A 144179-nucleotide genomic window follows, 5' to 3' on the forward strand; every position below is an offset into this window, starting at 1 on the left:
ATTACCTCAATATTATCTTATAAAAACACCTATTTCGATTTTTGTTTAAACAAATAATAAACAAAGTAAAATATAAACTTTCACCCTCTACACAAAGTATATGGATAAAGTAGGCCAATTAATTGTTGACGACAAAATTTTTTTGTTTGAGTGTCAGTTAGATCAATTTTGGGACCTCATGAACCCCAAAGGTGGGCTTTGAAGTTATGTGTACTCTGTATTCTGTCTGTACCCTGCTACAGACCACACCGGTACCTGCGGTCCGATTTTGATGAAATTTGGTGTACAAATGGCTGCAATGGTTTTGATAAAGATTTTGTACTTTTTATATGTTTACTTCTAAACAAATTGTACAACGACCATTGCTTGTTGAAAAAGCGTCGAAACACTAAAATATATTAGAGACACAACTATAGGAACCTACGAACTACGAATCATAACTCTAGTGTATTGACAGTTCAATTTCACACTCTGGCTGGCTAACATAGCCAATAGCTTATAATTCCATCATGTTTTGTGATTTGGTGTTAATTAATTTTGTAATGCAAACAATGTTAATGTTAACTAAAAGGTTTGAAGTATTGCGAAAAATAAACATAACGAATTGGAAATAAAAATCAGCAAACAAAATATTGGCTTTCGCTACATATTAAATCATTACGTTATGAAACGCTATTAGACAGAAAGTGCATTTTTATAACAACTTCAAAAGATCTAGTATAGTTCATAGTCGACATACCATTTCATTAAAAATGATGGCCACACTTTTCTTTTTTATTTACATTAATGATGTTCTAAAAGCTCTTAATAAAAACTTTTTCTTTTCACCGATTACACAACTGCTTTGATAAGAAATGCAACTGAAATGTTTTCTTTCTCTGAAAGATGTCGTTAGAGAGATGGGGCATTGGTTGAAAATGGATCAATAGTTAATTTTCTGCTAGAAAATATACTTAAAAATAATTGTGAAAAATGTTAAAAGAGATAGAGAGCTGTTCTCATAATTTGGTTTAGGAATTTGGTTAGTAAGCTCTTATGAGTTTATGTAGTTCATGAAGTTGAACATTATTCAAATTTGAATTATCTACATGCCAAAATTAGTTTACATCATCTGAATTATTTCACTTAAGAGATTGTGTTTCTATTGACTCACTTAAAGTTGCTTATCATGCTATTGTAGAGTCTGGATTGGCATATGGTATAATTCTATGAGGTCTAGCAACTGATGTAAAATCTATATTCAGGTTACAAAAACGGATCATTCGTATGATAACCAACCCTTATCTATAAAATTCTTGTAAGAAACATATTTTTTTATTCTAATATTAACGGGGTTTGTATATTCTAGAATTAAGTTTTGTTACAAATGGGTTACTAGAAATTATATATTTCAACCCCAGGTTTTAGTATCATGTGTTTAGGGATTTAAAAAACGAAAATGCTAGAGTTATGGAAACTTATTTCGGTTTTAATAGATCTTAAAACAAGTAACGTCAAAATTATAATTTTACTTATAAAGGAAATCTTACCGTCTCAATAAATATGGCCATTTCGAAACGAATAAATACCAAAAACTCAACATAATATACTCTCTTTTTCCTCCAATTAAATGGAATGTGTTGTAATGTATACTTTACGAAAAGACAATTACTTCAACGATTTCAAGGATATAAACAGTCACACGAGAATTGTGAGGGTTCCAGGAATTTAATTTACAGACTCTGAGTCTCGTTGTAAAGTGTTTTACAGCTTTCATAAGGTCAACATATTTTTAGAATGTCAAGTACGTCGAACAAACGAAAAATAAAATGGTTTGAAAGAAGGTTGAGCAAATTGAATGTAACAATGTATGGCCAATAAAAAAATATACGGATCCAACAAAATCAATCTTGATATCCATTGATGAATAACTTTATAAATATATATAGATAAATCATAAAAGGCAAAATTAATTTAAAAATTTTCAATGGATACCAAAACTGTCCACTTGGTCAATATATTGAAGGTTCAATGTGGTGTATTTTGAGTCCATTTGGTTACTATAAGATAACACTATGATTAGTAATATAAATACAATTGTAACAAGGTATGTGAAGACGGTGTGTATAATTTAAATCGCTAGGTTTAAATATTACGTGTTAACAAATTAGTGAACCGTTTTCAGTATTTGATTAGATTAAAACTATTTTAAAATCCGAATTTTTTAAGTAGTAAAAACTACCCACACTAAAAATACAGAGAAATAGGTTTTAATGGTGTATTTTATATTTGTTGTTTAAAAATTGGTCGTAGGTAAAACTAATCACACATCTAACTTCAGATAAAAAAACCAGTTAAAAAAATTAACGTTTTATGAGTAAATTTTGTTTTTGTTAAAGATTTAATTATACACTAATTCACCATTGCAATGTTTTTTGATAAGCTCTAAGTTATTTACATTTTTTACTAATGAAGACTAAAATCACCATACAAAGATATGTTTATTGCGGAAATTTTTCAAATTAGACTTTAAGTTTGAACATAAAAATGGCCTTATAGTAAATCCTATGCAATTTTCAATATTTCACGTAACCCATCTTACTAATATTTATATTACATAAAACACATCGCTATGCAAATAATCATTATTTTATCACATACCAATTAATTTATCCATTAATTAACAGGTAAAAACAGAAAAATCTACCTAACAGGTCAATTCAATTATAATTGTGTGTTATACAAATAATGTAAAATAATCAAAGAAACTAAATAACAATGTAAAAGTATTTTGGAAAGGGTAATACTCGATATTTATCTTTAAGCTGCTTAGCCATGCAAAGCTCTTCTTGAGCTTTCTTGCTTGTTTAGTCTAATCACCGATTTGTTGAGTACGTTGCCAAAATAGTTTATCAGTTTGATTTCTCGACTGTATATAACACTTTTAATTTTCATTAAAATTAATTGTGATAAACCATGTTATTAGATTTTTTTATAAGTATAAAATTGGTATTTTACAAATTATGTTTTAATTGTATTTTTTGTACTTGTAATGCATAAAAAAATATTTACTCACTACCGAACAAACTACATATTGTTAACAAACTACATTTGCTAACGAAACAGGCACATATAAAACATATAACTAAAAAAAAATAGTATGAAAGTTTTGTGCAGTAGTCCAACTATGTAAATACTGGTCCAAAACCACGCAACATTACTTAACCTAACAAAACAGCATAAACAAAAAATGGCCACGGGCGAATCCTGCCTGTTTGAGAAGTCTGTTTGATATTTTATCCGCATGAATTTTAACTGAATTAATGGAGAGAGTCTTTGGAAATATGTATCAACTCTCCCCGCCTAAATTTCAAATTTTAGGAGTTAATCAACATGCCTCCTCCACACAGTCCCGTCTTCCATTTGGACTTGGTATAAGAGGGCAACTTCTCACCTAATATTATAGTTCCAGAGCATCATATCCGTTTAGTATTTGAGTCTCGAGCCTGTAAGTCGTCCCCAACAATGTTATCAATTTTGTATTATTCAAGTAACATGAGAGAATACACTTTCAGTGCTCCTGGATAACTTTCCCAAAAACACTTACATTTTAGGTACGGTATATTTGCTGACAATACAACACGTCATTCATATTTCATATGTAGTTATATAAAATCGCAGCAAATGGAAAGATCGATTTACTGCGTGTTAAATATGCAGGATTTCAATTAAAACCTGATGTTGCAGAATGCTAGGTTTAATTGAACTATTGCATCCCGGCGATTGCGTTTGATCAGGAAAATTTTCGTAGAAAAATGAAAATAAACAAGTATTAAATTGCAGTTAAAGATGATCGGACTCCTTGTTTTATTATTTTTTGTGTAATTGCGTTAAATAAATCCATAATAATCTTAATTCGTTGTGAATTCTTCAAACACAATATTGTACAGGAAAACAAATTTGAAGCATTGACTTTATACCATAAAGTGAAAGAAAATTTATGTAAAGCAAAGAAACGGGGTGAACAAATAACTAACCTAATTACGAACCACGGCCAAATATATCAGCAAGATATCATAAAATATGAGAAAATAGTAATTTATGGACATTATTGATTTTTTCCTGTAGGCCTAGATAAATTTATTTTATTTTATACATACATGTTTACAAATAAACTAACCTAATTCTTCTATAAGCATTCACAAAAAAACCCAAGTCTGTTAATGCAAAATATCACTGTCAAACTATGATCCTAAATGCACACACTAGACATATTTGTGTAACGATATTTGTGTAAAGGTGTAATATTTTGTGTAACGACAGAGATAATCACATCAGGCTCATTAACCGATAATGACAGGTCATTAAACACAGTGCAGTTATCATGCATTATGAAGCAAGCTCCCATTGTGCTGGGCCCATTGTTCAACATGTACTTTGTTGGGCTTATGCATCTCTGTCAATTTTGAAATCCCGTTATCATACATTAAACAACAATATTATGTAAACCAATTAACTAAATAATGATTGATATTATTATTTTTTTTTTTGGTATAGGACTATTTACCTAAGATTAAGATTGCTATTAATTGATTTAGAAGTTAATAAAAAGACAAAAAAGACAAAACTTAGGACTTGTTGACCAACTCTATGAATAATACATTGTCTGTTGAACTGAAGTGACTCTGAGTGTTTAAATGATTTCTGACAAACTGGTGAATTTAACTATTCTAATTAGAATCTATACTTATTTAATACGCAAGCAGGATTTTTGTGACAATTACTCCTCCGAAACTACTGAACCGATTGACATGTTTTTGGTGTCATTGGAAAGAGCGTAACGTGAAGTTGTGCAGGAAACTTTCTTTTTAGGGAAATAATGAGAGATTAAGGCCCTGGAGCCCTTTAAAGTTTCGTATTTCTCCATAAGGATAACATGGGAGATAATGTTTATTTACAGAAACATATGTTTGTTACTTGAAAATAGTCAAAGTCTGCTACATAATAATTGCTGTGTATTATGACTCTTAATGTATACCTACTACATTTCAATCAAGGATTGTGTACCTTAAAGTTTACCCATAATGGATCTTACTACCTACTTTATTTTAATGCTGGGAATAGTAAAATTTAGTGGAGAATAAGTTACCATGATTTAGAAAACTTTACTATAGTAATTTATGTATTTAAATCACAAATCTTTGACATTATTAATTCATTTGAAACTAAACAGCTGATCGACAAATCAAACAAATCATCTACTTTATGTGAATAATGTTATTACACAAACATATTTTTTTTAACCAATATCTTAATTTTTTTAATTGTGGGTGTATTTTGAGTTTGCAGTTATAAAAGCACCAAGCCAAGTAACTTTTATAAAATTTTCTTTATAAACTAACAGTATTAATGAATTACTACATGAACTTGACAAGTCAGGTAATTAATTGTCAGTTTACCCTGAGGGGAAGAAGAGTGGGTCCTTGAAAACAGACGAAGGCGGAGACACCCATCTAGAAAATCCAACTGAGTTTTTAAATATAGAGGTCGGTGGATTGCCAAGACACAGATTAGACTAATAAAAGGGGGCAGTGGTTTTAATGGTGAGGAATATTAATACATCAAAAAGGGCCTCATTAATGGCACAAGGCTTCATGTGATCAGAATGGTTAACAACTTAATAGAATGTTAAGTCTTAGCTGGAACAAGTGAGTGGGGACATATTTTGATTTCGAGGATAAAAATTTACCCGTCTGAAACAAACTTACCTTTTAAAATGGGAAGATGCTAATAACCTTTGACATTTGCAGTGCTGTTCTTACCCGGACCAATTTCAGTCATGAGCAACTATATTATATGTTGTTTTAAGTAAGGTTACATCTTTTAATAGGATAAGTATATTCGTTACGGAAAACTCTGACCAGGGTAATCTTCCTGAAGGTAACTTTAAGGCTAAAATCGTAGTATTCATGGAAGTGCTTTTGTGATAAAAATATTGTTTTTTTAGTGTTTATTTTTAAAAATGTGTTTTCTTCAAGCAGCATTTTTATGACCATCAAAAAATGCTACATAGGCCTATTGGTTTGATATGGTAAAATGTTTTGTTAAATGTGTTATAAAAATCTTTAAAACATAACTACCCTATAACCTTGCTCGCTGCCTATAACATACCGGTACTTGAACTTGAACACTTATTAATTTACTAAATATAATACACACACAGCTAGAAAATGGCTGGACTGCTTCCCTTCCAAGGTTTCATTATTACTGTATTTAATTTTCGTCGTCGAGTCAATATATAATACGAAGAATTTGTTTTCTAAAATCATATGTTATTTTGCGGGGCATTGAGCCGCACAGGTTCACTAGTAATAATATAGAATAGTAAATAGATTAGAATAGTCTATCCTGCATGGTAACAATATATTAATTGGTCATTTAAATGCAAGTGTAATCAAGATAATTGAGGGACAATTTTATGTTACAAATATTACTTTTAAACTTTTTCTAGCGTCCTAGCTTAACATCATAATGTTATACTACACTGTCAATCCAAGAATAGAAAATCCAACAAAATACAACCTATAGTACTTACAAGCTAAAAAATGACACCTTCATCAACAACTTTGTTAAAACTATTACAATTCAAATTATCTATACGATTTACTTTTGAACTTATGTCCAACTAATGTAGAACTTATTTGCTACTGAACTAACTACATAATTATGTCACCAAAGCATACACCAATAAGATATCAAAATTAGAAAAAAATCAGTGATTAAATATGTTGCATATTTAACATTATAATAACTATTTGAAAACTGATCCAAAATAATGATATTTCTCGACCTACAACAAAAGTTAGTGACATCGACACAAAGATGGCCACGATCGTACCTTTCTCAACTTTGCAATTGTAACTTTTGAGATTGAATCAGATTCTTCCACTTCTTACAACCATTGTGATGTAATTTGAAATAGAATATTATACACTACATAATCCTATTGGTTATTTTATCTAGTGAAATGTACGTACACGTTATAAATCAGCACATTCATTTTAGGGTTTTTACATTTTGTGTTACGACATAGATAGTCACTTAAGGCTAGTTACACGATACAGACTGGTAATTAATGGGGATGGTTTGTAACAGCTGATTTCAATTACACATACTTTATTAAACCTAGTTGACTCGTAATGTAAACGCAAATTCAATTACAACCAAATTTACAAACCTCTTAAACTGAAACCAAAACGAATAATTATCCAACGAGTATTTTAACTGTGGTTAGCTAGCTAGAACCACGATTACTACTTGAGTTCTGTTGCATGATTACATTAAATTATCACATTATGTTTCAAATATATTAAAGAGTATTTTTGTTAACCTACGAGTTAAATCAATATATTGCGAAATTATCAACTCTATTTTGTTCAGAGTATATCGGTTTGAAGAACGTTAATAAAATTTGTTACCTGGAAGACTTAATTATGTCTCCATCCCGTAGTGATACAGACAAACTATTTTAAATTATTTGAGGCACACGCTGCTGTCGTACAGGAAATCACCACAGTAGCGGTTCCACTACAGGTTTTAAACACTTTTAACATTTCTTTAAATATTAGACTCTTTATAAATTAAAATTTTACACAAAAAACTTCATTATTACGAAACTAAGCATTACTGTATTCTGTGTAACTATTATTTTTCAGGTTGTTTTTGTAAAATCACTGATGTATAATAATATGACTGTAAACACGAAATTGACCATGAAAAGAAAGAAATGCTCGAGAAAAACCAATCCATCGAAGCACTCTTAAGAGATTAAATACTTTAAGGTTGTCTAATTTGAACCGACAGGTGACCAGGAATTCTTGTGAGACACTCATTCTTTGAAGCAAGAAAACAGTTATTGTGTATCGCTTTTAAACGTCAGTTTAGGACGATTTCTGTGCATAAACGCTATGAAATTTGCCTAGTTTGGTTTGACACAATGCATAAATAAAGTGTAAAAATTCATTATATGAAGGTGATTGGATCGAATCCTACCAAAGTCGGTTCTAAACCTAGATTGCATTTGTCATGAGGGGTTATAAAAATAATGCTGACCATCTAAAGGGTGACGTTAGGGGTAACAATAGCATAGTTTGAATGGTTCCATAAAAATATCCTAAATAAAAAAAAAATTGTGAACCGCTACCGGTGTTACTGAAAAACTTCAAACTATTTTATACAACGATTTTTATTTCGACTAGGGTGATTTTATGAAACAACTCTGTATGTCTATGTTAGTTAATCATTCAAAAATAACAAATAATTTTAATTAGGGTTTAAAAAGGATATTAAATATTTTAATGGTTATTTATTACATTGATCAACTGATACAAGCTGATATTCCTTGCCATTATCCTTGGCTGCAAATATACGTTTTATCTTCGGATTAAAAATTGCGTGTCAACAAAATAACTGAAGGAAATAAAGTTATTTGTCCTTTGCTGTAAAGCAAGCAGATAGAGTGAAATTTCCGTAAAACGCGTTCACAAGGGTTCTCGCCTCGTTGAAGGAGACGAGGAAAATATCGGCGAATGTATAAAAACAACAAACCTCTTTATAAACTTTTCTCAAGCGATTCTTCAATCCAGTCGTAAAATTCTACATTATGAACAGGCGTGTATTGATAGTCAATGGTATTACTATTTTCGGAGCCTTATTAAGGAGTAATAATATTAAATAAAACACATTTAGTGAAAGCATTGATGACCAAACCACAACGAATTGATTGTTTTTGTTGAATTGTTTGTGCGATTTTTTTGGCGTTAATTCGAATAATCTCCCTTTATAATTGATTCCATTTTAAATGTATTAATTTAGAAAAAAACAAATACCCTAAATATCAAACTAGGCCTGTTACAGAGCTTAAATCTTAAAGTATATTGAAAGGTGACCCCTTGGTCAAATATCTATTAGTGATAACTCGTCACATAAAACCACCTTTAGGGGAAAAACAAACCACCAAGCCTCAAGAGTAAAAAAAAGTAATAAGTAGTTGTTATCGAACTTTGAATACATGAAGTGTTATGTTAAAATAAGATACGTTTTACAAAATTTTGTACATACATTTTTTTTCTTTGTCCATCTATAAATTTCTCTAGATTTAAATGAAATTTATCGATAGTAAAACAAAACCAAATTCAAGAAAGATATTTATTTGTTAATTATTTTTATTCTGGCAATAGGGAAGGGCTTATAAAACCCCATGGATAGAATCAGCATGTAAATCTAAATATACAATTCAAACGTTTGCAAAACACATTCAACGTCCTATTTGACCGTACAGTCAAATTTTTAAGTGTATTTTATGACGTTCAATGACTTTTTTGAAATGTTTAAGGTCAAATACACGTTTTGTAGTATGTCTTTTGAACATGTGGTCAACTCCTAAACTCCATAATACTTTAATGTTTGAATTAATTGTGTTTCATGACAAAATTCTTAATGTGTTAAAATGAAAAACAAACTCAAGAGTAAAACTTATTTAATGATCATCAACAATATTTGATATAAATTCAATTTAATATAACACATCTTTTTAAAAATCTTGCCTACGAATACATCTATTTTATACTACATAAGGTCACAGCCATATTTTATTCGATTTTAGCTGCCAAAGTCATAATTTAATTTATTATGTTGTTCATCCATAGCAAATAGTTCCATGATGATTATATTTGCACTATAACTAATTTTTCAAAAGTATTTTTTTATTAAACTTAAATTTGTTAAGTTCAACATAAAATTACTAGAATTTCGACTTTACCTACTTATCAACTTTGAACATTAATTGCGTATCTTTGATATAATCCATAGATTCACTTGTTTTAACTAAAAACTTATCTACTAACTATGTTATAGTTTTATTTTGTAAAGTTAAGTCAAATTCAAAGTTAAGGTTCTTGAGAGAAAATGATGGTTTCTTAAGATAATAACCTTTTAATTTTAGCTTGTCAACAATAAAGGTATGTAAATAACTGTTAATTATGATTCTCGCTAGCTGTATGGATAAAATAGTTATTTAAACACATCTTAACTATTAAACAGGCCAGGCCTTTTATACTAAACACAATGATCTTATAAATTTACATTCTTGTTTACAAATTTAAAAACTTAACAAAACCTTATCCAGGCAACAACCTCAAAACAATCGTTTTTGTATTGAACTTCTTTACATAAAATCGTTAAATTAAATTAATAAAACAGAAACAGGAAAACCTGCAAGTTAAATATCAAGCTAATAAATAGTATTTGTAAATATTGAAAAGTAAATTAATAATATCAATGGAAATAAATGAAAAATCCTGTATTGAAAATTAAAAACTTGGAGTGAACTTTACCCTGTTTGTTCGTTTGTTTATCAGATTTAAACATTCATCGTTGTAAGATATAAGATAAACAAAATTCAAGATGTTTAAGGAGACACTATGTTAAATTATCTGATAAATACTTGTTCAGGACTACTTAATACTTAAATTACAAAAAGACAAAACAATACTACATAAATACTAGACTATGAGTAAAACGTAAGGACAGAAGTTTGGTTCCCTCGGACCAGAAGGAAGGGAGGCATGTTGTTTGTTATCGCTTCCAGCCAAGCCATGTACAGAGGAGCAGACACCAGCCCTTTCCTGGGCATAGGCAGAGACCTGCAAAGTCAATAATGTTTTGTAAATATGTTATGTAGATCTCATTCAAGTTCTATGACAATTAACAGCTAGTATAACGAGTTAGCCGTGTATATTTAAATCTATTTAATAAATTGTAAAGGGATTGTAGGTATTTTTTAAAATAATGGTTGAATTTGTTCTAGAATCTTACATCCCCAGTCAAGATGTTTTAGAAGTGTATAGTTGATTTAAAATTAGTTTATACACTTTTTTCTGCTTTATCTCTACCACAAAGTAAGTTTTGGATTGCTTTTGGGTTCTTGTGTAGAGAAATGAGGTACGTGAAGACTCCCAATGTGGGAAAGAAGTAGGGTTTCATAACCTCATAGAGGTGTATGATTTTTTTGGGAACAGGTGGAACGAGGAATTGGCATTGGTTCCCAATAACATCGTTAAATAGTTTGACTTTAACCTCTAGGTCAGAAATCATGTGCACTAACCACTTCAACAGGGCATATTGAAAAATACTCAAATGTTTAAAACCCTAACAAGTACCAACAACATATTAAACATACAAGTACATATAATGCATACTCCTAGGGAAAGGTAAGGTATAATACTAACATGACAACTAGTGTTGAGTCTCGAGAGTGCTGTTGAAGAAGTTCTCGAAGTCTAAGTTGTCTATAAGTTTTCTCTCGAAGGCTTCTGTATTCGTCATCCGTCACCACACACTCTGGAAGAGAAGATATAAGTTTTTTAGCTTTGTAAAAAAACTAAAGAGTTGCAGATAAAAAAAAAAACTAACAACTATTTCTAGGATTGTTTAGTGTATGACAGACTGGTCTTCATCACACATTTTTGGTTTCATACGTTTTTAAATAATTTTCCCAGCCAGTGTCAGTTTCGATCAGTGTCAATTTAGCCGTCAGAACAACTTCAATTGCATAGTCATTGAAGTTGCATCCCCTAAGCTAGATTAAAACTCGACCTAAATAACATCAATATGATGAAAAACAAAGAAGAATCGAGTCTCAGCCAAGCAACTGAGGTGCCACTTCATACTGAGAGGATAAAGTGTGGCAGAGAGCTTATATTCTGACGCCGTGGTTGATGCAAAAATCGATGGATTTTGTTTGTGGTATAAACATGTGTGATGATGCAGCTCCTTACCTTTCAAACACCACAGAGCATTTACTGTTTAACCATTTATTTTAAACTTTTACAATGACAACTGCATACAACATTATTTAGGTAAGTCAAGTAAGTTTGGTTATTTATAATGTAAGTCTCTTGATAGTAGTTAATTTTTACAAAGTCAAACAGAGATTTTACGTCCAAAAAACAATAAGTTAAAAATGTCTGATGACAATATGGAAACATGCTCATTAGAAATAATGATATATTTTTTTAATAATTGTGATCTATACCTGTATTATTCTTATTGGACTCTCTGAAGCCAGAAATGAGATTTTCAAAGAAGGTGATTGTCCCTTGCCTTGGTGGCTCAGAAATATCGTGGATCATTGTCAAACTTGTGTAGTTGATCCTGAACTTTGCCAGGAGATTTGCCATCCTAATAGGAAACAAAATTACTATATTAGGTAAATTGTATGTATATCTGTTACATTATCAGATTGCTTTTATTGTTTCGATTCCCTATGGTGCTGCTCATAATTTTGCATAGTTTAAACAAAAAAACTTATGGTATGGCTGGAGAATCAATCTAATTATAATTTTGGTTACTATTTATTCCTGCCATTTTTTCTTTTACAATAAGTATTATCGAATACTGCTATTCAAGTTTAGTTTGTACTATGTTAAAAATTAGCCAGAAGTACAACTACTGTTAAATACTATGGTTTTGATTTAATTTTTAAGATTCTAGACTTTCTTTTAAAAAAATCAGAAAATGTAATTACCTCAAAGTAAAAAATACCAAGAGTAATCAAGCTTTTCCTCAGATTGAATCAATAAGAAAGCATTTAAAAATACCAAATAAATTTTAAAATAGTCAAATACATTTAACACTTTAGAAACCATATAAATAGTCAAATTCAAATTGACGCCACATAACAATATCTTTTGTACAGTAGTATTTAACTTACCCTTGTTCTTCAGATTTCAGTTCATGTGTTCTGTTGGCGAGAGCGAAAACTCTTAGTTTGCAGTTGGACCACATTGACCTCGTACTTAGGATGTATGGCAGTAGAATTGTAAGACCTGTGAATAGATAAATACCATGATATTAAAAGGTTGGATGGCTTGACAAGCATATAGAATATTTATAGGCTAGAGGTTTTGTAGTTTGATTTCTTCCAGTAGTTTCTATTGTAAAATTATCAGATCAATTCAGCTATTGGAACATAAGCTTATGTCACTTCTCATACAGGTTGTAATTACTCTTACTCCAAAGGTTTGATTAAGGACAGTAGGACACCAAGTAATTGGATAACACCAGTAAATAAATAAAAAAATGTAAAAACTACTATGCGTGATTTTACAAATGATTTTACTCAATGAATGTTCCCTTGTACCAGAATAACACGACAAAAACCTTTTAGGCCATAATTTACCCTACCACCTTTCATGGAATGAAACTAAAATGTGTTAAATTATTGCATTTTTTAAATTTTTCTTAATAACATGTAACTAAGAAATACAATTCACTTTCAAGTCCCATGAACAATATCAAGTGAACAGTCCACCTAATTCAGATAAAAATATGATTATTTTAACCCAAAATATATAGTGGATGAAATATGGGTTTAGAATAAACCTAAAATATTACTTAAAAATTGTTTATTGATTCACGTATATTACCAAAAATTTTTACACTTAAAAGTATGCCTCTTTTGAATTAAAATTGGTATCAAGAAAACTATGTGTATATTTTAGTACAACAAAAACAAACTAACCCCCATCATCGTATAGCCACCATACGTCGATCACTCCTCCCTTCTGTTTCTTGGTGAACGTCATCATGTTGTCTAGAACAGACTTGCTTATCTCCTGACCTCCCTCGTATCTGCAACGATATAGAGGCGAATAAACATTGAATATAAGAAAAATGCATATTGAGAATAATTATGGCCAAATCTATTTTAATGCAGCTTCAAAGAACATTCAAAGCCATTATCATAAAAATAAAACACGAAAAATCATAATCATAATACCAACGTTACCAATTCAAGAAAAGGGTAAACTATAACCTAAAACACTATTTTTTTAACTTCAGTGAGTGCCCAAGTAATTGACTGCCTGTAAAATATACGCAGTAGTAAGGCAGCTTGGATATGAAAATAGTGACACATTTCATGTGTTAAAAATATATACTTGAAACATATTTTGAACCAATGACAGAAATCATTCAATTCAGATCCTGAAGTTACTTTTAAGGTTATTTGTGATAGATTAGGGGGGAAAAAATGCTATGTTGTTTTTATATAAAACGGCCATTCCTGTAGTATGACCAATGGTCATTCGATGTTGAACCGCCCCTTATTAAATAGAATCCAAAATTTACCATGCATTACCTCGTTATGAATGCGAAACTTACTGATGTAGAATTTGTGAGGCAATTTTCTTTTTCTTCTGTTTCAGAGCTGACGATGGATTGTTTTCCCAGGGGTTCATTGCACTGGGCCGATCTGTTGTTGGTTTGGAACCTAAGTTCAACAAAACATTTCATAAATAGATAAACATTATTAACACTTATAAAAAAATATATTAGCGGTAGCTCTGAGTTCACTAAGCTAATAATGGGAGAATAAAGTGTAAGTCATTTCGGTGTCATTTCTATGGGTAATATGTATACTTAAACTGTGTAATATTTACCGATAGGTATTAAAAAGCATGGCCGATTTCTCCCAAGTTATAGGACACATCAATTTTACCGGATAGCTTCATCCTACATCATATAACACTTTACTCCAACCCGAATTGTGTACATTAATTTGGACCACCCTATAGGCTGAGACAATATCACATTTTGTGTAAAAATCATTGGGTATTTAAAATTTTTGAACCCAGGACTTCAGAGACCAAAACCTCTTCTTTACCACTGCACTAGTTTGTTCTCTTACTAGTCTGCCCAGAGAAGTAGCTTAGTAAGAGTATAATCTACGCAATTAAAATAGCTCACTATATTTTCCAAAAAAAATCTCTCTTAATCTTCGACTATTACAAGAAATGCTAGAGAATAAGCCGTTTGCAGAGAATGATAACACACGTTTACATTGCACACTATTAGCAAACATCTGTAAATGGTAGACTATAATGCAATGTTAAAGGAAAGAGCCATTTGGGTGAAGAGATAATCCACATGTCTACTTGAGTTGTCTAGATATGCAAAGCTCTAAATCCCTCTTGCTATTCCACACTCAATATTACCCTTCCCTAACCCCCAACCTTTATATACTTCTTCCCAATACCCACCCCTTTCTTATATCGATTTGTATTTTTGTGGTTTACAGTGAAAATACAAAGTGTATTGATTGCGTTGATCCAAATTCTAAATGTGTGTGTTACATTTGTTGTTCTAATTTTATTTCAAGTAACTCTGTACAGCAAATTAATTGTTGTGTGTGAATAAAAGGGACTATTTACATATTATTTTAAGAAGATTAATAAAAAAAAAAAAATACTATCTGATAATTACATCGTTTTAGTAAGCTAAAATCATCTACTTTGTCCAGTTCAATACCGAACACAAAATTAACATTATCCTGTGTGATAGGTTTATTCACTACAAAGTTTAGGCTGAAATTTGTTTAACCAAATACTTACTGACACCTAGTGCAAAAACAATATCAACCTCTATTAAGAAAGCATGCAATGATATTTGCTACTAAAATTTCAAAGCATCACTTTAAAAAATAAAATACATTAATTCTTAGAGAAGATGGTTCAATATGGTCTTGAAACTAATCATGTCTTGAAGCTTGAAATGTATAAATATGAATGTATGTATTTCAAGCTTGTTTATCAACTTAAAACGTATTTTTTTAAATTATCGAATCATCAAGATGTCTCTACTTCTAACATTACACGTGGCAGCCTGCACATGACAGTAAAAACATTGAGGTTGGCTATGTTAACAAAGGAAACAAATGGCAAAAACTAAAAGTTTTCAAAGTGACAATAACAATTCTGATACAAATATAAAGTTCCAAAAAAAGAGAATTATTAACGAGGAAACATAAACATGCCTTACCTGGTATAGTGAGTGAAGTTTGAGATAGCACACTAGGCAGGATATAGGAGAGGTTGGAGTCGTTATGCACCATCCCTACACCGTTGCCGGAGGTCGTCCCTGTACTCAGGTCACCCATGGATGCTGAGAGTTCCTCAGGTACCTGGGACAGATCCATCGGCTTGGAGAAGTCAAGCCCTTCTGGCAGGCGGAGGATCGTCACCGCCAGCCGGTTCTCAAACGCGTCACTGAAAACGTTATGGTCAGTAACATAAGGGCTCATTGATTTTTTTATTATATAAATTAAAAAATATAAATTAAATTGTTGTGAATTTTGGTTTAGTTAGTTTTCTTTTAGGTTACAGTACTGACTTTTCTTCCACCAGTTTTAATATTGAGGATAGTTGCCAAGCTTTCACTTTACACCTTCATAACCATGGAGGCATTTAGTATATCAACAGAAATTTTTACATATATATATGATTTCCTTAGATATACGAAATCTACCAAATTTGCACGTTCGGTCCCACGACTAAGAGTATACCGGTTTAAAACGTTTTGAGCAGAAAAAACAGAAGTTGAAGGATTTCGGATTGCGTAAAAGTAGTTTATTATATTTTGGTTTTTTTGAGAGAGCTCTCAAATACGATAATAATAATATTTTATTGTACCAAACAATTTTGGAGCGTTCTTCAAAAGACCCTGTATTGTCATTATAGTTAGTTAACACAATTCACTAGCAATAAATTTTAAACACTGATAGGGTTCAAAAATGTAATCAGGAAAGCTCAGATGAACGTATGATACAAGTACTATCTTTGTTAAGAAAATAAAATAATCATTGTTACCTAGCAAGGAAGCCAAGGGGCATTTATATTATTACTGTAATTTATATTAGTTAGACATTTATGATTGTATTCTAATAGCAGAAGAATTTTACCAAGTCAGAACAACTTTTGTCTTTTTAGCTATTCATCCTCTACTACTAATTGAATGAAGGTATAAATTGACATTCTCAGGTAACTATTAGATCCAAGAAGTAATTCAAACTATATCAATGCCTGAAAACTTAGGTCTTATTTCAATTAAGTAACTTCTTTTTCGTCAACAGAACCGCTCACTGCATGATGTTGAAGTAGGTCTGCAGATCGTCCACATGACATGACAACCAATCACTCTTGTATCCCATCATGAGTACATTAGGCTTCAGTCTGCCTACGCCTGAGCATTGCATCAGTCCTCTAGCAGCCACCTCAAACTTGTACCCGTCTGTCACTGTGAAGAACCCCTTCACCTTCCTGATACCCAGCCATGCTTGGCCTTGCTTCTGCAGCGCCATGCGCTGGCGGTAGGTCAGCCTTTGCTGGAATCACAGAAAAGTGCATTTTGATGAAATTGTTGAACATTTTAAGCTATGGAACAGTGGATTGTATAGCATTCACATGATAATCCTTCAAAAGTCATACAAATTTGTTTAAGGTTAAAAACGTTTTAACTCCCGTTTAATCTTAATTTTGTAGTTAAATACTTGCGATACGATTGATAATTTAAAATATCTACATGATCTTCTTATGTTGTTGAGGAATGTAGTAAGAGTGCGACAGACAGGAGATAATAATAGCAATAACAGTCACGGATATGAAAACAGAAACTATACGGACCATAAACGTAAAAAAATGACATCACAGGCTCAAAACATAATCAAAGTGTGTTATTAAATTGAAAATATAATTAGACAGACAAAATATAAACATTATTATATGTTACAACTATTCGTTTGGATTCAAAACAGTTACGTTATGTTTTATCTTCATAATATCTCCCACTCCTGGTTCAACAACCGCAATGGTAGCGTTTCGCTTATATTGTCAAACTTGCACGTTTTAAATTACCTGCAATGAATGTTGTCAAGATATTAATTTCCCTGAGAATAAATACATCCAAACTACTTTAAAAATGCATTATTGCAAACCCTTAGCAACTTCCATTAATAATTCAATTTTATGAATTGAACAATTGTGACCGTCGTTTCATAGTCATAGCAATTTTAATAAAATTATATAGTAATCACAATAAATTCTTTAAATCGGTTATATGAATTACATTAGTAAATGTATAATAGTTTATAAAAATGAATACTGTGACTCTTAATTTAATAGCTATTTTTACCTAGATATTCTAGCAACAAAACTTAAAACCGTTTCAACATTGGAACCACAAATATTTGTTTCAATAACACTTTAATTGATTTGTTCATAATATTTAAAATTAAATCCACACACATTTTCAGTAGTTAATTTTTTGTGTCACAATTAAAATTTCTCTTTAATTCCACTCGGTCTAAAACATGGAAGAACAATATTTTCACACAAGACAAAGGTCAGAACACTCCCCTAGTGAATTCATCTCACGCAAGAGCTGGCGGAAAGGTTGTTGGCACGACGTTGACCCTAAAACATTTTGCGACAGTTTCATTTTACAACCAGCGTTCCCCACTGAGCCATCTTCTTCTTCATGGCGTCACTTAATGCATTTCGAGAGCATCAGCGCTTTATATTCCGCTAAAATGTCGAACACAATGCCAGGGTTTAACAGTCCATAAATGTTTGCCGGAAGATAGCTTGTGACAAAGATAAACAGGTAGTTAAAGTTAACTACCTTGACCGATGTGACTTTATATAAAGTGGGCAAATGAGGGTGATGGAGATTTGGTTAAGTACGTAGAAGGGTTTTTGTTACTGGATCTGAAATATGAATTATATATATTTCAAGAGGATTTTAGCTTAGTTGAAAAAATTTTATTCTTATTGCAAATAACAAACATAACATTATTTCCTGTCAAGAAGATTGGTACTCTTTTACACTGACTCCAAATTATCTTATACAAAAAATTTAGTTTCAGGCAAAAAATATTACAAACGGGGATTTAACTCTCTCCCCTACATTAGTACAGAATTGAACACGTAAAATAGGTATCCATAGAGTCTATCAAGTGTCGAAGAAGTAAAAACAAACTTAGGTATTGATATGTCCTCAAACTCCTAAAATTAAAATCGACTATTTTTCTCAACACATTTTAAATGGTGATGATTGGTTTTTTGATACAACCTTAAATAGTGTACTAAGAACTGACATATTCTACTGGGAATAAGTCCAGTACACTCATAATATATATTACCAAAAGATTATGTACTCATGAAAGAAGATCTTGAAATAGGCTAAAACGCTTATATTGATCAAGGTTTTCGTCAGTTAAATTACTATCCGAGGCTAACACTTGAAGTTTACCTTGTAGATGTCTGCGCATATCAGAAGAGAGTTGTTTCTGGTAATGAGGTTGGCCAAGTCTACCAGCGGAGGACGAGCTTGAGGTTGACCAACCAGTAGAAGTATCTGAGGTTGGTAGTTTTTCACATGTTCGGACTGGTTGAACAGTTTGTGCATCGTCATAAGCGCTCGCTTGTACGTCTGTGCTTGCGTGGACGATCCCCAGTTTACATCTGAAAAGGAATAACCATAAATAAAAGCTATGAATTTTATATACAGTAACTTACGTGAAAAGTTTAATTACACACACGATTTTCTGAGTCTAATGCTTCTCTAGGTTCTATATATTTTTTCCTAGGACGCTATGAACTAGTCTGGGATGGTTTTTCACATTACTTCGGGCTAGTGCTAAGGGCTGCGGCATTATCATTTCGATAAAATCCATTGGGGGTTCGACAGGATTTGAACCTGGAACCTAAGAAACCGAAGTACCGCGCTCTACCACTAGACCAGCTCGCTTCCACAGGTTCCCTTGTCATGAGGTAAAGTGAAAATTGATTGTTGCATGGATAGTTGCATATGTCTTAAACAGTGCTAGTAAACTCTTAATGGTGTGTAGCCTATTATTCGAATCTTAAATGTTTCGTACTTTATGACAGTTGTTTAAAAACTTTCTAAATCCAGCTATGAATAGAAAACTAATACACAACAATTTATACTTATTTGGTCTCCGACAAAATGTGTAATTTTGGTCCAATATAAAATAACTTTGTATATTGGATCTACCTGTGGTTTTGTCGCCTAAGACCTTGTACAGTATATGTCTGTATAGGCCTACAGGGTGAATAAAAAGTCAAACCCCCCCCTCTAATATTTTTCCAAGTAAATATACAGAGATATCCTTTTGGTGGTCGAGCAATCTTAGCAGGAAAATTCATTTTATCACTTTGAAATTTTTGAGTGTCCCCCCAAAAGGGGGGATTTGGGGGGCAACTCAAATATTTTAAAAGTAAACTCCCTTCAAGTGACACCTCATTTTGAAGTGTTTACAAAAGCTTAAAGAATGGTGAAAGCTAGAGGTCGCTATCTCTTCTCCATCCAAAATGGTAGCCCGTCAAGTGTTGTTGAAAATCAATGGTAAAATTGTTAATATTGGCTGTTATTTTGTATAGAGAAGAGATAGCGAGCTCTGGTTTTCACCATTCTTTAAGTTTGTTTAAACACTTCAAAATGAGGTGTTACTTGATAGGGGTTTCTATTGAAACATTTTTAGTTGTCCCCTGAATCCCCCCTTTTGGCGGACACTCAAAATTTTTAAATGTAAACCCCCTTCAAGTGACACCTCATTTTGAAGTGTTTACAAAAACTTAAAGAATGGTGAAAACCAGAGCTCGCTATCTCTTCTCTATCCAAAATAGCAGCCAATATTAACAATTTTTACAGTTGATTTTCCACAACATTTGACGGGTTACCATTTTGGATAGAGAAGAGATAGCGACCTCTAGTTTTCACCATTCTTTAAGCTTTTGTAAACACTTCAAAATGATGTGTCACTTGAAGGGGGTTAACATTTAAAATATTTGAGTTGCCCCCCAAATCCCCCCACACACTCAAAAATTTCAAAATGATAAAATGAAACTTCCTGCTAAGATTGCTCGACCACCAAAAGGATATCTCTATATATTTACTTGGAAAAATATTAGAGGGGGGGGGGTCTTGACTTTTTATTCACCCTGTATGTATGTATGTAGATATGTCTGTTGATACTAACTTACCTACAAAAACTCAGACAACAACGACAAAGGTAAATCTAATTCAAGTCAAGTTCTTTAAACTAGGATAACGTAATAATACTAATAGTACTATTATGTATATACTTTTTTTGTATCTTACTTGGATTCCGGTAAATGACGACGAGGTAGAGCACAAAAAATACAACGAAGGTGATGATTGAACTCATCCAATCCAGCAGAAACATGATGATAATGCAGAGGAAAAACGCAGCAAGACTGAGCCATTTGTTGTAGTACTGAAAATGTATATACTTTTTAATATACACGTCAAAAATAATTAATGAATAATAATGATGCTGTGTTGGAATAGTAGGTTAAACTTTTAATGTTTATCATAAGTACAGTAAAAAATCATATAACTGAAAAAAGAGAAACCTATAACAAAATGACTAGTCAGTTTTATGACGTGTGATAAATAATACAATAAATAATTAAAAATTTCTGCGATAAAATTGCTATAGAAAATGAAAGTAAACAATGAAGACTTCAATGACAGGTTTTAAAATTGGCAATCCTCATGACTTCAGGGTTCAACTGTAATGTTTTAGCGATTTAAAATACCAACGCTTTGAAAAAATTCCCGTTCTCTACCTTCAGACAATTTAGACACTGTTTAATCACAAAACCACTACATCTTTCAACGTGTATGTTGACCTGAAGACTGGGCGGTAATGTCCTGAACTTCAGTATCTAACACGACACAGTCATCAGGAATTAAACTGTACTCACAAGTATTTCTATTTTGACAGTGATAGTACCTCATAGATTTTAAGTACAGTTTAATAGACTAAAACAACGTCAAGTATTTATATACAAACTTTAATTAACACTATTTTCTTGTCCTTGACAAATTAAACGATAACTGTCAGATTAATTATTGGAGTTAATCCTTGTATCCATCATAGGCTTTTCACCATCATAGACTAACAAGAATTTTAACATATGAAATAAATTAGTACTTAAAATTTCTTTTTGTTTTTTGCTAATTTTCTGGATTTTTTTTCTGATATTGCTAATCTAGTTATATCATTAGGTACATATTATCCTATAAATACAAGAATACAAGATTTTGTACAAGACTCAACTGACCCAAAGGTCGGTATTTTAGAATGTAATTAAACAGCAAGAGGAAGTAAACATTTTTAACGTACCCTGAAGGTAGGCCTCCAGCCCAGCGGCCTGACCAGAGCAGCGTGGAAGGTGCAGAAGTTGATGAGAGCATAGGACGCCAAGTAGAAGTTGGATATCAACGGAGCAATCACGTTGATCTCAGCTGTAAAAGTGAATCCAATTAAATCCAAACTGAGTTGAGGTTTAATTTAAAACAGAGTTTAACAGTTTCGTGAAACACTCACCACAGGAGACGTTTGATATTTCGTTCCAAAATTTGTTTATTTCACTTTCGGGTGAATGTTTATACTTTGTAGCAATATAGGAGATAAAAGATTCCTACAGAAAGTTCTTTGTGGTTATTATTTGAATACGTAAGCGTACACTAGTAATAAATAGAAACAAATTTAATCGTCTCGAATTTCTAAGAATTTTTTTTTTTAACAATCCACCAAAAATTCACAACTATAAATTGAGTTAAAAAGGGCGTTGATCAAACCATATACTCTTGCGGACCTCCATTAAAAAGGTTTTCCCAAAAACCCTATGGTACCGAAAATAAGGCTTCTTTAAGGTTTAGTTGCATAACGGTTGTTCAATTCAGTTGAATATTATTACTCTATTAATAATCTAAGATTCTAAGGTAAAACTTAATTAAAAATTTACATTTATTTATTTATAAGTCTGTTAAGTTATTTTCTTTAAAACGTTCGTGGTGATAAACGAAGGTTTACAAATGTTCACTGTGTTAGATTGGTTTCTTCTTCATTTCAGAGAAAACAACCGCCAAAGTTGGGGTTAATTAATAAATACTCTAAATTTGCACTAAAGATAACACATTTTTATTTAACATTCCATTAACCTTTTGTATACGCTTGAATGCAAAACGTGTGCTCACTTTCATTATAAATGCATTACAGGCATCCGAAACACGGAAATCATTTTGTATGTAAAACAAAAGGTGGGTTTTGGAGAATTACACGTAGTTAACATTCAAAACATGCTACAGTACGTTCCCGATCACAATTTTGCTGGAAATTAACTCCACATTATGTAAATAATATATGTTTACTCAGATACCTACATAATATTAAGTATACACTTCGAATAGTGTAATAAAAAGTCAATTCGAAGTACACATGTATTTGTGGTTTCACTCATTAGAATGGTTTTACTAAGAGATAAGCTTAGATAAAATTAAATAGGCTAATCCAATCGGTTTAAAAGTCCAAGTTAAATCAGTGAGGAAGTGGAAAACTCGATAAAAATTCGTTGAATAGAACCACCCAAGTCAATCGGTTAATCTGAATGTAATCCCGGGGGTTAATAAAGAGGGATGAACAGGGTTTGGTGTTGACCAACTGTATGCATAATAAATCATCAGTTTATCCCCTCCGCTCAAGTGATTTCTGATCAACCGAGAAACTTCTATGTTACTGTCAAACTTTCTGATTTACTTTAGGACTTTATGGAAAATATTCTATTCCGCCTGAATTTTCTGGATAAGTAAATGTAAATTTATACTTGGTTAATGTTTTGAGTTTTACGTAAAAGATTGAAAAATTTATTTTTAATGTAATTAGGGCAAATATGTAGTGTCAAATAAAATAACTAAGTTACACACAAACTAACACATATTTTTACGAATCTTTAAAGAAATATTATATATACGAACTAATATTGTAGATACATAGGCTAACGTTATGTTCCTTTGTGTTTACTGTGTACTGTATAGTATGTACAATAAGCCCAAAGAAAATAGTACAACCCCATATTCCTATAAAAATTACGCTTCAAAAGTTAATGCAACTTATGTGTTAAGTGATAGTTGAACCATTATATTTTGTTGCCTACGTATTTGAACCATATTTTATATGTTGGTATTTGTAGCAAGTAAGACATATCTTTGGGTGTCAAGACATCTGAACACACTTTGTTTGTAGGAATAAATAAATTTTCCATACATCGACAACTTTTTAAACATACATTTTGGAGAAGTTATTTGTTGCAACAGAATATTTTTTTATCCATGTAAACAAGGAAAGTATTTATTCTTAATTAACTAAATTTAGGAACTTGTAATAGATTAATTGAAATGTTGGGATAATATACAGATCTAACCAATTAGAACGAATGTTTACAGATCTTACCAATTAGAACGAATGCAGCAGATATTATGAAGGTCAGAACATAGCCACGGTAGGGTTCGCCGTGCTTTCCATAGCCTTTGGAAAAGAAGATGAGGCCAGGGTAGATACGGTCTATACCTAAAGCTTGTATTAGCCTTGGTACAGAGAGTAGGTTAGTCAAGGCGGTTGATAAAGTGGCGGCAAAACATCCCGCGTAAATGAGCAGCCCCCAGACTGACATCAGCTGCATCATCTAAAAAAAAAATTGTCAACGATGCTTATAATTTGTAATGTCATGTAATAAATATAAACGGATATAGTTAAAAAGTCTGTTACGTTTATCAAAATATATTCATTAAAAGAACTTTTAGAACTTGTAATATAAAAATCATTTGCATTAGGATGAAATCAAATATCCTTGCTGCAGTAAAAATAAACATTATTTATTAGAATTAATGAAAAAAATATTGGGTTAGAGCATGAGTGACACTTAAGTGTTACAAAAAAACTACAAACAAATCTATAAATCAATCTGAAACAATTGACTCCCAAGGATTACATTGGAGCCAGTGTATGATTATGATTGGGTTCAATGTTGAAATTTTGTCGTAAGGAATTTATACAGAGGCGTAATTTGATAGTTCCCTGTTAAGCTGGGTTTGAATAAAAACAAATTAAATAAACACAATGTTATTTGGAACATGTCAAACATAAATGTAAATGTGTACAAAATATTTATGTAAATACCATTTTCAAGAATCGCCCTCTCTTAGTTTTTTAATTTATTGTCAGACACTTTGTATATTTTTTTCAATAAAAAAATTAAAGGATTCTTTGGTAATACTAAACGTAATTGTATTGTAACGCATCGATTAAGGCAGTTTACATCTGCAAGTCTAAGAGGAAATTCTCTAGCCTATTGGTTCACGCCCAAAAGTCAAATGAGGAAGGTAAACATTAGGCAAGTTGAGTTGTTTCGTACAAGTTAGTATAATAAATTCTTAGTAAAAACTCAGATGTCAACTTTGTATAATTGGATTACAGGACAACTCCACTTGAATCAGGTTCATCACGAGGTGAAATGCTATTCCTGTATGTATGGAAACTGTGGTTAAATGTCCCCTCAGTTGACTACTTTTTGAAACTTTCTGTGCTCAAGCTGTACCAGCTTAAAGTAAAAGAATATGATAACAAACAAAACAAAAGGTTTTATCTTGAGTAAAGAGCGGTTGCAAGAGATTTATCTTTTTTAAAGTGGAAGATGAAGTACGGATAATAGATAAAACGATTATCCTAAGAGGATGGATGGTCAACCACACTCCTTAATTTAACATCCAACAATGTAATTTAATTGAGTAGAAATTGATTCCATCTTGTGAAAAACGAACAATACAAATACAAATTCAGAAAACCTAAGGAAGGGGTGGTGTATATTAAGTCTATATTTATCATGCATTTTCTTTAAAAGTTTTACTATTTGTTTATCAACCAATGCTTTTTACATACGTTTGATCGGTCAAGAGGCAACCCTAAGACTGCGAGTTCAATATTTTTTTTGGAATTCATTCAAAGTTAGCGTTTTTCTTACAGTCTGGACAAATGAACAAAACTGATTATTCAGATATCACAACACTTACTGAGTAGTTGTTGTGCAGCCCCCACTGGCACTCTCCCGGCGCACAGCTGGTGTAGTTTCCCGCGTAATATTGAGCAAGATCACCAGTGGCATCCCTCAGGGAAGCACCTCCAGCAAACAGCACAAACAACGCATAGGAGATCATAGAGATGAGTAGGGCAAGCAGCGTGCCTTTAGGAATGGCGTCGGCGGGGTCCTGAAGAGTGCGGTACGTTACATAAGTTACAAGTAGGATTCGAAAAGGTATGATCAAATAGGTAAATACTGGCATATGTATTGACTAAATATATACTGAAAATATAGGATTCAATGAAAATGACAAATATTAAATGCATAGTGTTCAAGTAATTTTCAAAATAATATTGATCGAACTATTAAGTATTTTAATAATTGATGGTCTTTAACAAGAAAAATTTGTCCATGATTATTTGGTATATATTTTAAATGGTTTGGAGGAACAAAGTACTTAAAAAAATAATTTAAAGAAAAATATAAGGTAACTCTATAAGAAACTAACTCATAATAAGAAAATAATAACTCCTAATAATATAAACAACTAATTAGAAAATAACTTCTAATAACTATTCATAAACTAAGATAATGAATTATTATACCACTTTCTTGTCTTTTTCATGGACTAAAACATTTTTTTATAAATAGGTTAACTCTGACTTTCAAATTGAAATACAGTATTACTTTTAGAGTAGCCTACTTATATTTTTTTAATTACATATTTTTGTTGAAACTGGTTATTTGAAATACTGTCTTTGATTCTACTGATGTATTACTTGGTACGGGTATCTTTAGATGTATATTCTTTTTGTACTATGTTCGTCATAGTAATTATTTAAATGGATAAAATAAAATAGTTATTGTTCAGCTTAAAAGAGCAGCCCAAATTATGCATACCTTAAAGCCTTCCGTATTTTGCCAACACAAAATCCATTTCCAAGTCAACGTTTTTGTTGTATCAAATAAACATGTCGAATACAACTGCATACACCATACGACATATAGGAGCAGGTCAATAGAGATAGGCCAACCAAATGTAATTTTTTGATAAATTAAAAGTCTTAGAATCAGGTACACGATTTTAAACAAAGTAAAAGGTCAAGGTTATTGCTCACGCAACAAATATGTAAAGACTATCCCGTAAAGTGGTTTTTAGAACTTAAACTACACCATGCCTAATAATCTAAATTCGCTCACTAGTTTCATTTTTCCTAAAACCCGTTCTAATATATTCCACTATGGTAAAGATATTTGTTTGTGTGGTTAGGGCGTAAAATTGGATGAGAGCACGATAGCGTCCCTCAGGAAATACGGCAGGCAATTTACGTTTGTGCTAATCTATTGCTACATTATTTCTTAGGAATATAAGGTTTAGTTAAATAGCTTTATATCTGCATTTTATAACACACACAATTTATGTCAACCAAATTCCACCATCTTTGACCACATTTGCACATCTATCTCGGTAACATAAACATATAGAAGAGGAATTACATGGTTTGAAATACTCCAAACCAAAACTCTTGATAGGTTGAACTAAAACGTCAGGCCAAAGTGAAAAGGAATTACTTGAAGACATGTGCAATCAGCAGAATTGAAGCCTACAGAGACGACAAACTAATCAGCGATTTAGTATATTCTCTTTGCTACTATTTATTCATGTTGATTCAGCATAACGTGTAGAACTTTGTAACTAAAACGTATTACATTTAGAGATCTTAGTAAGGGTTTGACTGGTGAAATCTGGTTTACATTACTGTAAGGAAAACTTGTAAATAAAAAAACATCTACTTGTATAATGATCCATCAAAGAGCATTTGTTCATCAAGTACAGTAAATTCAAGGGTGAATATAAAGCGTGTAATGTCAAATATTGATAATCGCAAAAATATACATTGAAGTCAATACTATTTAGTGTTAGTTCTATTACGTAAATAACTGCACCTTGAGATCTCCTGATATGTTGGCTCCGGCCTGAATACCCGTCACAGATGGGAAGAAGATTGCAAAAACTGTGAACATATTCTGATTGACATTCTCTGAGTATCTGTAGCTCGAGCCCCAATTCTCCATAAACACGGTTGCTGAAACACAACAATAATGAAATTAATAACGGTTTTGATAGTAAAATAGTTATTATTTTTTAACAGTGTCTTATATTTCCTAGTTTTAAAAAATTCCAGCGCTTGTTTATGCAATTTCGATGGATACAGCATGTTGGGCTCTAAAAGGAATGTTAGCTGAGACTTTAATTAGATTTTTTGTTTCAGACTCTTTGATGGCCACGGGGAGTTGGTCGAGGATTGTGATGCCAATCTGCGAAGGCAAAAACTCGAATGTCACTCTTCTATGTTGTTGGGTTTGGTTAATTTATCTGTCCCTAGTCTCATGATCATGGATGTCTCTAGCCAGCACTGGTGAGCATTCATACTCCAACACCCTGAAAACATTTCTACACGAGTCTCTCTGCCGCAATTTGCAAATTATCTTCATTGCCCTTTTCTGCAGTTTGAATACTCGTTTCAGCCTGAGATTGGCACATCTACTATACAGTCTTGTTTCTTTTGAAAAGTGAGGGAAGGACAAAAATTCGACAATAAAAGTCATGTTTGCACTTCAGTTGTGTAAAGTCTGCAAGGTTACTAAAAACAAAATTCCAGCTGCAGCCTTGGAAATGTCATCAGTTTGGTCTCCCCAGGACCTGGGTCAAGGCATTCCCAAAATCTTAACAGAATTGGCAATCTGAAATGGTACATCGCCCTCATAAACACATGGTAAATATCTGCTTTCTGCTGCCCTTGTGACCCATAAGGCAATAAGATATCTGTTACAAATATATCAAACGTTTTTTTTATATAGTCAATTAAGATTGCAAATCGCAATATCAATGGAATATTTTTAGTGATATTCTTCAATGACATGCAATGGTTATTAGAGTGGAAAACATGCAAAACTGTTCACGTATCATTTACTATATTCGATGAGTTTAACTTACATGCAAGTACTGCATAAATCACACAAGTACGTATTATACATGTATATGTCGAATGTACATGCTATATTGAGAAGTAACATTTAAATAATACTGTGATTTTATCAATTGTAAAGAAAAAATTTAGCTAGTCTGTAAAATAAAATAATACACATCAATTTTTACACCTATAAAAACGGTTTATACTACTTACTGCTGCATCAAAATTTATTATGACAAAAACTATACACAATTTTAAGGATTGCCTCTTTGGACCCGTCAAAATTACAACTAATGTTGATCTTTGATAAATTAGTATTATAACCAATGAAAAAAATTGCCTAAAATAGTACTAGGGGAATTTTAACAGGATATGTTTATACATTTAACAAAATGTCTTACTGTTGAACCCAGTAAATCCTCGGGCTCTTGATATGTCGTCATTTGGACCTATGAGAGTTCCCACCAAAAAGTCGATGATTGCCGCCACAATAACGACGATCAAGAAGTTCTGGGCCTGGATAAAAAAACGATGTACATAAATACATTGAAAATAAATAATTAAGATGAAGTAGTGTTTTAAACAATTTTTTTTAGATTTTCTAAATGATAACTAAGCGTGATTGAGGAAGCAAACAAAACAATATAAAAACCATAAGAAAGTACGACCTTTCAATTTATTTTATTGTGACCCTAAAATGTATTAGTTGTGATTAATGGGTAAAAGTTAGTTTATAACTTGCCTTCAGATGCAGTTAGACCTAGCAGTAAGCAAACCGAATCGGGAAAAATCGCACTGTCATGCACTTCACACAATCAACAGAATACTTGGTTAGTGATTTAATAAAACTGCGTGCAACGGTGAACTCATTTATTTTTAATGGCACCGATTTTCATGCAGAACAAATCAAGTCGTTAGATAATTCTGTTAAATCTGTTTGATTTAGGTAGGCCTATTTACAGATTTAACAGAATTATCTAACGACTAATACTGTGAATTACAGTACGATATATTTATACCGTAGGCGATATAAATATATTGTATTGTAATTCACAGTATTTTATAAGTTTATTTTTTATATTTATATTATGTTTATGTTTATTTAAAGAGGTTTGTGGCCTCTTTTAACTTTGCATTTGCCCGTCCACAAAGATTTATGGGACCGTGCGTGGAACGTATCCAGCAAATCAAGGAGTGAGCTGGTACAGTATGAAAGTGAACTGAACTGAATAAAGTTTTGTGTCAGTGGCCTGGATTTGAACCCATAACCGACTGAGCCACCGACTCTCCAAATAAATTGTTTACATCAACATTAATTATATCAGACTGTAGCCTACCTTTGATTCCCACTCCATTCCAACAGCACATATGATGATCATGATAAGTAGAGCGATTGTACCCACAATCCTCACGTCAGTGAGACCTCCGTCGACAATCTTGAGGTCGTAGTTGCGCAACAGATCGTTCAGGGAATCGCAGAAACCTATGGTGTTCATGGAGGCTGCCACGGCGTTGGCGAAGGCGAAGATGACCCCGACTGACGCTCCGAACTCCGGTCCCAACGACCGCGAGATGATGTAGTATATACCTCCTGGAAGATAGAGCATTCATGATTGCAGTGAAAGAGTCGTGTTAATTCATGGCAGGAAGTTAATGACTGAAGTGAGATGAACGAAAAATAATAGGAACATGCAAAAATACTCGTATAAGAATCTTATGGGGCTTTTGACTACTCAACAATCAGTTCTCAGCGTATACAATATGGTAGGACATATTACGTGGTTAAAAACCATTAAACAAATACCAACCCAAAAAATGATAGGTTAACAAAAATTTAAAATCTATCACAACAAATCTCTTTTTTTAGCTCTCATCTTTAACCACGTGGAAGGTAGATGAATGCATTGATGGAAGCTTCCTATAACGTTTAATTAATTACTAGTCTATGATTTAATATGCTTACATTCAAAGAGATTTTATACAAATTAATTTTAATAGTAAAAAAATGTTGAGTTTCCATTAGTTATAATTAAAAATAAAATCAACCAAATATCCCTGGATGTTTTCAAGCTTTACGTTTTTTTACCATCTGAAGACATTGACAAGCAAATTTGGAACTCACTTATGTTTAGGGTATACGAAGGGTACATTGAGATCATTACACGACATTGGGAAATGCATTTCAAATCAATTTCCCAGATTTTTATCAACTTTCAATAAAGTTTTGAGTATCTTACCTCCTTTGACCTCGCCGTTAGTACAGATGGCCGACATGGACAGGGTGGTCAACACACAGACCGTGGCCGAGGCTAGGATGATCAGCAGGGACTCCAGGATCCCCGCCTGGCCGACCACCCAGGAGAGTCGGAGGAACAACATCACTCCCCAGATGTTCAGGAGGCAGGGGATCAACACACCAACAATCCACCCGAGCTTCATCCCAGAGTGCTCTGGGTCCTCTGGAGGAATCGTCTTGCCCTCGCCGTTCTCTAAGTTCTGTAAATAATGTTTTATTGGATTATACCAATATTTAGGGAATTAGGGATAAGGGTTTTGAGGATGGAAATAGATCGAGCTTCAAGGTAATAGTAGAGAACATTAGAATTGTGAGAAAGTCGTTTAATCCCTTAAGCCAAGGAATCGTATTTTTTTAGTGGTTTTGAAAATTTTTATTTAAGTTAAATTAGTTAACATTTATTCAGACTGATTTTGGATTATTAAAGTTTTTTAGACATTATAGTTGACATTTTTTTCTACATCTGATTATAAACTCTTGGGCTAATCAATGCAACAACTGGTTTAAAAAACTACAAATATAGGTAGTGCTTAAACTATGATCCGTAAAGATTTTGTTTCTATAGGCCTACATAGTACCAAAATAGTTCAGCTAACTTGAGCTAGAAAAACTTTCTATAATCAATTATTTGTCACCAATAATATCATGTGGAAATTTACTAACAAGACGGAACATAATAGGACGATTATATTGTACCTACACAGCCATAGAAAGATGTGTTCTACTGTACCAAACCAAGCCATCGATTAAGATATGTGGGAATGAAAATCAAACATTTTTCGGTTACAAAATGTTCAAATGACACAGAATAACTGAATGTATATAACTGTAAATTTGAAATAATGACTTTAAATTCCGAAGTTAATTGCAATATAGCCCTAAATACTGTCCATGTAACTACAAATATAACTTACAATATACATAGTCAATATTCTTTTGAACAAACTGAGGAAAATTTAAATAATTTTACCAACAGCCAAACAATCTGAACGTGTAAGGAACGTAAGGTAAATTCACTCAGAATAAGAAAGATAAAATCAAATTTATGATCAAAACAAAGTTTTAGCTTGAATGAAAAAGTAAATGTTTACAACATGTGCTCAAACTTTGTTTTAAACTCAAACAATACCAACTGTTGGAAAGTTGAAAACACCGTTCGTCTTGCAGAGCAGTTTGGCTCAATTCCTATCTTGGCCTTCAGGCCAGAGGGAAATTCCAGACATACGAGATAAAATATTTCTCCATGTTAACTTTCCTAATATTTTAAAATGTCTCTCCTGTCAATGTTTAAAAAGAAACTTTGTCTTTTGGTGTAAATGATACATGGCGAGGAAGGAAACATATCCTAACGTACTAGTATTTGTATTGTATTGATTTCTAGTAGGAAAAATACTCAACTGCAGACGTTTAAGAATCGTGATTTTAAAATACATTTTTGTGAATTTATATGGTATATAAGGCAGCCCTAACTCTTAAATAGGTGTATTTGTGATTATTAAGTAATGGAGCGTGTAAACAAAACCAATCACTTACTAATGCAAAAATTCATTTCTTGACCTTTGAGATTGTGTTTTACAACAGTATGAAAAACATTTTTACTGTAATAGTTATTTTTTTTATATCTAACTCAACACAATTTAGTAAGAGGTGCAATACTAGAAGAGCATTCTTTCTTTAATTCAACACGAAAAAAAGGTTCTGATACTTTTTAATGCCTCACTATAAATTCTACTTTTAGTGATGTCGTAGGTTTTATGTTTAGGGCGTGATAATTTCCTAGCTTGTAGGTCTAGGTTTAAGGTCCATCATTATTGACAATGGTATGTATATATAATAATTATATTCTACTACGGTGCCTTGGCAAAATAGCCTACCCCTGTGAATGTAGACATTACTTTTACATTATTTATTTATACTCCAGAAAAATGGTACACAGAAATTTTAATTAGTCAGAAGTCGGTTTGTGAACACAGTAGTTAGAATCCCAGCCGTAAGGCTTGTATTGAATTGGGTTACCTCCCGCTATCTCCGCGTCCCACCATCTCCGTGTACCGCTACCTCCGAATTTCAGAGTGACCCCTATAATCCTCGGTTACTTCCTGCGTTAAGACTTTCCGTCCAAACCTAACCTAACCTAACTTAACTTAACTTAACCTAACCTAACCTAACCTAACCTAATCTAACCTAACCTGACCTAACCTAACCTAACCCACGGGTTAAATTTTCATTAAATCTTCCATCCACGGGGCTTCGCAGCCGTGGATGCAATGACAGCTAACAACGCAGGCAGTGACGGGATTATAAGGGTCACTCAAGAATTCGGAGATGGCGGGACAGATTTGGGTTCGGAGATGGCGGAACGCGGAGATAGTGGGAGCACACGTTGTATTGTACCTACACTGATAACACACTCTTCCACACACACACACCAAGAGAGACTACGGACAGACGCCGAGTTGTTCTCGGTCAAGGTCAAGGTCAATAAGTACGATGACCTTGGTAAGTGTAACCGCAGTCCTTCCTCTCCGTGAATCCAAGACTCGCTCAAGAACTTACTGGCTTTGGTAGTAATATTATCGGGTAGCAGATTTTGTGTTAGTGCTCGTTATAGCATAGACTAATCCACACAAGTAGACTTCTCATCCCATTGTAAATTTCGAAGCTTGTTTTTCGTGTTCATGTTTGATGACACTGATTGCTAGTATCGACGAAATTTAGTTTCTACTATTTATGGGTTTATTTTATGATTTGAGCTTAACTGTTTGGTTAACTAGGGGACGAGGTATAGTTGACGTTTTGATCGTTTTATTTGGCTAAACGAGGTTTTAAATCGTAAACAAAACACGACCTATACAGGGTGCCGGACGGAACTAACTATAAAATTGTATTTACCTGATCTATAAGGATAGCAAATCTACAATGGGGATATGTTTTATCTATGGTTATACCTAACAGCTTAACATTTTCTTATACCCGTTAAGCCTAGAGTGGACGTAAAGCGCTTTAGTTTATCAATGTTTGTCTGATTTTGATCCTAACGTGTCTTTGAATGTCTAAATCAAATGCAAATAGCTATACCGATCTCGAAGGAATTCAGTCTAGAAACGGAAACACTTGGTGACGGTAAACTGAGTAGGTATCCTCAAGTGTGGCGACGGTCTGATAGTTTCGGTAAAGCCTTTGACTCTCGGGAACGTTGGCTGGTTTGACGGTGAAAGCCCTTAGTGTAGTCAACTCACGCTTCATGGGAACAAGGAAGGTCTGTGTGTGTTGCCAATATTAGCATAGCTCTTGTAGAGAACTGACTTGTGTCAAAAGATACGCTTATTTGTGTCTTAATCACAATTTCATGGCTGGCTGAGAATTGACTAAGGTATTTGGTTTTAAAATTCTGGCCTGGGCCTACACCCTACCGATCAAATATTAAGGGTTATTGATCTGAGAAATTTTAAATGTGACATAATCTTTTTAGAAAGTAGTCAAAATTATGTTTACGCCACGTTTGATACTGTTAAACATATTCAAATGTTTGTCACTTCACAGTGTTAAGCTTTTCATTCACAATTAAAAGTAGGGTTCGTAAAAATAGGATATTTGTATGCATTTCCCAATACTTACGAAACAGGTTATGTGTTTCTCAAAAATAATTCCTCTCCTAACAAGCTTATGATGCCGAATTCTTCCTTATATATAGCCACACCAATCAGCTCAACATCAACATAGTAAGGTACAACAATACAAATGTTAGGATGGCATTCGTCAGGCAAATATATTCCTAAATTTTACAGGTGTGTTATAAGCACCAGTAATAATTTTTGTCGGATTGAAATTTACTTAACAGTCACAATACCTCCATATTTTCATATATTTTCTCAATATTTTAATGTATGGTAATTTCAAACACGGTTCAGACTGAGAAAAATAATTGGTGGCAAATTTTTGCTTAATTTATTTCCGTATCATTAATCTCTGTGTGCCTTAAGTAAAAAGAAACATCCTTGTGTGCTCTATTATACAAATCACCTTACTCCACGACCCAACTAATCTGCCCGTACAAAATCCAAAATTACTTCACTTACACCTCCTGGGCAAGAAGCCTTACCCATTTGTCTATTTGTCTAGAAGCCTTGTCTATTTTACGAGACTTCCTTCAGTTCCTAACGAAGCAACAGGAAGAAGTAGAAAGTCCAATACTTTGTTTGACTTTACAATGCAATATGGGTTTTCTCTCTTGGCGTATGCGTAGAACCCTGGCAGTGTGCGTATGTTGAGTGTGAGGGAGGATTGTGTCATCGAGTGCTTGTCTTGAAGTAAATTTGCTAAGACTTAAGCCAGGTAAATAAACGATATCAACATTCTGACAAATACTTTCTCCAATTAGCTTTTCTATAACCAACATAAGCAAGCTGTGGAAGTTACTATGATACTTTATGGGTAAAATCACAAAAGTTGCACGGTAACAATTGGGGGGTTGTACCATTATGTCTAGAGATACAATGACTAAAACATGTTAATCTACATCGGTAGAACTATTTTTTATCGGATTTCGACTCACAATATCAATGGTTCTCGGTTCGCCGTGCAGCTCTCCTAGTGAAGGTCTCTTCATGGCGTCCTTGTTGTTCTTGTAGTAGTCGGCTCTGGGAAGCGCCTCCATGGTGAGATGACAGAAACTGTTGGTCAAGTCACTCTGGCTGCCGTACTGCACATCTCCTTCTTGGTGCAGTGTCAGTCCTGAACCCATGTCCAGAGCAGGGTTGTCTATCCCACCCTTCTGCATGGCTTTGGCCACGTTGAACCGGCCCGCCATCTGGAACAAATCATTACACAATAAAACTATAATTCGTCTTTAATAATTCATAACGTAATTAAAATACAATTTCTAGAAAAGTAGAGCAAAAACAGCACAAGTCAGTAACTTAAGTAGTACCTCACAAGATCCAAGCTCAATAAATATCTAATGTGCGTTGAAGCTATGCAATTTATGCTAGATTAGGTATTTACACAGAGAAAAAACTACAAAAATCCAATGCATCATTTGTCAAAATTATAATAACGATATTTTAAATCACACTACTCCCCATTAAGATTAGTTGTAAAAATAAATCAGAATATTCACCATTTTCATATACATTGGTCACCAAGTTACAATGCAACAGCCAGATATCGGATTCTTAAGTTAACAAGGTTTCATCTGGGTTTTAAACTCAAGCTCTAAAAAAGGTCTTCCACGTACACGTTATAAAGTTTTTTTGTTATTTTCGAATAATTGTTTGTTTTTAAATGTACGATTTAAATTCTATCAACCCGACCCTACCATATTTAGTTGATCTTTATTCGTCTGGTTTTTTAGTTGCATCAATTTTCACATTATTCATCCACTGTTAAAACTTATTAAAGGAAAATATACGACGGCGTAGAAGGGCCATGGAGTAACATTTTTTTGTAAAATTCTGACTTTAATCTCAAAATTTTGACTTTTATTCTCAAAGTTTTGACCCAAAATATTTATTTCTATCTCAAAACTCATTGAATTCTACAACGTCGTATTTATTGCAAGCGCTTTTACAACTGGAGCTCAATTACTGTTTAAATCATCTGGTTTTGAGTGTTAAATTACCACCAAACTCCGTAAGTAGGCCTACTATAACCATAGAGATGAATATATAGACTGGAGTCACTACTCTCTGGTTGAACATAAGAGAAAGCGTGCCATCCAAGTATGCCGCTTGTGCCGTTGTGTTGGTCATACTGTCTCGGTTGGTTGTACTTGTAAAAAATAAATACATCTTGTGAGATTAAAAGTCAAAATTTTGAGATTAAAAGTCAAAATTTGGAGAATAAAAGTCAACATTTTGAGATTTAAAGTCAAAATTTTACAAAAAAAAAAAATGTTTCTCCATAGCCCTTCTACGCCATCGTAAAAATACACCAACAACTAACAAGTAAAATGTTTACTAAAATGTTTTAGTTAAAACACAGAAAAACTAATATTATTTATTAAAAAAATCCATCACTAAGAACACAATTAGAATACTAAAACTTCTAATTATCCAGAAACACTAACGCTGCACTTGTTATGCATTAACTCTACATCACGTTTACCATTAAGCCCTGCTTGGATTAGCAATGTCACAACTCTTAATAGGAATGTTAATTTGCCAATTAATGTAAAATGCTCGTTCAGTTTCAAATCGACGAAGCGGTAAATTGTAATAAAGGTTGCAAATGACACGTACACAATCATATCTGCTTTACATAATCCCTGATCTCATACGACTGGTTTACGTGTAAAATCCCGTAATGTTATACACATGATATCAGGGATTGTAGACCAGCAGTCGTCCTTTATCATGGGATAAACGTGATAAGTACCTTGGTGATCGCATTGGGTTCTTTTGTGCTAAACAGATTATGTGTTGTAAAGTTTTATATTTGTAGTACACGAACTCTTAATATTGTACATGAACGAAAGGTCGTTTAATTTATTTTATAGGACTCATTACCATATATTAACCATTAATTATATTTTAATTTGTTTTGTTTTGGAAATATTTTAGACAATAAACATAATTGTAAGTCCGTTAACTTAGAAATGTATTCATACAGTTAGGTTAGTAGTTAGGTAGAGTAGGCTAGTTAATAATTTTTAGACAAAATATTTTAGGAACTCATTTAATGAATTTTGGGTTATCGATTATTAACGCTAGATGTATTAAAATAATGAAAAACAAAACAATAAAAACATAAATTGATCCTTTAATTGTGGCAGCGCATTTTATCCACCTTTAACACTTGGTAAATAAAAATGTTTCCCTTTATTGTAAAATGTTGTGTTACCAAACCATAGTTACTGTGATTCGCAAGTAAAATAAAATGATTCAATACAGAGGTTTGTATTTCTATTTGAAATTTTGTCTCAGAAGATTTACAAACTTTTCAGGAATTGCAAACTCAGTTTGGGCCGTACCCGAAACTTCTGTATACCATCAACTTCTCTTGATGGAAATAGGTTAGGTAGGTACGTTAAAATATTACCAACGACTCCACTGTCAAAACGTATATTTCGATAAAATAACAGTTAGGAAGAACACAAGAAAAAAGTTAAAACCAAACAGCTTGAATACAGAGTGGTTCGTAACTCTCTACCAATCTTTTAATGTATACTTTCTGGGGTATGACATTTTTTGTAATGCGCGCTTATTAGTGTAGGCCAATTTACGCCGGCTCTATCGTCCACAAAAGTGACAATCGCACGAACCAATGAGATAGTTTTATGAGGAAATTACAGGCGCGCACCACGAACAATTCTATTGGTTATTGTTCATTGTGTTCTCAATGTTGAAGTGTCATTAAGTTTTTATTATTTCCAAGATTATTCCAAAAGATTATTCCTGTGGCTTTATAATAAGATTCACGGTTTAATAATTCTTCTGAAATAATTGCTACAATTTTGAATTTTAACATTCGGTAATTTTGTTAGTAAAACTTGTGACGTTCCAAAATGCCATTCATAAAAAATTTTAAATAAAAAAACAATACGTATTAAAATGGCTATTCTGTAAGTAAGAGTTGACTTACAGGGGATTAAAATATGATAAATTTATTATTAACCCTAAAATAGTACCTTAAAATGTTGGTGGAAAGTTCCGAAACACCCTGTGTAGGTAATATAGCAAATCGGGACTCACATTCGATTTTCCATAACTTTACGTTAAACTTCCTGTCACTTGACCCAGTCATATCCGGAAAACACTGGTTCAACCTTGGTTTACAATCACAAAACCTATCAGTTGTAAACTACCTGGGCTTGTTACTTGCCAGTTATTCTAATCAAAACTGATAACCTGTTATTGCTGTATAATCACACGACATCACTCAATGACACGTGGCCATTTCGGGAAAGAACGAAATCATTTGTTTTTAAGTCCACTCAAACCTACACTTGAGCAACTATTGATTTGAGTGTTTCCTTCTAGTTTGCCGCGATTTTAGAATTTACTAGTTTATCTGTCGAATTTACGTGCTTCGAAAGGAGGATAGGAAACAGAAGATAAAAATGTCTAGGATATTTGGATTTTCGTTTTACTTTTCTACCACTGTATTTTATTCAATAAAAACTTTACATCCTCAATTTCTCACCTCTATAAGCAAACTCATATGTCCACATAGCTTTTTTGGTAGTTATGTGGCAATATAAGATCCATAACTTTACAGAAATGTAAATAATGTAAATATAACAATATCGTCTGCATATTTGTAGATTGCTTGTGTAGACCAAATATATCCATTAGCTAACTCCATTAGCTTTAACTCTTAGCTTTAGACTTACTTTTAGGGATTGATGCAATTACAAGATGTTCTTGGGTTTATGATCTACATATGGATTTTAATTTCAGCTCTGTACTCTTAGTAGTTTATATTTCACCCGGTTCCACGAATAGGAGTAAATGGTCATTATTCTTTTTATAATCCTAAAATTCTTATTAAAAAAAAAAAATTCTTATTCTTTTTTTACCTAAAAGAGTCGTGCGGTTAGTGTTTTAGAGTCTGATTTTCATTTATTTATGTTTACTACAAGACGTTTATATAATTAATCAGTACATAACATTTCAATGAATACTATGTACCCGTTTAGAATAGTTCTTAAAATCGACTATTTTGAAAATGAAATATTTGTATTGTATCGGAATGGAAATATTATCTATAGATTATTTCTTTTCCAATCATTAAATCTAGCATTTTAAATATTACTTTATTTTGAAAAACAAATGTTTTAATCATAAACGATGTTTCATACTTATGATGGTAACAACAACAACAGTTTAAGTTGACTTAAATGTTAGGACTTACTTAAAACTCCAGCAATCGGTGATGGAGTTGAAAGTAGAATTATTTCGCTGACGGCTACAAACAACGAAGTTAACATCGTTCTCGGTAACTTTGTTGTTTGGAGGCTAATTCTAATAAAGCTTTTCCAAAGATTGGTTTCTTCTAAGTGATACTAGTTCAGGTTGAGGATTCATGTACATTTACTGTATATTATTTTTATTGATAAAAATATGCCTACTCGTGCATACGATGCGTAAACATAAATTTAGTTTCTTAGTTCTAGAGCCATTGGCTCTAAGATTTTTTTGTTAGTGATACCTATAAAAGTACCCCAATTATTTTTCCATGTAAGTACAAGTTTGTAAATGAAACCATTGACTACGATGAAACCAACATTTTAAAGCTGTCTATCGACAAAATGTTCTTTTCATGATCCGAATTAAGGTATTTTCTCTAAAGATTATTACTGCCGTTATTTACAAACTTATTACTGGTGATAAGCAAGAGGTTGTAGGCCTATTAATTTCAAAACCGATCGTGCTTTCATTTTCTTACCAATCCCTAGAGTATGGCCTATTAGGTTTAGTTACAATAAGGATGTAAATATTGCATTTTATTTTACATTGTATCCGTCTAAGATTCTAACCTAATCATAAAGAACTATTTTCTGAAAAGGGAACTAAATAAAGAAGAACAATAATTGTAACACAACTTGAACGTCGTAATGTAAAGTTTTTATTGTTGTTTGTAATAACCACGAATTACTACAAACAACTATGTAATTTAAGGCTACTGTGAATTCTTTCTTGGTAAAGTAACTATCATTGTTAATAGTACAAGTTTATTACTTTGTTCAGTGTTGAAACTTCTGCAACTAGTTTATAATAGTTTCGCAATACCGTCGTCTCTTTGACCAAAACAGTTCCTGTATTAAACGTCAATAGAGTTCCAGACTAGTTTAGATCTACTGTTCAAGACGTTTTTGGAAAGCACGAACGTCAATTAGTCAAGAACGAATTAAAACGAATTTCCGTTGAGCTCTATTCCACTGAAGTTCAAAACCCCGATGTTAAATTTATATAATAATTATCCACGACTAAAATAAATAGCTAAAACAATAACGTGTCCAAAAATAGTAAAAACCGTATGTGAATTCAATATAATTTTTTTAACGTCTTTGATTACTCTTTGTTAATTTAATTGATCAGCTGACTTTTAAAATACGTTTGTTTAATATAAGTTGTGTTCTTTGTTTTGGTTTTGATTATTAAACAAATAAAATGTTTGTTTAATTATCTTGGATTTTAATATTTCATTAATAATTTTACAATTTTAATGTCCGTTTATTATTTGATTACTATGAATGCAATACCAAATCGTCCATCCGATTGCCACTAAACTGAGAAAACTAGTTCTATACATGCCTATGAAGGTATGTACTATGAATTCGATCTGCTATTCAGGTGTCAAGTTAAAGCTCATGAGAGTCATAATTGATAGGTTTAAATGGAAACCTAAGTTTATGGAAACTTAAGAGATTGAATCGTTTGCATTCTTTAAATTTGATTATATTATTCGATTTTTCTGTGCTACAAAAAGAAGTGAACTATTTTGACCAACGTGTTGCTTTATTCTATAGCCTTGTAATTTATTTCAGGAAAAGAACGTAACACACCTTCTCTTAACAATTAAAACATTAGGGAGTGAGCTGGTCTAGTGGAAGAGTGTGGGGCTTTGGTGCTCGAGGTCCCGGGTTCAAATCGCGTCGATCATCAATGGAGTTTATCCATGTGATAATTCCGCAACCCACTAGTACTAGCCTGAAGAAATGTGTTAAAACAGTTCCGGACTAGAGCTAGCGTCCTAGGATGTGAAGGAGGGACATTATTAAACTATAAACAATCAATACAGCATTTTAATTGAGTGGTAGAGCACAAGACTTAGGTCCTAAAGGAACCGGGTTCGAATCACGTTAACCACCAATTTTAACCACGTGTTATTACCTAACTCTCTATTCCGTCCGTTCTCTGGTCCAATAATGTTAATACACTTCTGTGCTAGAGCCTAACCTGTAAGGTGGGACAAAATTTGTACAAAAAACAGCCCTGTAACGAAGTACACAGACTAACACACTTCCTTGTATTATTTTACACAATTACATCAACACCTCAGTATGTAAGCAACATGAGATTCGGGTTACAAGAAATTGTGAAAAGTAAACACAAATATTTTCACTTTCCCGATATATCATCCCCTTATAAGAAGGATACGCCATCAACGTTTACTACCAACAAACCCCCCTCATCACCACCCCTAAATCTCCAACCCTTATCCAGCCCCGGTTAACGACATTGGCAGGCCTACACATTTCCTGTTGCAGATTAAGTGCCATAAACTTGCCTTATCATTCGTTGATAACGCTTCCCGAACTTGTGGCCAAACATTAACACCCCATGTACACTTCATGGCAAATATTTAAGTTACGAAATATCAACCATGTTTTGTTGGAAATCTTTTATAATTTAATTTTATGACCTTTGCCGTTAATTCACTACCACCAATTAGTATATAAGGTTAGGTTAGGGTTATTTGAACGGAAAAGGTACGTAAACATAGTCCTAAAGTTGCCTAACATAACTTAATATACTAATTAGTAATAGTGAATTAATTTAATTTGTTAGGGAATAAACGGAAAAGGTCTTAATTTTAGTTACGATAAATAATATGATTTTAGCGAATTTCCCCATTGGGAAGTACTTGGCTAATTTATTTATTTCATACTAAGCTATTGATTTTTAATAAAAACACACTTCACTCGTTTCCTTGTAGCAGCTAACCTAATCGTTAACATAATTGTTAATTTAATAGATTAATTGAAAATAAATCCAGGCAAATGGAAATTCGCTTAGTCGGCAGGTTTGCTGCAGCGGGGATATTTTTAATACAACATTTATTTAATTCATTTGACCCTTTGATGGAATATATTATTGATAAAATAAAAGAATTACCAGGAAATGTGTTTGGATAAGGAACTCCTTTTATTTTATCACATTTCATTGTTGTTTTATACTGCATAAATAAGCTGCTACGACATTAAACTGTTTATAACTGTTTTTGATTATAAAGAACCAATTAAAACCTTAAATAAAGAAACTCAGTCCCTGTAATTTAAGCTTGACCTGCTAATACTGATCAATTTATTTTTAAACCCCTAATGAGAATAATGTGAGTTATTCGAGACATATTTACGTTGTAAACTCGGTTATGCATGGAAATAACAAACAATAAATGTGTTTATTGTGTTAACATACACCCAAACAATTATTTTTTAACGTTCGTTATGTTGAACATCTGAGTTCAAAGACAATATTAGTTTTTGTAATTGTGTTATGTAATTAGTGTGCTTTTATACACATGTGTTGGATGCGGAGTGCTATTTGCTTGTTTTACGTGTAATATTTATCAAGTTTGTTCTCAACAATTTAGAATATTTATGTACAATTTCATTCGTTCGATTAATCATGTCAATTGAATGTGGATTTTTTTAATTGTTAAGTCAATTTATGTCATGTAAATATGTATTAAATGAGTTTCAACTATTTACTTTTGACGTAAAATGTGTAATAGATAAAAATTACTTTCAAATTGCTTACGATTATTTGGTCCTAAAAACCTTTACATTTACATAATGGCGTCTATGGTATCATATCGAAACATGTGTATATGGTTCTATTCGCTTTAGGAAATTTTATTTTTGTCAGTGAACTACACTTAGAATGGCTTTGCAGTAAACCGTATGCACGTGCTGGTAAAAAGTGGAATAGAATGATCTAGCCACAAATTATAGGGCTTTTATTGATTCTTAGTTACCGGTGTTATTCATAATATAAAACTAACCACTTTCAGTAAATTGTGATTAACATCAGTGGCACAATAATAAATTATAACCTTACTTAACACCTCAAGAAAGCCCGGAACAAATAAGTTTTACCTAGTGATACCAGTTATATAGTGTTCATACGTAGTGGTTCAACCAATCCAGTGTTATACAAGCGAACGAAAAAAAGAGAAAGAAAAGAATGCTTACTAATCCTCGTGAATTGCGTTATTCCCCTCGTACCCTCTCTTAAAATATTTCACAAGCCAATTCTCATGAAGATGTCACTCAACGACTTAATCCATCCTATACTGCTGCCAGGATCCTTGATCGTGACATAGTAGCCTATTAATTAAATAGAGTCAAACACTTGACTTGCACCAAATATGACCAGCTGTTAGACATTACGTCATAGGTCAATTCCGTCTATTGTTTCTAGATTTGACCAGTGCCAACTCGCACGTATTCTTTGATTTTGCATTTGGCTTGGTAATATATGTATAGGCCTAACATAAATGTTTCGACTGATTATTTGAGGAACTAGAGGGTGTATTATTGAGTTGTAATAGCATTTGTTTATATCTAAAGTTAAAATAAAATACAAATAGCAACTACAGATCTTTGAATCGCTTTAATTTTAGCATAGGTTGTGTTATTTTAATCTCTTTCCTGTTTACCTACACTAAGAATTAATTTTGATATGTTCAATACGTTTTAGGTGGTATCATAGAACGCTACCATTCTAATACCAATATTGTTGATTATACTGTTTCGCATTTTGTGAATATAACACACAATAACGCCAAATAGTTTCTGCAATTATCCAACTATTAAGTAGTTTGGGTAAAGATTTTTATAGAACTGTTTTAAGAATACTTTAGAGTTTCTAAGGTGTTTTACCGCTTACCCTAATGTTTGAGTAATTCCTTTTATACTCTAGGAAAAAACAAATTATTGAGAACCATTATAGAACTGTTGTTATATATTACAACAGTATCATATAGTCATACTGATTTATAAACCACACATATCAAGTTAAACTGGAAACAGTGCAGTTGTCACAACATTTTATTACTTACATTATTTCAATTTGACGTGTCCTTTATCTTGTCATTTAATGATTAAACTGAGTGGACAGCCATTGAAAGTCAAACATGCAGAACCCGTACCACTGTGACAGCATCAAAGTGGTGACAGCTCTTCAACCAGCTGTTGTTTGACAAAGGCTTTGCATTAGCTTGATGTTGGTTGCAGTTGCATTTTGTAGTTGAACTTGCACTTTGTACTGTCAAACGTTTAAGTTAGTTTTTTATTCAATTTATGCTTTGTTGTCAGGATAAGCTGGCAGCCTTGGGTTTCTAAATTGTAATGGCCCATATTCAGAATTGAAATTCACACCACATCGTTGGTATTGGCTATATAACTATTTTACAATGTCTTCTTGTGCATTAGAAGTTTTTATGCTGATGTTGGGCTGTAAAATACTTTCTAATGGATTACAAAAAATCTAATTTAGGAGGATTAGCGAGTTGGTGTGTAGTGTTAAGGCGTGAGGCTTCGGAACTCGATGTTCCGGGTTCTAATCCTGACTGTAAGTGATGGATTTTATTTAAGTCATAATACCATGACCCTCAAAGACTAGCCTGAAGTAATGTGTAAAACAGTTTTTGACTAGATCCTAGCGTACTAGGTACACATATACATCTATAATGTATAGTTTGATTGAAAATATGTCCATCCAAAAAGACATAAATAGAACATTCATTAAAAAATTATGTTTAATAGTAGTTTATGACTTGATTATTAATCACTAAATCAAACATCATTTAAATTTTTTTATGGAAATTAGTGTGAAGTTTCTTTCGCCTTTAATTAGTCCGTCCACATGGTCCCCGGGCCTCAACAAGGAGTAAGTACAGGATAAAATCGAACCATACAATAAATTGGTCTTATCGAGAGACGAACCCACGACATCGCTTCCATTAATTGGCACCTGCAATGGTTAACGACGTAGCCACCGACACAATCAACGGTTGAAATATATTAATAATTGATCACGCATTATATAGGGTAACCCATTAAACTGCCCATTTACCTGCGTGGCATAGTAATTATCTAATAAACAATGTTTTAATACAAATATAGACATAATAGACAAAGACTGGCAGACACACGGATAGACAGCTTGCAGCTAAAGACGGTGTCTTCTGTCTCTCTCGCTCTAGTCTCCAGGTTCGCGGCTATTCAACAGTCCAGTACAAACCAGTTCCTTAATATTAGTTAGTTAGCCTACAGGACGGTAACGACCTCGACAAACCGGATAAAACTAGAAATGTCCGGTCCTCCAGATACATATTCAATTTTGCAAACTCTCTCGCAAAGTCTCAAAATTGTCATTTCAAGGCAGGTCCAATGCAACTCAATGTTTCCTCGTGCGTTTTTGGTCTAAATCACAAATGTTTGCTCAACAGCTTATTTTGAGGTTTATAAGTAGCTTTTATAAGGTTTGTTTCTTTATATGAGGATTAAGTATTGGCTATAAAAAGTGTAGTGACAAGGCTGAAAGAGGTCACCTCGTATTCAAAAATGGTTATTGTTTTTTATATTATTTCAGTACACGTTTCTATAAACACGATAATAATTTTTCTTTCGAATTCATTAATTTAATTTATGTTTAAATACCCGTATGTACAATAATTAACCTGAAAGGTTTGACTTTTTTAGCTATATATCACTATTACTCCAACACTCCCCCCTCCCCCCCCCCCGCAAAATAATAACGGCATTAAATAGGCCATTAATTGTGCTGTTCAATAAAAACCACAAATATACGCCCATGACACATTATTCTTTCTCAATAAAGGAATTTTGACACGTTCACAATTAATTTAACTTTTTATAGCATTTTCCACCCATAAAACCGTATAACGGCCTAATTTAAAAGTCGTCAGAATCTCGTTATCCAGGCAGCCCATTTCACGCCTTGGATTGTGATGGAGAGAGGTTCCTTTTGATCTTGAGGATTACAAAAGAACTTTATTTACTCTTTACACATCAAATCATACGTACAGTGCGACGTGACGTTTGCAAAGTAACAACTGCTTGTCTTGTTAAGAGACTACATCTTCCTTGACATTTGTATACTTAAACCTTATATGCTAAATAAGATTCTAACTATTTAATATGCATATTTTTATCACTGACAAAAATTGGCTATTTCTGACACTATTATTTTAAGTGAGGTAATAGCATAAATAAAATCGATAAATCATCGAAAAAACCCAATCTATTGCCAATAGATCTGTTGCCAATTAATGTGTTATGTATTCTTATAATGACCATTCAACGTGAAAATGTGATATCTACTTCTATAGTCAAATATTTGAACGAAGATAAGACTATGACTGTAATAATACAACTTATAACGTAACCGTAAGCTATTTTATTCATACTAGTTCGTTCTTTATTTTCAACGTGTTACACTTTTACTAATCTAGTTAATAATGAGATTACCACAATAATGGCTTGAATTGCCACATATTATACTAATGAGCAATACAATTATCAATGGGAACGAACAATTCACCTTACAATAAAAAAAAAACATTCCTTATAAAATTTTCCTGTATCCAAACAGCTATTTAAATATCACGCGCAGTCCATTAGAATTACCGTACAACTTGATTCCCAGGTTACTCAGTTAATGTTAGCATGTTTACTCCCAGTTTACAGGCTTTAAACCCGTGCAAATAGCCAACTATGTGTAGGATAGGCTCCCAGGGCGCAGGACCTCGTAAAAGATAAACATGACGAGCGAAACATTAAATGGCCTCCCTAGGGCCGCGATTCTATATCAAACATAAAATAGCATCAAAAATATCAACATGAATGAAACATTGAAAAAAATACAACTTTGCATTTCTGCCCTCAATCTGTTAGCAACTAGCAGTTGAAAATGTGACGTAAATTTCCAAACGTATATCTTCACATCCTAGGACGCTAGTTTTAGCCCAGTACTGTTTTGCACATTACTGTATTCCAGGCTAGTTCTAGGGATGTATCATTATCACATAGATAAAATCTAATGGTGAATGGCAGGATTTGAACCCGGGACCTCAGACATCGAAGCCCAGTGCTCTACCACTACACCATCTCGCTCCTATAAACGATTCTATACTATTGTGAATGCTGTCGGGATGAAACATACTTAAAAAATCTGATTAATTGAATTAATTAAATTACTGTCTCTATGGAGAGATATATCCATCGGATTAGGATATACAGCTATAATGATGAAAACACAATTGATAGACACACGTTGGTAGACACGTAAACAAAGGTATAGGTATAGGTACAAATCAGTGTACAGTAATAAAAACTAAATAAATATCAACTCGTTTTCACATTTTCAATTATGATATTTAGTTTCAATCTCATTCAATACAACGTATTTTATAACAAGCGAGGGATGTGATTTACGTAACAATAAATCAGCTGTTTAAAATTGTATTTGTTTGCATGTTATCTAAAATTACTGTAAAGTAACAATACTACTTTGAATATTATCATAACGATGACCATGGAAGTATCTACGACACGCCATTGAACAATGCCATTTCAATACTGAAGGTGATGTGAATTTGAATTACTGAACCCTTAAGTGAAAGAGGTAATGTGTGTTTTGAGGTTAAAATATGAACAAGAGAACGTATTATATAATGCTTATGTTATAGATGTTTTTATAAAGCACATGTTCTGAGACGTTAGAATAAATATTTGAGTTTATGGTTTTGCTAGTATATTTTATTGTAAATGCTCTCATCTTCTAGTAAACTGTCGTAAGAATTTACAGGCTTTTAAAATATTGTTTAAATAACTCCATTTATAGAGGTTTAATTTACCGATTAAAACTTAAAACTTCAAAATTAACAAATATCTTCAGTATGGTTTTTTTCTAAAATAATCTCATAAGTAATGGCAAAAGCATACTTATCCAATAAAACACCAGTACAACAGCCTCTAAATCAGTAAAATAAGCTTACCTTTGTGAGATATGTCATCAAACAGAGAGGTTCAACAACACCTCATACATATGTAAAATTCACGGTTAATTAAGCTGTCTCCATCACTGTCTCTTTTGTTGCTGCTGATATTAGTAGAAACAATCCATTTAGGAAAAATATACATGCATTTTGAAAGTTTAAAGAAAATGTATTATTTAATGTCAAGACAAATTTACGTAGTCGTTTGTTTTGTATATCAACTCTAGTGGTATTTATTTTTACGTTTTTGTATTAGAGACCAGTTAAAACCCACGTCTTGTCATCTGTTTACTTAATAGAATCAATTTTGATATCCTTCAGATAAAAGACATCTAGGTTTGGTAACGATCTTGGTTGAAATCGAACCAGCGATCTTCAGATTTGAAGGCTAGCTCTGTAACCACTTGTCTACCCAGACAATGGATATACTAATATCTTATGTAATTCATGGCAGTTTTAACGGGGAAACTTTGACGTGTGTACTTGATTAACTCGTATGCGATTGTGTTAGGGAGTCTGAACAAAATATTTACTATAGAAACTTGATGTGACATTTCACTATCCACAAACTAAAAGTAGCTGATTGTTAGTGTTTGCTTTAGTCTGTCAAATTAATCCAAATGTTTACTTCTGTAATTTATACATAATTTGCATCCAGGATTGATTAATTGACATAAAATGAGGTTACTAACCTGTCATCTATCCTATGTTTGTCGTGATGACTATAGTTAATGTGCATAATCACCAAATATAAGTGAAACTATTTTCTAACAAAAGGTTGAGTTAAATATTAACACGAATAGGGTTTGGACCGCTTCCTCACAAAACAATAATAATAAATTCCATTTGCGTATAGAAACAATGCAAAAATATTATAAACAAATGAGATGTGCACATCCAATTTAAACCAAGAGAAAGCCATCAAGTTTATTTCAATTGTTCACAATGTTTTCATTACTAGTTAACGCTGAAACAGAGGTCTATGATCGTAAACAAAGCCTATTTGGGAAATAGCCTGTCATTTTAACCGAGTTTTCCCAGCAACATGAATATTCATCCGGAGCCCACACATCGGTTAGCCAACAACCATAGGCTTTTATTGTAAGCGAGAGCTAAAACTGGACACAAATTTGTGGTTCCAACTGTTGATGAAATGATTAACAAAGCAGTGTATTGAAAAACATGGAGGACGATTTATTACGTATTCAGTGAATTGAAATGTATTCATTGGGAATACCCTGTTGGCAAAATTAGTAAATACACATTGGTTTGTTTAGTTTTTGTCTAAAACTATAGGACAGTGCTTAGACCAATGAGATGTTGAGGTTTTGTAATGAGAATGTGGGCGTTCTATCGTCAAGCTCAAGGTCAAATCCAGCCAATCACCAATGGATTTTAGCTATTTGTTTTTGGAACCTGCCAGGTATAGCGATGTAAAAACCAAAAAGGTTAGGTAAGCAAAAGTTTTTCCAGCACTCAAAGGTGTCCCCACTAATAGATTTCAATTATCAACCATTGAGATAGGGACGCCACCTAGTTGCGTATTTTAACCCAAAGAGTGAAGGATGAGTGTAGAATGGTGTGAGATGATCTGTGTGGCTTTGTTACTGACTAAGATCAGCTGTTTCATTAGTCACGATCATTTAAAGCCAAATGATGATGAGGTACAGCTGGGTCCGGTACGAACCAACAAAAAGCTACTGACTTTTTTCAGGACCAAGCCGGCGACTTTTTATTGCACGGCGAACACTATAACTACTCGACTACCCAGCCATTAAATAGATAATTTAAATAGAACATTTTAGGTTCAACCCTAGAAACACAGTACAAAATGATTACCAAACCTTAAATGTATTTGTTTGGAATTTTTATTGTGTAAATTCAAACGCTATTAGGGGAAAGCAGTCCAAACTCTTTAAATTTTAGTTTTAAATATAGGAAAGGTTGTACTTTTTTTATAGATTGGTCTGAAAAAGACTTTATATAATATACTTAGATATAAAATGCATAAGTACTATACATTTGATTTATTTAGTGCATTTTGTTTTGCAACTATAACTTAAAAAATTAACTTTACCATCTTTTAACTTTTAATCTACATTAATCAATTGATAACTTAATAATGGATAAAGTATCTTTTAGTAGTAATAAAATATGCGATAAATAACAAATGAATTGAGAAATATCCATTTCAATTATTTATTTGAGTAATTCTTTATTCGAAACCACGAATCCCGAGTGTTGTGTTGTGTCTCACATGACATACGTCAATATACATTTAACCTTTGAGGAAGTTGACGTTTGCTTGGCAGTTTGCAGACCTTAAACCAGAGCAAACTGTGTCTCGTAGGGATTCAACTCCCAGGACAACACGCCTCGTAAAAGTGGAACCACCAATACTGTGGCAGCTCGGTAGTAAAGTATGGAAGTAAAATATTTCACAAAAAGAAATAGTCACACTGAAGGAAATCCTGGTAAGGTTATTTCACAATGTATTGAAATACATGTTTTCCGGTTTTGGTTGATGTTTTTTGTTATACTCAGATACATAATAATAAATTACCTACTTTGATGAATGAAGAAATGTAAAATGTTGTGCGGAAATTATCCATAATCCGATTTTTTAGGAGATGAGCCAAAAAATTTTTGGAATAAACCATTTTGTTAAGATATATTTGGTATTTTACACAATTAAACATATATTTTATCCCCAAAAAATTACAATTGAAATCATCTAGCGTATGACCGATCCTTTTTACTAAATTTGTTTGAGAACTGAAGGCTGTAAGTTTTCCAGGGAGATATTGATTCTCGATTGGTGTGCTAGGTCTATTGGTCATTGGGACTTCAATTAACGATTCTATATGAAAAAAAGGTTTAATTATATTTCAACGCACCAAGCTGTGAATTATGAGACGAACATAAATCATACATGGATTAAACATGAATCAGGCAAACATAAACAAGAATAAATCTCAAATGAATGAGATGACGGATTTGTTACCGACTAAGATTCTGGGTATCCGAGTGGATATAGTGCTCGCTTTTAAATCTGAAAGGCACTGGTTCAATTCCAAAGAGATCATAACCAGATCAAGATGCAATTTGTCATTGACCTACCTAATGATGCTGTCTAATAAAAATGTCAACGTTAGACAGTAACAAGACCAGGGTTTGAACCGATTTCTCTCAAAACGTTAATAATATGCCAAAGGCGTACATGGACACAATGCAAAAGAACATCAAAAAAAGATCAACAGTTTTATTGGCCAACCTTTGATGCAATATTCAGTGATCAGACTTGCAATGTGATCAAATCTATATATAAAGCCAAAAGTACCCATGAACTTTTGAGAACACTACATGTCACCCCCATAAACCATATATCTGAAATGTTCGTCTTGACGAGAAACCTTGCGAAAAACTATCCATTATTTCATAAATTTCCCTTTAAGGTCGTAATTTCTTTCTAAAAGGAACTTTTCAAATACCTAATGTTAAAAGTACCTCAGGTGTACTTATTTGTTTGTTATTCTTTCAAGTTATTACCTTATTAAAATCATGTGTGATTATTTGTTTCTTTTACTGTATTATGTTTATTTCAGGTTAACTTAACAAATCAATAGTTTTATTATACTTATGATGTCAAACGGGGTGAAGCCCGTTGGTAACAGCTAGTTCACTTTAGTTTTGAAACATTGAAAAAGTTTTACTTTACTCAGGATAGAACTAGTACACTTTAAATTGTACGATCACTAAACCCACTAATCTACTCAGCTATCAAGGTTAGATATTAGAATAACCAGGCTTTGGACTATTTCCTTACAAAAGAGAAAGATGCGAAATAAAAATTTGAAAAGAAGAGTGAAAATGTATTTGGTTGGTTACTATTTTAATATTCCCACCTAAAAGTGTAGAGAAGTGTCCAAGCATTAAACCACGTGACCCACGTGCTATGACGTCATAAACCCTGACTTTTCCCTGATAACAGATATCTCTCACATAAACATCATTTAGCGACTAATCGTGTTAATAACGAAGCGTTTTGTTAAATAGCTGCAACACTTTATAGCGCCATGCCTCGCAACTTGTGCACATAAAACATCATGAGTTAGGTTGAACATCTTCAGATTAAATGGGTAATTTCTATGCTTATACTTTGGCTCTTTTATTTTTATGTATGAGAAAGTATATAATTTTTTATATTATTTGATCACCTGGATTTCTGACTTAAGCTACTAAAATATTATTTCCTTAAACAAATTAGAAAACAAGGTAATTAAATATTTGTTAATTAATTTGTTAATTAGTTGCTGTATTGATTTCATTATGAATGGATACTCAAACCTATTTCTAAACTTGAACAAGATGTTTGTCTTAAATTACGATCCATCCACGTTAAACGTAACAAATAATTTATTTCTCTAAACTTATGGCGGGAAAAAATCTAGTTTATATAGTCATTACATTATTTTAACCCATACACTTAGAATGTCAGTTATTTTAAAAACTGTTTACACTTTATGTCTAGGTGAATTAGGTGAGATTTTATGTTATGCATCTGCTTGCATGTTAAAAACTCAACTTTGAAGAAATTGTTATTGGTCAGGTTAACCAACTCTTTTTTTGGAAATCAATATTATTACAACCATGTATACCGATATTATTTTGAATAACCAATAAGATACAAGATGAGCAAAACATCCATCATAATGTCATAAACTACTATCGAACAATATTTTTTTTTGTCGAATTAATTAATTTTTTTCACAATCGTTATAAATTTGCATGGTTTTATTGATAAAGATACGTGTTTTATGATTTTTTACACACATTTTGTTTACTTTCTGTTGACATAATAAGTGAAAAAGTTGATTTGGATGCTCAGTCTAGATGATATAACCTTATAATCCAGGACTGCATTAAACATTGATTGTGATATTTATATTTACTGTGCTTACAATAATACAAACTTGGTAAACATGTTAAATCACGGTCTGAAACCAAAGTCTCCAAACGGAGTTGGTAAACAATGACAACAATAGGGCGAACATCATTGAAACGTAACCAATACATGTCTCTTGGGACGACACTGATTTATTTTGATAACAAACAAACGTTTGTATTGAATTGTAGACCACGTCCCTGATGATACGTATAGCTCGAAAAAAAATCTTACTGTTTAGGCTGTTATTGTTTGGCAAATTTTGTGACTAAAGAAATAAGCCACGTCGATAAGATATTCATATTTTTCCATTATGTAAACACTTTGAATTTGTCCTTAAATGTAAGACGTTTTAGAAACAAAGTGTACAAATAGTTATTTAGTCAAACCTACGTTGTATTATTATTTGATTGCCTGAGATAAAGGAGGAAGGTTTGAAATACTTACCAAGAAAGTGTTACAACTCTAGTTCTGAATATTCATAGCGCTCAGGAGCGTGAAAACAACTTACTCAAGCACTTGCGTAGGAAGTCACACCTGAGTAGTTATATTTATAATTTTACGCTTAGTGATAGAATTTTAATTTATGTTCTTTTGCTCCTCTTTTCGCTTGTGTAGATATTTATTTGTTAGTAAGGAATTTTGTTAAAGTTTATATTAGTATTTCTGAAAAAAATATACTAGTCGTTGAATATCACCTACTTATTGTTAGATGTAGGTTTCGATCTTTTTAGTTGTAGCATATAAGATTATTTTTTTAGCCGTTTGGAATTTAACATCTACCTCTACTAGCTAAAATAATTACATGTATATTTCAAATATTTATCTTTTGCAAAATACGTATCTCAATCTTACAAGTATATGTGAGTTGGTTCATATTTGTTATATGTACCAATGTAGGCTACATTCACCGTTAGTGAATTATTTTTAACAGTTTTATCTTATTAAATTGGTCACTTATAATAAACATACATTCTGATTGGAAACAACAACAAAATTGTCCTAAAGCATTAGTCCAATCGAGGATAACTCCCTTTATTGCAATTATAGACTAACCTGTATTGATTAGAGTCAATTAAAAGAACATAAGTGCCAGAAAAAAAAACTGAATTATTCCAATCACTTAGAAAAACGCCCTTAAATTACGCCTCAACATGAAAAATGTGGTATATACTTATTATTTAAGTCTGTATCTCTTAACAATGAAACATTGCATATTTCAGATATCTCGTAAGCAAAATATATTTAGAGGTTGAAAACCATTGATGAAAACATGTTGCATTACATACCATCAACAAACCCACACGATAATTTTAACTCTATTCACAGGGGCTAAGCACTCTCAAGCCACATAATAAATCAAATTATTAATTAACAAAACAATTTCTATAATGTTATTGCACCAGCACTCAATTAAACGTGTAGTATTGCAATTATTTATTCTCTTACTGCATTGAAAATCGAGTGGAGGCTTTTTATTGCGTCAACGATGAGTGCGTTTCCATATTTCAGCATTGTTAATGTTATTAGGTGTGGTGATGTTTACACATAGTTATTGAACCACAATTGTCAACAGTTGTACGGGCTTTGAATAAAAATTTCTCATTTACTCCGAATTTACTCGTTTTCATCTTTGCCACTGGGAATGTCACATTGTTGGATGGGTGAAACGTCTGCTTTTGTATATAGTGTAAATACCGATTTGACATGGCTGACAACGAAAGACCCTGGAATTAATTAATGACGTTATAAGATTGTGAATTCATACATTGAACTTACGAGTTGAGATTACTAATTTATATCTTTTTTCGACTTAACATATAATTAAATTTAATATGTTCGATTGACTAGATAAAACCCTCTATGCTTGAATGCCCACATTTTCTATACATTTTAGTATGATGAATTACAGCTTAATTGGTTTCCGAAACATCGAGTAGCATCATTAAGATATAGCTAAAAGTCACTGGCGATTCGTTGGATTTGAACCCGTGTCCCCAGAGGCTCTTTCACTTCGTAATTGACTAAAATGGTAATGAACTTGTACATTTTATGATAGAATTACATATTTTATTTGTGGGATTCCCTTCTTTTGAACCCGAATGTTGAGCTTGGACTAACTTTCAGTTTGTATCTTAAAAATTCGTGCTTGTAAAGCACGTTTTATGTTCAGACTGTTTACACTTGTAGAATGTCAAAACGTCACTCTCCAACATAACGAACAACGCATGTCATCTACTAAACTTACTTGTCTACTATACTAAAAGGTTTTAAAATCAACTGATAAATAAGTACTGAGAAAAGATGAAAGTCGTGGTAAGAACAGTAAAAGAGTGTAAAAGTCAGCTGTTAAGGATTACTACAAATTATTATAAACATTAGATTACATAACTCCGAGAGAGAAAAAAATAGTTAGGGGGGGGGGGTTCATGCTGACTGGTGTTTTAGGCTTAAGATGATTGCTATGTCAATCAAGATTTCCCAGAAATTCCATACAAACTCCCAAACAAAATGGAACTTTTCTACAACGATTTCATGATGCCCTAAATATGCAATAAATTCTTATTTACCGTATTATCATGCTAAATAATCGTAAGAGTGACAAGCATTAATCAACAAGTGAAACAACAATGAAAGTTATTGAGCTTAATCATGTAATGCAGTTATTATTGTATCGAAATATAAAATCGATGTTCCGCATCGGAATAAAGGGAAAACTTTGAGCTTTTATTGTGAGAGCTCCATTGATAATTTATTACGTTTTCACAAATACTTTCATTCATGCAAATAAAACTAATATTGCCGTATTATAAATTATTATTTTCATATATATATATATATATATATATATATATATATATATATATATATATATATATATATATATATATTATTTGGCATTTTCTCATCTTGTCAACCTATTAATCAAAAGGTTGACATGACAAATTAGCCCTTTGTTTGAACAAAAAATATATAAACTATAAAATCAAATTCAAGTAAAAAGAGTAATCTATTTTAATTACTTTTTCTGAGACAAATATGATTTTACTTTCTTGACTACATAGATTTACTGTAAAACGCTTTCAAATTTTCGATCAGCAAGATCAATTACAAAAAAGTATTTCATGACTTATTGTTGTAACAGTCCAAAACAAATTAATTTTTAGTGACACGTAGTTATTGATTGTTTTGATCCTAATTTAGTAAGATTATAACTTACTTAGACTAAGACATGCTGTAGTGCAGTAATATAAATTAAACTGACCCGAATAAAGGCTGTTTCTTAAAAAACAATGTTTGATTAGTAACGAGATCAAATTTCAAATTTTTTTAAATAATATTTATACATTTACTATTCAAGTTATCAACATGCCTACGATATACTTAGAAGCTAAAAATAATATGAAATAGTGCAAAGAGAGTTATTTTACCTGGTATACAAATTCCAAAAGACATTGTTTCCAGTTGCTTATGATCGTAAATGAAATTCTCGCCCTTCGTATTCTACGCTCCTTCTGATCACTTTTAGATAATTTGGATTCCCGCATTTTCAAAAATAATAAGACGATAAAGATCAGTCAAAGCAACACTTTCACTAGTCAACAATCACAGAAAACTATTTAGACGAAGCTCTTGTTTTATATAGGTTGTGACATAGATCTTAAGTGTTGTTGAGCAACCGATAAACATTCTGTGATATCTTGATTGATTTACGCATAGTTTGGCATTTCTAGTACAATTGATTCATTGATGTACAGAACAGTGCGTGATTTCCACTTAATGTGTGTAAACAAATCTTATCATTGTGATAAATACTCAAAGATTTTAAATGAAAGAAAGTAGATTACACATAACTACTTATTAATATGCATATTTTTTTAAGCGTGGAAAATTAGGGTTTTCATAGGAAAATTATTCTTGGAGTCGTGGATTTTACCTTAATGTACTTGGAAAGTACTTTTGCTTTTATGTTTTAAAATATTTGTTTTAAAACACTAGCAACGAATTGACTGTTATTTATATGTCCTGAAGTTTAGAAAAAGCTAAAACTTGTGTAGCTAAAGAGGCACGATGTGTGAAGTAAATAAAATGTAGTATGGGAAGCAAGTAAAGTATGGGTTAAAGTTAGAGTATGGGGAGCGAGCTGGTGTTGTGGTTAGAGAGCGGGACTTCAGTCCCTGAGGTCCCGGGTTCGATCCCCGCCAAGTCACCAATGGATTTTATCTAAGTGATGATACCGCAACCCTTAGGTCTAGCTTGAAGTAATGTGAAAATAATCTCAGGCTCGTGCCTAGTGTCTAGGACAAAAAAAAGTATGGGAAGCAGCATTTCGAACTAAAAGTATGGTTCGGTCGTAATCATAAGTTGTAAATATAATCAGCATTATATTTTGTAATAAATAAAATATGATTATAAACAACTGTTATTTGGAATTATAAAAATATAGTCTAGATTGAATTGATGTTGACACAAAATATACATTTCAAGGCGAAACAATTAACGTTAAATTGATGAGTTGATGACTTTGTTATTGATTAAAAATATTTTGGTTTTTGATCCATGGCCATTATTTTTTGAAAGTCCAACGTCAGCTGGGTACATCAAACCATCATATTACCAGGCAATCATTTTCCCTTTCTTATGCTCACATACTGGAAGTTTTAGTCACTAGCTAAACTTCGGGAAATGTTTTACGAAGCAAAATATAGAGACAATCAAGATTATTTCCCAAATTAGTTTCGTTAACCAGATACCGTATCCACCATTTTGTATTTCTTACATAAACATTTTTATCTTTCCATTGTTCCAACCGATTATTTCAGCTTTGTATAATGACAACAACTTGACGAGCTTAGTCTTAATGAACTTATTTACCACTAACAATCGTAATGTTTTAGCAATTTTTATTAGAACTTCTTGATTTTTATGTCCTATATAGTAAAATTAAATTTTAAATGCTGAATACAACTGTTATTGAGTTTTTTATAAACTCAGACATGTTTTACCAATTAAAATTATGAAATTAAAATCGGTCACCATTTATAAATTTAGAATTGGACCAAGGTATTTTTTTATTTTATTTTTTTATATATCCCTTCTACTTTAACTTAACTACATCAAGTTTAATGTTAATAGTTTGAAACGATTCAAAATTGAAAATGTATTTGTAAATGTACTTCACAGATATCTGTTTAACAAATAAAAGCGAATTTCTCTTAATTTTTACCTATAGAAATATTTTCCGGAGTTAATCTGTTTACTTATGGGGCACCCTATATATTTAAATGATCCTTCCAACAAATATATGTGTACTAATGTCAAGTGTATTTATTCACAGCTTAACCACTCTTCAAGTAGGATTCCGGAGGTCAAACATGCTACAGGTAACGAACATGATAAGACGACGTCATTAAAATTCACCAGCTGATTGGCGTTATCTGGTTCAAGGTCGCCCGGGCCGCATTCAAGGTCAGGCGCTTCTTGATACCTATGGCACTTCCATTCATTGCAGCGTGTTGTGCTCTACTGGAGAGGAAAGGAATATGGAGTGTCTTTAGCGCTGTCATACACGATTCTCAACAATGATAATTAAAATTAACTAACCATAACGAATTCCACAAAATATTTTGTATGAAGCCGTCTTGTAAACATATACACGTAAACAATGTTTTACGTAAAAAATCTAAATAATTGCATAAATTTTAGCTGAGTTGAGTTTTTATATCATCATAAATTTTCGTAAGAATCTGTCGTTTGGGTGAAGCTCTAAAAGGCTTCTCGTGTTGAATTACAACCAGGTCTCTAATTAAATATTCCATATATTAATATATATATAAATGTCATTAAATACCTTTAATATCATGTTTATAATTATGAGGATTCTGTGGAATATTATAGGATAACTACATAATGCCAAATATTAAGCTTCATCAGTATATTGAGTACTTCTATAACTAAGTAGAAATAAGTAGTTAAACAATGACATAAATTTATCATGTTTTCTCGTGAATGTTTAATACAAGCAATATTTTCTAGGATTGTAACACATGTATTACTAAGTTTCAAAATTTGCATAAGTATTTATAAATTTAGAGGCATAGCGGACACAACTGATTTTCATTATATTTTTATGACCTTTAAAACACCAAACGTCATATTTTAGGAAATTAAGTTACTATATGTTATATTATGAGTGAGTTTATGTTATATTATGTAATTATAAAATAAATGGTGTTGCTCATTGATGTAATAAACAATAAATGGATAAAATATTAGTTTAATGGTTCTTTTTTTATAAAACAATACGCAAAACAGAAATTATTGGAAGTAGGTAGTTCATTTTTAGTTTCAGAGGCTGACACTTAAATTTTTACTTAAATGTTAGTCTTATACTTAAGAGTTCAACAAACGTCGTTATAGTGTTTTCAATTCTGAGAATTGCTTTGCTAAAATAATCCTTTGTACTTCTAAATGCACTTCCCGATTTCTCAGAAAGATCTTTTCTTGTACAGCAATAAAGATTAATCGCAAAAGAACCTTTATTTTCGTTACCACTTTTATTTATTTTTCGTTAAAACCACATGATATTATTTGTTGAATACATATTAAATTATTTTACTGTGTTTGTTTATATGCATTATGACGGAAGAAGATTTACTACGATTATAAAACGATAAGATTAACCAACCGTGCGGAAAGTGAGACTTGAGACTTGATAAGGTAATTCGACGGCAATGCTTGGAACTGTTATCGTATTAACGTGGCTTACTCTCGAGTTGTCAAACTAAAGGGGCTTAGATGCCGATGTGAATAGTGGGAAATGTTATTGACGTATTGACACTCGAATAGTTCTGGCGAACTATCGATGGTTAGGGGGTAAATTGATTTGGGAATTGGCCTCTACTTCAAAGTATTTTATTTTCAAGAGTATACTGCTATCTTAAAGTTTTGTGTGATATGCACACTGTTTTTTTAGTGGACAGTCTGGAAACAATAACAAGAGATTATTTACCGTAGTAAATAAATAAAGAAAAAAAACCGGTTAATCTGTGATTAACTTTAGTGGAGATTCATCTAATAAGATAATGAATTAAAAATACTGAGCAAGGCAAGGATGAATTATTAATTTGTTGTCTATCGTAAATGTTGACGTTCTTTAGTAACAGGACCGAGGTTTAGACCGTTCCCTAGAAAAACGTGAAAAACTAAAAAAGTTGTAGCTATATACAAAATAAAAAAGTTAAAAGGTTTAATTTCTCAGAAGGTAGATTCAGTTTTTGTTAAACTAATAATTATCTGTTATTTAGAATACTGTAATTAAAAGTTACAGCTAAATATTTTAGTATAGTTATTTTTTTATTGAAATGTACTTTTAAGTTGTAAAAACCACATAAAACTTCAAAAAAAATATTCATGCAAACGTTGTTAATACGAATTAACAACAGCATGCCTGCGTGTAATACGAATTACCTAAAATCGGCTAAAACAACAAAACCAGCTTAGCTAAAACCAGTTATAAATAAGAAAATCAGCACTTTTCAGCATTCAATGTTGATATTGGTCCGAAATATTTCCATTTCAGTAGTTCAAACATACCTCCAATGGCTATATGAATGTTAGTCACAAAGAGCACCTAATATGTTTTTAATGAGCTGAACCACTTATCGCGACAACGGAAATAGAATAAACATTAATATAGCAAGTAGCTTTTAGTGATTGTCTATCTTTACAAAACATTCATTAAGATAAGAAATACAAGGTTTTAAAAACGGAAAATACTACGAGGAAACACGCACGGTAAATAAAATAAAGGTAAATTCAAAATTGTGTAGGACGAAATGTTCGCAATAAATAAACCGTGAATGAATTGTGGTTTTCACAGCTGACCTTGTTCTGGTAAAACAGCTGTTCTCAAACAGCTGTGACAACATGCAGACAACACCTGATTGGTTGGGACTGAGCGCCAAACCCGTTTGCAAATTTATTGCTATTGCTCGATAAAACAGTGTTTGTACGTTGGTTTCAACTACTGTTGACCACTTGACGCTAATAAAATCCACGGTGGATTATTTTGTTCAAAAACATGTCATGATTGTTTCTAGATTTGATTTTTAAGTTTAATGTAAAAAATGTTACAACACTACAAGGAAATTATCATAAAATTATACTTATCCATAACATTTTACATAAAAAATACCTTATTGCATAATATTCGAACTCAAAATATGGAAATTTAATCGATGATTTTTAAGTTATGTAAGATTTAATACAATAAAAAAAAGAAAACTATTGAATGATAAAATGCAATACAACAAACAGTAATAGGAATCGTAGTAAGATATTAAAAGAAATAATAATTATATATTCCAGGTTACAAAGTTTAAAGTTAAAACACATAAAATGTACTTACAAGATAAACAGAAATTATTAAATAAAAAATTTATTAAAAAGGTATTAAAGAGAAAATATCTAAACGCATTGTAGACATTTTCATTAATTCGTTAAGTATCTAACTAAAAAAAAATAATAATAAGTTATTCTAACAAAAGTCTTTTTAGAGAACATTGTTATGGTAAATTTTTGTCTATGTTTTTATGTAACATAATATTTTAATAAACAACCCACCTCTTTACTATTAGCCTACATATAATAAACTTTCTATAATTAATGAGCAAAAAAGCTTTTTTGGCTATAAATTATATTTTAAACTACCATATTGTTATTTGTGCTTCGATTTGTGTTAAATAATAAATAAAACCTTGTTGTGAAATAATTATATACATCGAAATTTATATAACTATGCTATTATATATTGAAAATAAACAAAAAATACTTTTAACCAGCATTTTGGTTAAGCAAAGTAAATCGTTTATTTAACAGATATCAAGAAATTACATCCACCAAAACGAAAAAAAATAATAAAATGATAAAAAATTTAAAAATGCCAAAACTATTTGCAGTTTATTCAAAAAACAGGAAAATTATTAAATTTAAATAATAATTATTATTTTACCTTTTATGTAGATATGAGAAATAGTTCCGGCGAATAAACGCCGATCTTGATAAGTCTCTACAGCTAACTGATGATATATCCACTCACTACACTCTCGTACTGTCCGTCACACTGTGTACTGTAGGACTAGGACTACTAGGTCCACGTCCAGACAGTAGTGGAGGGGCGGCCTTATCACTGACTGATACTGACTCCAGGGACCAGCACACCATGTGTCTACACCTGACTGATGATATATCCTCTCACTACACTCTCGTACTGTCCGTCACACTGTGTACTGTAGGACTACGACTACTAGGTCCACGTCCAGACAGTAGTGGAGGGGCGGCCTTATCACTGACTGATACTGACTCCAGGGACCAGCACAACGTGTGTCTACACCTGACTGATGATATATCCTCTCACTACACTCTCGTACTGTCCGTCACACTGTGTACTGTAGGACTAGGACTACTAGGTCCACGTCCAGACAGTAGTGGAGGGGCGGCCTTATCACTGACTGATACTGACTCCAGGGACCAGCACACCATGTGTCTACACCTGGCTGATGATATATCCTCTCACTACACTGTCGTACTGTCCGTCACACTGTGTACTGTAGGACTAGGACTACTAGGTCCACGTCCAGACAGTAGTGGAGGGGCGGCCTTATCACTGACTGATACTGACTCCAGGGACCAACACACCATGTGCCTACACCTGACTGATGATATATCCACTCACTACACTCTCGTACTGAGGACTACTAGGTCCACGTCCTGACAGTAGTGGAGGGGCGGCCTTATCACTGACTGATACTGACTCCAGGGACCAGCACACTGTGTGTCTACACCTGACTGATGATATATCCTCTCACTACACTCTCGTACTGTCCGTCACACTGTGCACTGTAGGACTAGGACTACTAGGTCCACGTCCAGATAGTAGTGGATTGGCGGCCTTATCACTGACTGATACTGACTCCAGGGACCAGCACACTGTGTGTCTACACCTGACTGATGATATATCCTCTCACTACACTCTCGTACTGTCCGTCACACTGTGTACTGTAGGACTATGACTACTAGGTCCACGTCTAGACAGTAGTGGAGGGGCGGCCTTATCACTGACTGATACTGACTCCAGGGACCAGCACACCATGTGTCTACACCTGACTAATGATATATCCTCTCACTACACTCTCTTACTGTCCGTCACAATGTGTACTGTAGGACTAGGACTACTAGGTCCACGTCCAGACAGTAGTGGAGGGGCGGCCTTATCACTGACTGATACTGACTCCAGGGACCAGCACACCATGTGTCTACACCTGACTGATGATAAATCCACTCACTACACTCTCGTACTGTCCGTCACACTGTGTACTGTAGGACTAGTACTACTAGGTCCACGTCCAGACAGTAGTGGAGGGGCGGCCTTATCACTGACTGATACTGACTCCAGGGACCTGCACACCTTGTGTCTACAGCTGACTGATGATATATCTTCTCACTACACTCTCGTACTGTCCGTCACACTGTGTACTGTAGGACTATGACTACTAGGTCCACGCCCAGACAGTAGTGGAGGGGCGGCCTTATCACTGACTGATACTGACTCCAGGGACCAGCATACAAAATATAGACATACAATTTATTATCAAGTTTGATATGCATATGAAATATAACATTGACATCTATATAATTAATACGCTACATGAAACTTTGTCGGTTGAACTCCTCTGCCATTTCTTAACCGATTTTATCCATTGACGTCTCATTGGAAAGAGCGTGTCGCGTAGATTTGCAAACTGACCTGAAAAAGTCCCTTGGGCTCTGCCCCAGTGGCTGTTAAAGTGCCCGTGTTATCCTTATGAAGAACATAATTGTTTACATTTTGATCAGCTGTATCATTTAATTGCTGTTGTTTATTTTTCAATTCAAAGTCTTTTAAACTCATCGGAAATTATGATGACTTTTATTTGTATAATTGTAAATAACTACTTTACTTCTTTACAATAACTCGATTTCGAGCAACGTGTTTACTAGTATGTATTGTTTCGTGATTAAAATAAGTTACACGATCTTGAATATCACAATTTATCATGCTAAATATACACTTTATCACCAATAAAAAATTCCACATATTTACGTAATTACATTAGTATTCTGTTGTTAATTTTTTAGTAACTGTGAGTAACATTATTTGTATTTTTCTTGCTGTCCTTATGTTTCTTACAAACAAATTTATTGAATTGTAATATCAACTGGTTAGCCGATAAATATTTTCTAGAATTTCTTTTTCAGTCTTGTTGGTAACAATTTAACCTACTTCAACCCAAGTTTCAACTGCGCCCTAGTGACAGGTATTACCACCAATAAAATCTATTATTTATCTAGCTGACCGTTTGACCTCAGCATTGAATCTGAACTGTCTCATAAATTTGTTCCATATAATAGTTTCTACCTTATTTCTTGTATCCTAATACATTTATAGGATTTTGCACTTACAGGTTGATATTCAATGATGTATTAGTGTTGCTATTATTTTTTTTACGAAAATTCATATATTTTTAAAGGTAAATTTTTACTAAAACTTGTATTTAAACATGTATATTAAATACAATTTGTTAAATCTGATTGCAGATACAAGTAACTGCTATACTTCCAGCAGTGACAATGATCAACATTGAATTGGAAAACATAATTTACGTTGATGAAAACCATATGCATCCAATAACACGTGTGGAAATCATCTACAGCCTTGTGGAAATGCATTCCTAACAATATTTGCAGTGGAAGCGAAGGATATGAGTTGTTTTGCATGCAAATCATCGAGCTAGTAAATTCCCCGATCACCTGTTTTACATTTTTACACCCTCCAATACCATTATATAAACCGTTCCAAGCGTTAATGTTATAGAATGTAAAAAAAGTCGTAAAATGTTTAAGATTTTAGGTGAATGTTTGAACTAACTAAAATTACATTAACTAATTACTTTTATCTTTAAAAATATAAATATGTATCAGTAATGATTAACTTCAATAAAAGTCAATATTTAGATTTTTAGTTTTAATCAACACTTTTGTAACATACACTAGAATTAATTTAGTAGTTGTTTTTTTTTATGATGCATGTAATTTATTTGTTCATCTAGTCTATTATTTGCAATATACTGTACATATTTTTCATCCAAGCAACTTATTATTTTTTCGTTGTTTGGTCAAAGATATTGTATCATAATTTTGTTTGGTATCAACTTATTTTCATTTTTTGTATAAAACAAGATTACGTCTTTCAGGAGTTGCCAGTTGCAATATAACGTCAAGACAATAAGTTGTAATGGAGGTCATGATAAGTTCGTAATAATTAAATATTGATCTTTTCTTTAGTTAAAGTGCACAAAACCCGTCTCTTCATACTACACAACTTTTTAATTGTACCACAAAACGTGTCCTATATGTAGAAAGATTATCTAAAGGTAATTTACCATCGTTATAGTCAGAAATGGTACTGAGCTAGAGCACTGTGTGTACAGGATTGTTGGGATAGACGAGTGACAATATCAGATGTCCAATGTACATATAGGTCAAGTGATTATTAGTTGAGGATTACCCCGGTGAGTTACACTTCAAAGGTGATCAGACTATACCTGACAGAACACATTTACAGGTATCATAATATAATAGGGACATTGTAATCCGATTTCTGCCAATAAATACATTTCACACCTAAACAACTATTATTCAGAATTACAAGTTAAGTGACAGAATATGTATGGTGTAGTTATTTTCATATTAAAAACGTACAATACAGTGTTCCAGTACAATAATTTTTTTGAATTCCCTTAAAATATTGGCGCTGGTGTAGTTCTAATACAAGAAAATACATGAATAAACAAAAAAAAAAATATAAATAAAATAAAATAAAAAAATAAAAACTTAAAAAATAAATGAATAGAAAAAATATTAAAAAAACTAAAATAAATAAATAAATAAAAATAAAATAAATGAGTAAGTAATTAAATAAATAAATAAATTAATAAGTAATTTTAATACTATTGTAGGGGGTTCCTATAATTTGTATAAAAACAAAACAGTTCACTAGTTGTATTAATTATTTATTTTATTATTTATTATTTTTCTATTTGTATTTGTTACTTAACAAGTTAAATTACCAAATGAAGTTCAATACGTTATTTTCCGTTAATAAAACATTTGTTTATGATATATGTTCCATCATTAAAAATACTTGTTATTTTGGATCCAAAAGGACGTAAGGTAAAATATTGTATTATAATAGCTTAAATTTAAACAACACCTAAAAATAATAATAATTTAGTACTTTTGTAAAAAATTTTGTCCATATGTAACGGTTTCTAAATCCCTCAACTGTACTTGAAACACACAAAGCATATCGGATTTCCACACGTTTCATGTAAATTTTCCAGTGATATTTGACCTGGTTTATCGGGAAACGGTTGAATTATTATCCGCCAAACAAATCACGTATGCAGGTATGTAGCTTGGGTCAATGCAGCCATATGAATGCTTGCCACCCTGGACCATAAATCAGACAAGCCGTGTGCATATTGATCCCAAAACCCACCCCGTTGCCCACCCCGGCGGCCAAAACACACCGACACTTTTCTGTATGAAATATATGTCCCGAAACTTTATAAAATATCGGTGTCTTGTTTCTAAGGGTTTTAAATTGAAAACAAAAACTAGGGTAGCAGATCATTGATTTTATTGATGGGTGTATTTTGTTGGTCCAGGAGGCATGAGGCCTGGTCAAAATCACTGGGCTAGAAATAGGACTGGAGGTAGCACTGACAAGACGACTCTTCTAACAAAATCTAAAAAACTTGGTACCAACTAGGGTGTGAGCTTATTTGCTTCGTGTACAATTCAACAATCCCCTAGTTCAAATGTACTACTTAAAATGTTCTTTATCCAATAGTAAAAATAGTGACCTAAGTTTCACAATTTTCTTATTCAGTGCTGCTTCCATTTGTATCACTAGCTCAGTGGTAAAAACATGGAAATAACATATGGAAAATCCGAAATTCAAAGAAAGCAGGTTATATTTTATAACCAACAAAAATTATTTGTATTCAATTTGGATCAAAATCAGCAAAGATTTATTAAATATTGAAGGAAAGAACTTCAGCTGCTTATTTATATTTTGAGTTTGAGATAATGTGACGGCTAAATTTTCAGAGCCCAAGTTAAGCAACATTGACGAAAACTATGTAAAATAGATTAAATTGGAGTTCCACCTATCTCGGTAAACGGAAAGTTTATCATGCAACTTTAGACTTTAGGATTTTGAAGTCACGTCCTTTAAACGACGAAATGTCATCAATATTATCTATAGATTACTAACTTGACCAGTTTGATCACACCAGGATTAATGCATTAGGATCACCTAGATGTCTGCTGTGTTTGAAATGTTGCAAATGGGATTGACTCTGTAACTACGGCCAAGATCAAACAATCTTTGACTGGCTGTTAGAGAACGGAGCAATATGCTGATTCAATATTGGTTAATGGCTAAACCTCCCTACTCCCAGTGCTTTGCGGTTCGATACAGACCTGTAATTCTGCAATGATGACGAAACATTCTACATATCAAAGTCGCATTCGATATATAAGATGAAGAGAGGTAATTTATTTTCAATACCAGATTAGGTAGGTTACTTTGAACTTTCATAGAAACACGAAAAAAGAAAATACCCCCACCGCAGCAAACCTGCAGACTAAGCGAATTTCCATTAGCCTGATTGGATTTACACTAAAATGCCTCCTTAAAAATAATATCACATTTAAATAGAATTAGTTTAACAAGTACTTAGGTATGCTGTAACAGGGAGGGTAAAAAAAGTGTTTTTTTTATGTTAATAGCTTAGTAAGAAATCAATGTATTTTCCAAACTCGATCAAAATATGTTTATAAACAAGCAAACTACAACAGTTGACTTATTCTCCATAAGAATAACAAGAGAATTTTATATTTACAATTTTTCGGAATTTTCTCCGCAACCATGTATTTTTAGGGTCAAAATGGGAAAAACCTATTCTTACCCCATAAAACCCCCCATAAACCCCTTGTTCACATGGCCCAATTATGCTGGTTCGTGAACTTGTTCGAATAAACGTAGTTCTTCACGTTTGTACCAAATTTAATCAAAATCTGATCATTTTTACTCAAGTTATCGTGATAACGAACACATATACAGAAAACAAAAGGTTTTATCTCTTGAGATCTATTGCAGGGCAAAAATTTAAGAGTTATTTTCAGAGTTTGGTTTTCATATTTAGTTTAGGCTGTATGTAATCCATTTACCGACCGATTTTAATAAATTATACTTTAAAAGCTAAGCTACACAATTACATGAAATATAGAACTATAAATCATATATAAAAAAAAAATAATAAATAAAATGAGATCCTTGCTGTGACGTTTTCTCTCTAGAACCTAATGCATGAGTATATCAAATTGTCAATTAAGTTTATTATCAATAACCACCAATTTAACATTTGGGTGCGAATTTTAATATTTATATGAATGTAAGCTGAGTTAAGAATGGATCGGATCTATGGGCAGTGGATAGTGTCATAGACTAACCAACAGTAGACTTCTTCCATTGTAGATTTTGAAGCTCGTTTTTAGTGTTTAGTTCATGTACGGTAACACTGGACATTAGTGTTGATGAAACATTGTTTACATTATTTTAGGGTTAATTTTATGATTTGTGCTTTACTGCTTGGTTACATAACTAGAGGATGAATTATTGTTTATGATTAGATTTTTGTTTGGTCAAAAGGGGTTTTAAATAACTGAAATAACAAGAAACATATTGTAAACTAAAAACTACCTCTACAGTGCACCGGACAGAAAAATTGGGTTCAGTTGTTCCATAAGGATGAGAAATCTACTAAGGGGTTACGTTGTATCTATGATAGTAGCCTATATTTGAATACGAATTAGCATTCCCAAGTAACATGTGTTTGTTCTTAACTAATTACGTAGTTGAGATATGCTTTTTCTAATATCAAACCCCCTAACCCAATTTTAGCAACATAATCCACATAGCTACCATCAGCTGATTGGAATCGGTTACAACTGGTTATAACCGGACTCATAAGCAGATTCATCTGAATAACACTGCATGTTTTATGACTAACTATATCGACTAATCCTATATGAGTGACAACAATTGGTGCTCATGGCGGATAAGCCACATCGATATTAAATTATTGATTTAATCCATTTTGTTGAGAAATATGACTCATTCTTACGCAGCCAAAATTTTACTTCAACATTCAATGCACATAGAAATTGGCGTACAATTATGTTTCAATTTGTATTTGATTATATTCTCCATTTCACATGTAAAATACCTATGGATTAAACTTTGAAAAATGTTTCGATAAAAAGCGAATAAAAGTTGAAAGCTCTTGTTATCAAGTGGTGTTTTGTTGCAAAGGGCTCTATAATTGCGGTACGTGAAAAACTCTGACAGAAAATTGCTGTCTAAGGTAGACAAAAGCTGATTTTTAAAAGAGGGAAGTATTTCCTTACATTCTTTGGTAAATCGAATTATATTACATAGGACACTAGTAGCTCCATTTGTAACGGGGTATGGCCACATACTTTATATTTGGCCATTTGTAGCTTTTGTATTTTGGGGCAAAATTAAAAACTGATCTTAAAACAGTATATAGTTTTCATAATGATAATGTAGTGTCTTTGTTTGTTGGTTTGGTGCGCGTTGATTGTTTGAGTCTATACTTAAATGGATCTGTATGCTATTAAATGTATATTTAACAAATATTGGGCGTAAAAATATTTAGTTGTTGATTCTTGATAAGCCAATAACTATTACAATGTGTCTAAGGAATAAGTTGGCCTAAGTCACTAACAAGACTAAAAGATCGCGCCACTCATCCTACAATCATCTCCATTCATACTTGGCTTAAAATACCTACTTTGTATTTTCGCCATTTCATTGTAAATCATAAAAGTACTAGCAGAGTACCCGTCCTTCGTACGGGGTTGGAATGTATAAAATGCTTATTGCAGTTATACTCAAGCTTTGCATTTGCAATAAGGAAGGACACAGTTTGATAATTTTTTTTTTTTTTTTAATTTACAGTATTCTATAGTATTACACATCTACAATAGTCATAATGTTCTGCCACTTCACCTAAACAATAGAGGAAAATAAATTATGAACAATTCGCAAAATATCACAAATTATTCATGAAATGAAAAACATAAACATAACTGTAAACAATCCTACTTTGACAGTTCTCATTGCGAATCACAGTTTTTTTGTTGCTGCTTAGTTCAAATTAGCTGTTTTCATAAATGAAAAAAATATAGAGCTGCACCCTGTTGGTAAATCTTATAACTTTTTAATACTTTTCCATATCATAGAACCAACTTTTTTAGTTGAAACAGCTGACTAAATTCTTTAATTCCCTTTAAATATGAATACTCATAAGGTGAACATGGGGAATTACAGAGCCACTGGGGTGGAGCCCGAAAGGATTTTTGAGATAAGAATATGCCTATATGTTAATCGGAAATGTAAGCTATCATCATGCCAAATTTCAGCCCAATCCATCCTCCAGTGGTTTATGCGTGATTGAACTTCAAACACACAAACAAACAAACAAACAAACACACAAACTTTCACATTTATAATATTAGTAAGATTAAAGTACATAATGACAGATGGTCTGCCTTTGAACTTATTTCCAACTTACAATAGTGATAATATAATTTTTGCTAATAAGTATATGTATATATATATAATTTTATATATATATAATTTAATCGGCTAAGTTATTATGATACTTTATTAAATTACCTACCACAAACAATTAAGCGTTTGGAGCTTAAATAATAATTTTTAACTACTTTAAATTTTCAACTATTTGTATGGTGAAAAAAGTAAACTAGCTGGGTTAATCCGCCGTCATAGAGCGCTGAAATCAATTAGAGATTTATGTCGAAGAAGTCAATTATCCTTACCAAACCTAGCTAAAAAGGGAGTTTCCATATTTTAGGGTGCGCTGAGACGGTAATGGTAGTTTATTTTAGTTACTGGAAAGCAAGGTTTTGCCTAAAAAGGGTTTAGTATATACAAGTATGCTTTGTACTCTTCTTGACAAAATAGCATCTTAAATGTTTATAAATTTTACCTATCATTGTACATAGCAGTTAGAGAGCACTGTCAAAGAGTGCCAACTATATTCTGTTATGACCTGAAAGGATGATTTATCGTTTATGTTAGGTCAAGTATTCAGTAACAAAAACTGAGGGGAAAATAAGATATATAAAATGACTCAGACAACAATGCTTTTTCTTTTTTTCAACAAACAATTGCTGAACCTTGTCTATACGGTTAGGACGTCTAATTCAATATTTAATATTAAATGACATAACATCCTTAAGCTACCCCTATATAGAAAGGTTAAATGGTTCTATCTAGAACTAGAGCATCACTAGAACTCCTTTGATATCAATCTCTTGAGACTCAGCCAACTACAGAGTTAATAGACTATTCCCCTTGATACACTGTTGTTGGCCCTAACTGGATGATGTGAAATAAAATATTAATCATAATTAGAAATGTATAGCTTTCCGTTTGGTAGGTATTTTTGTTTAATATGGATTGAAATAAACATTTAGACTACGTATTCTACAAAAGTCAATATGAAAATTGAAGTAAAATAAATACGATAGTTGTTTTAACAATGTTTTTGGGTCGTGAAGAAAACTGCATTTATTCTGTAGTTAACATAATGTACATTTATTAAATGCATATTTCAGTTCGTTAATAAGAAACGACGAAAATATACAAATACGAATTGAAAGCTAACTAAATCCCATGTTTTGGTGCTATGTTAATTAAATTTGCATTAGCTAAGTAATATTTCAATTTTATATTGATGAACCTTAACTTTTTCATTTCCTTATGGCCTAATTAATGGTAGGTAAAAACTAATACAAAATCAAAAATACATCAAAGAAAGCCTAATGCTTTCGGTGTTTTTAAATTTTTTACATAACAGTCTCCATTATTACAACCATTATTACCATTATTACAAGTAACCATTACAAAGTCTGACAATTTAAAAATCCTAATTACAGAGATTTATTTTACAGCCATTATGATAACATTTTATCAAATAACGCCTTGTCCAATACCTCGCTAACGATAGGTATTCAAAGTGGCACAATGGATAATGAAAACGTGTAGGTCAATTGATAAGTGCAAAGGTCAACAGAACACTAAGAGCTTCACATACACTAGCTGCAGCATTAGACCAACACCAACGTTAATACAGGATTGTGGGTGAAGCAGATCCGTCGATTGTTTTGCACTGGGTCAAAATCATGATGGCTTTAAGCATTGACTATATTAACTATGGCATGCTATGACTCAAACACAAGCCATGTATTACACAACAGGGTAAATTTTAAGTTCACTGATCAAACAATTACTAAATATCTCAAGAAATATTGTAAAATCAACATCACAATTCTATTGATTGTTTTTCCTTTTATTTGACAAAATTAAAGACAAATTTCATTCGTTAAGAGATACAATTTGTTATCCGAATAGTTGTGTGTAAGAAATATGATTCTGCACTGTATCAGTAATTATGCATTATATTTTGCTTTGTATGCTTACTTTTTTACCTAGGTAAAGCTTAAGAGAATAAGAACTAACTTCTTTTTTCATTTACAAATTTAATATTCATCTGGTTGACTATGCAAGGGATATAATCATGTAATCATAAATATACAGTAAATTTTACTACACGTTAATGAAAAATAAAGCTGTTCAGTAAACATATTTTTGAAAACAACCTATTTTTTGTCTTCAATTACCTTTAGTCAAACATAAATAACATCAACAAATGCAAGCAGTGTATTTAGATAAAAAATGTATGCTGTAGAATAATGTTTGTATACGAATAATTTTTCTCCATTAAAATACAGTATGTAAAGAATAATTTGTGTGCAACAGCGGCTTTGTTTTTTTAGAAAAAAAAAATTAATGCATTATTAGAATGACAGTTACTTTAGATTTATTTACGAATGGCATACTTTTTAATTTAATTTAAATCTCAATACTAACTCTATAATACGAATTTACAAACTTTACTTCCCCCACATAAATGTAGTGTTTTTTTTCAGATGAGAATTATTTTGGCCTTTTGATCACCAGTATAACATTTTCCTCTCACAACTGACGTCACTGATGCGAGCAACGCCGATCACTGATGTCTACTGAGATGTTAAATCCATGCAACATGTCAGCTGTTGGCCATCAATCTTCCATCTGTGACGTCAGTCCAGTCAGCTGGTAACATGAGGGTAAACACGTCACTCATTATTAGCCTTATGTTGACGTTCGTAATGGAATATTCTGGTTACTGCCAACAAAAAGGTATCGGTATCATTTTTACGTGTTTTTATATATTTACTTCTTTTAGAGATGAAAATAACCAGGCAAAAAAAATTAAATTGAAGGAAATCAATCAAGTGACATATTGGGAGATACTGTTATGACGCAGTATTTATAAGCTAGTAACTTTATAGAATCCTAGGTAGGAACGATTATAGACCCAGGTACCCAGTGAATTAGGCTCACGTAGTACAGCTGCACTATTATTATAGGCCATATAAAGGGAACTAACAATAATATAAATTAGCAGATAAAGATTGTTTATTGAACGGTTTCTTAGAAAAAATCACGGTTTTAGAATACTTATTGCATAGTAGAATAATCGTCGTAGATTTTTTTTGGGAATTCCATTAATTGAAATGTAATCAAGCAAGTTGTAAAGAGTTTGACCTTTGTGGACTTTTCAAAATTTGTATGAGAAATCCAAATATTTTTATAGAAAACTAATTTTTTTTAAATAGAAATTATATTGAATTAAACCTTCTGAATTTTTTTTCGTAAAATAAATGTTTACTTATAACTCTAGTATTTTAACCCTTAATGTTGACTTAAGTTGTGAAAGTAGTAAGCCATGCACCTCAAGTTACATGCATTAAAAAATAATGCGTCAAATTAATAAAATGCTATATTCCTACCTATATTTTGACGTTGAATACTACAGATATCACATAGTTCGATGTCATATGCTATCAAAATATTCATTTCAATAAGAACAATCGGTAAATCCTTCTCTGTTCGTTTTACAATGAATTACTTACTCTTATCATATCCATATACTTATTTCCTGGAATTCTTTTAGTCCTAGGACGCTAGACACTTGCCTGGGATTGTTTTGAACATCTTCAGACTAGACCTAGTGGTTGCGCCATTATCACTTAGAAAAAATCACCGGTGATTTGGTGGGTTTTGAACCCGGGACCTCAGGGCCGAAGTCCCGCGCTCCAACCACTAGACCAGCTCGTTCCCCTTACTCGATTAGTTATTTCAAAAGTATGACATTCCTTATCAGTAACAAAATAGTTTGTTTTATCATGTTTTGTGTTCAAGACCGTTTGGAACCTAATCAATTATTAAAAATGTTATTCAATATTTTAATAGTTCAATTAATTGATTATTACAATTTACATAGATATTTCAATAGCTTCATTTCTCCTTTAAATGGTGGTCTCTTAGTGTTGTAAAAGATGAGACGCTCTTTTCTCCACTAAAGCCAGACTAATGCGTTCCATCAGTCATGTAGCTGATGATCTGATAATGCTTTTCATTCTTTTTTTAGTACTTGATAAAAATTAAGGGAAATCTCAGTCTAAAAATATTAAGTTTCCGTATATAACCTTATAGCGAAGTTGTGAATTTGCCATTTTAATAAAAGATGAGGTAAGGATTGCTGGTTTTCCTTGGTTACTGTTTATGACCAGCTGTTTTTTTAGTGGAAACCATTTAAAAGACCAATTACTACGCACAATTTGGCCCAGTTAAAAATCCACAAAAACGCAACTGACTTTTTCAGGCTCAAACTGGAAAACCTGATTTGATTAGCTCATTTGTGACATGCAAGATTGATATTACCAAGAGCTCAAGTACAAACTGCCAATCTGTTGATTATCTGTACATGTACTCAAGAAACAGATTTATTTCTAATTAAATCAAGAACCTATTGAGTGAAATATCTCTTCAATAGTATTTGCTTTACAATCTGGATATAAGTATATGGCTAGGTAAAAAAATCCGCTTATCAAAGTTTTAAATATAATGAAAGCTAATGTGTTTATTAAAGACTTGTTAGTGTAGGTCTTTTGTAAGTATTGGAACCTAAATAACAACCGTCAACGACAGTACTGTAATTTATGGATATTTCTTAAGACTAGAGACGATTTCAATGTGGTAAATAATGGATAACCCTATTCCAAACACATATATGTTTAGTATATATCCTAAAATATATTCAACATTTGAGTGTAGAAGACAGAGAATATGTTCATTGTTTATCATAGTTTAGTCATAACTTGAGGTATATTCATTTATATTTTAGGACTGGTCTAGCCTAAATCTTACAAAAAGGTACATTTGGGATCAATACGTTTAACTCCAGTTTTATCTACCTTCGTGATAGAAATATTTGTGTCCAACCCTCCAACCTTATTAGCTATCAAATCTTATTTTTCTGGACAATTCAATCATAAACTAAATGTATTTTTATTAACAATAGTTTTTAGTAAACTATGTACTCCTAGTTTAATCATTCGCCACCTTCTACTTTTTAAAGTTTCCTCTTTGACAACTTAACCTAGTTTAAAAAAAGATACGATTCATAAAAAAATTAAATATTTGCTATAACCTTTCGGGGCAAATTTAAAAATATCAATACTCTTAAGAAACTTTTGCTTTGACAGTAAGCAAATATCACCAATAATTAAACTTCCTAACCACTTGTATTTATCTTATGATTAAGGTTCGGTAATAAATAGTTTTAATTTAAAGTATGGATGGGTAGCAAAGCTGGTCTAGTAATTAAGGCAAGAGACTTCGGTCCCTGAGGTCCCAGGTTCAAATCCCGCCAATTCACCAATGTATTTTTCCAAAATGATAATGCCGCAACCCCTAGGTCTAGGCAGTAATGTGAAAAACAATCCTGGGCTCGTGCCTAGCGTCATAGGACAAAAAATGTATTATTGATGGTCTACATACTTACGAGACTATATTATCCGACTTCGGTTTAGTTTCCACCAATCACTAAATTTAATTGCAGTAGGAAAAGTATTATCTGTCACGGTCAAAAAAATGTTAATGGTTTAGACCACAATATGGTGATAAATGCACGACTTTGTCCTGCTTCTCTATGACGTCATAAAAGATAAGTCCTTTGACGTCACATTATTAACGTTACACAATCAAACGTAACAAGACGTCCCCAAATTCCATCGACGTTTTAAAAAAATACCAGCTGATTCCTTTACATCCACTCCAAGCTATGTGATGAACAACAGATCTTCGAGATTTAGGAAGACGTTGAACTGGATTTTCATGTAAGAAATATAAAGGCTATGTGGCATTGATGAAATCTATCTCTGTGTTTTCGTACTACCTAAATTAAAACGTGTGGAATGATTTTGTTAGTTACATATAGTATGTTTTTAATTAATTGCCTATATAGGGAATAATCTAACTACCCTAGGTCTCATGGTAAGACCTGGTACCGGGACCAATTTACTTTATTCTTTGATGTCCCCAGATGCCAAAAACACCATCAATCCAAATTCACACATATGTGTCCATTAGTACAATAACTCGAGAAAAATGATCCGATATTAATATAATTTTGTACAAACGTGTAACTACTTTATTTTTTAACGAGTCCGTGAACCAGCGTGATTTGAACCATGGGAACGGGTTTGTATGTGGGGATTTAAGGGGTGAAGGGTTTTTGTACGGTTATTGGTTTCGGAGAAAATTAAAAAAATTTTAATTTTTTAATTCCCATGTTATTCTAATAGAGAGTAATTAAACTTCTGTAATTTACTTGTTTATGGATACATTTCGGTCAAACTTGGAAAATGAATACCAACATGGAGATGTTGGGAGTTTAACATTTTATACTAAGCTATTAATATTTTACGAAAAAATACACGTTGTTACCCTCCATATAGCATCAAACCTAGGTACTCATCAAACCTAATGTTATTGAATTAGATTTAATTGAAAATAAAATCTGGCAAATGGAATTTCGCTTGGTTTGCTGTGGCGGGGGTATTGTCTTATTTGACTAGTACTATTAGTGTGCGTGTTTCGGTTGAGTAGTTCTGTGCAGCTACCATCACACTCTCACGGTTAGTACTTGACCGATAGAAGTACCATTCAATCGACCATTGCTTCATGGTCAATACACTTTGGCTGTGTGCTCACTAGAGGGAAATAGCCATCGTTGTTTTGTAGAAAGTATTATTGGAATAGTGGAAAGCTTTAATGATCATTGAACTCTCAATTGGCTTTGAGGGAGGACGTTGCAGATAGTAGTATGACATCATTATAGTGATTAAAGTCTTGAGAATAAGTTCTAATTACGATGTGGGTAAGCGTTGGCATTAAATTGTATACTTTTGTGTTAATTCAAACATTTCATTAACTTTGTGTTTAACATTTTTGGGAGAACTATTTTGACTGAGAACATTGTATCATGATATTTATTTGTTCACAACAAAAAAATAATTATTATATATCGTGGTAAAAACATCTAAGCCGAAGTTTTCAATTAAGGAGTCAAATACAAAACAAGTTGAAGTCTGTTAATTTTCAAACAATGACTGTTTTTGTTTCAATCTCTCGTATGCGAGTACAATATAAAACGAAATGAATTATCGTCAAAAAATAATAGGAATGAGTGAGGAAAATATAAAATAATATAAAAAAACACAATTACCTTCTTTGATATAAATTTATCCGGTACTTTCCTGTTAAAGGGAACATTCATTATTATCGATGATGTTTTCAATAGATCGATATGTTTGTTTACCGATCCATTACATATTGACAACTGATCTTGTTTAAGCTAAAATAGTCTCCTATATGGATTAAGAAATGAAACTGTTATAAGATAACCTAACCTAACCAACTAAACTTGCTGTACTATTTAAAAATTCCTTTTGATAACAGAAAAGGCAAGTTAAACGTGGAACGTTACACAGCAAGTTTGGTTAGTTATGTTAGGTTATTTTTTTAGAACAGTTTCATTTCATTATTGTTTGTTGATACTTAACAATATTTATCGTAGTTGTCAGCTGATATGTTTAAATTTGTTAATATCGATATATCGAGAAAAAAATCATCGATAATAATGAATGTTCCCTTTAACAGGAAAGTACCATTTATCCTTATATTTGCTCACATTTACACAAAAAGTACTTAGTATAAACATTGACTTTATATCTACACAGTGTACCACAGTGTAGATATAATGTCAATGGTATGAAACAACTATGTAAAAGGAAATTAAAACTAAAAGAAACATACTGATAGTGGATGTAAATTTTATTTTAGAAAGTCAAATAGTTTTAGACGAAATCAGGTTTACCATGATCGTACTATAAAAACTAAAAGCAATCTAGCCACAATACAGTTATATGATAAAGAACAACCAGTGTTAACTGATTTACCACCTTAGTTTTGGCCAACATGCTGATATACAACTCATGAGTGGGACTGGCCGTGAACGAGTGTCCGACGATTTGTTAGTGGCTGCTTGTTTATCTTACAGCTCAACGTATTTTGATTCCTCCCAACCTCCCTGTAAACTCACAGTGTCCAAATTTATCCTCTATGATTTCCCACTAAAAGCCTTGAAGACATTTCTATACGTAAATTAAAGTTTGAAAGTAGTTACAAGAATGATTTCTAAACATATTTCTTACCCTAGTCTTGCCAAAATAACATTCGATCATTTAGAAAAAAGGTTTAATATTTACAGATTTAAATTATAACCTATTATAAGAAAATGATTTATTTATTTTGTACCTGAAAGCATAAAACATAAATAATCACATCTTATTTTTGGTTGTAATCTTATTTAATTCATTAATAACCCTATATCCACATGATAAATTGTATTTTTTACTTGCAACAGTAGTCAGTGGTCAAATTATTGTATTTTTTTTCCATCAAGTCCTTGCCAGTAAAAATCTCTTTGAAATAATGAATTTGCACTTTTGCCCTCTACAAAGCTTGATTGATGTTTCAGATATAAAAGTAAGTGATAGGATTTCTGAGGGATTTCTCACAGCTTGATTGAAAGTTTAAAAATGTCATACATGTTATATAAGCAATACATAAAGCCTACGTTCAGCTTAGAACGAACAATTTTAATATACTATTTTATAAACGTCCGATTTAGGTAAAGTAGTTACTTTTAATGTAGTGATTATAGTTGCAATATATTTTAGCAGTTAGGTAATTCAGATAAAAATGTATGTATTTCACATCGTTAAAAATGTTTTTAGCTCGGAAAAAAAGATTTTAAATAAACGGTGCAAGCAAACCGATGCATACTTACTCCCTTTAGCTTGCTAACAACCTTACCATAGATAGGTAGGAGTAACTATGATTTTATATGAAAATTCGCAATCTATTTTGGACCGTAATTGTTATGGCAATACGTGTTGAACAATGTTTTTTTAGAGTTAAAAGGGCTATAACATACTAAACTTAAATTAAAATTGGTATGGCCGATTTTTCATAACCTAATTTTTTTTTGACTCTATGGATTTTATAAGACAGTCTGTAAAATGTAAAACTGTACAAAAAAATATATATATATTTGCTATGCTGGATTTTATATATATATATTTTATTAAGCCTACATAAGTAGGATTTTATTTGTATTTCAATAGATTGTATCCTAAAATAACACGTCCTATTAAATGTTTATATAGAAGGTGAAAGCGATGGCCAATAGAATGTGTCGTGACGTCACTATAGTGAAATGCTATGGTTAGGATGTGAAGCGTAATTAGTGATAAGCCCTCTTACCTGCCATATCTGATACCTAGGTATCCGCTCTTGGCTATTTGATATCGCCACTTAGAAACACCTACTCCACTATGCTCAGTAAGTGTAGCTCTTAAGTAGACTTTTTTGCTGCCATATAACCATGTGTTTCGAAGAAATTAAGCAAACAATCCAAGAGAGTAAAAGATAAAATAGTTTTTGAACTTAATTTATACTTATAATTTTAACAAAATGTTAGAAATCACCATTTTAAATAAGAAACGCCTTCATATAGTCCCGGCAGCTTATAATTTATCGGATTGTCATTAGCAAGAATCATTTGTCACGCTGTACAATTAAACAGACTGGTGTGTTAAAGTTAAGATTTACTACATCCATGGTGAATACAGAGTGATGCATTTTTTATTTTTTTCCTAAGACGGGCACGAGACCGGGATTTTTGTCACATTACTTCAGGCTAGACCTAGGGGTTGCGGCATCATCAATTATATAAAATGCATAACTGATTTGGCAGGATTCGAAACCAGCATCTCAGGAACCAAAGTCCCGCGCTCTAACCCGTAGACCAACTCGTCCCCAGAGAGTGATGCATTAGTATAAAAAAATATGAAATATGAAATAAATGCAATATTATCTATATATATAAAAGGCAAAGCCCTCACTGACTGACTGACTGACTGACTCACTCACTCATCACTAATTCTCCCACTTCCCACTTACCTAGGAGGCTGAAATTTGGTACACTGATTCTTTAGGCATTAAATAGGAAAACTAAGTGGTTTTTATTCTGATCGGACTCTCGGGCTCCGCCCCAGTGGCTCTGGAGTTTCCCATATTAACCTAATGAGTACTCATATTTAAATGGAATTAATGAATCATAACAGCTGTTTCAATTAAACAAGTTTTTTCTGTTCTGTGATGTTCAATAGCATTAAAGTTACAAGGATTACCAACAGAGTGCAGCACTATTATTTTTTTAATTTATGACAACAGCTAATTTGCAGCCAAAAGGTGAGTGAGCGTAGCAAACGAACTTCAACCAGGACGTGATTGAGCCATGCGAAGGAGCTCACATATGAAGCTAAACGGGGCAAAGCCCGTGGGTACAGCTAGTACTCATATAAACCCCACTACGCTTTAAAATGTACATTTATTCTACTGCGTTTAGGTTTTAGTATGGAAATTATATAGCATTTTAATATAGTTGATTAACAGAATAACTCTAATTTTGTACAACAAACTATCTCAATATGTAAGGTTCCATGATTTGAACAAAAGTAAACCCTTGTCGTTTTAGAACGCACTTAAAAAAATTCTTAACTAAAAGTTGATGAAGTAGTTAGTTGATATTTTCGGAATGTCTGTAAGGAACATAGCTCAATACCCACAGAAAAATAATCACATGCACTTTGAACTGTCATTGGGTCGAGTCCTGTTTGGCTGTGTTGAAGACTTAAGAGGTATACGTTGTACCACAGCCACCTCAAATGTAATATAGGTGGCTGTGGTTGTACTCAATGAGACCCATTGAAGGCAAAATAAATCAAAATATAACACGCCACATGTATCATTGCTAGCCTATATAAAATTAAAATGCATAACACATATATTTGAATAAAAATGATAAGTACCTTACAAAGTGAAATAAAATGCTCTTTTAATTTATGCAAATAGGCTACAAACGTTTAATGCTCTTACTTAAAAGATAAATTTCAAAGGAGAATAATCCTCGAAGAATCAGTCAGTGAAAAGCGGAGTGGTTTGGTGATGAACACTCGACGAGGTTTTTCTTTTATTGATGAACAAAATTAGTCACACTTGAAAAACTCCGATCCTCTGCTCCTGTAGTGAATTAGTAAACGGTCCGGTGAATAAAACCGATTGTTATTCGAGTCCCTCATTTGTATTACAAAACGTCGTCGTCTGAAATATCTGCAAATTCTATCAACTACATTATAAATATAACTTTGTGCAATCCTTATTTAAACCAATGAGTCTATATTTTCCTACATTATTGAACGTAGAAACATGTTAAAGTAGAACAATTCTACGTCACTATAATGTTCTTTTTTATGATGCAATTGGATCAACAAATTTTAACCACTTGGGTAAGTATATAAGAAAGCCTTGTCTGCTTCATAAATCACTAAAATGAATGTACATCCAGCTACGTGTCCGGACCTTTAAAATATTACTACGCAAAAAAGGGTGAGCTATATACCCTACATCTATAGACTTTTTTGTGTTTTGTGATTAGTTGTTTTTTGCAAGTTGTATCATTACTTGACTGCTTTAAGGTGGATATACTTGACTGCTACTCTCTGTAGTGTATTCCAACTCCACGTATTATGGTTGGGATCTTGTGTGTTGTTAGTTGTACCGGTAATGTGTTAATTATATGTAAAAATCTACTTACGTAGGTATTCCAGAAGGTGTCAAACGAAGCCATTTTCATGGATTTAAAAGTGGATTTTCACATATAATTGAATAGATGTGTCAAGGCTGTTCAATTTGAAGCTAATGTGTTTAATAATCTAAGTTAAGCTATGTTTTTTTTTACCTAAGGGACGGGATTACATTCCAGATTCGAAAACTTTGTTTAGTGTTTTTACCATGTGATGGAAAATGTCCGCAATAAAGCTTTGAACAATATCTAAAAATTATTTTTAACCATTTGGCCGTTCATAAAAAAGTCTAATAACACTAGTAATAATATATTTACACTTACACTGTGTACTCACACGACGGCAAATACACATAAATGTGGTAAGTGGTGTCGATTTCGATTGGACACTCCAATCATCATCAGACCCAATTGACGAATGAGTTTATTATTTAAAAAAAGTTGATTTTATATCATATTAATTGGTTCATTGTAAGTTATTTTACTAATATACTCAATTAAAATCTTATAAAATGTTTTTGAATAAGCTATAAGAAATTACATAATATACATCTAAACCAAATAACATCACTTCTTGGTGACACACATATCACGTTTAGAGCTCAACATCTGAAGAAAGTCATTTTTCGAGTTAAGTTCATGTTAAAATAGTCATTACTCAAAATACAAATGGAAATTTCATAATTTCAAGCATAACAGCTTGACGTAAACGCAAGTATGACAAACTAATACATTTTGACAATCAATATATCTCCTTGGAGGAGCTGACAGGACAGATAAGAGTATTGCCCTTAAATAATTAATTACAGACATGGAACAAGAAAAGAAATCTCTGAGACAGATCATCGCTCAGGCTCTTGACTGATTGAACCTATCTATCTGGCTCTAGGGAAAGAAATGAGCTCTCCATTATTTACAACAACCTGAGACAACCTATTTCCCCAAAAATAGAAATCCATTTGTGATAGTAGAGTAACTCACTTAACAATTCTTATTGTACATCATAGTTTTTGTTCATGTTAAGATGAGCATGAGCATGGTAATGGTAGAGTGAAAGTAATTGCTAGGAAATCAAGAAACGATATATTTAGCTGGCCAAGTGGATGTGTGGAAGATAACATTGTTTCGCATACCACAAAATGAACACTAAGGTTTATCATTTTAATAATAAGAAAAGTTTTAAGTTTAGTTGTGTCTCGTTGGGTTAGAGATGTTTTGTTTATGACTAATTGTATCTTAACACTTAGCATAAGCATACAGAGCATAGCATAAGCATAGCATAAAATACAGTTTTAGTATAGTAATATACTAAAACTATATGACCAATAAACAATTTAATTACAAAACATAGCTTTTCCTCTCGTATTATGGTACAGAAAAGCACGATTCATCAAATAAAACAGAGGCCATATTGGGTATCGACTCGCACAACCTGGTATAAAAGCACACACTTTCTGTGGGCTAATGTTAGCTGAACTCGTCTCCGTATTTTAGTGTAAATTTATAAGGTTTATAAGTTTAAAATGGATACAATAAGAAGAGATGTAATAAGACGGAAAGATAAGTCGATAGTAAAAAGTAGAACCCAGAAGGCAGGAACTCGGCAGACCAAGGCTTCGATGGAAGGGCCGCTGAAGTACAAAGCAGTTTTAGGAACAACCCTGGAGGCAGCTGAAGGATAGTGAGCATCGTTGAAGCAGTGGAAGGCATCGTTGGGGTAGCCAAAAACCTTCTTAGGTTTCAGTGGCCAAGTTAGGTAAGCATGGCTTACACGTTTGCATGCTTCCCTAAATTTTTTAAAATCCAATATATGAATTTGGATGGATAGGGTCTTAGGACTCTAGAGAAACCTAAACGAAAAAATAAATCGGGTTCGAGTTCAGTCTTACTATGGGACCTACGATAACATCTTATTAGCTTATTAGCCCTAAATCAGATATTCAAAAAGTAAACAGAAAACCGCCTAATGGAGTCTGACGTTGGAAACAGGTCATCGGATAACAGTTAGGTACATTGGAATCCAAACACGATCAGTCCTAATGCACACAAACAATCGCCATGGCAACATCAGCATCAGCATACGGCTTGGTTGCGTTAGCTTAGCTCAGGTTATGTCCAAGCTTAATCCGGATACTACATAGTTTGTGGTATGCATAATACACAACAATTTTCGCTGGATTTAGTTGAACCGTTAATTTACGTTATAGATTTCAACATTTAGTTATACATTTATACATTTAGGTTATATGACGTTGTTCATATTACATAAGGACATGTGTCAATATGTATAAATATCCTGTTGGCATATTCAGTACACAGGGTGATTAAAAAGTGGTGCAAAAATTACCGGTTGGCACGTCTGTTTCCGTTATTTAAAATAGCCGATTGTTACACCAATGTAAAGGGAGTTTGTTTTGACAAGGTTATGTTTTTTCTCAGTTACTTAGTTGATTACCACAAAGCCTGTCAAAGAAATCATCACTTCAAGACAGGAAGTCAATAAGACACCACTTCGAAAACCACGTTTTTTTGTTCAGCGGGACCCAAAACACAAATATCCACTCATAACTCAAACTCTAAAATGTTGAATTAAATTTTATTCCCGTGTGTGTTAGAGAGCCATGTTACTAGGTCGTAGTGACGTCAGCTTTGCCAGGGGGTGACATTCTGGGAGATAAACTTCCGCCGACGCGTTTCTATTTATAAATATTTTTTGTAATACCGCAGTAAGAACAGCCTTGTTTCATACATTCATCGCAGGTCCAAAGATTGCGATTTGTTTAAAAATAAAAAATTAATAAATCCTCCCCCAATGGCTAAACTTAGTTTTGACCTCCTATAACATACAGTACATGTACTTGTAGTGATTATTTGGCATCGATATCAATGTTGACCCAAGTACAAAAAAAAAAAAAAAAAAAAAAAAAAAAAAAAAAAAAAAAAAACTCTTTTAGATAACTCATTATATAAGCGACGAATCAACTGCAAGTATGTGTCAGCGAGATAAATATAGAGATGGATCAGTAAGATTCAAAGCAGATATTCACTCTTTTCAACATCGGCTTCTCAAGAAAAGTAGACGCCTCTTGAAGTTCCAAAGCCTCTTCTTTATACAGCTCTTGATATAGAGGAAAATATTCCTTTCAATATAGACCTCTTGGATTTTAATATAGATGTTTTATTCTAAAAATTATTAAGTTTTGCATTTATAAATGCTTTTTGTTTATAGATTACATATTTAGATGGCATTTATCTTGGCTATGTATTGCTATTATTATGCTGTGATGTACCTAGATTTTCAAGACTCATAAATAGTAAACCTCAAACTGTTTTGAAATAGAGTAATTAAGTAAAATAATATTAACGTAACGATAAAATGCCATTTGATTAGACATCTAGAATCTTCAATTACCTTGTGAAACGTCCGGGATTGTTTTTGATATGTTATGTGGGTTATAATAGTTAGCAAATTTTGCTTATGATAAACATAACATATTTTGATAAGAACAGATAAAATTAACTACGATTTCTGTACAACAAATATTAAAACACGTAAATAAATTGTATTTTCATTTATATTCAATAACTGTATTAATACACAAAAAAAGCTTCTGCAGTGTGACAAAGCTTAGAATTTCAACCAAAAAGTTGGAAAATGTAGGTTTTAATTTCTAAAAATTTACAAAATTTCTGATTATACGGAAAACTAACCAGTATGTTTACATAAGTTTTAAATTAATAATCTTTCCCTCCTAAGTTTTTTGCATAATGCACCCTGTTTCAGGGTTGTATTTTTATGTATAATAGTTATAAAATATTACAATTATTGTTTGTTTTTCTAAAAAAAAAACCTTAAAATTTCAGATTCGCATGAATCAAATATAATCTTAAATCTGGTAATAATTAAATAAGACTTATGTATTATCAAATAAATAAATACCTTTACGTGACACTACACTATTTTGACGAACTTCCCACGCAAGGATTTAGTCCAGAAAACAGCTGTTTGCCGCCAGCTTAATCAAATGGGGTTTCATTGCGTACTACTGTACTGTAATGAGTTTTACCGGACACCAATCAGCTGATTATACTGTATTCAGGTGATTATGAGCAAAAACATAACCTCTCTTAAAGGCTAGTGATTTTTTGTCCTTTAGTTGGTGGTAATATGTAAGGATTTGAACAGATTTAGTAGTATGGCGTAAACTATCGTACGTAACTCGTCCAAAATGTGATAACCAGACTCATATAGTAATCCTGCACTCGACTTCATTTCGCACGGGAACATCCACGCTCGTCCGGTAAACACTTGTTTTCAGGACTAGTAACGTAATATAGTATTGCAGAAAGTGTTTAGCATTGATGAAAGGAAGTTCCTTTCGTACATGTTGGTAGGTTGTCGCGCGGTGTGCCACACTTCACAATCAGGTGATAATAAGTGACTCATTCACTTGGTGTTAACAACAGTGATAACAACGTTAAGGTTTGTTAAACTACGGAGTCTTTCCCCAAAACACAAATATCTTAGAGAAAAATATCTACGGTATGTAAAGATCTTGAAACAATTTTCAATCGTGTATTTTTGAAGACTGAAGCTAGCTAGATACATGAAATGTAAAAATAATTAAAACTGACTATTACATATTTTACATGTTTATAAACTGAATTTGATATATAGGTAGAAGGTATTTAGGAAATTGTCTTTGGCTGTTAGTTTAGATTCAACGGACACTATTTTTTTGACAAAGAAACATAAAACAACTTAGTTCCTTTGAAAAGTGTTGAAACAACAAAACAAGAAATGTCAATGCGCGACAACGTTGAACAAAAGGAATGTGGATTATTTAGGGAAGCTTAACATAGAGGATTTTCTACATGTATGTCACAAAATTATTTTTAGGAGCTTTTAAAAAGAAATAAATTTTAAAATCTGTATTGTTTGAGAACGATAAAGGATAGGATTAATTGGGATAAGCAAAGGGATTTAAGATTATAACGTGTATGCAAATATTTTCTCTTTTATTTTTACTGTAACATACTGACATTTTAATCACCCAAAAATAGTGTTTTCATCAGGAATTGCTACCTACGTATATCAAATGTTTGTAAAGACTGGTTAATAACAACGAAAATAGCAATTCAACTCTTATGAAAGATGAAATGTTTTATTAATTTGAAAAGAATTTGACCATACACGTGGTCGTATACAAATTTTTTTTTCATTTCGTTGGCCTACAATATGTTCTGTAAAAAATCGTGTTTTTGTTAGTGTTTATTAATTATTTGTAAAATATTTCAACATTCGTTAATACCAGTTCTTTATTATATGAAAATAGTTTTGCATTCATACACAGTTATTAAGATATATTCACTATAATCATTATCATAAACTCTATATTAAAATATTTATAGACAAATTACGTATTATGTATATGTTTATGATCGCGTTAAAATTTAAATAGTTTTGTAGATAGAGCAACAATTTCTTTACAATTGAGTAGATATGTTACAATAAAAATACATAGAGAACAAATAAATTTCATTTCATCATCAAGATGATAGGGTTTATATATTTAATAGTTTGTGTGTTTCTATCGCAATTTGCCTTTAGCATTTTTTAGGGGAACGATCCAATCCTAGCCTTGTGTTACCACCTAAGCTCATCCTTTTGTTGGATAAACTAGTTGATTACTAGACCTATGTTAGATACATAAATGAAATATATGGTAAGAATCTATACATCTTTAAATAGAAACCTCGTCCTGTTTGATAAATCCATACCAAAACCTTATTTGCAAGTACAATACATTACAGGGTGATCAACTCAAGGAGGCCACCATTGGGATATCGGAAACGGTAAGAATTAGAGAAAACTTTAAATGGGACACATTCCTTTTTTTTGTGGCAGTTAAAAATATGTTTTTATTTTTTCGAAATTCAGCCGCCATTTTCCAAAATGGCGGCCAACTTTAAAATTTCTTACGGAACACCCTTTATCCTGTTTACCCATATTTTATCATGTTTTCGGATAGAACAGGCAATTTAAAAACCTTTTTATTCCTGACATTTTTTCGATAAACCCACTCGTTTAGGAATTACAGCCTATGGAAAAATGACTTCCTGTGTACATTTTACATCATGTAGCTCCTAAACAAGTAGGTTTATAGCGAAAATGCGATGAGTAAATAAGTCAAAGAAGTCTTAATATTGCATCCACATTCCATAAAGTCCATAAAATACACAGTTTTCCACTTTTCAAGTTTGCCGCCATTTTTTTAAATGGCCACCATTTTTAAAATTATAGAATTAATAGTTTTAACGAATTTTATGGTCTTTTTGGAATGTGGATGCAATTTTAAGACTTATTTGACTTATTTACTTTTCGAATTTTCGCTATAAACCTACTTGTTTAGGAGCTACATGATGTAAAATGTACACAGGAAGTCATTTTTCCAAAGGCTGTAACTCCTAAACGAGTGGGTTTATCGAAAAAACGTCAAGAATAAAAAAAGTTTTTAAATTGCCTGTTCTATCCGAAAACATGATAAAATATGGGTAAACAGGATAAAGGGTGTTCCGTAAGAAATTTTAAAGTTGGCCGCCATTTTGGAAAATGGCGGCTGAATATCGAAAAAATAAAAACATATTTTTAACTGCCACAAAAAAAAAGGAATGTGTCCCATTTAAAGTTTTCTCTAATTCTTACCGTTTCCGATATCCCAATGGTGGCCTCCTTGAGTTGATCACCCTGTATATTGTATGCTCATAAATTTGTCATTTAAAATTTCGTTTAAATTAAATTTAAAAAAAAAAACTTTCAGTAGGAATTAATAGAAGTAGTAGTACAGAACACGACTTCGCTTTTTAACTTTTGCTACGTAATGTCAGAAGGCGACGGAATAATTCCAGTAAATGGTCGCAAGAGTTTTGCAAGGCTCGATGCTGATACACATCTTTTACAAATTCAGCTCCTTTGAAGGAATTAAAATGCATCTTGCAAAGTGTGGTGTATGATCCATTTTAATTACGACTTTATGGACACACAACTTCTATTAATGAACCTTTTCCATGGCCACGAAGAAAATAAATTGTTTTATCATTCAAAAACTCATTACTTAACAGAAAGATTAGTTTTAGTACTTATTAACTAATATAATTGTTTAATTTTAGTAATGTTAGAATTACTATTTAATAAATGTCTAAAACCAAGTTACCTATCTGTCTTTAACTGCACAGTATAAGTTAAGTTTTTAATCTTTAAACAGTGGCCTAAGGTAAACACCAAACAGCCGCAAAGTCTTAACTAACTTTTAAAAGCTTAGTTTAATAGTTCTTAGAAATTAAGCTATCTAAAAGATCATTGCAAAAGTTTACTGTCTCGAGTACAAAAAAATAATGTCGGTTTATATCTATTGTTACACTTTAAGCTATTAATATTTTTTTACTACTAGAAAATTCTCCCAGTAGGTTTTCAAATGCGAATTCTGGCAATTTTTTTCACCTTAAAGCGGAACTAGATTCCGTACCAAATAAAATCTTTGTTTTTTACGAATCATGATGTGAATGTCTTCAATGATCTCCGAAGTTACCTAAACTTACCAAAACCAACAACTTTAAACCACAATGCATCCTAACATACACAGTTGCCTAACACTCAAAAACTGTTTTTGATTCCTTGAAGTCTATTGTATTATAAGGGACTGTACACGACCTAGAATACTTGGAAGAGACGATCCTTGAGCCAAATAGCCTGTCAATAAACCAATGCCTCGTGGCTCACGTATAAGTCGTGTGGCAGGCACATTTAATTAGAAGTGCTAATAGGTGACCTAGCTGGCGAAAACTGACCTTCGAAAACATGAGTACGGAATACTTCACAACTTGTTTGTGTGTGCTAGGTACAGCGTGTATCGTGACGATTTTATGTACAATATTAGTACTAACCTACAGTGTTCCGAAATACAGCACAGTTTTAGAGGGGGAATTCGGTTGTATAATATTAAAATCACCAACAAAGTTACCAAAAGTGTATATTTGTTTAAATTAATTTGGTTAAAAGGAAATGTATTATAACAGCTGGATCTAGTTTCGAACCATAAACTGATTTTTCTCCGGACCAAATCGACATCATTTTGATTGTTAGGCGAGCACTTTAACCAATCAGCCAGTAGTCTAGCAAAAGCATTATTAATTAATTATCTGCTATGGCTTAGGTTGTCTTCTGAATTGATAAAACCCCTCCATGATAAAATGGACCTCGGAAACTATACAAAAAATATTCTTGAGAAAACTACTCTTCACTTTTTACACCGGAAGCATTATTGTAACCTTTAACAGTTACCTATGAATTGCAAATTAAAACCCTCAAAATAAATAAAAAAATATTTGTAGGAATATTTCAATTTGAAATACACGCGAACAGTATTACTTTAAAAAGCCTTTAACCAAAAATTACTATATTTTCTTTAACTTTTTTTAATTTTTGATTTATTAATTCACTTGTTAATGAACCTTCAATAATCACCAAATAAGATCAATGGTTAGAGAATAACACATCAATTTGCAGATTCAAAAACTGACACTGTGGAAGATTTTACATGCTTTACAAGCAACACATTAATCCTTCAATAAAAGCGTAAGTTAAAAATAATCATGAATAAAAAGATCAACTTACTGCATCATCATCACTCGTACTTGGGGTGGAGCTCTGGAAAAAATAAGCCATTATACAAAATAAAGAAGATCTCACAATGGAAAATTGCATATATAATTGTGTAGGTAAACCTAAAATATTTTACAATTGATGCTAAACTTAAAAATTTAGATTGCAGTATATTTAAGATATATTATTTTGTTTGAATTATAGCATATGTATTATATTTATTCCTGATGCAAAAAAAAAAAAATAAAAATAAAACACAGATATTAGCACAGACAAGATTTCCGTTTTCATTGATAATTATTATTAGTTCTTTTCCTTACCAAGTATTATTTTTAGCTGTGATGTTCTAACTATAACCTTCACAACTCACAATGATATAAATTGTGACCTTTTATAATACAAAGAAGACATTTAAAAAATATAAAACAATCTTAACGGAAACATGACTCATAATAAAATACTATACATGCATATACAGTAATATATGCAGTAGGTCCTAAACTTACCAATGTACAATCAATTCTCCGAGTAGAAAACTCACTTACAATACAATCGAGTTGTAAAATGAACCGTTCAAAATAGATAGCGTTGAAATAATTTCTATTAAATTACAAAAGCTCTCGACAATAATGTGAACTTGGTAAATCAATCACCGTGAAAATTATTCTTTACAATTCACACTGTGAAGGCTGTTCAGATTATTCTGTAGCTGTTAAATATTTAATCCTTTCTCCGCAATAACAAATCCTTCAACTTGATTTTGACGCAAATGAGATTTATTCAGCGGAAAATTAATATCAATTGTTCGTTGAATTTCGTTTCACTTCCAAACATTTAATCTCTTGTGCTACAGACACCGGTATTTCGTTTATTGCGATTTTCTTACAGAATTAACAAACCTCTAATGAATTCCTAGCTGAAATAGGTGACGTTTAATTTTTTTATTGACATTATTTTTTGAAAAATGGTAGTCAAAATAGTGAAATGTTGACGTTTTCGATAGCTGTAACAACTAAACAGTCACATTTGTTGTTTCAAAGATTATTAAGCGTATTTTTCATAACTTTTGTAAACTAAGCGTAGCCTGTGGTTTTAGAATGCAGAATCATAATCCCGGCCTGTCTTAGAAAGAAATTGTATTTAATGATGAATGTGTACTGTGTAGCTATATTTGTTTACATTCATTTTCTTTAAAATTTAGATTGAACCTAGTGCCAGTTCAAAACCTCGTACAACCTGTGGACTATTAATAAGCCATTGCATTACTCCACGATAAACTTGCAACCAATAAATCAACTTGCTAACACTAAAACTATTTAAATACCCCCACCGCAGCAAACCTGCAGACCAAGTGAATTTCAACTTGTCTGATTAAATTTTTACTCAGAAATTTCCATAGATAAGACATATTTATTCCCTATTTAAATAACATTTGATTAAACGAGTGCTTAGGTTTGCTGCCACGGGGAAGGTAAAAAGGGGTTTTGACCATACATCAATAGTATAGGATGAAATAAATAAATTTGCCAAATGTTATCAATATATATCCATAAACAAGGAAACTACAACAATTTTCATTTTCTCCATAAGAAAAACATAGAATTTTAAATTACACTATTTTTGAATTTTCTCCGTGACCATTAGGCACACAACAGAGCTTCATTATACTAAATTATTTCTTTATTTAAGCTCTACAAAATGGTGTAAAAAGAAATTGCAAAATATTTTAATTTTGGGGTAAAAATCTGGAAAACCCTATTTTAACCCCATAAAACCCCCCATAAACCGACGTCCCCATTGTCCGATTATGCTGGATCGCGTTGAATGTTTGGTACACGATTGTACCAAATTTCATCAAAATCGGATCATTTTTGCTCGAGTTATCGCGCTAATGGACACATCACAGTAATGTTTAAAACCACTTAACTTCTTGTTTATTTGGTGACCCAAATTTTACAACATGATTTGTAACTTTCATTACTTAGGTATAATGATATCCTTGATCCGTTGCTGTTATAAAATATAGCTTCCACACTATGATTCACACTACGATCCGGTTAAAACCAATTAATTGACCTAACAGATCATTTGGAATACCCGAGGCTAATAACTGACGTACCAGTTTGTTCTTAGAAGATTATTATTGGTACCGCTTGGATGTGGTTTGAAGACGTTTTTAAATGTATTTATTGATTGCAATTTATTTGTTTGTAAGTCTTTATTTTAAAATGTTAGTCAGAAAACTACTGACAAAATCAAAAGATATTAAGATATAAATGATCTTTCATAGACCTTCTTTTAAAAAACAAAGCCTAAAACAGCTGTTGTAAATTAATAGTATATTTTGTAACTATGGCCGAAAATGAAGTTTTGCCGGCTCGAGATAATATTAGGTTCGAGACGAATTCGAAAACTTAAAACGATCGAGAGCTACAAAACTTTTCAGTCCGTGATACGAACGCTACTTTTCACCACACCAAACCCTATTACCACAATAATAATGCACACTAACAGTAAAAAAAAGCTATAACTTGAAGGTTATGTGAGGAAATAATTTGAGGAATCAGCAAAAATATGAATACATAGTTGCTAGGCAGCGATGACAATAACACAAGTCTATTGCAATGCATACTGATTGTGAATTTAATATGCATTAATGTTTTAAGGAGGTAAACGAGCAGCAGATTTTCGGCCCTAGGGAAGTAAAAACCTGCATGGGCCACGCTGGCATAGGCAGTAATACGTAGCTTTCGGCCTTCAATAAACGTTTGTAAAAAGGCTAACATTGTAGTGTGTTGAAAAATAAATTATATTGCCAATTAATTTTTTTTCATATTCAGTAAAAAGAATCATTGCAATAAAATTATTTAACTGCGATTCTCTTTGTTAAAATTGAATGTTACAATAAAGATTTGACAAATGGGAAGATTAACGGATGATGGTTAATGATCTGTAAGCTTGCAGATTCATCGCTCTTATACGCAGATTTGTCATGAATTGATTTTAGATTTTACATTTTACATTCCTAATTATTTGCATGTATCCAAACCTTCTCTAACATACAAGAGAAAGAGCTGGATATATTCAGATTGTAACTGGAACAATGGAGGTTTATGGACAAAAGAAAGTATTGTGTTATTCAAATATAAACAAAAGCACATTATTGGAGTTCTATTGTCCCTGGTCTTAGAGAAATATAAACAATAACCTTTACATGCCTGAAAGGATTAGCTCCCTTCAGTATTCTCAGCTTCATTCTACTAGGAATCAGATTTTTCTTTTAATTCGTCATCAAGAGTAATAATATCTAATTCTTTTATTACGTCAAATTAAACTCCAGCCATTATCATTCTTGTTCCATAAGCATAACATCTCTATAGAAATTTGTTACCACAAATGTTAAAACATTTCAGATACTTAAATAAAAAATAGTTTTCGTTCTTTCAACCAGTAATAACAACACATATACAATCCATTTCCCACTGCACTCATCTAAAAAGCTACAATTAGCTGAATTTTCCTAAAAATCCTGGTAAACCTTTCCCACTGATTTTTTTTTATATCCGACCATACTTATGTATATTCTAGTCTTTGGCATAAATGCACCAAGTACAATATGTAAAACCACGATCTACCTTACTCATGGTTAGAACCTTTTGTGAAGTTCGTACAGATTAATTTCAAAAGTAAAATTTTTTCGGATAATTCTGCCATGGTTATTTCTAAAATATTAGCTACTACATGGAGTAAAAGCCAAAATCTACCGGACGATCTAAACCGGTCTATTTAGAATTTCTCCTACAACCTGAGTTACGTCGCTCTCAAGGACAATCCAGTTACTACTCCTGCTCCAAGTCCCGGACAATACAGTACTTTAATGTAACCCATGATTCCACAATTACTTGTACCTAGTGTTTATATTTACTGTAGTACAAAGGAGTCTTCAACAAATAACCCACATAGTAACTCCATTTGTATCTACTTTCCACATAATTTCCTTTACACCATAATACCTGAGGTGTTTATTTATTTAATTGCAGCTCAATGTACCAAGTATATACTGTACTTTTTTTGTACCTATAGACCTACTTTTAAGTTGTTTTAGCTATGTTCACACCAATACAACCCAATTAAAACAGTACTTTCTATAAGTTTTCACCGTACCTCTTTTATAGTGCTGTACCTCCTGTTGTTCCCCGGCTGATCCAGTAACCGTCGCCGCTCCATCCTGAAGTCACAAGACACAACCTTCAAGATTACCGTGAACTTCGATCCACAAGTCACTTCTCTCCCGTGAGTTTGTCCGATCTGAAAGAAATGTTACACAATCACTCCAGCTTGGATAAAACCTGTCTTGGCAGAAGTCCCACAGTTTTGGGCCCATTCCATGCAAGTTGGCTGCAAACTGGGTAGAAAAAACCTATTGATATGCTTTCTATAAGGTCGTTTGAATGCCTAAGAGATAATATATAACGTTTTTGAAGTAAACATATGTTATTTAACATATTTAAACACAAAGTGCGTTCTAATTACCATATTTTCAACGCTAATAGTTTTTGGCTATTTGTAAAAAAAGAAAAAAAATTTATCTAACTCGTAAAACAACCTTATACCTTAAATATTAAGACAATGGTAGTGCTGACACTGTATTGTATTCTAGAAGAAAATGCTATATGCATTTGTAAAACACTGTTTTAAATATATATTTATAAATATTAGAACTCGTTCATTGGTTGGCATTTTGACTAGAAATGTGCAATATACATACCTTTATATTTCAAGCCACACTGTAAAATAACATGTAATCGTAATTTATTCCGTTTGTTTCCATTCTCTGTTTATATTTCATTGTTATTTTTCACAAGCATGACAACCCAAGCAAGCTATTTTTTTTAATTGTTTTGTGCTTATTTCTGAGGCTATTTAAATTTACAAGGGGAATCTTCACATTTACAGGAAAATATATTTCTATACTATTAGATTTTTCCCTGCAATGCACACGAGCTGAGAAAAAAAGGGTTTTAAGAAACATACTTGCCTATATATAGGATATATAATTTTATTAGGAATATTATTTACTGGCAGATAAAAACTGGGGCGTAAGCACCTGGAAATACCTTTTGAATATACATATCCATATAGATAAAATAGATTCAACTGTAACGCAATGTTTTGTTGAAATCGTTTCCTAAAAATCTGTAATCATTATGTAAATGGCTGGTTTTGTTAATATATATTGTGGAGTAAATAGAAGATCAAATTCCAACCCCCGGGTTAGGCGCACGTTTGACATATTTGGAAGTTTTGTGTGGAGAATCAATAAGCTCGTTCAGATTTATGTGCGCTTGCATTAGAAGCACTCGCATTCCTGCTTCAACCTATCGTAGCTGGATTGTTATATTTGAAAACCTTGCTCTATTAATTGTATTGTTCTTACAGAAAATGGTCACTACGAAACGTGTATAATTACTATACAAAAAGATTAACTTATTAATTAAATCCATTCGTCGAGGAGTGTTACATTGAGCCAATCTCGAAATAGTATATTACGTTACTAGTCCTGAAAATAAGTGTTTACCGGACGAGTGTGGTCGTTCCCGTGCGAGACGAAGTCGAGTACGGGATTACCATATGAGCCCGGTACACACATTTTGGACGAGTTACGTACGATAGTTTACGCTATACTACTAAATCTATACAAATCCATATATATTTCCACCAACTAAAGGACTAAAAATCACTAGTCATAACCGCTAAGAGAGGTTATGTTTTTGTTTATAACCACTCATAGCCACCTAAATACACTATAATCAGCTGATTGGTGTCCGGTAAAACTCATTACCGTACAGTAGTACGCAATGAAACCCTATTTCAATAAGCTGGTGGCAAACAGCTGTTTTCTGGACTAAATCCTTGCGTGGGATGTTCGTCAAAATAATATAGTGTGGCGTAAAATACTCTTATTATTCACACTTCTATTTTCTAGCAGTGTATTATGAAAGTTTTTTTGTAGTTTTTCATTAGAGGCATTTATTCCATTCTGTACTCTCCAACACTTCTGGACTTGAACAATAAAGTGCTACACTTCATAAGGTAATTTTTATTTCATTTTTCTTTACTTAAAACACCAGCCAAGTACAAGCAGACTTAAAAAGCTTCAACCAGTTAACAATTTGAACTACCAAAAGTGGTATTAAATTAGCCTCAATCAACATACATAATAAGATAAGAGAGAGGATTTGTTGATAAACATTTAGAATTAGGTGCAAATTTTTAAGCAACCCTGTATAAGGCTAAACGCAACTTTATCCATGAGCGAATCTACAACGTTTAAAATTGTTAGTTAGTATTGATACCTTCAGGGTTCTAGTCCATGGAATCGGCTCATTTACGACTGGCGTATAAATGCTTCGTTATAAAATAACATGTAATGCAACATGTTAAAAATAACATCTTATAAGGAAAATTATTGAATACTGGCTTTAATAAAAACTAAATAATCCATGACAAATACTTATGGCCGTTACTTTGTACGTACAATGTTAATCCGTTGTGTCCAAATAGTCTCTAATATTCATTTTTCGTTGGTTTCTAAAGCATACCTGAAATTAGGTCAGTTTTGTAAAATAAATTAGATTTAATAGCTCAAAAAAGTCATATGGTAAATGTAAGCGAGTAAATAAAAGTTTAAAACTCACAATAATAGTTTGTTTCCGTGCCGCATACGGTAATAGATTATTCCCTATAGGAATTTCACTAAATTACTTTAATTTTTCAACATATTTTTAAATTATGACTGTGAATGTTTATCTATGTACGGCATCTACGAATCAAATACAAAGTTGGTTTAATATCTTAAGGTATTATAATTCCATAATTTTACAGTTATAAAACTAAGCTGTTAATAAAATGTATGTAAAACAATAATTAGGGAAATATTCCCACATATTCCCATAGAAGTCTTTAGTTTTATACATCTGTGAAGAATAAAACAGAGAACAAATTCCCTCCGTGGTTGTTCAAACTTTGGATTGTTTAGGAAAAGTTACGGGCGATTACATGTGCACATAAGCCATATGTGTAAACTTTTTCAACTAAGCGCGCATTGATGGCGTTTTCAAAACTGTTTAATCTCATGTGACTTTTCTAATACTGCACGAATTATTATGGATGTATCTAGGATGTTCATATATTTTGTATGTACAAGTTTTCTTGCATAACATCATTTTTATAAACAAATAAATCATATATTTCAAAGTATTTAAATAAATAAAGAGTGTATAAATGCTATTACTTCTACTAGTCCTTCAAGTTTGAAGAAGCGAATCAATATGCGAAGCGGTGATGCGGGTAGCTGTTTCTAATCACAGGGCGCAGGCCAGCACTTATGGTTATAACTCGGCTCACTGTTCTGTTAAACTTTAAATGGTTTTAAATAATGAATTCTTTACACTATAATTTATTATGAATTATTTTAGGAAATGTCACGAAATAAAAAAGTATACTCAACAAATTAGTAGTAACTCATTAAATGAGAAATTCATTTTTTTTCAATTAAGCATAGTAATGGATGTTAAATCTTGACTATTACAAAATTTAAGCAGTGCCTGTCTGTCTGTCTTTTTGTCTGCCTGTCTGTCAGTGCAGCTACCAAGACTAAAATACTAAACCGATACAGCCAAAATTAAGCACAAAGATTTTCCACATATCTAGGAATGTCATAGGCCTATTCACCTCCCCGAGTTTCTAACAGGCTAGCTCCTTAGACGTCTATAGTTTTGCTGTGAGGTTTTCAAAAGTAAATTTTAATGATTTGTATCCACGGAAGCGAAAAACCACAATGTTTACCTCTGCGTTGACATTTCAATGTAAACAGTCAGAACTGCTAATTGCTTATTTAACAATTTCAGACAGCTCAATATAATGACGCAACTATGTAACATAAACTATGTCATCGATTATGGAAATAGAAAAAAGATTTCATAACGGTCGCTATACAAACCCTGGCTTTGCTTTTGATTTAAAGTATCAAAGTTATGAAAATAATTTTTCTGATTTATTTCCATATAAACAATAGTACAATTAGATATAGGTTGTAATAAAATAAGGTTACTAACCTGTCTTCAATCAATCCATGTCCTGATGACTATAGTTTCGGGGTTAAAACCACATTTTCAAATCTTCAGTAGTAAAACCGTCAAACATATAGTCTTACACATACGGTTGTCAATAATAAATTGCACATAAACACATATGGAAACATTTAGATTTACAAAAGAATTATGTACAATCGCGCGATTTTGCGACTTTTAGTTTTTAAATTCGAACTACTAATAAGTGTTTGGGTTAGGCGGTATAGTACATCTTCCCGTTGCGAAGCACGGGTACAGCAGCTAGTGGTCAAGTAAAATAAATGTTTCTTAAGCAATTCCTTTGTTTTTTGCCATTCGTGGGAGGGAAACCTTGGAAGAGATAAAACCCTTACCTCATTATTGGGAACGTTGAAGATTTTTGTTTTGCTTTACGTAAATAATAAAATGAACCACTGTCTAACTAATTCTTTAACCCTTCACATGGTAGTTAAAACTTGTAAATACGGTCTCTTTGGTTCATGGGAGATAAAAAACTATTTAGTTGTCTCATTAATCAAAGTGATCAAAGTGAGTAGTAGTACGAACCGAAAATTACTAACTTGATGCAGAAATCTGACATGATTGAGGGAATTATGGCCAAAAAACCCGACTTAGTACTGTTCAAAAGTCTGTCTTGCAATGTCTTAGCTAAAACTGTTACCAAATATTTACCTCATAATTAAATTTACATAACCTCTGCCTAATAATTTTATCAACGATTCCTAATGATACACATACATAAGTAAATTAATCTTACCCTGAGTATGAAAGCACATCCAGCATATGCAGTAGCCTATATTATTTCACCAAACACCAATACAAAGTTTCACAGCTAACTAGTAAACAAACACTAAGATAACTGATACACTGAACTCGGAAAACATACACAAGAAGGCCAGTAGCACTACTGTAGATGTTCAACTAGCTCAAGACGATGCTATCAACTTTGTGCCGTTCGTCCACTCCGATAAGATCGTTGAACAAATATGCATCTTTTTATTCATAAAATCGGTTGAAACTGGTTTTTACTTGTTTAAACTCAATAAAAACTACAAAGCATCAAGTCTAATAGTTTGAAATGGAAAGTTTTGCATCGAGAATAGTAAAAAAAATATAATAGTATATTTCATAACAAGAGTAGAAAGTGAGTCATTACATATTTGGTACCATGTTAGAAGTGCGAGATATATCGAGCACTTTAAATAGTCGAGAATATATATATAGACCCACTTTCACTCATGTTTGAACGTCACGAAAACTAATTATATTTTCATCTAAACAGACATTGGATATTTTTTTAAAACAATTAGGAACATGACAAAACTCATAGCGTTTTTAGGTTATGCATTCAATTTAAAGTTAATATTTACTTTGGTTACAGTTTTGGTTGTTGAAAATTGAAACAGTTTTCAAAACAATAACAGATCTTTGTTTATTTACGTTGGTAAAATAAAAAAAGATAGTAAACTTTTGGCACAGTAAATTTTTTCCGTAGTAAACAATATAATGATGCATTTTCGCAGTCATTTCACAGTAGTGAAGCCAAAAAGTATTTTCCACAAGGGTACTAAAAACAACACTCGAAAATAATACATGTTATGTAACAAAACTCGATTTTCACTGTGTAAGGTTCATGATGTAAATTACTTTAGTACACAAGTCATAATTTTAGACAAAAACAAAATTGTTTTGGTTGCAAGGCTTGAAAGAAATCAGTGCTATGATAACTTAATTATTCATCCGCGTGTATGCCTTAGGTAGATCTCAATTAATTTTTCCCTAGTATTTGTTTGATAGTGAACTTTATCTACTACTTTTTCTATTTCATTCTTTTTGACTTCGCACATAATATGTAAAGTTCAATTAAGATGTAGTTTTGTGTTCTAGCTAGTAATCGTTATAACTATGGCAGTTATTACCAGAAACAAAAAACAACGCTAAAATAAACACCATTGCCCATTGAAGTGGTTTGTCGTCAAACCTAATAAATTCCATAGTAAATACAGATGTGTGTAACTGTCCAAAGCCAGATTGGATGTGGTGGCCCTTTAAATACAGTTGTTAGCCAATCTCAATGCAGATTTTCATTCCTGTAATTATAGGAGGATAATGATTAAACTCGACATATAAAATACATTATTAATAAGGTATACATGTATTTTTTAGCTTTAGAAAAATGTTGCTTTGACAATGAAAGCAGCATCGCAAATATGTGGCAGTCAGTATCGAACGAGTTAATAGTTGATAAAACCAGGAGCGAAGTATTGATTATGTTTTTTCATCACTCCGTAACGAAAGTAACTATTTTTTATAACAGCTGACATCAATGAAAGTAGTTGTTTGCCAAGCTCTAATTTAGGGCGAGGGAAAATCGATCAGCTGATTTTCCCTCGCTCTAAATTTACTTTCCCTAGCTCTCAATTAGTTCTCCATTTATTCACTACGCACGCTAGTTATTTGTTATGGTTTAATTTAATGATTTGAATCAGCTGTATGTATTGTTCAAAGTTGTTTTATTTTTTTATTTTGATATTTAAACAAAATGTATTGAGAAATATACGTAGGTTTCCTTTAGAAAATTTTATTTTATTTTATTTTGATGTTCAATCAAATTAATTGAGAAATAAAATAGTTGTAATATTACTGAGGTCTGCTATTCTGTGTTTGTGTATTTTTGCGTCGTGATGAAAAGTATCGTTCATAACTCGTACCGAAAGTTATTATCCGGCACTTGCTCCATTATTCCCGTCCTCGGCTTCGCGTCGTACGTGAAAGCTCTCACATACTCGGCTTCGCCTCGCACGTGAAATTGATGTTCCCTGTGTTTGGCTTCGCCTCACACAAAAACTTGAGCGCGCGACGGAAAATGCCACTTTCGGTCCTAGTAATGAAAATACATATATACGTATATTGGTGTGCTAAGAGATAATTTAAGTGTTCGTTTGAAAGATGAACTGATGATATCTCGCATATTTGATTAATTTAAAACTATTTGATGAAAAGTCACGCATAAAGAAAACAAAATCTTTTTCCATTTTTTTAAATGATAATTAACATTTTACAACGTACATTCTTTTAAGGTAATGCGTAAAATATTTGTGTCAAACTTAGCCTAACAATGGCAACGATGGGGCTTAGTTATTGTCAATGGAGGGTGAATAACTACCTTAGTCTGCCCTCAAAATACTTGGCCTCAATACCTGTCATCATAAACAATGTTAAAGTTAGTCTGTGGGCTAAAATAATGTATTTGAACCCTATGAGTTAACTTTACCATAAACTCAACCGGCAATGAGATCATCAGAAAATATCTGTAAAAATGGTTTTATAGTAACCGTGTTCATATTATCTTTAGAGAACTAGTTATTGCCGTAAAAAATTGCATAGTTTCTCATAATTTCTAAAATAAAGATTTATAACTATCTAATCATTTTACAATATCATTATATTTTTATGAACAGAATAACCAAATCCTTATAACAAATACATGGCATTACGTTGTCTTTTGCTCGATTACAAGCCTTCCTAATAAATGATAGGTTTATGAAACAATTTTAGGTTTTTTCATAAATATTAGATTATGTTAGGGGAATTTACCTGGTTTCAAACAAAACTCACATTGATTCCGTGAGATTATTACATACATGGGTGGATCAAAAATCGTTGTGAGTTGATTATAGAATCAATTAAAGGGATGTCACTTGCAGTACCATGTGAGTTTACTCTAGGTATTTTTTCATGAATTTGTATTATTTGAGATATATATTGTACAGCCATCTTTTTATATAGAAAATGTTAACTGTTAGTGAATTTCCTGGTGATTATGCAAATATCGTAGGCCTTATCGTAAGACCTAGCCCCCGGACCGATATACTTTTTCGTTTGGAGGTATCCGGAGGCAGACAATAAGGAGATCAATAACGAAGCCTTGTTTGTCTGCCAACTAGAATAAGTTATTATGAATTCTCCAAATTAATTGGAATGATTAAAGTTTTACAAAAGAAATTTTAAAAAGTTAGAATTTTATGTTTAAACGAATACAGAAAAAAACTTAGCTGGCAGCTATAATGATATACAGTATAATGTTGTCATGCAATTTTAACTATTAAAAATATTCAAAAAAAAAATATAAGAGTATTGGCATTAGATGTTAAGGAGTATTGGCATTAGATGTTAAGGAGTATTGGCATTAGATGTTAAGGAGTATTGGCATTAGATGTTAAGGAGTATTGGCATTAGATGTTAAGGAGTATTGGCATTAGATGTTAAGGAGTAGAATCATACAATACACTTCTAAAAATATTTTTCTGTAAAAGCTAAGTTTGAAATGCGAAATTTTACTTGTTTACAACCAATCCCATTGACCTTTTTATAACAACTCATGTAAAGGGTCGATTAGAACTGGTGGCAAGTTGATTATCAAATCAATTTATGGAATAAATATGAACAAATGAATTTGAAAATAAATTTCGTTCTTATTTCCATATTTATTCGTTTTATTATTTGAGCTAAGCTATTCGATGCTTTATTATGCATAGTATTTGATTAATATTTTCATAGATTAAATATGTGCATTAAAATACATCTTTATTTGATAAAATAAGACTAACGAAAATATAAACGGATATTTAATGGAGAAACAATTGAAACAAAATTGAAGACATAACATAAAGCTATTTAAATTATTAAACAAATGATTGAGTTGTCTGCTTTTGACACAGACGTCGGTTTTAATTTTTATTTTCAATAAAGACAGACATAATTCTACTTGATTGGTTATTTCTGTTTACCTTTTTTACAAATAAATTAACCTGTTCTGTATAAATGATATTAATGATTTTAGATTGTTATTTCAGTTACATCCTTACTATATATAGGTGCAATTAATCATTGAAAATAACGAAAATAAGAGTTCTTGGTTATTTTCAAACGATAACTGAAATATTACAACTTTTTTTTCAAATACTTCTTCTATAACCACACTAAAAATCTAAATTCATTAATAGCGATGTCATTACGATAGTCTTTCTTAAGGCAGACGATCAGTATGAATCTAACTGTGGCTTTTAAACAGTAAAGTTTATTCACTCTTGCTTACGATATTCTACATCAAACATGCGCAGTCCTATTTACTAGAGATGAAGAATCAATGCCTCATTACTAGATTGTAATTAATATCAGTGTTGTCTTTCTCATTACACAAAAACACATTATACTCCCTCATAACCTAAATAGCAACTATTAATTAATAACTTCATATAAAGCAAAATCAAATAATAACACTGCATAAAAAGTTTTCTTTCGTTACTCCATGTTTCCCTTAGGGAGTAAAAAGCTTTTTTAACTGTTGCAAACTCAGGTGTAAATTTTAATTGTTAACAATTGAATGTAACTTTTTATTTAATTTATTTTATTATTGCTTATTATTTTTATTATTTTTTATTTATGTATCGATATGTAGTTGGTTATAGTTCCTTGTTGCATTCTTGTGAATATTTCAACATATCGATACAATAATGTTCACAAAAAAACTGCTAAAATGAAATTAATGAATCACTTACTAAAGAGCTCTGCTTATTTGAATTAGCATAATAGAAAATAAGTTTGAAGTCATTTTCTAAGTTAGTTTGTTAAATAATGTTCCAATATGAAGACAGATATAGCTTGTCACACGGGTTTAAAAGTTTATTTTAAAACCTCGCTCACTTTCTGAACTAGTTTCACTCAGGCCATGAAACTTAAGCTCAGGTCGAAAAAGTCACTTTACGAACTAACTACGTAATTCGGTAAATTGGTAACTTGGTGAAGAAATATACTATCTCGAAATAGGTAAGAATTTTGAGTAAAAAATCTATTAGATCTTAAAATAATAATAAAAATAATATTCCACGGACAAATAAAATAATGTGAATATCTTATATAAACATTATGTTATGATACCACATGTATATAAGTAGGAAAATAAGAAAAAAAAACACCATCGCTTGAAACCAATTCCAATGATTGACGCTTAGCAAAAGTAAGGTTTCATGACACTTGTCATTTCCTCTGATGTCTTTATAGCGTGTTTCTTCAGCTATCATAACAAGCCAAGCTTTAAGATGATTGTTTCATTTAGAGAACGGCTTACGTCAATACTTCCTGTAATTTCCGAGAAATGATGACTCAATGTTAAGAGGATTGGAAACAGACGCTTAAATATTAAACCAACGTTTCTTTTCCTTTATACAATGAAATTGTAGATAATTCCCTAATCCCTATTGATACAGGGATTTTAAAACAACATATGGTACAGTTGTAATGATTTTAGGAGTAGTCAGAAATCAGTTGAAATTATTCTTAAAATTAGCTTGGTTTGAATGGATTTTGAAATTAGTTTGTACTATTCGTTACTTTACGCCCTAGTGACGAAATACACTATTGCACCAACTGTACAAAAACAACTGGTAACTATATTCACTACTTTAGTACCATATTAAATACATATTTTGAGTGGATTTTCATCATGAACTATGGCATTGTATACCCATTGAAAACTACTTTTTTAGAGCAGTAGTGACGGTTTGTCTCATGATAGGGAATATTAATTTGACAGCTTTGCTAGGATATAATGGTTGACAGCAAGGTTTAGCTGTTGAAAACCCCAATGTTCGTATACAGATATATCACGACTCTATATCTAGTGATGATAGGGATTATTGGTTAGCACAAACAGCAAGAGGAGCTGAAAATTGAAGCATTGCTTGGTTAATTAAATTACCCATTCTATATAAAAGTATTACTTAAGCATATAAGAATAGCATTCGTGTTTTAGATAATTCGTATATACGAACTATCTTTAAAATCATCGATCTTTACTCAACCTTCGTACAAAGTTGGGTTATTGTAACGGATAATCAGGAATAATATATGATCAGAATAACGAGTGTGTATCATACTATAAAAATAAGGAATTGACAGTCTTACACATTAAAAAAAAAAATTAAGTAGTACTTAGGCTTAGTTCTTTACTGTTTGATAGTACATCTTCCTTTAAGTTAGTTCTATTACCTTTTATTAATAATACATATAGCTAAACCAACGCACAATCTGTAACTATAATTACCCCTTTTAATATGCAAAATGTTATTAAATATTTACATAACAATTAAAGTTTGGTTTACGTAACTTGGTTGTTTTTTTTTAATTTTGTTTGTCAATTTAGGAAATTGTTTAGCCGAAATCAGGAAATACTGCTTTGTTAAGCACAAACACCCTGTGAATTTTTTGGTTGAGAAACAAAATTAATTAAGTAGTTTCAGAGTAAACACAGATCTGTGTAATTGCCCAAGGTGTGATAAAATGTGTTTGCTCTACACTTGTTAGCAAATCGTAATGAAACTTCCCATGCCTAATAAATCTTTACACATGAAATTAAATACACAATTTTATAAACATTTATCTGTGTATTTATATTTTATGAAAAAGCCTTAAAACTAATTATTTGATCAAAAAACAGTACACAAAATGTTTGTTTATAGATGGTTTCTTGTGTTTATTCGTTGTACAGTACTATCATTGTTAAAGCTTTATTTCTATTAAAGAAGCCCGATAAATTTAAAGTAAATTGAAAAAAAATACGTTTAATTATTAGCAGAAATTAGTTATTATCCTTTGAACGTATCGTGGACTGTAAAATAAAAGAGAATTCAAGTATTTGAAAAAGTCAGGCTGCTTCAATAACTAAGCGTAAAAAGAATTTGTCTAAAACGTCGATAAATGCTTACACTCATTTATCATTTACACTCATGAGTGGCTAATGCTCTAATTAAAGACGAAATGTCGTTAAAAGTGGGTGACTGACGAATCTCCCGGAAACATGATTCCTGTTGGTTGAGTTAGGTCATCTTGAACAATAAAATAAGATCAGATAAGACGATAATTTGCAAAAAATAAGTTAAAATACGTACCCTGGAAAATTATAGAAAATAACAATACAACAGTGGATAAAGGTTCCCAAACGGACTGTTCATCTGCGTGTTGGGAATATGATACATTTTGAAATAAGTTTCCACTAAGTTTTTTTTACTACACTTGATTGAAATGGCCTAATTAAAGCCTATTTATAGCGAAATGTTGTGTAAAAAATACCACTGATATCTCATGAGTTGATATCAACCTCAATAAATATATTTCAGTTTCTGAGTTGCTAAAAAATGCTATCACAATGATTCCCTCAAAGGAAAGATTTACTGAACCCCTTATTATGCGTTTTAGGACTACCTTGTAACACTCCAGATGGACCTACCTAACAGTGATTGCTTTTTATGATAGAATTGGAAACGATATATTAATAATTTTGGTGAATTTAGTCTATTGTTTAATTTTATACGTTGAAATTTTATTGGGTATAATTTAAATTTGGATAATACGATAATATGCTGAACCCGTCGAAATCAACGGTTACTTTTAAGGCTACACTCCAATTTAGCTAACTACAGTTAGTGACGTTATTACAATCTTGATTATTTGACTTTATGAATGAAAATAATAGGTTTATTTTTTGGTATAGCACTTGATTTATTATCTAAAACTCCTTTGAAAAGTATTTTCGCAATACAATCACATTTAGGCAACTAAAAATGGAAATGCGCTCTTTATTTAAAGTTATTAGTAAGACTTCAGACTTTTAAAACAAAAGTAACGTTATATCTTCCATAAATATTCAAAACCAATATATTGCTCTTAGTACACACTCTCCTAAGTACAAATTCCTAAGTAAAGTTTAGAAGTTGTCTGTCAAACTTTATCTAACGAAGGTGACAATATGGGCTTGTTCCATTGTCATTTCAGAGTGACCAATTGCCGCAGTCTGCTCTCTCAATACCTCAGCACAATGCCTGTCAACATTGATCAGACCATAAATAATATTTCTTAATTTCATTTAGTTTATAAATTTAGAGTAGACATGTTTATAAATTAATGACATCCATATAAATATTATACAGAGTGGCTGAAAAGTAACTTGCACTGCACTAACATTTTAACCTTTTGAGATATTTGAAATCGGTTTGCGGCAACCTTCTTAGATTGTAGGGGCTACAATGATGACGGTTAGTTTTGAAAATGTTTCCGTTAGGGTTAAGGAATCTGTTATCAATCTGTTATAATGAGGGTAACCGAAAGAAAATTCAAATGGGAAGTATAGTCAACTTTGGCATCATTTTACAGGTCTTAATAAAAGCAAAAAAATTATATAAATCTGATAACTATTCAAATAATGTCAACAAAAATAGTTTTAAAACCCACCGTCTTAAACATTTTACCCGTAATATTTTTATGAGTGGTCCGATTTCTATTTACTTTTTACTAGCCATATTTATTTCCCTTTTTATTTCCTACCCTTATAACTCCTAAGGGCAAAATCTTCACAACTAATCATAAATATTGTAACCTTTCATATCTAAAAAGTTTACCGCAAACTGATTTTAAATATCTTAAAAATGGTTAGAAGGCTAAGGTTAAGGGAGACGGTTTAAAGTTATTTTTCAGCCACCCTGTATATGTATAGTAACAACGAGTGCATGGCATAACATTACCATTTTATACTTTGTAGCAAGTATGCATACTAAATTAGCACTTAAAAACGTTATGTTATTACTATTATATTGTTTTTGACTACAGTTTTCTTTTGCAAAAACCCTGTTAAAAACTTCTGCTCATGACGTAGACGGTGGATTAGATTAATTCTATTATGACGTAGTATTTTCTTTTGAGTTTTCAACAAATAAATAGCACAGTGTTCATTTAATAAATTATGTAGGTGATAGTTATACCAATATAAAAATCACTTCAAATAAAGTTTATTTTAATATAATTACTCATGTAGGCATGGATGAGAACTAGCTGCAAGTTGATTACAGAAGCAATTATAGGTTGTCTCTTGCAGTGACTTGAAGTTGATTCCAAACCCTATACTTACGGAAATCAATATAAAATGTGTTATGTGAAACGACCTCTATTTTAAAATTATTTATGGACCATTATTGTTTTTCTAGCATAGGTTAATTTGACCTTAAAATACACGTTATGTATTGAATATTCAATATTCAATATTCAATATTCAATATTCAATATCCAATATTCAATATTCAATATTCAATATTCAATATCCAATATTCAATATTCAATATCCAATATCCAATATCCAATATCCAATATCCAATATCCAATATTCAATATTCAATATTCAATATTCAATATTCAATATTCCATATTCCATATTCCATATTCAATATTCCATATTCAATATTCAATATTCAATATTCAATATTCAATATTCAATATTCAATATTCAATATTCAATATTCAATATTCAATATTCAATATTCAATATTCAATATTCAATATTCAATATTCAATATTCAATATTCAACATTCAACATTCAATATTCAATGTTCAATGTTCAATGTTCAATGTTCAATATTCAATGTTACTTGTTCAATGTTCAATGGGGTATGATTTCTCATTTCTCATTCCTCATTTCTCATTTCTCATTTCTCATTTCTCATTTCTCATTTCTCATTTCTCATTTCTCATTTCTCATTTCTCATTTCTCATTTCTCATTTCTCATTTCTCATTTCTCATTTCTCATTTCTCATTTCTCATTTCTCATTTCTCATTTCTCATTTCTCATTTCTCATTTCTCATTTCTCATTTCTCATTTCATACTAAATAGCTACAATTATTGCTTTCAGTATGTTATATAAAGTTATATTTACAGTCCTAATTAATTGCATATGAACGATGAACATACAGGGTGATTGATATAAGTGTGCCAGCTGTTTTATTCGAAAACTATAAAAGATATCAAAAACGTTAAATGGTAAGTCCCTTGGATTTATATTTTAAAAATTGTAGTCAAGTCGAAAAAAAAACTTTTCTAATATGGCCGCCAGCTTTGATTTTTCTCTTAGAACACCCTGTATTTTATGATGTATTCCGGTAGAATATGTAATTTAAGACTATTTAACTCGTGTTTATTTTTTTATAAACCTAACCATATTTAAAGATAATAATGGTTAAAGTTGTAAAATTTCGAATAGTTTTCGAATAAAACAGCTAGCATAAGGCCTTTATCAAAATTCTTTCTCTTTCCGAAATTTTAAAACTTTACTTTAACTTTTAACTTTAACTTTTTTTGTTATTGGATATTGATTATTTAGTTAGTAGTCATTGGTCATTAGTAATTGGCCATTGGTTATTGGCCATTGGTTATTGGCAATTAATTATTGGTCATTCATCATTGGTCATTGGTTATTTTTTATTGGTCATATTGGGCATTGATCATTGGCAATGATAATACAAATTATCAAAACTTACTTGTATCTACACTAGCTGCAATCTATTAGGATATAATGATAAAACAATCGAGGCTTTCGGATGACTTTGTAAAAAGTGCTTAAGCTGTTAAATTAAGCTCTTTTATCACAGTTTAACCCGTTAATTGCGCCATGTTTTTGTTATGGGGCCTTAGAGTCTGTTTAGTGTACAGTTTTGGTAATCACATTTGAATTTATTTTCCTTCAATGCCTAAGGCATTTTTACAGGACAGATAGTGTACAGTGTGCTGAAATAACGCTTTTTAGGAAATTGGTCCAAACCCATTTTGTGTTGTAGATATGCCGGGAATTGAACACGTCCCTCCCGCACCAAAGTCTGAGACAATAACAACTAGCCTAGCATCACATCCATCAATTTGGTTTTGTTCTTTATAGCCATTATTTGTGTATCTTTACAATTCTTAGGATTTCTAAAACTTCTCTTTTTAGCACTTGTATTTCAAAACCGTAGAAAATTATTGTATCATAAATAAGTGATCAGTAAATATTTACTGTATTCGTTGAGAAATACTTCTACATTTTTAACCCTTTTAATCAGTTTAAATATTTTAGTTGTCTGGTTTCAGGATTACCCTTACGATTTTGCTTTACTTTTTTGGTTAAAAATAATAACATAGCCTATTGATAATTATTATGTGGTTTTCATTTTGGTTATAACAAAATTTTAATAGCTAAAATAACAAGAAACAAATTGTGAAAAAACTATACCCTATCGGACCTAGTGGAGGAAAATATACTAAGAGAATATGTTAAATCCATGGTTATGTCTATGTCTATGGCAAACGATTTCTTATAATTGTATAGGGTTAAAATGTGTACTAATGATTAGGGTTAAATTAAGAGCTTGTGTTATACTTCTTAATTAGGAAGTAACTCAATTGTACTACTTAAATACACACGCGACCATTATATTATGTAATTTAAACATTTCAAATTACAAAGCCCACAATGCCAGTGCAGGGATGAAGCCTAGGGGTTAGTTGATACAAACTGCTCGTATCCGTTTTACTTCCCGACAACGTGTTTTGTTGAAATGTGAGATTCGTTCAACTTTTGCAAAGCTGAACAACTTTGTTTTTTCGTGTTATTCCTTGAGTTTTTATTTGAAATATTATTTTTAAAGCGATGTGTATGGTTTAGAGAGGCTTTGCTAATCGTTAAGAAGTATTTTTATAGGTGTTTTAAATGCTTTCCAATTGATTAATGAACATAGTTAAACAATATAAGATCTTATAAAATAAATCTAACCCCTAATTTACAAAAAGTCTAAATGGAAAACTGACCCAAATAACATCACTGTCGTGACGCACTTAAAATGCTAAGTGTGGTAATGTTTGTTGTTAGTAAAACTTGAACTATAATAAATTAATTTAAGTTAATTACATTTTACATTAATTATAAGCTAAACTTAGTAAAAAAAAATATAAAAGACGGTTATAAGTACCCCAGTAACTGCATGTTTAGTTTATTAACTTATTCATATATTAAAATATATATTTAAAATATGATTGTAGCTACACATATACATCAGTTTATAATTTATTTTGCAGTTGCTTTTTTTATGAAAAACTTGAAAGAATCAACTATTCAGGTACAAATGTTGTCTGACATGCTTGGATGAAAATAAAGCAAAGCCGACGTCTATGTTATGAGCAGACATTTTAAACGGAGCTTTTTAAGCTTTTTAATTTATTAATTCATCCTCTTGTTCAGCGATGTGAATTAATTGTATTAATAGAAAAGAATACACAAATAGTTGCATAAAATTATATATATACGTATTAGGTACATATTAGGATCCTGTGTACACAGACAAACTCCGGGACATAGTTTTATGGTTTAAATTTAAGAAAAATTTTAGAATATGTTTTTTTGAAACCTTTTTGTTAACCGTTTATCCGCCATATTGTATATTTTACATTAACATTTTTTTTTAGTTACAAACCGATCTTAACGGAACTTAACGTGTATTTTTAGGTAAAATAAACCTATGCAAAAAAAGAATGGTCCATAAATAATTTTAAAATGGTGGTTTTTTTCACATAACACATTTTATATTACCTTCCGTAAGTAAGTTTGGAATCAACTGCCAAGTCACTGGAAGAGACAACCTATAATTGCTTCTGTAATCAACTTGCAGCTAGTTCTCATTCACGCCTGCATGAGTAATTACATTAAACGTTCTGTGACATTTTATATTGGTATAGCTACCACCTACCGAATCTATTATATGAACAATGTGGTATTTATTTGTTGAAAAACTAAAAAGAAAATAATCACTTAGAAATTATTTCCGTTATAATAGCATTAATCAAATCCACCGTCTACGTCATGAGCAGAAGTTGTTAACAGGGCTTTTGCAAAAGAAACCTCAGAGAAGTCAGAAACAATATAATACTAATAATGTATTCTAATTGCTTCCTTTTAACAATTTTTGGTTACTGGTTTTTTGGTTACTGGTTTAATTTTTGGTTTTTGGTTTTGAATATTGAATATTGAATATTGAATATTGAATATTGAATATTGAATATTGAATATTGAATATTGAATATTGAATATTGAATATTGAATATTGAATATTGAATATTGAATATTGAATATTGAATATTGAATATTGAATATTGAATATTGAATATTGAATATTGAATATGGAATATGGAATATGGAATATTGAATATTGAATATTGAATATTGAATATTGGATGTTGGATATTGGATATTGGATATTGGATATTGGATATTGGATATTGGATATTGGATATTGGATATTGGATATTGAATATTGAATATTGAATATTGAATATTGAATATTGAATATTGAATATTGAATATTGAATATTTAACATTCAACATTAAACAAGTAACATTGAACATTGGACATCGGACATTGAACATTAAAAGATTTTTCTAGTATTCAGTATGTTTTTCTTTAATATAAATACTATGTCCTTCCTGATTACATAAATACTAATATGTAATAGATACTTACAAGACACCCTTTTGAAAAAAAAACCTAGAAATGTTTTTAGGTTATTATTCAATTATTTATTAGTATTCGAAGCCATGTTCAAACTAAAACATGTTAGTTTAATTTGTATGAAATTTTGATGACCAGTGTATTATGCAACTGTTGTTAGACGATTGGTTCTGTTAGTGACATAGGCCGTGAAATTGAAGTTGTCTTTACAATGGAGTTATAAATGTCTAGTTCAATTGCAGATTATCGTGTTTAAACTTTGTTCATCTATAAAGATTTACAATGTTAACAGTAATTACTAAGTATAGTAATAGTGAATTTATTCTTTCTCACTAACACCCATCAATGGTAAAAACTATCAATGATTATAAATACAAATGTATGTACTTTTCCCACAGTTACCTGAAAAAGCGGGTTTTATTGCACTTGTTATAGGATGCAAAGTAGCTAATTCCTGCATTTACTTACTTTGTCGCACTGACTTTACTATGTCGCTCTCATTTTACTTTGCCGCACTCCAATATTTCAACAAAACAACATATAATAGTGTCCTTGTACTAGGCACGGAATACGGGTATGCTTAAAACTCAGATAGTGCAGTATTTACTGTCATTCTATTAGAACATTGATACAACCCATAACTTAACTTAACCTATAAACCTGTGGTTGCGTGATAACAAAAACATCCCAACCAACAAATATATTCAGGGTTTTACTCGATATGTTTGTTAAATTTCATTCAGATTTCTATTTGCTAATTTGTTCAAAAATGTCTTGCAAGTTTTTATTTGTTTGTGAGACAATTTTATTTAGATATACATTTTTTAATTTGTAAGACTGCATAGTAAAGGTTAACCTATATATATATACAATTACCCATTATTTATGTTTGGCAGTAACTGTAGAAAAAATATATCGCATAACATAACCGCTAATTCTCTTTGCGCACTAGTTACATAAATATCAATTCGTCATTATAGTTTTCTTTTAACTAGTCATAGGCCTATACTTGTTTTAAATATATTTAATAAGTTACATAAAAGATTATAGTTAGTTTTTTGCACATAAACAAGACACCAAAATATGTTATATACTTGAACTCTTATGAACGTATTATATCCTCCCGTTATTTAACAACCTTTAACTCTATAAAAATACTCTGGTGTTCTGTCGTGTCCGCCGTATAACCTGTGTAGATATGTCCCGTGTATCAATGTGGCCAGCCTATCGTCGTTTAAATGTATTTAAATTGTGATTTAATTGTGAACATTATGTGTTTAACTGTATACACGGGTTGATGGAAAGACTTTCATCGAATTTTTTACTAATTTATAGTTGACAAAGACTTAATAATGGGTCTTTGACCTAAAACTAGTCATCCCTAGACTAAATTGAAGACTGAAGATTGACTAAGGTATGTAAACTATTATATATTTGAAAGTACTCATCAATGCTAAGTTTAATACAACATTTCAAGCCAGCAGTGAATTTCAAGTGTTGCTAAAGACAACAAAGTACAGGGTGTTTATAAAAAAACTTTACAACTTTAACATTCTCCCATTCATGATCCATGGGACATAAACGTTTCCTATTGACACCACATGAAAGGGCTGCTCAAAAAGTTTTAATCAGCTGGCAGTTCAATCAGCTGATGGCCTTACATTGTTGTTTGGTAAACAAAAACAAATAATTGAAAAGTCTCATTAGCATCGCAATGGAAGCACGAATCAAAGCGCAGTGTGTAGATGGTTCATTGAAACGAAATCTGATGTTGTTGTTCAACGGAGATTTCGGACAAGATATAATAGGAATCCTCCTTCAAGACCCACAATTAGGGCTTGGTACTATAAGTTTATGAACACTGGCAGTTTGAATCACAAGAGAGGAAACGGTCGACCCCGTGTAAGCGATGAAGATGTGCGGCGTGTTCAACAATCATTTGTGAACGACCCGAAAAAATCCACCAGATCTTGCGGCACGTGATTTGAATATAAAACATTCTACTGTACACAAAATCCTTAAATCATTGAAATTTCGTTCATACAAACTTCAAATTTTGCAAAAGATCACGCCGAATGACTGGATTCTCCGAAAAGAATTTGCTGTGACTGTGCTAGATCGGTTGGCGGAAGATGAAAATTATTTGAGAAGAATTTTTTTTCAGACGAGGCTACCTTTCATTTATCAGGTAAAGTCAACAAGCAAAATGTTAGAATATGGGGAACCGAGAACCCCCATTGTTATCAAGAGCACACCAGGGACAGTGAAAAAATTAATGTTTGGTGTGGATTGTTTCATGATAGGGTGATAGGTCCTTTTTTCTTCCAAGAAAACAACATAAATGGAAACATTTACATTGATATGTTGGAGAATTTTGCTTTTCCCCAACTAGAAGAATTACAGCCAAATGTAATTTTTCAACAGGACGGTGCTCCCCCGCACTGGAAGAGGTTTGTTCGGGATTGTTTGGATCAAAAATTCCCAAATCGTTGGATTGGCCGTGGTGGGCCAACTACTTGGCCTCCTAGGTCACCAGATATAACTCCATGTGACTTTTTTGTTTGGGGTTTTGTTAAGAATCGTGTCTACGCTAGTAAAGTGGACAGCAAAGAAGAACTAAGAGAAAGGATCAGGAGAGCGTTTGATGAAATAGATCATTCAATTTTGCGTCGTGTTTGGTCAGAAGTGGAATGTCGACTTGATTTTTTGCGAGCAAACAACGGGAAACACATTGAAGTTAGGTAAACTTCTTATCATGTAAATAAAACTTGAGAAAATTTCCTAAATTTTAATTTTTGTTTCATAGCTGTAAGTGAAAAAATAAAGGTTTTATGATTGTTTAAAGTTGTAAAGTTTTTTTATAAACACCCTGTATATAAAAACAGCCTGGCTGTCCAATAAGGAGACTATAAACACTCTACGCACGTTTCTCGGGCGGCAACAACGACGTCGTCAAATCCTCTAACGATCTTTGTAATCCCTTCACAATGAAACTGTCTGCTGCTTAGTACAATACGAAAACACAAAAGATTATCAGACTTTTAACAGCATCAACGATTTATTTTGAACCTTGATCCATCATGTATGGCATTTTGCCGGTTGCTAGGGGTAAAAAAACTTGTATTTACTACTCATATCTTGGTCCTGGTGCCTATATTAAAATTTAGTGTTAAAAACATAACTATGCAAAATGTAAACACTAAACCAGGCATAAAGAAGTTTATATGATCATTCATCCAACACACATATATATCTGATATTGCCAGCGAACAAAAATAATATGATATGATATGTATACATCATGAAATATGTATACATTTAGAGAAAATAACAAAATAACTCATAAGTATGTACAAAAAAAGAGAAAATCAATCCAATACAATTTTATAGAAGCTACTTGTTTTAACACCTTAACGAACGTACTGAAAGAGCTTATATGCTTGAAATTAAAAAGCACATTTCACACAAACTTTCCGGTTTTCATCGAAATGCCACAATGACCGCTTGACATTTCACAGCAATAAACTTTAACAGATGTTGTACCATTGTCCTGGTTTTCCACTTTTAGAGCCACGTAGAAGTTCAATTACTTTTCCCACATTGTAGTAGGCAAATCAAAATGTTATCACTGTTATTTTAAGAATAAATATTTTGTTTACGAGCACCGTTATATTTTCAAGACATACATTTTCCAACCCCATTAAATAAAAAAATACAGTGGTATTTTCAAAAGTATGGTGTTTGATTTTTAATGTGTCCTTAAAATAATATCATTACATATTTGTAAAATAGTGTGAATATTATAATTTATAGAAACAAGTATTACTCATTGAAATATTGTCCGCATTTTACATCAATTAGGATGATTAGAAAAGGTAATATTAGGTTTCATGACACTAAGTAATTTCCACCAATGTCTTTGTAGCGTGTCTTTCCTGTTATCATGACAGGGAGAGCTTAGAGAAGATGGTTTCATTTGCAGAATTGCCTAAGTAAAAATGTTATCCAATTCTCAGGAAATAGTCATTTATGTTTTAAGATAATGAAAAACAAAGGTCAACAATAGCTTGAAGAGTATCCTAAAATAACCTCCAGTTTAGGTCTTTTTAAAGGAATAAAATAAAATAATATTATGTATAAGTGTGTTAAAATACATCTCTACTAATCATATACATATTTAATTGTGTCTGACTGTATATGTGTCTATTAATCCGTCAAGTAAAAACTACTGAATCAACTGGACTTAATGTTACAAAAATATGGCGACCATACTATGAAAATAACTTAGGACTATCCCCCCTTCCATTCTGTCTGGTAGCTTTGTCCAATAGGCTTCCAAACTTTCATAGTAAGACTTTTAAAATTAATATTATTGGTTAAAATACTCACAATGTTTACATTTTGCTTTGACTATTATACTGAAACAAGCAGATCTGCTTTTTGCTTTTTATCGAACAATTCCACTCAGCTGACTTAAAAAAAAGAAATACTTTTCACAACCATAAATAAGATTTTTTTTGCTTTTAAGAGTTGATTATAACTCTATAAACATTGCCTATAGCCCTCTTTTTACGAAATCTAAAAATAAAGCCTAATTGAACTATCTAAATATATAAAAGGCAAAGCCCTCACTGACTCACTGACTCACTCATCACTAATTCTCCCACTTCCCATTTACCTAGGAGGCTGAAATTTGGTACACTGATTCTTTAGGCATTAAATAGGAAAACTAAGTAGTTTTTATTCTGATCGGACTCTCGGGCTCCGCCCCAGTGGCTCTGGAGTTTCCCATGTTAACCTTATGATTTTTCATATTTAAAAGGAATTAATGAATCTTAACAGATGTGTCAATTAAACAAGTTAGTTCTATTCTATGATGTTCAATAGCATTAAAGTTACAAGGATTACCAACAGGGTGCAGCACTATCATTTTTTTAATTTATGACAACAGCTAATTTGCAACCAAAAGGTGAGTGAGCGTAGCGAACGAACTTCAACCTGGAGGCGAGTTAGCGTAGCGAACGAGCTAACCTGAAGGCAAGTGAGCGCAGCGAACGAGCTCCAACCTAAAGGTGAGTGAGCGTAGCGAACGAACTTCAACCAGGACGTGATTGAGCCATGCGAATACTTATGAAGTTAAACGGGGCAAAGCCCGAGGGTACAGCTAGTTATGTTATACATTTGTGTGTAAGCAGGAGACTAATTAAAATTTTCAAATTATTTGAACTATCGTGAAAGATTTTTGTTTAAAATTTTAAACTACCTAACACGTGTTTGGTTTACGCCATAGTATATAGAATTTCGACAAACGACTTAATGGACATACTAATCCACTGTTTGCTTTGTTGTGCAATTCTGTAATCATACTTTTACTTTACTGTCACTAACCCTGGAAGTGCTGTTTCCCACAGAAACTTTCTTCTTATCTGTTCTTCTATTATTTATTTTTATACTGAAACTGAACTTTAGTAGAACTTTAGTAGAACTGAACTTTTAAGAGTACTTTTAGCAACCCCTTGTGGATCTACAGCAAATTGTGACATGCATTTCATTCATGGTTACGTATGAGTGTCCTGATGACATTTACAAACTTTTTACTTTTACTTTAAAAACTGTTTCTTAATCTTAATCTGTTTAAATTTTATTCCATTCAGTTTGTTTTGTTTCACATTTGCTTATAAGTAAAACCAAAACTATGAACTAACCAACTATGAAACTATTTTCTGGAACTGTGAAACTGGTAAAGTAACACCTTTGAAAATTAATAGAACAATACATTTAATTCACATGATGTTTTACCAGTCTGGTAAAAAATGTATCTAGTTGAATTTAACCCTCGATAGAGTGCACTGATGTAAATTACTGGCCAATTAGCCCTACTTATTAACCAAGACAAACTGGTAGGTGGACTTATTGTACATTGTAACTATTTTATATCACACCAACTGTCTCAGTAAAAAAATAAGATATAGAATATAAATTTCTGTAAGTTGCTAATTAACGACGTTATAGAAAGAAATAGGCATCAAAATATCTTAATTATTGAGTTATTAATTGAATGACTGATTGGCAGGTCAATACGTTTCTTAACAGCGCAGATTCTTGCGAAACCAGACATTGTATTTTTTTATATTTTTATTAGTTATTTAAAACAATTTGAACAACAGTAAAATTCTTTTTGTAACTGAACCAATAGTATTGTCTATGTTTTTAGTTTTTAGTTGTTCATTAAAAACACCAAGAATGGCCTAAAGCGTGCTTAATACTGCCTTATCTCGCAAATACTAAGATATCTTGCATGTATCTACTAAGGTACTACAAAGAGAAAACATTGATAATCAACACAAGTCCAAGAAGGAAGTAAAATCTGTTCACTTAGAATTCTGCCTACCACAAAACTCAGTATAAATTCTTTTCTCCTAAAGATAGGATTTTCTACTCAGTAGATATAGGAGCCTAAAATCTCCCTACTCTGTCTAGCAAGAGAACAATGTTGGCTGCAGATGTAAATGGAACTAGAATAGCCTAAGCCTAATGTTCTCCAAAGTGACTTAGCAATGTAAAGCTGTCCATAACCCTTGTTGCTACTTTATGGATTAACATTACAAATGGAGACGCGTGGCTAGCTATTATAAACTATTATAAAGTTTATAAAGTTGATTGCATAAACCTTGGTGCACATATTATACATTATACAGTATATAGTTCACACATTTACAATTTGTACATTGTGTATATGGAAAAAAAACTCTTTACAATCTAATATTTCTCAGTTCAACTCCCCTTTAAAAAATGTATATAGCTTTACTTCGCCAAAAAGTGCTATACTTCTTTTAGAAGCGTGTTGTATTAAGTAAAAAGTAAAAGGCATTTTTAAACAGTTACATTAAAGTATGAATTTGCCAAAAAACGAGATATTTCAATCTAAAAAGCTCCGCTTAAAATGTCTGCTTATGACATAGACGTTGGATTTATTTTCTTCGTATTAGTGATGTAGTATTAACATTAATATTTAATTAAGTAGATAATTGAACAGAATAGCGTTTCAGTTCTCAAAGAGTTTTCGAGATATTTGTCCTTTCTTTTCTTTTAGGCCAGTTCTCAAATTAAAACGAATAAAAGGAAACACCACATAACGTACCAACAAATGACACATGAGATGATAACTAAATTAAAACTTAGTAATAAAGTAAACATATGACTCAGCACCCTGAATTGATTTTTTTTTTATATTTTATAAACTAAACACATATTTTATATTTATAAACTAAAAGTAACATATTTAACCTCACGTTACACACATTTTGAGTGTATAGTGAGGTTATGTTACTCTCGTTAATAGCCTAAAGGTAGAATCATGTAGAGTTTATGAAATAAAAAAAAAAATCATTTGAGGGGGTTGAGTTAGGATGTTAGTATATTTATAATAGTAGCCCTTTATCCGAACAATTCTATGAAACTTAGAAATATCACAAGAAAGTTTATTTTAAACCGAAAAATGTACAAAGGACGTAAATACAAAGATGCTCAGGCTTGCAAAAGTTGAACGAATCTCACATTTCAACAAAACACACTGTCAGGAAGTAAAACGGATGCGAGCAGTTTGTATCATCCAACCCCTAGGCTTTATCTCTACATTGTGGTATTGTGGGCCTTATTTATAAATAATTACAAAATAGATAGGTCAAATATGTGTAGTTCATCAACTAATACATACCAATACTATCTAACTATCTCCAAATATAGCTATCACCAATTAATACAACTTGTACACCATAAATTAATGTTTTGCCTAGGTAATAAAATTTGGTTCTTAACAAAGAAAGTAAGAATGAACAAAATGCATTACCAATTAAAAGTAAATTTTAGGTTAAAATGTACACTTTAGAGTACACAAAATAAAATGTTTTGTTTCATTTAGGTGAAAAGCCTAAGGAAGAGTTTTAAGGTCTAACATTTTAATTACAAGCGATTGGTGCTAAAAACCAACCAAAGTCAAATCAATGATTTTGATTACAACGTGTTGAATAAAACCAGTTATAACAATGACAAAGAAGCGGAAACTAAGTTCATCGACTCTGAGCTCTTAAACAACAAAATGCAAATGTGATTACCTAAACTGTACACTAAACAGACTCTAAGGTCTCATTACAACAACACGGCGCAGTTAACGGGTTAAACTGTGATAAAGGCGCTCGAATATTGTAGATTTTTTAACTTTGTAAGCCCTTTTAATATACATATTGATTCATAAATACATTTTAATACATTTACGACCAATATAAATGGAAGTAAACTAAAATAAGTTATTGTTTTATTTTAATTACACTTATAATTACTTCTAATGTTTGTATTTGCAATGGTCATTAATGATTTATGCATCAATAAAAATAAAAGATTATAATTAGACCAGTAAAATTATGTTAAATGGTGAAAGAGTTAACGTATTTAAATATGTTTCATGAAAAAGTAGAGAAATTTCACAGGTAAAGTTATTGTATAGATTGTAATTTTTGCTATGTAAGCATGAATCTTGTAAAATGAATGTAAAAAATATATACAATAAAAATATTATAAATATATGAAAATCAAATCTTACTCTAATGGAATAGTATTAGAGAATTGTTCATGTAGGGAATAAGCTGTTACCGTAAGGTCATTATAAGACCTTGACTCGGGACCGAGTTATTTTACAGTTGATGCTCTCAAAGGCCAAAAACACAATCTGTTCCAATTTAAAAACTGTATACAATAACTCGAAAAAATTATCCAATTTTGATGAAATTCAACAGAAACGTGTCATCCTTCATTTATTTGATTGAGTTCATGAACCAGCATAATCGTACAAAGAGGAGTGTTTTTGAAGGCTAATGAAGTAAAAATTGGGGATTCCCTTCTTTTAACACCGGAAAATAAATATTGAATATTTCTTTCTAAACTATTTTTTAGAGATAATGTAGGCATAATGTAAAGGCTACTGTATTAGAAAATATATATTTTGTATAATAGGGCAAATGAGGCCCGTCTTGACTAGCTTAGCCTTTTTCCAACACATTATAAAAATAAAAATCGTCATATTACAGCTATTTGTTATTTTATCATTTTGTTTTTAAGTCTACGATGGAAAGCCTTAAACGCCAGCAAAAGTGTAATTTAATTGTATTGTCCATGGTGTTACATAATGTTTTAAAAATAAAGTTAGCAAAATATTGGTAATTAAACTTACAAAAATTAAAATGGCTGCCATTTTGAAGTTTTGCACTGAACCAACTTAATATTATTTTCATACACAGGTTTTTTCTACCCCTTTATACTTACCAAGTTTGATAAAGGTCAGTAGGAAAATTTTAAACATAAAAATGTTTTTTAGAAAAAAATCTAAATGATAAATATTTGGTTAACGAAGCATTTTTTCATTCTTGATTTTCTCTATGACCCATGGAACTACATTTTATTAGAGTTTAGCTGTTTACCAATTGGACCTCCAGTATGACAGATTGCATAAAAGGATGTCCGTTGTTTTTATAAGACAATTTTAATTGGTTATAAATCGGAAAAAACACATTATAAAATAGAAGAAATCTGTTAAAAGTGACACTGAAAAAAGTAAAAACAGCCAGGCTGTCCAATAAGGAGACTATAAACACTCTACGCACGTTTCTCGGGCGGCAACAACGACGTCGTCAAATCCTCTAACCATCTTTGTAATCCCTTCACAATGAAACAGTCAGCTGTTTAGTACAATACGAAAACACAAAAGATTCACAAGCTTGTCTAATATTAAATAATGAAACCATTTATACAGGGTTATTACAAATGATGTTCATGATTTCAATCATACACAAAATATCGTTTTATCTGTTATACAAAGAAATAAAATGGTTACAACTTTTGAAAAACTCAAAAAGTTTCGATACAGATACTGTAAATGCTCGATACGGGAACCCCTTGTGGTACGACAGATGTCAATAACGTAGTCAAGCTCTTGCTAGACTATGAAAAGTGTGTCTTGATCTATTGTTTCAATAGCATTGGTAATCCGTTGCTGGATCTCAAGTATGCTATCTGATAATGGTGGTGTGTACAAATTATCTTTGATGTATCCCCAAAAGAAAAAAGTACATGGGGTGTTGTCCCAAGATCTTGTAGGCTTGTTCAGGGGTGTGTCATTATTTGGACCACCGAGCTCGTTCCATATCTCAGACAGCACATTGTTAAGTTCAGCTCTACTACAAGTAACATTCAAATGCAGCCATTTCTCTTAAATTTAAAGTGCCACTTGCCAATATAGTGGTTACTAGGAGGATCAGCGTTACACCTGGTTCTAAAGTGTCGTTGCACACTAATAACAGATTGGTTAATGTAATATTCCAACTGGCAAAAAGCTTTCCTGCCTTCAAATTCAGCCATTACACAAAACTTACAACAATTGACTTGACAAACAGCTGATATGCACCCAAACCAATGTAAATGAAACTTTATGAGTTTTTCTTTCCAATGGTACCAACTAAAATAGTCTTGAAACAAATTAACCCAGTAATATTTATAATCAAAATCAGAAACATCATTTGTAATAACCCTGTACATCACCTTATACCACAAAAAAAACTATTTGAAGTTGGAAAAATAAACATATTCAAACTAAAACTACTTTTTGGACGTGTTATGAGAAAACGTGAGAAAAGAGTTAAAATGTTGTTGATTATTAATGAAAATGTATGTGAGGGCGTTAGAGACTTTGGCTGAAGCCCACCTAAATAATATTCAAGTCTGCAAAACTAAACATTTCTGAACATTTGTAATGGTCACATTTTATTGGGGGGTTCGTTTTAATTATTTAAAGGCCGCGAAGGCTTGAGCGCGCTTGACAACAATGTCAGACATGTCCACTGCAGCTGGTCATGTCTCCTAGTTCGAGACTCGGCCGCTGTCACCTTGAAGCGCTGCCGTAGACGTGGTGGGGAGAAGCCGAGACCAGCGGACAGTGGACAGTTCTTAGGACAGTCGGCGTCGAGCGTTAGGTTCGCGCACACCAACCAACCCTCCTTAGGCCGTGCGAGCGAACCAAATAATAAGGTATCCGGACGAAGGCGAGAGTAACCCGGATGCAAATCTGGAAGTGTCGTGTTACGTAAGTACACTGTATATAGCTAGCGTATACGTTATATTCATCCCCGTATCCACTTTGGCGAGGGAAATTGCGTTATTTATTAGGCTATTCTAGGACGTTTATCGTAGTTTATTATAGAATAACGTAGTTTATCGACCGACGCTGCGAGTGTAGTGTCGCAGTCACATACGCCGACTTTTAGTCATCCAAAGTGGTTTTGTTTTATTGTAATCAGGAGTTTTTATTTATTTTCCTTAAAGCCAAGAAGAATTGGCCTAGGTGCCTTCTACGTTTTGTTTTATTTCATTATTTACTTATCGCGAGTTAGCGTCGTTTTCTTTTAATTCCGAGAAGATTATTTTTAGTTTTATTTCGAGAAGTGAGATCTTTCGTTAAGCCTAGGAGCTGGTTATTTATTTTATTTCCTAATCGTCACCTATTTATCTATCAGCCCTAGTAGTTAACTTCGACTTGGCCTTGTCAGCGCGTCGCTGTGCTGACACCAAGTTATAGGAGTAACCATAGTTAGTGTATTCCTTAATAGCAACTCGTGTACGGTGCGTCGACGTGCCGAGGTACACAGTGTGTACTTGTGTACTAGCAGATCGGCGCGACAGTAACATCTACGAAGATCGAGAAGTGGTAAGCGAGCGACGAGGACTGTCAGCGAGACCCTGGACTACTCGAGCTGTCCGAGCAAATCGGAGGTAAGTTTACGATAGGTGCCCTACCCGACATAAACACCTCACAAAGTGGCGCCTCCGAACAGGGACATTGAAAGTTTCGTTATTATCGCAATATTCATACGTGCTTCACGTATTGGCGCCCGAACGGTAAAATCGATATCGTAGTAGTTTTTTCTTTGGAATATAAGAAAAAGCGAAAATGGTAGGATCGAGTGTTAGCGCGAAAACTACGCCTAAAACGGTCAGAGCGGTGACTGAATCGACCTCGACTACGACGACTACAACTGCCGGGTCTTTACAAGCTCAAGTAGCGCAAACTATTTCACAACCAACTGTGCCATCGACTTTAAGTTTTCCCGCTACGACCGTAGAGGCTACTCAGCCTCAAGTAGGTACAACGACGACACAGTTAATGGTACCAACGACTTTAAATTTACTTACTACGACTGATCGTACGTTGACGTCTAAGAGTCCCTCAGAGGATGACCCGCAAATTGGGTGGATTCACACGTTAACCAAGGATGAACTTCGTTACGAAATGAGTCGATACGGTTTGCCGAATATGGGGACAGTCGAGGAACTTCGAAAATCTTTTTGTAAATTTTGGAAACATGGCATTCCCCGAGCAGTGTACGGTAAGGACGTGAATGATAGCGTGGACGGTGCGACTGCACTTCCACTCGGCTATGACACGGGATATGTCGACTCGCGACCAGGTGCCAGTGACATACGAAGTGCGGAACTTGACAGAGTACGGGAGATAGTTGGTTTGCCTCCAGGAACCAACTTTGAGGACGTTTGTCGTTCGTTATCAAGCCTAACAATGCGCGCTGATAACAATCAGGCCAACAATCAGGCTAGTAATTATCCAGTCAATGTAACACAATCAGATCGTTTTACAAATGCCGAGGGGTTAGTGTATAGTACACTAACCAGACCAAGTGTTAACTATGCTTTCGACACCTCCCACTCTATAGATTCGATTCATCGAACTACGGTGCCCGGTACCGGTCAGCGACCGTACGGTGGGTTCGCGAGCGAACAACTAGGTATTGCTACACAGGCAAGCGTGAATCACGGATTCAGTAGTGGTTTGCCTTCGTGTCACGAAAATTCGAACGTAATTCGTAAGGTTGGCGTTGACGTCTCGGCGTTGTGTAATTTAGTCCGAAAGTGGAACGTTCGTTTTGACGGTTCTAAAGACCCCGTTTCTTTCTTGGAACGCCTGGAAGAGCTTATGGAGGCCTACGAAATAAATAAGAACGATATTATACGAGCACTCCCCGAGCTACTACATAGTAATGCACTGTTGTGGTATCGAAACTATAAAGACTCCTGGCATAATTATGAGTCATTTAGATCGAGTTTCGAACTACAATTCCTACCACCGGGATACCAGCGAAATCTAGACGAAGAAATTCGGCGTCGGACTCAAGGTGACAACGAAGCTTTTAGAAACTTTGTTGTGGCTTTAACTACTCTCATGCGACGCAAGGGAACCCTCAGTCTCCACGAACAATTGAATATTTTGTATACGAATATGAGACCCGAATATAAGTTGACGATGAGGAGACACGATTTTTTCTCGGTCGACGAAATGCTCAGACAAGCGGAACACGTTGAGAGCTATTTTAGGGAAAAATCTCTTTTCCGTCCCCCTCCCCTTCCGTCGGCAGCGTTGGTCCCCGAAACGGCTTATCACCCGAGACGAGGACGCGATAATAAATCGGGAGATAATTTCGGAGTTTCGACGATTGGCGAGTGTCAGTCATCCAACGGCGGGACGGGACGATTAACCGAGAAGCGCGTAGGCTTCCGGTCAGAGGCAAGACCACGTAGGTCACGAGAGAACTCTCCGAACCCCCGGACGGGTAATTTTACGAGGACCTCGTCATCTACGAGCCCACGACGTCACTCGGAGCGTGAGCGCGAAGGTTCACCCCGAGATAACAATACAGTTTCGCGATTGCCCGATAATGTGCGTGACAAGTCTACAATCACATGTTGGAACTGTGACAAGAAAGGCCACATGTTTCGTGACTGCCGTATGCCGAGAACTCTAAAGTGTTTCTATTGTAAAAAGGTGGGCATCCGCACCCGCGATTGTCGGTGTCGAGGAAAATACCAAATGAGGTCGACTGAATCCTCAGTAGTGCCTTCTACGAAGACCTCCCCAGCCTGGTGTGAATGGTTAGAGAAAATTAAGAAATTCCCGGAAACCGAGAACGCCCAGATTCTGACCAACGACAGACGACCGCACGTATCAGTGACGATAGCAGGGCGAGAGTTCGCCGCGCTAATAGATACAGGTGCCGTAGTCACGTTGATCGGCACGGCGGTGGCACGTCACTTGGAACAGTCTGGAATTATGTCTGTTTTGACTCCTATGGTAGTGAGACTCGCCAACGGTAGTTATTCGAAGTCGGACAAGTCCTATCACTTCAAAGGTCTATTGAAAGGACGAATGGAAGAGTTCCATGCTCTGTATCTTTCTTCGCTTACCAGTGACATAGTTCTCGGGATCGATAGCTTAGAGCGACTGAACTTGGTGACATACCACGTGGAGGTAGAGAATACGAGAACGAGACCGGACGCGGCTGATGGAGTGAACGAACAGCACGGTGTTGAGGCTCAGTACCAGACAGGTACCGCCAACAATGTGGCTGGTGCGTTATCGCGACAGGCAGAAGGTGTCGCCGAGTATACCTCCATCGAGACAGCGGTGTGTCCCCTTCAAGTATGCCTTAACTCGGACGCTAAAACACCAGGGAGTGATCCAGAAAGGTTGAATGAACGATCTGGTGCCACAGACAGATGGTACGATAAACTTTGGACCAAGGAGAATGTTAGTCCCGGGAGTTTCGATAAATACATTATTCGTAGCGGCAAACTATTTCGGTGGAACGGTCGGAAGGATACGGACGGTGATAGTCGCGATCAGAGAAGGAGGATGGGTGTTCTTAAAAACGAGCGCCAAATGTTCGTTGCAAGTAGAAAGGATAATCGACCGTCGCCGAGTGATATCCATGTCAAGCGTAGGAACAGTTTCCCGAGGTTGCGCGATACAACTCAGCCCAATCGTAGATTGAAATCTAACTTTGACGAACAGGCCAACACATCTCTTTTACGTAGGCGTGAGAGGAGAGCGTTCTCCCCGCCAGAGAAGAAGGGCCAAGCGTTGGGTGCGGGGAAGGTTTGTCGCCTCGCCCACTAGGAGGAGCGTTGTATACGAGCAAAGATACCTGTAGGTAGGTACCTTTTTTTTGTTTGTTTTTTTTTTTGTTCGCCAAAGTGAAAAGGGGGTGTAATGGTCACATTTTATTGGGGGGTTCGTTTTAATTATTTAAAGGCCGCGAAGGCTTGAGCGCGCTTGACAACAATGTCAGACATGTCCACTGCAGCTGGTCATGTCTCCTAGTTCGAGACTCGGCCGCTGTCACCTTGAAGCGCTGCCGTAGACGTGGTGGGGAGAAGCCGAGACCAGCGGACAGTGGACAGTTCTTAGGACAGTCGGCGTCGAGCGTTAGGTTCGCGCACACCAACCAACCCTCCTTAGGCCGTGCGAGCGAACCAAATAATAAGGTATCCGGACGAAGGCGAGAGTAACCCGGATGCAAATCTGGAAGTGTCGTGTTACGTAAGTACACTGTATATAGCTAGCGTATACGTTATATTCATCCCCGTATCCACTTTGGCGAGGGAAATTGCGTTATTTATTAGGCTATTCTAGGACGTTTATCGTAGTTTATTATAGAATAACGTAGTTTATCGACCGACGCTGCGAGTGTAGTGTCGCAGTCACATACGCCGACTTTTAGTCATCCAAAGTGGTTTTGTTTTATTGTAATCAGGAGTTTTTATTTATTTTCCTTAAAGCCAAGAAGAATTGGCCTAGGTGCCTTCTACGTTTTGTTTTATTTCATTATTTACTTATCGCGAGTTAGCGTCGTTTTCTTTTAATTCCGAGAAGATTATTTTTAGTTTTATTTCGAGAAGTGAGATCTTTCGTTAAGCCTAGGAGCTGGTTATTTATTTTATTTCCTAATCGTCACCTATTTATCTATCAGCCCTAGTAGTTAACTTCGACTTGGCCTTGTCAGCGCGTCGCTGTGCTGACACCAAGTTATAGGAGTAACCATAGTTAGTGTATTCCTTAATAGCAACTCGTGTACGGTGCGTCGACGTGCCGAGGTACACAGTGTGTACTTGTGTACTAGCAGATCGGCGCGACAGTAACATCTACGAAGATCGAGAAGTGGTAAGCGAGCGACGAGGACTGTCAGCGAGACCCTGGACTACTCGAGCTGTCCGAGCAAATCGGAGGTAAGTTTACGATAGGTGCCCTACCCGACATAAACACCTCACACATTAAATCTAGTTTTTATTACAAATTATCTTATATCCATTATCTTATTACCAATTATCTTATTTATCTTATGGGAGATAAATAAGTAAAAACAGTTAATACTTTACTCATTTAAAATGTAAAAAATAAGAAATCAGCAAAGAAATAATGTGGCAACGTTTTATTATGGTTAAATTAATAGTCCTTATTTATCGAATTTGTATTTTTCATGTCATTGCTAATAGACTATAGCTTGCAAAAGTATTCTTATAGCTTATTATGTGACAAGCTGCTTGATGTTTTTACAATGCATGGTGTTACTTACGTATCATAAAATGTTATTTGATAATCAATAAGTTAAATTGAAGTAAAATGTCACAATACTTTAAAATTTGTTTTTATAAATTATTATTGTTGTACCATCCTCGAATTATGAGGCTCACAAGATCAATCCTACATTTTCAAGCTTAGGAAATCACCATGTTAGGCCTTTTTACAACAAATTCCCAAAAACCCTAAATGTTTAGTTTTAGTTCAACGATTTTCAATGTTTGCTGCTATCATAAAAAAATTTCATTTTGCGTGGTTGGCAAATCTGTTTTTCACCTGTTGACGAAGTAGCCGGCGTCGGTGGCTACTAAGCGGAAGAGTAAAAAATATGGCGTTCGCGGTGTAACGTTTAGGCCCCGGGTACGATACGAGCGGCGAGCGGCGAGCGGTGAGCGGCGAGCGGCATGAGCGGCGCCGCTCTGACATCGGGTCTCATTTAGTTGCGTGTAAATTTGCTGAGGGTGGCCACGATACGTCTGAGCGGCTAGCAGCGGTTAGCGGCACCGCTCAGCGCCGCTCATGGTTCCAAGTCAAAACCGATTTTTGCGAAAACGCCGCTCGCCGCTCAGGTGAGTCATGCTTCAGTTCGGCCTAAAATGACAGAGAAACAACAGCAAACATGCGATACGGGTCGATGCGGGACGATACGTGAGGTGCAGTCCAGGGAATGTTTGTGGAATGAACAGCACGGAAGTTTTAAAACACTTCAGTCACCAGAAAATTAGTATGGTAAAAAATTTGGGTAGAGGTTTTTCTAAAAACTAAGTTTTTCTTTAAAGGCAAACAATTGTCAGATAGCAACAAAAAGTTGCAATACGTCTTGCAGGTAAGCATAGTTTACCATTTTATACTAAACTGACTCATAAAACTTGGGAAACTTGATCAGCGTTATAAATGTGCCGCTTGTATCGTAGCCACCACCGCCGCTTACGTGCCGCTCAGGTTGCCGCTCGCCGCTTGCCGCTCACCGCTCGCCGCTCGTATCGTACCCGAGGCCTTTAGACGCGACGGTCGGTCCTTTTTCGGTAATTTTACTGATTTTTTGCCCTCTTTGTCTCAATATGATGTAATATTCTTTTCCTAATTACCTTTACTTTTACTTTCCTGCGAGGCTATTTATCCCTTTTTTGAAGTGCTCTAGTGTTAAATTATTTCTCCTCTGTGATGCCGGCCGGCTGATCTTCGTTCTTCGTTCCATGGACATTCGACGCCAACTCACTATTCGACCTACAACCAAGGGTGAGCACTAGACATTAATAGCCTCTCCTTCATTAATTATTCATAAAACCCTCCATTTGTATAAACCCTCTGTGTCCTCCTTTCCAATAATTTAATTTGTTGATTCGTGTAATTCGTGTTTGTGTTATAGTCGTATTTTGTATTTAATTCTCTTTCGGTCCTTCGAGTTTTAATTGTATTAATTAATTAATAATTAATTTTTAATTTCCATGCTCCGAATTCAACACTAAATCTCATAGACGACGATGCAACAATGCTAATCAGCTGATCGGCAATGCATTAAAGAACACAGTGATACACGCTTTTTTGTCATTAAATGCATCTTACAGTATTTAAATTTGAACTGCGTAAAACAACACTTTGTAAAATAATTCAGTGGTTGAATGAAAAAAATACTAAAATAGTTATCCTTCGCATTTACGAACTTCAAAAACACAGAATAATGTATTAAGTGTATAATACATTTAATATGAATTCAAACAGTTTTATTTTGTTACACAACTAATCTAAGATGTAGGCTATAGGTTAAATTTCAAATGTTAATTGGGTGAAAAATTATTTCGTCCCCAAATCCCACGCACTGAACGCACACCGTGTGAAGTGGTTGGTTGGCAAACAAAATCAATTGCAGAGTAAATTTAGATGTGTTTAATTGACCGAAGTCCAATCAAACGCAATTTCTGTTTGCATACAAGCGTACACGTGTTTCCCAATCGAAGGAACACTTTTTGTGTAACCTCTATCCGTTTATCCGTTGCACCTAATAATGCCATAATAATTTAGATTTATCAGTAATGTGTGTTTCCATTTAAACTAAAAATTTAGAAAGAAATGCATTTACAGACAGTCGAGAGGCTAAACTTTGCAATCATGGGTTAACAAATTGTTTTGTTAACTTGTATGCTATTGTCTCACGTATGTATATGTGTTTGTGTATAGTAGCTAAGTAGATATAATACCAGAATATGACCCCACTTTCGGCGTTTTTGGACCTAGGACTTTTGAATTTTTTTGGTGAAAAAACACCCTAAATAGGTATAATATGATGGTTTTACCCCATTTTTGGCGTTTTGGAGGCTATATGGGGGCATTTTTTGGTAAAAAAATGTTATTAATACTGACAAAACAAGCCTGGAAATGAAGAGCTTTTTTTGACCACTTTTTTAAAAACCCGGCTCTCGGCACGTGAACTCGGACGCGCTCCCGACCCATAGGCATACTTCTGATCCCTAGCGATGACAAACTAAAAGTCTTATGAAAAAATGTTTGAAACAAAAATTGAGGAACATCTAATCATCTATACTTCTTCTACTGAAAGTTTTTCTCTGACTGAAAAATAAAAAAAATCCTCGCTTACTTACTTTTTCATGTTTGCTTTGAGTAACCTTTTTATATTTTCCTTAATTAATAATTATACAGTGGCACAAATTAAATTATATTTATATCGTATTAAACAGTAGTTTATGTAGAATTTTAATATATAAATTTCATGCTATAAATATTTTTTTAGAAGCTAGACAAACATGTAAGTGATAGGAGGCGCATCACTTTGAACACCGTCACGCCCCCGACAGTGCCGTGCTGGTAATACCTAGAGTTTGAAACTATTGCTATTGTTGAAATTATATTATAACACATTTACATACAAAAGAAACTGGTAAATGGTTTTAAATTGTTTAACTTTTTATGCTGTATTATTATGTTGAAGGCTATTTTGGTTGCTGGAATTTTAGCTGTTTTGTTGTATATCATGCCTTTTTTTTAGATATAATTATTTTTAAACAATAAATCAGACCTTTATTTACTAATGCTGATATTATATTACAATGCATTGGCATACAAATGAAAACGGTTTGATTTATTTGTACTCATATAAAATAATATAATTCTTTTGAGTTATAGGGACCTCTGGTGATTAAATCATAAATTTAGAACATTTAATAATGGACTTTTAAAATAATGGAATTAAGTATAGACTTATAAAATGTTCATGATAACTGTTTAATTTATTTGTACTCATTTAAAATAATGTTAGAATAGTATTTTATTTTTATGTTGTATTATTGTTTTTTGTTGTTTAAAAGTTGGAACTAACATAGTGTACCTAAATTTAACCATTTGTTGTATCTCAAGCAGTTTTTGAGAAATAAGCATTTTAAAACGATAAAGTCACACCAGTAATGCATGGAGTTTGTAACCATTACCAACACTGATATTATGTTATAATACATTGTCATACAAATGGAACCATTTAATTTATTTACCAAATGGTACTTATATAAATTTTAGATTTTTAAATTTTTACCCTGTATTATTGTTTTATATCAAAAGTTGAAATCAATGTAGTGTGCCTAAATGTTTATTTACTGTATCTTAAGCCAATAGATAGAATAGGATAAAGAGGTGTTTTTGGTGTTTTACCTATGAGAATAACATGGGGAGATTTTAAGCCACTTTTTAAAAAATCGTCCTTATTTATACATTTCTATATAAATGTCCAACTCCAAAAATATTTTCAATCCCTATTAATGTCTGTATCATGTGAGATTTGTACCAGTTGGTTTGAAATATTTATAAATATAATGTGTTGCTGGAATCACCTTAAATGGCAAGAAACACATAGTCTTGGGATGTCTGGTAAAATATTGGATTTTTTCTAGTTTGGATTAAATATTTGTGAAAAATTGAAAAAATATGTTTTTTACTCAACTATTTTAGCGTCTTGAAACATGTATTACCGAGGAATCAGGCAAATATTTCGTGCCGAAATTATATTTTACCTTACGTGAGAACTTGGAATCATTATTTAAACTCAGTCCTGCTCCACAGTATTATTGCAGGCTTGCTTCTCGTCCCAAGTGGTGAATTGTGTACAGTTTATGTGTGGTGCAAAGACTGGGTTTTCTTTTTAGTTGTGACCAGCTCATTCCTAAGATTAGTAAGGCATGCTAGATGGTATCCACTTTGCCTCTGAACATAAGTAAATTGTAATCTCCAGTTTAGGACTTAAAGTTAATGTCGGATGCGATGCCTCTTTGATCGGAAGTTTGGGTTGTGATTAGCTCAACCCCTATCACTAATATCAGCATAGATCCATTGAACTATTATGTGTTATTGTACTTTGTGCTGATTAATATGTGTTTGGTAAATTAGCATGGCACAACACACAATCCCACATCTTGCTAATCGTAGTTGGTAGTTTAGGTGGTCAAAGTAGAAGTAGGGAGCATTGACTTTCTACAATCAAAATTGGATATTTAGTTAGAGCCTTAGACTGTAATATAAAAATAGATGAAAATGCAAACTCTAAAGGCCCCGACTGTATTTTATACTTTCGGGCTGGAACAACCTTTCGGGCTGGAACAACCTTTACTTGGAATATCGTACATAAATTGTTTGTATACATAAGACTCTTGTAGTGAATGTACTCTTCGACGAAAAGACAAAATAAAGATGAAAACTACTTTATGCAAAGAAGAGAAAGTGATTGTGAAGGGTAGCTACAAACAATCGCATTTTAGTGAGCAATGAAAGTTGCTATAATTATTGGGATTTTTTTGTAAGTTTATATATATGTATTGTGTTTACAGGAATTAATCATAGTGGGGATGCCATTTACATCGAGACATTTCGATTTAGTTAAAGTGATAAAACGAAGACCATAGATAGTGGTGGATAAAGATTTTATTTGTTGAGCAATCGATGTGAGAAGGAGTTTCTTGTTAAACAATAACCTGGAAAACCAATACAACATAATGCATTGCCATCCCTCATTGGTATTGTACCTTACAAGCTCTGTTGTTCTTTACTCATTTTCAAAAACATAAATTACAAAATAAGCCATTTCTTTGTTTATTTTCAATTATTAACTGGAAACTATAGATCTATATTATTGTATGAACATAATTTCTGTATTTCATATATGTAAAAGCAATGAGACCATGCTAAATTACAGGATTCAATAAAAAAGGAAGCTGATATTGTGCTATATACCTGAGGGTGTAAATATAGAGGTGGGTATTTCCATAGAGACCTAATGATGAATTAGAATGTGAAAGTTCTATGGTAGAAATATCAAGTATGCAAGAGTGATCATCAGAGGTAACATGGTCATCAGGGAATTCATAGAGAGGGGTCAGTCAGGTTGAACTAGTATATTGCAGTGATTCATCCAATATAGAAACAATAGTTACAAATAACCAGAACCAATCACTGAATATTGTAGTTAGTTTTCCTATCCTACTGTTAAAATATGAACCTCATTTTAATATGAGTTGGTGAGTTCATGCCCGGTAACATGAATGTAATAATGGTTCTAAATGTATTTATCTTATTTTATGGTAGATTTCACTGTGTGTGCTTGCTCTATGGTAAAATTCTTTGAGATCATTTAATATTTAACACACTTAGATTAGGGAATAAATCATCAAAGTGCGATATAAATATGCTGGGTGAAACGTATTAAAACTTGCTTCCAGTTTATCTATTAAAGGATTGTCAAACGTCTCGGTTTTGCTAACTATGACCTGGTGTCCTGAAAAGGGCTCTTAAGACTATAAGATGACAATACATAAAGTTTGGACTATTGACTGTGATGTGAATTTATGCATACTTTGTCATACAAATTTTACACTATAGTATTTTTACAAGTTCTGACTGTGACTGTGATGTGAATTTGTGTGTATTTCATCACATAAATTTCACATTATTTTCACTCATTTCACACCACTATTATGATGTGTTGTGCCTGCATGAGTGTGTTGAGCCATGAATATCATAGACCACCAAGCTATAAGGACGTATGCTAGAACTGATCTAACCTCTGCCAAACCCTGAATACGAGCCTGAAGGCACAAAACTTCGGACCAAGGATCAATTGTAAATAGACAAACCTGCATGATAGGATATAGAACACTGAAAAATGCAAATGCTAGAAACTTTAGTCTTTTACTTATTTACCCTTACCTTCCTCTGTTTTGGAGGAAACTGCCTTACAACCAACATTATGAAGATTGCATTAATACTCATGATCTTGGTCATTATAAAATTTATCAAACATAAATCTGTATTTGCCATTATTCATAGACCTTTCCTGGTCTATTATGAAAAAGCTATCCAACACTGGTGGTAAAGACTTTTATATTGATGAAATGAAAAGTCATTATTAATATGATTGTTAAATATAAGGTTTAAAATTTATATTGCCTTGTTTGGATAATATTAGAAAATGTACGTTCTCGCATAAATGTTTGTGTACTTTCTAAGTAAAAGCAGTTAATATTTTTATGTTGACCCATTGAGAGAAATTGTATACTATTTGTACTATAAAAGGTCTATTCATGCATATCAGTCCAGTAAAAGTTCTGTTATAATCCAGTCATAGGTCAGTCTCAATTGCATCCATAGTTTCTCAGTCAACCTGTCAGTCATTTGGTTACAGTCTGTTTTCTAACTCTTCATTAACCGATGTTATATAACATTTTTTATTTGAAACACAATATTCTATAAAATTTTCATTGGCCAGTTTTTGTTGATGTTATAAACTGTACTTGATATACAAACACATACGTTGTCATCAGTCAGGCGTCCAAACAATTAAAAAATATCGTTGAGAAGAAATCGGTTGTTGTATTTAACAACATAAAGGTCGATTCACAAACGGTATGTAATAGTTTAATCACGTCACAGTGTATACAGCAACTGACTGTGACTGTGATGTGAATTTGATTAGTTGTGTGTAATGTGTGAAAATAGTGTGAAATTTTTGAAATTGCTTCCAGTTTATATGTTGTCATTAAGCAAGCGTTTAAAAATCCAACAATATCGTTGAGAAGAAACCAGCTGTTGTATTTGACGACATAAAAATCAATTCACACATAACACGTCACAGTTCAATCACATCAGTTATGACACAGTGTATACACCAACTGACTGTGACTGTGATGTGAATTTGTGTGTTCTTCGTCACACAAATTTACAACAACTGACTGTGACTGTAATGTGAATTTGTATGTACTTCGTCACACAAATTTTACACAAATTTCACACAAATATCAGTTGTGTGAAATTTGTGTAAAATTTGTGTGACGAAGTACATACAAATTCACATTACAGTCACAGTCAGTTGTTGTAAATTTGTGTGACGAAGAACACACAAATTCACATCACAGTCACAGTCAGTTGGTGTATACACTGTGTCATAACTGATGTGATTGAACTGTGACGTGTTATGTGTGAATTGATTTTTATGTCGTCAAATACAACAGCTGGTTTCTTCTCAACGATATTGTTGGATTTTTAAACGCTTGCTTAATGACAACATATAAACTGGAAGCAATTTCAAAAATTTCACACTATTTTCACACATTACACACAACTAATCAAATTCACATCACAGTCACAGTCAGTTGCTGTATACACTGTGACGTGATTAAACTATTACATACCGTTTGTGAATCGACCTTTATGTTGTTAAATACAACAACCGATTTCTTCTCAACGATATTTTTTAATTGTTTGGACGCCTGACTGATGACAACGTATGTGTTTGTATATCAAGTACAGTTTATAACATCAACAAAAACTGGCCAATGAAAATTTTATAGAATATTGTGTTTCAAATAAAAAATGTTATATAACATCGGTTAATGAAGAGTTAGAAAACAGACTGTAACCAAATGACTGACAGGTTGACTGAGAAACTATGGATGCAATTGAGACTGACCTATGACTGGATTATAACAGAACTTTTACTGGACTGATATGCATGAATAGACCTTTTATAGTACAAATAGTATACAATTTCTCTCAATGGGTCAACATAAAAATATTAACTGCTTTTACTTAGAAAGTACACAAACATTTATGCGAGAACGTACATTTTCTAATATTATCCAAACAAGGCAATATAAATTTTAAACCTTATATTTAACAATCATATTAATAATGACTTTTCATTTCATCAATATAAAAGTCTTTACCACCAGTGTTGGATAGCTTTTTCATAATAGACCAGGAAAGGTCTATGAATAATGGCAAATACAGATTTATGTTTGATAAATTTTATAATGACCAAGATCATGAGTATTAATGCAATCTTCATAATGTTGGTTGTAAGGCAGTTTCCTCCAAAACAGAGGAAGGTAAGGGTAAATAAGTAAAAGACTAAAGTTTCTAGCATTTGCATTTTTCAGTGTTCTATATCCTATCATGCAGGTTTGTCTATTTACAATTGATCCTTGGTCCGAAGTTTTGTGCCTTCAGGCTCGTATTCAGGGTTTGGCAGAGGTTAGATCAGTTCTAGCATACGTCCTTATAGCTTGGTGGTCTATGATATTCATGGCTCAACACACTCATGCAGGCACAACACATCATAATAGTGGTGTGAAATGAGTGAAAATAATGTGAAATTTATGTGATGAAATACACACAAATTCACATCACAGTCACAGTCAGAACTTGTAAAAATACTATAGTGTAAAATTTGTATGACAAAGTATGCATAAATTCACATCACAGTCAATAGTCCAAACTTTATGTATTGTCATCTTATAGTCTTAAGAGCCCTTTTCAGGACACCAGGTCATAGTTAGCAAAACCGAGACGTTTGACAATCCTTTAATAGATAAACTGGAAGCAAGTTTTAATACGTTTCACCCAGCATATTTATATCGCACTTTGATGATTTATTCCCTAATCTAAGTGTGTTAAATATTAAATGATCTCAAAGAATTTTACCATAGAGCAAGCACACACAGTGAAATCTACCATAAAATAAGATAAATACATTTAGAACCATTATTACATTCATGTTACCGGGCATGAACTCACCAACTCATATTAAAATGAGGTTCATATTTTAACAGTAGGATAGGAAAACTAACTACAATATTCAGTGATTGGTTCTGGTTATTTGTAACTATTGTTTCTATATTGGATGAATCACTGCAATATACTAGTTCAACCTGACTGACCCCTCTCTATGAATTCCCTGATGACCATGTTACCTCTGATGATCACTCTTGCATACTTGATATTTCTACCATAGAACTTTCACATTCTAATTCATCATTAGGTCTCTATGGAAATACCCACCTCTATATTTACACCCTCAGGTATATAGCACAATATCAGCTTCCTTTTTTATTGAATCCTGTAATTTAGCATGGTCTCATTGCTTTTACATATATGAAATACAGAAATTATGTTCATACAATAATATAGATCTATAGTTTCCAGTTAATAATTGAAAATAAACAAAGAAATGGCTTATTTTGTAATTTATGTTTTTGAAAATGAGTAAAGAACAACAGAGCTTGTAAGGTACAATACCAATGAGGGATGGCAATGCATTATGTTGTATTGGTTTTCCAGGTTATTGTTTAACAAGAAACTCCTTCTCACATCGATTGCTCAACAAATAAAATCTTTATCCACCACTATCTATGGTCTTCGTTTTATCACTTTAACTAAATCGAAATGTCTCGATGTAAATGGCATCCCCACTATGATTAATTCCTGTAAACACAATACATATATATAAACTTACAAAAAAATCCCAATAATTATAGCAACTTTCATTGCTCACTAAAATGCGATTGTTTGTAGCTACCCTTCACAATCACTTTCTCTTCTTTGCATAAAGTAGTTTTCATCTTTATTTTGTCTTTTCGTCGAAGAGTACATTCACTACAAGAGTCTTATGTATACAAACAATTTATGTACGATATTCCAAGTAAAGGTTGTTCCAGCCCGAAAGGTTGTTCCAGCCAGAAAGTATAAAATACAGTCGGGGCCTTTAGAGTTTGCATTTTCATCTATTTTTATATTACAGTCTAAGGCTCTAACTAAATATCCAATTTTGATTGTAGAAAGTCAATGCTCCCTACTTCTACTTTGACCACCTAAACTACCAACTACGATTAGCAAGATGTGGGATTGTGTGTTGTGCCATGCTAATTTACCAAACACATATTAATCAGCACAAAGTACAATAACACATAATAGTTCAATGGATCTATGCTGATATTAGTGATAGGGGTTGAGCTAATCACAACCCAAACTTCCGATCAAAGAGGCATCGCATCCGACATTAACTTTAAGTCCTAAACTGGAGATTACAATTTACTTATGTTCAGAGGCAAAGTGGATACCATCTAGCATGCCTTACTAATCTTAGGAATGAGCTGGTCACAACTAAAAAGAAAACCCAGTCTTTGCACCACACATAAACTGTACACAATTCACCACTTGGGACGAGAAGCAAGCCTGCAATAATACTGTGGAGCAGGACTGAGTTTAAATAATGATTCCAAGTTCTCACGTAAGGTAAAATATAATTTCGGCACGAAATATTTGCCTGATTCCTCGGTAATACATGTTTCAAGACGCTAAAATAGTTGAGTAAAAAACATATTTTTTCAATTTTTCACAAATATTTAATCCAAACTAGAAAAAATCCAATATTTTACCAGACATCCCAAGACTATGTGTTTCTTGCCATTTAAGGTGATTCCAGCAACACATTATATTTATAAATATTTCAAACCAACTGGTACAAATCTCACATGATACAGACATTAATAGGGATTGAAAATATTTTTGGAGTTGGACATTTATATAGAAATGTATAAATAAGGACGATTTTTTAAAAAGTGGCTTAAAATCTCCCCATGTTATTCTCATAGGTAAAACACCAAAAACACCTCTTTATCCTATTCTATCTATTGGCTTAAGATACAGTAAATAAACATTTAGGCACACTACATTGATTTCAACTTTTGATATAAAACAATAATACAGGGTAAAAATTTAAAAATCTAAAATTTATATAAGTACCATTTGGTAAATAAATTAAATGGTTCCATTTGTATGACAATGTATTATAACATAATATCAGTGTTGGTAATGGTTACAAACTCCATGCATTACTGGTGTGACTTTATCGTTTTAAAATGCTTATTTCTCAAAAACTGCTTGAGATACAACAAATGGTTAAATTTAGGTACACTATGTTAGTTCCAACTTTTAAACAACAAAAAACAATAATACAACATAAAAATAAAATACTATTCTAACATTATTTTAAATGAGTACAAATAAATTAAACAGTTATCATGAACATTTTATAAGTCTATACTTAATTCCATTATTTTAAAAGTCCATTATTAAATGTTCTAAATTTATGATTTAATCACCAGAGGTCCCTATAACTCAAAAGAATTATATTATTTTATATGAGTACAAATAAATCAAACCGTTTTCATTTGTATGCCAATGCATTGTAATATAATATCAGCATTAGTAAATAAAGGTCTGATTTATTGTTTAAAAATAATTATATCTAAAAAAAAGGCATGATATACAACAAAACAGCTAAAATTCCAGCAACCAAAATAGCCTTCAACATAATAATACAGCATAAAAAGTTAAACAATTTAAAACCATTTACCAGTTTCTTTTGTATGTAAATGTGTTATAATATAATTTCAACAATAGCAATAGTTTCAAACTCTAGGTATTACCAGCACGGCACTGTCGGGGGCGTGACGGTGTTCAAAGTGATGCGCCTCCTATCACTTACATGTTTGTCTAGCTTCTAAAAAAATATTTATAGCATGAAATTTATATATTAAAATTCTACATAAACTACTGTTTAATACGATATAAATATAATTTAATTTGTGCCACTGTATAATTATTAATTAAGGAAAATATAAAAAGGTTACTCAAAGCAAACATGAAAAAGTAAGTAAGCGAGGATTTTTTTTATTTTTCAGTCAGAGAAAAACTTTCAGTAGAAGAAGTATAGATGATTAGATGTTCCTCAATTTTTGTTTCAAACATTTTTTCATAAGACTTTTAGTTTGTCATCGCTAGGGATCAGAAGTATGCCTATGGGTCGGGAGCGCGTCCGAGTTCACGTGCCGAGAGCCGGGTTTTTAAAAAAGTGGTCAAAAAAAGCTCTTCATTTCCAGGCTTGTTTTGTCAGTATTAATAACATTTTTTTACCAAAAAATGCCCCCATATAGCCTCCAAAACGCCAAAAATGGGGTAAAACCATCATATTATACCTATTTAGGGTGTTTTTTCACCAAAAAAATTCAAAAGTCCTAGGTCCAAAAACGCCGAAAGTGGGGTCATATTCTGGTATTATATCTACTTAGCTATAGACTAATAGCTCAAAGTACAAAAGGCCTTTCTCCTAACAATATAGTAGTAGTATAGTAATAGGTTAAGATTTAAATAATTGTTTAATATTAATACACCAGGCATCGGATGAACCGTTTATTTGGTGTTTTAAATAAATTGGATAGCTCATCACAGGCATGATTAAAAAATACTCCCACATAATTAACAGCCCATTCAAGTAATGGATCTTCCGAAAAAAGTAGTCTTCATCCTCAATTATTTTTAATGGCCATCCATTAAAGTGTCATGAAACAATAATGTTGGTTATTTTGTAAAAATATATATTAATATAACTTTTTATTGTATAGTGTATCCAGAAATAGAGGGAAAAAAGCACGGTGAAATAATCGGTGTAGCTTAAGTTTGTGTTATAAAAATTGTGTTGTGAGTTTTCGAATGAGGATGTTAAAATTTTATGTTTGATAAATATTACATATCACTACCAATAGTTTTACTTTTAATTTATCATTATAATAACAGTTAAAATAAACTTTTAAAAACTAGGCTCCATCCTGGGATTTTGTACCCATTTTCATCACTAATGTGTTAAAAAAAATATTGATTGTTTATGAGAAATGTTAATGTTTTGTAGTTAATCAATACAACGTTAATACATTATCTCAAATCAGTGTTGCGTAACAGCTTATTTCCTTTTTTTTACTAAAATAAAACAATTTTTTCTCAAATACAAGGATAAAAAAAATTTAAGATGGTTTATCCATATACACAAAACATTATCCATAGCATAAAACCTATCGTGTTTCTTGTAGCCAGTAGATCTATATTCTAAGTTGGTGGGATTTATGATCCAGGGTGGCGAGCATTCACTGCTGCTCTGACCCACCAGAGGTTACCTTTTGTGTGATTTATTGTTTGTTTCTGAATAGAAGTTGTAATGAATGTTGGTAATGTGTCAATGCAAGGGACTAGCAAAGACTGCTAATGTTGAAGGTGCCAGAAACAATAGGCTTACAAAGTTTGAACATTTGTATA

General features: G+C 32.5%; 1 protein-coding gene across 2 annotated transcripts; it reads right to left on the reverse strand.

Annotated features, from left to right (window-relative positions):
- Positions 1-9534: 9534 nt before the first annotated feature.
- On the reverse strand, positions 9535-96074 carry LOC129003825 (bumetanide-sensitive sodium-(potassium)-chloride cotransporter). 2 transcript variants are annotated; one of them, XM_054432144.1, is made up of 20 exons: positions 95959-96074; positions 91807-91839; positions 35608-35862; positions 30994-31252; positions 30094-30347; positions 29158-29272; positions 27729-27868; positions 25774-25968; positions 24158-24389; positions 22049-22170; positions 20998-21133; positions 19126-19337; positions 16959-17200; positions 15859-16085; positions 14203-14311; positions 13562-13671; positions 12752-12866; positions 12074-12219; positions 11268-11379; positions 9535-10682 (listed from the first exon to the last, which is right to left on the reverse strand). In XM_054432144.1, the coding sequence occupies exons 1-20, from the start codon at positions 96019-96021 to the stop codon at positions 10547-10549; spliced, it is 3213 nt and encodes a 1070-aa protein (XP_054288119.1). In that variant the 5' UTR covers positions 96022-96074; the 3' UTR covers positions 9535-10546. The 2 variants fall into 2 exon arrangements, with proteins under 2 accessions (XP_054288119.1, XP_054288120.1); XM_054432145.1 differs by lacking the exons at positions 91807-91839; positions 95959-96074 and adding an exon at positions 62762-63337.
- Positions 96075-144179: the final 48105 nt, after the last annotated feature.

Source organism: Macrosteles quadrilineatus, unplaced genomic scaffold (genome assembly GCF_028750875.1).
Source record: "Macrosteles quadrilineatus isolate MER2022 unplaced genomic scaffold, UCM_ALF_1.0 Scaffold_9__3_contigs__length_116548681, whole genome shotgun sequence".
NCBI lineage: Eukaryota > Metazoa > Arthropoda > Insecta > Hemiptera > Cicadellidae > Macrosteles > Macrosteles quadrilineatus.

Coding starts and splice junctions, on each gene's coding strand:
- LOC129003825 (XM_054432144.1), bottom strand. CDS start 96,021: ATGGAGCGGCGACGGTTACTGGATCAGCCGGGGAACAACAGGAGGTAC. Junction 35,863..91,806: donor GTACGAGTGATGATGATGCA/GTAAGTTGATCT, acceptor GATTTGTTCCAG/ATGGCGGGCCGGTTCAACGT. Junction 19,338..20,997: donor CGTCATTTACCGGAATCCAA/GTAAGATACAAA, acceptor ATTCCTTTTCAG/ATGTAAACTGGGGATCGTCC.